The sequence below is a fragment of the Panicum virgatum genome, chromosome 5K (assembly GCF_016808335.1).
Source record: "Panicum virgatum strain AP13 chromosome 5K, P.virgatum_v5, whole genome shotgun sequence".
Lineage (NCBI taxonomy): Eukaryota > Viridiplantae > Streptophyta > Magnoliopsida > Poales > Poaceae > Panicum > Panicum virgatum.
The window spans coordinates 49,500,627-49,634,244 of NC_053140.1; the positions used below are offsets into that span (position 1 = coordinate 49,500,627).

General features: G+C 47.5%; 11 protein-coding genes, 2 long non-coding RNA genes and 2 pseudogenes across 23 annotated transcripts; 6 read left to right on the forward strand and 9 right to left on the reverse strand.

The window, feature by feature from the left end:
* Window positions 1-312: 312 nt before the first annotated feature.
* LOC120710186 lies at window positions 313-1,440 on the reverse strand (annotated as a pseudogene).
* A 582-nt stretch (window positions 1,441-2,022) lies between these two features.
* Window positions 2,023-3,854, reverse strand: LOC120710751. Of its 3 annotated transcripts, none has more exons than XM_039996343.1 (4): window positions 3,678-3,854; window positions 3,375-3,527; window positions 2,680-2,919; window positions 2,023-2,220 (listed from the first exon to the last, which is right to left on the reverse strand). In XM_039996343.1, the coding sequence occupies exons 1-4, from the start codon at window positions 3,681-3,683 to the stop codon at window positions 2,158-2,160; spliced, it is 462 nt and encodes a 153-aa protein (XP_039852277.1). In that variant the 5' UTR covers window positions 3,684-3,854; the 3' UTR covers window positions 2,023-2,157. The 3 variants fall into 3 exon arrangements, with proteins under 3 accessions (XP_039852277.1, XP_039852275.1, XP_039852276.1); XM_039996341.1 differs by having other exon boundaries at window positions 3,375-3,530; XM_039996342.1 differs by having other exon boundaries at window positions 2,680-2,916; window positions 3,375-3,530; window positions 3,678-3,847.
* A 1,478-nt stretch (window positions 3,855-5,332) lies between these two features.
* LOC120708152 (clp protease adapter protein ClpF, chloroplastic-like) lies at window positions 5,333-10,779 on the reverse strand. 8 transcript variants are annotated; one of them, XM_039993271.1, is made up of 11 exons: window positions 10,579-10,779; window positions 9,614-10,047; window positions 9,313-9,372; window positions 9,141-9,232; window positions 8,905-8,983; window positions 8,716-8,809; window positions 8,122-8,234; window positions 6,469-6,514; window positions 6,160-6,200; window positions 5,903-6,060; window positions 5,333-5,737 (listed from the first exon to the last, which is right to left on the reverse strand). In XM_039993271.1, the coding sequence occupies exons 2-10, from the start codon at window positions 9,932-9,934 to the stop codon at window positions 5,905-5,907; spliced, it is 1,002 nt and encodes a 333-aa protein (XP_039849205.1). In that variant the 5' UTR covers window positions 9,935-10,047; window positions 10,579-10,779; the 3' UTR covers window positions 5,333-5,737; window positions 5,903-5,904. The 8 variants fall into 8 exon arrangements, with proteins under 8 accessions (XP_039849205.1, XP_039849204.1, XP_039849203.1 ...); XM_039993270.1 differs by having other exon boundaries at window positions 5,333-5,826; XM_039993269.1 differs by having other exon boundaries at window positions 5,897-6,060.
* A 348-nt stretch (window positions 10,780-11,127) lies between these two features.
* On the reverse strand, window positions 11,128-15,073 carry LOC120708153 (isopentenyl phosphate kinase-like). Its single transcript, XM_039993274.1, has 12 exons — window positions 14,902-15,073; window positions 14,555-14,800; window positions 14,076-14,173; window positions 13,934-13,976; window positions 13,464-13,525; window positions 13,258-13,314; window positions 12,801-12,836; window positions 12,628-12,705; window positions 12,300-12,366; window positions 12,043-12,108; window positions 11,534-11,637; window positions 11,128-11,412 (listed from the first exon to the last, which is right to left on the reverse strand). The coding sequence occupies exons 1-12, from the start codon at window positions 14,972-14,974 to the stop codon at window positions 11,320-11,322; spliced, it is 1,023 nt and encodes a 340-aa protein (XP_039849208.1). The 5' UTR covers window positions 14,975-15,073; the 3' UTR covers window positions 11,128-11,319.
* Window positions 15,074-15,117: 44 nt separating this feature from the next.
* On the forward strand, window positions 15,118-18,245 carry LOC120708154 (putative pre-16S rRNA nuclease). Of its 2 annotated transcripts, XM_039993276.1 has the most exons (8): window positions 15,118-15,380; window positions 16,317-16,374; window positions 16,882-16,953; window positions 17,031-17,126; window positions 17,333-17,425; window positions 17,556-17,665; window positions 17,825-17,885; window positions 17,917-18,245. In XM_039993276.1, exons 1-6 carry the CDS (start codon window positions 15,229-15,231, stop codon window positions 17,610-17,612), a joined length of 528 nt encoding a protein of 175 aa, XP_039849210.1. In that variant the 5' UTR covers window positions 15,118-15,228; the 3' UTR covers window positions 17,613-17,665; window positions 17,825-17,885; window positions 17,917-18,245. The 2 variants fall into 2 exon arrangements, with proteins under 2 accessions (XP_039849210.1, XP_039849209.1); XM_039993275.1 differs by having other exon boundaries at window positions 17,825-18,245.
* Window positions 18,246-29,996: 11,751 nt separating this feature from the next.
* LOC120708155 (probable indole-3-acetic acid-amido synthetase GH3.2) lies at window positions 29,997-34,443 on the forward strand. The gene is made up of 3 exons (XM_039993277.1): window positions 29,997-30,483; window positions 30,626-30,727; window positions 32,715-34,443. Exons 1-3 carry the CDS (start codon window positions 30,137-30,139, stop codon window positions 34,096-34,098), a joined length of 1,833 nt encoding a protein of 610 aa, XP_039849211.1. The 5' UTR covers window positions 29,997-30,136; the 3' UTR covers window positions 34,099-34,443.
* Window positions 34,444-37,374: 2,931 nt separating this feature from the next.
* On the reverse strand, window positions 37,375-40,859 carry LOC120708156 (formamidase-like). The gene is made up of 7 exons (XM_039993278.1): window positions 40,557-40,859; window positions 40,224-40,461; window positions 39,913-40,103; window positions 39,438-39,673; window positions 38,640-38,883; window positions 38,447-38,554; window positions 37,375-37,661 (listed from the first exon to the last, which is right to left on the reverse strand). Exons 1-7 carry the CDS (start codon window positions 40,773-40,775, stop codon window positions 37,527-37,529), a joined length of 1,371 nt encoding a protein of 456 aa, XP_039849212.1. The 5' UTR covers window positions 40,776-40,859; the 3' UTR covers window positions 37,375-37,526.
* Window positions 40,860-46,470: 5,611 nt separating this feature from the next.
* Window positions 46,471-52,719, reverse strand: LOC120710187 (pentatricopeptide repeat-containing protein At5g48910-like). Its single transcript, XM_039995841.1, has 8 exons — window positions 51,256-52,719; window positions 49,686-49,994; window positions 49,353-49,590; window positions 49,085-49,275; window positions 48,628-48,863; window positions 47,902-48,145; window positions 47,707-47,814; window positions 46,471-46,845 (listed from the first exon to the last, which is right to left on the reverse strand). The coding sequence occupies exons 1-8, from the start codon at window positions 52,702-52,704 to the stop codon at window positions 46,717-46,719; spliced, it is 2,904 nt and encodes a 967-aa protein (XP_039851775.1). The 5' UTR covers window positions 52,705-52,719; the 3' UTR covers window positions 46,471-46,716.
* Window positions 52,720-52,955: 236 nt separating this feature from the next.
* Window positions 52,956-57,120, reverse strand: LOC120708157 (deoxycytidylate deaminase-like). Its single transcript, XM_039993279.1, has 9 exons — window positions 56,760-57,120; window positions 56,589-56,664; window positions 55,843-55,882; window positions 55,248-55,306; window positions 54,996-55,033; window positions 54,251-54,314; window positions 54,107-54,160; window positions 53,505-53,606; window positions 52,956-53,423 (listed from the first exon to the last, which is right to left on the reverse strand). Exons 1-9 carry the CDS (start codon window positions 56,954-56,956, stop codon window positions 53,367-53,369), a joined length of 687 nt encoding a protein of 228 aa, XP_039849213.1. The 5' UTR covers window positions 56,957-57,120; the 3' UTR covers window positions 52,956-53,366.
* Window positions 57,121-58,913: 1,793 nt separating this feature from the next.
* On the forward strand, window positions 58,914-68,072 carry LOC120708158. Its single transcript, XM_039993280.1, has 9 exons — window positions 58,914-59,105; window positions 59,214-59,652; window positions 60,993-61,720; window positions 62,035-63,407; window positions 64,857-64,918; window positions 65,009-65,609; window positions 65,696-65,777; window positions 67,165-67,212; window positions 67,711-68,072. Exons 1-9 carry the CDS (start codon window positions 58,929-58,931, stop codon window positions 67,915-67,917), a joined length of 3,717 nt encoding a protein of 1,238 aa, XP_039849214.1. The 5' UTR covers window positions 58,914-58,928; the 3' UTR covers window positions 67,918-68,072.
* Window positions 68,073-87,240: 19,168 nt separating this feature from the next.
* On the forward strand, window positions 87,241-89,589 carry LOC120710752. Its single transcript, XR_005690002.1, has 2 exons — window positions 87,241-87,829; window positions 89,076-89,589. It is a non-coding gene; the product is annotated as an uncharacterized LOC120710752 (long non-coding RNA).
* A 6,919-nt stretch (window positions 89,590-96,508) lies between these two features.
* LOC120710188 (serpin-Z1-like) lies at window positions 96,509-98,171 on the forward strand. The gene is made up of 3 exons (XM_039995842.1): window positions 96,509-96,514; window positions 96,677-97,153; window positions 97,268-98,171. Exons 1-3 carry the CDS (start codon window positions 96,509-96,511, stop codon window positions 98,060-98,062), a joined length of 1,278 nt encoding a protein of 425 aa, XP_039851776.1. The 3' UTR covers window positions 98,063-98,171.
* Window positions 98,172-98,925: 754 nt separating this feature from the next.
* LOC120708159 lies at window positions 98,926-102,176 on the reverse strand (annotated as a pseudogene).
* Window positions 102,177-111,064: 8,888 nt separating this feature from the next.
* LOC120710189 lies at window positions 111,065-112,573 on the forward strand. Its single transcript, XM_039995843.1, has 3 exons — window positions 111,065-111,309; window positions 111,389-112,291; window positions 112,525-112,573. Exons 1-3 carry the CDS (start codon window positions 111,065-111,067, stop codon window positions 112,571-112,573), a joined length of 1,197 nt encoding a protein of 398 aa, XP_039851777.1.
* A 4,349-nt stretch (window positions 112,574-116,922) lies between these two features.
* LOC120710753 lies at window positions 116,923-118,140 on the reverse strand. Its single transcript, XR_005690003.1, has 2 exons — window positions 117,951-118,140; window positions 116,923-117,620 (listed from the first exon to the last, which is right to left on the reverse strand). It is a non-coding gene; the product is annotated as an uncharacterized LOC120710753 (long non-coding RNA).
* Window positions 118,141-133,618: the final 15,478 nt, after the last annotated feature.

The window sequence follows — 133,618 nt, forward strand, 5'->3', positions numbered from 1 at the left end:
ATTTGCTGCTGGACACTACTCTTTTGAATCTATTTGCCACCCGATATTGAGAAGATTAAAATATTCATTTTTTAGTTTGGGGAGAGATAAAGAGGGTGAAAAGTCCATTTTGCCCTTATTGAAGTGCATCCCATCAGTCAGCCTGTGGGCGCGAGCTAGCTGAAGCAGAGACCGCTAGAGGCTGAGTGTGAGGTCGAGCTCCCCGCCGTCGATGTCGTCGTTGCTGGTGCTGCCGTCAGCGGCGCCGGCGCTGGAGGTGGTGAGGGTGGTGGTGGACTGGTAGTGCTGGCCGGCGGCAGCAGCAGCCTTTGACTAGCCGTGCGTCGACGCTGACGACGGTGACGCGATGTACGGGTCCGACTGGACCAGCCCGTTGAGGAAATCGGCGAGCCGGTGCTCGCGCCTCCTCGCGGCGCCCTCCAGCGCCCTTAGCAGCGCCTCCGCCTCGGGACTGGCCACGCTGTCCTCCGCCAGCTCCCGCACGGCCTCCTCGGCGCCGCCGACTGTGAGCACCTCGGCCACCGCCAGCTCGCCCCCGGCCACGACGAGGTTGAGTAGCGTGGCGGCCCCGCTCTCCCTGGCCCTCGCCGTCTCGAATCTGGAACCCGAACACCCTCCTAAAGGCCTCGAGGCTCTCGGCGCACCCGGCCACCTGGGCAGGAGCTGGTGGCGCGTGGAGGAGCGCGGCCGCCTCGCGCCGATGGTGGTGCAGTGAGCCTCAGCGCAGAGGAGGCTGTGCACGGTGGCGATGGCGTGGTGCACGGCGCCGGTGCGGAGCGCGGCGGTGAGGGCGTCGAGAAGGCCCGGCGCGAACACCAGCTGCTCCCGCGCGGAGATGGAGATGTTGAGGAGCACGGCCGTGGAGAGCTGTGCGGCGAACAGGGGCACTACGCCGGCCTCCGCCAGCGGCGCACGAATCTCCGGATCATCCTTGGAGGCAAAGGTGGCGTAGTGGTGCGCGTCCGGGACCAGCGGATGCGCTTCTCCCAGGACTCTCTGTCCTTCGACACGAATCAGAGCAGCATCCACGGTGCGGCAGCGGCGGCGCTCTGTCGCGCGTCCATGGACCACCACGAGCCCGTGAAGACGCTGGAGATCGACATGGCGCGGCTCTTCTCCTACTCGACGCCACGGCGTCCTCGCCGATGAACCGCGCGCACCACGGCCACGGGCACTCGCCAGTGACGCCGTCGCCAGGGAAGGCCCGCCCCGATCCAGGTCTAGTCCGCGAGCCTGCGCGTGGACCGCGGAGCGGGCGGCGATAGCGACACGCGGGGCCTGCACTCCCAGCAGCACCACGTGGGGCGGTGCCCAACTACATGGCGGCGATGGAGTTGGCCAAGGCCCGCGTGCGGTCCCAAAGCGCGCCGCGGCAGCAGTCCTCCACGCCCGAGCACGACCGGCTCTCTGGCGGCAGCAGCTTTGACGCGGGGGTGGCATCGGGCCATGGCGGCGGGGAACGACCACCGACCCAGGAATTGGAAGCGAACCGCAATGACGGTGTGCGCGCTCCAAGACCACCGACAGCCACCAAAAGCTCGTGGGAGCAGGAGCAACATTGGATTGATGGGCATTTTTGTCTATTTACTATATTTCTCTCCCGTTTATAAAAAAATAATATTTTATTAATTCCGGTGTCCATTAGCCAATAGTTACAGTTGAAAGGTGTCCATCAGCAAAGATGAATTTTATGGATGTCTTCAAGGTAAAATCAAAATTGAAGGATGTCCGAGAGCAAAATTACCCTTTTTTTTTCAGCTCCATGGGTAAACACGCGCGGCCTTTCCGCCGGCCTCGCCGGGGCCGTAAACTCCACGCACGCACGGTCGCACGGAGCCAGCCAAAGCCAAGCCAACGGGACGCGGGAAAAAGCAGCGATCGATTGGTCTCGGGCACGGGGAAATGACTCTGCCGCGGCACGGCCACATCACGTCGCGTCCGTCGCCCGTCTACTGGTTACACGCGTACGACGACCAAAACACCAAGGAGATGACGAGAGAGTGGGGGAGAGGGGGTGACAAGTGACAACATCATGGCCATGGTTTTCCGGTACGGAGTGTGCTTTACAGGAGCGGGGGGGCGGGGAGGCGCGCACACAGGACAAGGCGGCCGGCGACTCATGATGAGCAGTCATCGGGCAGGCGGTGCGGCGGATCCCTAGGCGACGCAGCCGAGCCCCAGGCAGCCCATCCACGCGCTCCTCCTCCTCGTCACCCTCTTCTGCACAGGATTAAGAAAAAACACGAGACTCTTAAAAAAAGAACAGCACTTGCTTTCTGGTAGTAATGTATTGAACCAATGATGTGGCTAGCACTGGTTCTGACTAAAAAACGGCATGCTTTTCATCCTGATCGTGACTGCTTCTCTCTTTTTCTCCGGTTGATTGTAGGTTGGTATCTTTCTTTCAAAAAAAGATTGAGGTTGGTATGAGCAGTGAAATGTGATCAACGAATGATGCTACTATCAAGCACTGTGGGTTGTTGGATTAGTACGGTTATTAGAAAGACCAGGTGACATGGCTTTATAGACTTTCAGCTACTACGCTAACCAGCGAGTATTCTGAAAAATAAATGGGGACAAGGCACAAAATGGACTTGCATTTCACTGTGGCTGCAATTAGCTGACTGAATGAAGAGTACCAGTGACTCGGTGTATATGAGTGAGGAGGCAGGGATTTACCCTGGGGTCGTGGCAGAGCATGTCGGGCGGGATCTGATAGAGGTCCTGGTCCACGGCCTTGACGGCCGCCGGGCACGCCTTGTACGCAGGGGAGGCGTGGGCCCCGGCGTCGGCCACCCGGCTCTGCTTCCCCTGCTTCTTCACGGCGCCCTGCTCGCCGCCCAGCCCCACCACCACCGGCTGCCGCTGCTTCTCGTCCTCCGACTCCAGTGTGGCACTGTCACTCCACTTGACGGCCTGCTAATGCATGAACAACGCATTGTTACCAAACGTGAAAAACAGTAGAAGTAATATGGGGCACAGGTGATGGTTTTTGAACAAAAAGTCACATTGGATTTTTTTTGAAATTAAAGGCAGGAAAAACGTCACATTGGATTGGCTGTTCAAAATTGTGTTTACTGGTGGCAGTACTTCGATTAGCTTTGCAGACAGATAGAGGGCGTCAGGTTGCAAGGGTAAGCACACTTTTGTACTAGAATCAACTTAGCTGGATTGGATCATGGCAGTAATCATTTGAACAAGTGCTAGTTAACCAATGATTAGTGAGAGACAGACAGCACCAGAAGACGAACTACTGTAGGCTAAACCTCTATCACAGAACCACCATCTCCCTCGAAAAGAAGAAAAGAAAATACTGAAAGACCGGTAAAAAGAAAGCAGCAGCATGTGCAGTATCGGGCATTCCCAGTAGTCACCTTCTTGGGTGGCTTGGTCGAGGGCGGTATCGCGACGACCAGCCCGGCCTGCATGGCGGAGTCGAAGTACTGGGTGACCGGCCAGTCGCCGGCGCCGCCGTAGTCGTAGTTCCACTCCCCGAACGCCGGCACGCGCTGCCGCCTCGCCCGCACCTTCTGCATTCGCAACATGAAGAGAACGCATCAGCCTCATACGGCTATCAAGCAGATCAAGATGAGATAGTATCACGGCAGAGGTCGAAAAGCCATCGCTGGCTGGTCGCTTGACGGAGCGGCGAGGAGGGGTCCTCTTGTGATGCCTACCTTCATGGCCGCCGAGCTCCGAGCTCCGAGCTTCGAGCCTAGCGCGCGGGGGAGTCGAACGAAGCAGGAGAGGTGAGCTGAGCCGCGGGTCAGGGGGCAGGTGACGGGCGAGACGTACGTATTTATAGAGAGCTGGGGGGGCTCGGCCGCTCGGAACCGAGAGGGGCCGAGAGTGGAGTGGGAATGTTTTTCCGGCTCCGTGCCTTTCCGTCGCACGCGAGGATGGGGTCATGGGGGGTTAGGTGGTTACAGTACAGGGATGGGCGCGGGCCGTGTAGCGGGCGTGCCACTGGAATGGAAGGCGGTAGCAGCCGCGTGGCCAGCCCGGGCAATACGAAAAATTTGCGAAAAGTGAAACCGAAAAGAACTGTAATATTTTTTATTTGTATGTGGTAAATATTATCTTACCACGGGCTAACTAGTCTCAAAAGATTCATCTCGCAACGTACATTCAAACTGTGCAATAAATTATTTTGTTCACCCACATTTAGTGTTCCATGCATGTATTATTTGCTATATTTAATATTTCGATGTGATTTCAATGTGATGAAAAATTTGGAAATTTTGGGGAACTAAACACAGCCATTGAGGAGTACTGTAGGGCTGTAGGAGTGGGAGTAGAGGAAGGGGAGTGGGAGTCAACAGCGGCAGCTGTGCGTCCTGCGGTGCTGAGCGGCGAGCGCGCTGTGCCGGTGTCCAGACGTCCGGTCATTATGTGGGAGGAGTGGGAGCGAGCGAGGCGAGGCGACTGTGGCGTGCGCAGCGGCTGCGGCGGAGTGCTGACCGCAGCGCGCGCCAGGCGTGGCGTAGGTAGGATCAGGGCAGTGTGAGGTCTTGTTGGATGGAGACGAAAGGGCGGGGGCCACATGGTCAGGGGGGCCGGGGCGGGCGAGCGAGCGAGCGAGGGACCTCTGGCCGTGCCCTGGGCTCTGCGCAGATGTTTCGGACCGGTCGAAAGAACGTTGCCGGGACGATTGGCGCTGGTCGGGACGAAAGAGGGAACAGCACGGCAGGGGCTGCCTGCTTCGACCTGCCCCGCTCGCTCGCTGCCCGCCGGTCGTCTCCCCGCGGCCCGGGCCACGGCCACCGCCGGTCCTCGACGCTCACTAGTCGCTCACCCGCGCGCCGCGCTTGCGCTCTCGCGACGCGCCGCCGTCTGGCGTCTGCCTTCCATGCTCCGCCGCAGCCCGCAGCCGAGGGGCCGTGCCGCCGACCTCGAGTGCTGCGCCGTGACATCGTGCCGCCGCCGAGCCCTCGACGCTCGCCCGCCGGTGCGCCGTAGCCCCGGAGCCGCTGGTCCTGCATGCCGCATTGGTGAGCCCCGTCACCGCCGCCCGACGTGCGCCGCCGCAGCCGGATCGGGTTGGTGGAGGGTGGACGGGTTGTTGCCTCGTTGCCGTTGGGGCTTTCGCCGCTACGGGCCTGCAGTTGCGGCCTGTGGGCCGAGGTGCGTGCAGCTGCAACCATGATTTTCAATCGTTCCGACCCGTAGCATCAAGAGATCAAGACCAACCATGAACCACCCAGAGTTCGTGTAAAAATGAGGGAATCCCATCCACGACGTTTCCGCGCTTTGTTTTAGACTTTTAGCAAGACGAAACCGATTGCATCATGAATGTATTTTATCATCAGAACCAAGCAACTCTTCAGGAATCTATCCCAAAAGAAAGGTTTGCACTAGCAGTCAACAAAATCTGTTGTTTCCGCGAAAGCGGAAATCCAGACAACTGCATGTGAAGCCTTCGCGAAAATTATTCTAAGTCTAAACTCAACTGAAGTTGCAAGTATGTCATATGCACAACTGCCCGTAAGAGGGTACAGAAAATGAGATGATATGGGAGAACTGTACACAAGGATTATTTTCCCTTTTTGCTTTGACACCCGTCGACAATATAACGTAAAAGCAAGGCCGGTTTATCTCAAGCATCGTTTCATTGCTTGGTGAGATTATAACTGTAAAAGCGCAACCTCCAATCTGCAAGGGTGATATGCAGTTTATCCACTGCACATCCCAGACGATGAGCATTTCGCTGATGGTTGTATTGCATACCATGTGCCATCTGCAGTTATACCAGATACCGCAATAATTCACATCTCAGTTGGTGGTGAATCAGAATGGTTCCAAAACAACTTTAGCTACATGAAGGCACTGCACAGATACAGATTAAATTTAGTATGAAGGAAAATTTGATGATGCACGAATTTCATTTAAGTGATACCTTGACCTTCAGCTACTTGTGTCGCCATCGTTGTCATTTTCATCTCCAGAATCTTCATAGCGGGGCTGGTCATACTTCTCACGGAGTTGTTTGATGGGGATGAAGTCCCCAGCCGTGTCCTCACCATAGAATAGAAATTCAATGTAGGGGTGATCAAACCTTCCCTACAGTAACAAGTGAAGGATAACCGTATTACTTCATTTCAGCAGGTAAAGGAGCTGGACAACCAAGCATATGATATGAAATGAGAAATGCATGCTCACTTTCTCTGATTCTTGAGCTGCTGAAAGATTTTCTTCTGCCACTGAAATTAAAAAGTGAAAAACCATATATCACAATGACATAAGTTATTCTTTTTTTCATAAAAGGGTAAAGGTATCTTGGATAATGGTTTGGATAGCATGTCTCCCGGTTTAACTTTCATATGCCATTTGGCTCATTAATGAAAGGTCACTTAAACAAAGAAACATGAAATTGCTGAAATAACAATGACAGATTTGTTTTTATCCAAAAAGATCAAATTCAAATGTATCTATTAAAACCAATATCAACTGAGAAGAAAAGAAACACACCATATGCGACAAGTAGTTCTGGATCAACGTATACGTCAACCAGGACCTGAAATATTCAACAATAAATCACATAGCATGTCAAAGACTTCAAAAGACCACATGCGCGCATCAGCATGCAGGGCATGGTAGTTATGGCTGGGCGTTCGGGCTACCCGAAAATTTCGGGTCGGGTTTTTCGGGTTTTCAAAATTTCAGGTTTTGAAAACTGAAACCCGAAATTTGCTGAAAATAAACAAAACCCGACAATTCGGGTACCCGACATTTCGGGTTCGGGTTTACCCGAACAACCCGAATTACCCAACTCAGGCCTCTGAACCACCCAGCCGCACCACACTGGAGGAGACAGAGATGTTGATGTCGTTGTTGCATCTATCTTGGTAGTGGAAGCCTTCTTGCATTGGTACTTTGGTAGCATCATGGGAACCGTCGGTGGTGTTGGTCTTCATCTTCACGGGCAAAGAAGCTCCTTTGCCTCTGCCCTGATTGCAGCGCCACGGAGCAGATGTCGATGGCCACGGAGAAGATGAGGCGCTAGCGCACTGCTAGCCTGCAGCTCGACGAGGAGGCCGGGGGTAAGAACAACGACGCCGCGGCCGTCGCACACGCGCTGCCGGTGGCCGCCTGGCCGGTGGGTGCTGGCTTTCGCGTCGAGATGCGATGTCGGCCTCACCCTCATGGGACTACGGCCTACGGGAGGTTGGGGACTTGGGGGTGGCGGCTGGATCTGGAAGCGGTGGTGGCGTGCGGGGGCGCAGAGGGCGCGGCCGGTGGCAGTGGGCGATGGCGTGGCGGGCGGCTGGGGCTGGGCGATGGCGTGGCGGGCGGCTGGGGCTGGGCGCTGTGCCTGTGGCGTACTGGCGTGGGGGGCGGCGCGGGGTCTGGTCTGAGGGCGCGGCGCGGGGGGCTGCTGCCTAGGGTTAGGGGCTTGGTGTTGGTGGTGGGCTGGGCTGCAACAAATACAATGAACTAATATACTTGGGCTAATGGGCTGGCCTATTTTTCGGGTAGATCGGGTATTTCGGGTACCATGGCCTAAAACCCGAATTACCCGTACTAATTTCAGGTACCGTGGGTTGAAACCCGGATTAGGGTTCGGGTTTTTCGGGCTCAGGTTTTTCGGGCTTGGGTTTTTCGGGTTCGAGCTTCGGGTTTCGGGTTTTTTGCCCAGACATAATGGTAGTATACCAAAGAATAGTCCTAAAAGGAGGATGTGAGCCAGGAGAAGAAAAATGCATTTCACATTTGTTGATATTGCTTCATATGATAATTTATTGCTATACTAATATGTATGTTGATATTGCAATATTAGTTATAGTCAATGATTAAATAAGTCAGAAAAAGGTAACAATGAGTACCACAGTCACGAAACAGCAATGTATGCAAAGGTGTACAATCATAGATTCCAGAAGCCTAATGCATAAGCCTATTCGAGAACTACAGAACTATGACCAGGTCAATTGAATAGCTATGCTTAGCCTTTGCCAGGATATTCATATATAACATGTTATCATTATGTTAATCTAGTGCAGCTCTAGCTTACTGTTAACTTGACAAAAATAGCATTGCACTATAGCTTGCAGATACTATGAGAAGAAAATACTGAGACATTCTGTGAACTGTAGCTACAAAGACAAAATTGGAAGCGGCATGTACCTGATAAAATGGTTGATTTGGACCTTTAGACAGCTTCTCCACATTTGCTGTCTCCATCCATGACTTGGATTCACAGCATACAGGATCCATGCCACATATCACCCCTCTATATCCTTCAACAGGAGTACAGGATGACACAAAATTAAAGAAGATGGACGTTGAAACCAAGTGCTGAACTACAAAATTAATGTCCTCAATAATAAGGATGAATAAAGCCGCAGACAAGCATTGTCAATTTATTGGGGAAATATAATAAATGAAATAGGTCTACTAACAAAGCTGGTATAAATATCTATTTGCTCTTTCAGTGGTTCTGGTTCAATCCAAGCTGGAACTGTAGAAATGTTTATTTGATTTTCAATAGATCTGGTGCAACCCCGAACTGATAGAATGGGAATATGAGCATAAATAAGCCTAGAAAAGTTACTGACAATTTTGAGCAGTCTTTATTGTTCCAAAAGAGGAAAAAGTTAAAAAAAAAGTTTTTGACTTTCCTTATTGCTTGCCAGCAATTTTGAAGAAAATGCTACATTTATCCATTGGGATTATGTGTAGCAAAAGCTGAAGTATATTTAGATGTATGGAAGTACTCACCATGTACCTTGTGCCGTACTTTCTGCCCTAGTCGAAACGCATACTTCACATTTTGATAAGCAAGAGCTTTAGCAGATACTGCAAGAGATTCGGCCTATGTGACATTAAAGTTCAAGTGTAAGGTATTGAACATCATAAACACTGAAAATATAACAATCACAGAACTGATGCACCTCAGGTTTCGTATACCTCAAGTTTGGCGATTTCATCACGCAGACCAGCTGCCACAGCATAGTTTTCACTGTCAATAGCTTTCTGCAAGTCTGCACTGCAACAAATGGAAAAGATGAAGTTACATTCCAAATGGAGTATGTCCTATAACCACGTTTCCCTTTCTCAGAATTGTTCCAAGGTATAGGTTAAATAGCTAACTAGAATAGCAGAACACATGAATTCTTCATGGAGAAATTGAAATGTTAACATACCGTACACGTAAAAGATTCAGAGCTTTGTCTTGAGCTTCAGTCTTTGATGAACCTCGTTTAGCTTCACGTTGCCTAATTATTTCCGTTTCAATCTAAAAACGCAGATTTTTTTGTTAGCAATGTCTCATCCTCTGTATTTTCTTTTGGGCTTGAAGTGAAGTTGTTATGTTACCTCAGTGAGTTTTTCCCTCAATTGTTTTGCCACATCAAATTGTTCTATATTCAATGCATACTGGTAAAGAAATAAAACAACCAAGAGTGAGGTTGGACTTGCAAACTTGATGTGTCAAATATTTGCATGTATTAGTTGATCACAATAGTATAATGATGGTAGATTTACTTCTCTGTAAATTGATTGTGCGCTAGACAATAGATCAGTAAAATAATAGGCATATGATAAAATGTGCGGCTGGAGGCACTAGCTGCTGTTCACAGTATATTTAGAAGGTACAGGCTAATAAGCTACCACTCACTTGTATCCGGGTCTGTAAATCCATCTGGAAGTAGAAGATCAAGATATCTTCATTAGCAGACTCACTGCGCTCCAGCCTTGCATCGCTGCTACGCCCATCTCCTCCAAACAACCATCTGGCATTAGCTCTTACTGTAGCATTAATTCTTCTGCCATTGGTCTTTATGCGGAGTTTATGCATGCGCCAGTGGCATGAGAAAGCTCCATGGCTTACTCCATTAATCTCATATGGCAGCCTCGGACTGATCCCTGCAACACAAGCCCTTGTGCAATTTGCTCCATGGGGTGAAGCAACCGAACCACATATAGAGATGCCCTGCATTGTATGGGCTTGGAACTTGGGACGCTTCAATCACCACAATTTGGGCAACTCGATCCCTGCTCAGTGGAGTGCACAGGTGGTCGATGGCATCTCCAACTCCAGCAAAGCACAAACTGAAATTATAACATCAACAAAGTAACTTAACCTGAAGCACGTTACACTTCCTGCAAAGAGCTTAAATATTAGAAAAGGAACAACTATTTCTAGCCCGTGTCTCTAGATTATGGTCAATATGTTCACAGTCACACGCAATCGAGTCTGTCTCAATGCACGGGAGCCGGGACGCCCCACCACACAAGACACATCGCGGTCGCGGGCTCAGGCGCGCGAGAAAGGCGGAGGCTGAAATGGGGCTGGGGCATGGGGTGAATTGATTAGCCCCGCCTGCGCCAGCGTTCGGTGGACGGCGCCGCAGGCCCGCAGCGGAGCGCGAGCGGCGTCCGGTAGCGAGGGGGCATCACCGGCACCACGCCGCTGCCATCCGCGGTCCCCGCTCGACGCCGATGCTGGCGGAGGCCGCGCATGGCAGGGGAGCGGCGCTCTACAGCGGTGAGCAGGTCTAGATTTTGTACGGAAACCGTAATTTGGTGACGCTGGAACTGGAATCCCAGGTCCGCCATTGGTGGGAAGGATAGCTCACTTACCGCCGGATGCGACGACGGCGCAACGGGGAAGGGAAGGGAGGTGGGGTCTGAGGTGGCCGAGTGCATGCGCTGCTGTTCGTTGGTTAGGGCGGAGCCGCGGAGGCGGACTCTGCTGCTGCTACGGTTGTTGTGGATAGAGATGAACGGAGCCTCCTCGCCTCACCTGCAGGCTGCAGCACCAGCCCCCGCTCCGGAAAGGGAGAAAGGCGGAAACTGAAAGCTTCCCTGGACTCCTGACCTCCTGGGTCCATACGGCCCAGATACTACCAGCTCTTCCGGTGGTGGTCCTGCTGGAAGCACACACAGTCACACTGTTTCACCAGCACTGCATCAGCCCAGGATGGACCCTCAAATTTGACTCTTCTTACTTTTAAGAAAAAATTGACTCTTGTTTGTCCCTTTTAATTAATGGACTTATTACTAGAGTATTTCTTGTAAGTTATGATATCTCTCAAATGAATGTTCTAGATCGTGTTTGGCCAAATGAAACACAGCAAATCTGTCCTCCGAAAATAAAGCGGCTAAAACCATGAAATGAGCTCGCGCATCTTGCAACCAATGCCTCGATACTTTCATCAACCAAATCAACGTTACTGAGTTCAATTTGTAACATCAAGCTGATGCATATTGATCGGTGTGTAATCACAGTTAGGAAGAAATAGAAGGCTCCCAGCTTCATATAACAGTGCTACGAAAAAAAAAATCACAAGTCAACATCGAATGTTTTGCAATAAATAAAATCTACTTCGACGAGCGTATAACGGTTCCGAGCCAGTCTTCAGAGTCCGAGCTCACATCCCCCTTCAAAGCCCTCAGCGAGTGTTCCGTTCCAGCCTGTATCACAGAACACGTTGAAAATGATCGGGGGTTATGTCACGTCATTCGAAAATAATTTGCTAGGAGAACCTTAAGATTATCGTGTTTCAAAGCGGCAAAAGGTTGTGAGCATTCCCACCTTTGTAATGTAAACATCAATTCCAAGCCTAGCTATCACTGCAGCTTCCAGTATTTTGGTCTCCATTCCGCCAGTGGTGTCATGTGCAGCTACTGATATCTCCACTGCAGTACATAGCAGACATATCAGGCTACAATAAGATGTTTTAAGCAATATATACAGGTCACCAATTTTCACTAGTTTCTAGGCTTAATACCATACATTGATCCCAACAGCTACAAATAAACGGTTTAGAAATTAGAAGAAATATAGAAGGTACGTGCATTTGATTATCAAGTTATTGAAGAGACAGAAGAACATTCTCGATGATGCCTTAGCAACTATAGTGCCTTTGCTTATTCAGTTAGCTACCACAATCAGGTACAGCCATGTATAGTCGTCCAACTTTTTTTTTTATGTACTTATAGTCATCCAACTTTGGAGGAGCATCATGGCACAACTGCACCAGTGCTAGGGCCTAGGATCATTAGCTCATCACCATATACATGAAAAGGAATACAGCGCCATACCTCCTTTATTGTTGCCTTGCAGTAATGCAGGTTTTACAATAGACCAGCTTCCTTTATCATCCACTTCTGTTAACTAGCACAAGTCAGTTGGATGTCCATAGCATCAACACATTTCTTTTTTTCTTTACAAAACAAAAAAATTATAATTACATTTTTTTTCTGTTTTCTCCATAAAGCCTTTATGCATATCAAACAGTCAAAGCCATATATTATGGTTTATGGGCAGCCAAATCAATACATGCCAAGTGAATACTAACCTATCTCCTTCAAAAGTACTGCATTTGGGTCAGTTGGAGGGCGATCATATACTCCATGTACATCTGTCTACATCTCAACTTTCAGACTACCAGATAAAAAAATAAAATTATCTATTGTAAGAAACGAAAGGCACATTTGAAGTAAAATATGATAAGAAAAGCAAAAGAATGTGAGCCCATCAAATGAAAAAAAAGAACAAAACAAAATTTCAGCATTAAAAGGAAAACAGTATAACCAAATAAAGAATATGGTGAACCAAGTTATCTTCCATTGATATTTGATGCAAGAGAATTTTAAAGCCATGAAAAAGGAGAGAGGTAACAGTACCAGAAATACAACATATTTCGGACTTAGAAGTTGCGCAAGATGCCGTATAATGACATCCCCACTCAATATGGTGCAGTCCTGGTAATTGAATGATAAGATCAGTTCTAATTTGAACGAACAAATGGACTAAAATCTAAAGGAGAAAGTAGACATGCTTTGATTCAAGAACCCACCAGCAATTCGTCAAGAACGGCATCTCCATGCAAAACCTGCAAGAAACGTGGGATCTTAATTGCTGATAAAGTTTATGTTTCTTCCACACGCAGATCTGAGAAAACTCATGAACTTTTGTAATGCTTCCTCTATGTGTAGAATTAATTATTTAATAATCAATAATGTTAGCATCCTGTTCTGTAATGCATACTGGACATTAATATAAGTCCTACAACAATATGATGTTAGCATCCAATATGCATCACACACAATGACTATTAAAAGTACCAGTCTGCCAGTGCGATTAGATTTGAATGATGCATCAAAGAACATGTACAAGAAGTAACTAATAAATATGACACATACTCCAGCAACACCATATGTTTCTTAGATATGCAGATGACTCATGCTAACAGCTTAGGCAAATATGAAATTCTGAAGGGATAGTGGTTCAAAACCTTTGGTAAAAAAACTTACAGGGACAAAGCCAGCATGGAGTGACTGAATTATTTGAGAAGCATTAGCTGATGCAATCTGCAAATGCATATTAAAAGGGCTAGGTATGTATGGATATAAAACAATGTATAATTCCAAGAAGATGTCTAGTGGTATGGAAGAAAAGCAATAATTTTCAAGTTTGCTCACCTTTCCTTGACTAAGCAACAGTTTTCAAGTTTGCTCACCTTTCTTTGACTGGTAGACCACCCACAAGTAAATGGTGACATCCCAACAGATGGTATTCCTTCTGCAAAAGAATATGCATTTCAATAAGTCTTCTACTCACCACTGATTCTAACTTACAATCTAGTAATAACTATTCAAGGTCTATTTCAAAATGCACAAGTAATATGATTGCCAATTTATGAAAGTTCATTAAGATTTGCAGATAAAGGCAGAAATTGTTATTAACAAACAATGATACATCCTTGCATGGGATCATGGATTAAATAAGAACTTAAGTATATGATAAATAAAACTAAACACGAGGAAACATAAGCATATCTTACTACAGACAAGAAGGAAACATTACCATGGACTGTAAATACCTGCAACATTGATATGAGAAATAACACAATACAGACCATTCTTGGCATGGAGGCATAATACTACACAGAAACAAAGATACATAAAAGGATCCAAAAAAAATGCATACCTCTTGCCAGGGCTCTAACGATCTCCTGGTTAAGAGAAGTGACCTAAATTACAAAGTTTATTGCATTACAACATGCTTCCAGAAAATGCAAAAGAAAAGGAGAAACATTTGACAAGACAATAGACATCAGAAGGGGCCTCACTGAAATTCTTGTAGCGACAAAGCCAGCCTTCACAAGTGTTGAATGGAGCCCTCCTTTATGAACTCCAGATCTACTTGCTTGGAAGTGGCCAAAAGACCCTGAAGTAGAATTGTAAAACCTTTGTAAAACTAAATTTTTTGGAGTGCTTCATAAAACCAAACAGTCTAATGATAGTTCGTAAGGCTTACATATATCAAGGTAAAATCTCTACCAGTTGCTTAGAAATATTTCTCAGGAAGGAATATCCTAGAGCCTATGAAATCAAAGTTGAAACTACAGCTGAGCAGTGTCGAACCGAGGCCCGCAATCCAATGTGCAAAGTTGCTCTTCCGCAGAGAGGAATTTGTGACATGTTACTTGCTAATCAATAATGCATACATTAACATAACATTGTGAGCTTACAAGCTCCAAAGCAAAAAATATGAACTGTCATGAGTTGCAGGAGTAAGACAAAAGCCAATTCAGAGCCCGAGCAATACCGGCGCCGTGGACGACTATGAAATTGGTGTCGAGCCCCAGCCCAGCCATCCCCGCGATCCACTCAGCGTCCACGGCCGGGTCGGCCGGATCGCCGTGCCTCTTGCTCCAGTCCATCCCCAGAACCTTCTCCGGGGCGCCATCGCCTTCGGATTCGGACATGGCCTGCCGCAGCTGCGCGCACGCCGACCGCAGGCTCTCCTCGTTGATGCTCTCCAGCTCGCCCTTGTTCGTGATCGCCGCTCCACCTGCGCTACCCACCGGAGCTTTTCAAATCAACCAGTGCCAGAGAGGCGTACAGGCACGCATGGAAAGGAGGCATGTCGTGGCGGACAGCGCGAGACTGTACCTAGCTTGACGATGCAGCGGACCGGGCGGGGCGCCGAGGGGCCCGGATGCTCCTGCGCCGCCTCTTCCGCCATGGATGCTTCACTCCTGCGGTGAGCCCCGCGCCGCGCTCTGTGTGGTTCAGACTTGCCTTGATGCCTTCAGCACCGTTGCCCCCATCTGCCGTCGGATGGTTGTTTCTATTAATCTGGGCCGTCCAAACTGGGCATTCAGTTCCTTTTACTTCCTCTTGTCTGCAGTCCCCGTTCCCTAACTCGGCCGCCGCCGCCGCCGCCGCGGTTGCGCTGCAGTCGCCCCGAGCCCATCGCCAGCCGCGTTGAGGTATACAATGAGGCTGCTGCAAGCGGAAGAGCTATTCCGGAAGGTTCTGGAGGGTGGGTCGAAGACGAAGGCGGCTCGGCTGCTCGGGCTCGACGTTGGCAGCAAGTACGTCGGGCTGGCCGTCTCCGATGAGAAGAACAGGATTGCTTTGCCTCTGAGGTAAGCGCCTCCAACAATTGCTGGCCGTCGCACAATGTGTTCGATGCTGTTAGTGCTATGTCTCGAGGGTTTGCTTTTATTCCTATGTTAACTGGCATAAGCACAAATCAGTAATTTCATTGTACTCTAGTTCTTTTAAGTTCAAAAAATTGTACTCTAGTTCTAGCATAGGCTTCTTTTTCATATATATAAGGATGCAGACGAAGTTCTCTATATGAATGTTTGTGCATGAACGGTCCCGTTTGTGAATTCTTTCGATAGTTTTGCTGTATGACACCAAAACCATTGATCCACTGGCATTGTATTCCAGTGCCAATCGGAAACTGACTTGCTCTATGCAAGACAGTAATGTTCTATGATTGAACCAATGCCTATATATTTGTGTTCTGCATTTTAAAGCATCACCAATTCTTTCTAATCGGCACCCACCCCCAAAAAGTTCTTTTAAGAACAGGCAGAATCGAATGCTGAGCAGTTATTTGGTTTTAACCTTACTAGATGATAAAAAGAAAGATGGTTTTAGCCCATCTCAGTATGTAGTCTAAAACTAGATGGACAGCTGCACAGAAAACTGTACTAATTATTTAGAAAAATACAAATTTGTGCTAAATATTTAGCAATAAAAAATGTGTGGTTATTAAGCTGTCTGTGTACCAATTGGTAGATCTTCATGGTGGTAAATTTTGTGGGCCTGTTCCGCCCAGCCTTAGAGCAGTTTTTGCTATGCTCAGTCAGTCTGAGCCAAGCTGGTCAAACTAGAATTTGATGGGCCTAAACTGTTTTGCCTTGCTTCCATTATAGTCATTGATGTGTCTTGTGAAAAAGAGAACAATGTCCATGCGGTAGATAATCTAAATCTATTTCCTTATTGACCAAAGATTTCTTTGCTATTTTATATTATCGGTTGTTTGTACTTGTACTGAATGGTTCTTTCAGTGTCTTGAGTCGGACAAAGACAAACATCAACTTGATGGCAGATGATTTCAAAACATTGGTATGTTGAATATCCTGTTAAGTTTGACATCATATCTATTGTGGATATTAGGATATATCAAAAGTTCGTCTTTAGTGAAAGATTGAGTACTCAGTCTGCTACACTGCATTATGGTATAATGAGTGATGGCACATTGCACCATTCATTTCAAGTATTTAGTTGAGCTTATTTTCGCAATCTGTAAACTAAATTCAAATTTACCTCTGCCCTAGAGGAATGAAGGATCTCAGTGCCTGTAAGATGTTGAGATGTTGGGTACTCAGGCTTCTTTACCAATTTGGTTTTATTTTGTCATGTATTTTCCCAAAATATTCAGGTTTGACACTGTCAACAAAATGTCAAAAGAGATTTAAAGCAGAATATTTGGTTTTGCAGTATTTTTTAAATTGACTAGGCTGTAAATTTTCAGCTTCTCTTGTTGAACCTATTCGTTCTTCTGCAGTTTTGAGCTTATTCTAATAGACGTGAAAGATGTTATCTCTGATTTCAACTTTGTTTACTGGATAGGCTTCAAAATATTCCCTAGCTGGGTTTGTTGTGGGCTATCCATTCAACCTTCATGGTCAACACTCTCCAAATGTAAAGTTCTCATGCTCTTGTACAGTTCACCCTGTTCCAATTTATGTTTTCTAATGTTCTCTTTTTCTGTAAATCAGGCAGTTCAAGTAAGGCTTCTTGCTGGAGAACTTTGTAAAACAGGGAAACTTGATGATCTGTGCTACACATATTGGGATGAAAATTTCACCTCAAAGGTGAATTACGCTTTCTTCTCTGAGCATTCTTGCTCAAACATATTGGGATAGTAAATTGAATTGTTGTAATACACTAGAGTGATTATTGGATGCATTAGTGTTGCTCCTTAATCTATGGCTCACCTTTCTACTCTCTTTGCATCTCCCTTTTGAAGTTCTCTGTTAGTGGAGTGATTTGATCGATCTTGTTGTTGTGTTCGCTACAGTGTGTTGAAGCCCTCTTACATCCTCTGAATCTAAAAAACCAAGTTGAGGCCAAAACAATAACAGATAAATTTGCTGCAGTTTGCATACTCCAGGTACATAATCCAGATATCATGGTGGCTTTTCATGTTTTTAGTTGATTCGTTAAGGATGATATATAGCTCATTCTGTTGAAATTTTCTTGATCGGATTTAGTGACATGGACAATGATCCTTTTGCGAGCAGGGTTATCTTGATAACATGAACAGAAAATTCAGACCTGCTGACAAATCTGAAGCATAAGGTGGCACCTAATCTCCACTGAACTAAACCAAAGAGCAGGGGGTCATCTTCTGGTAGGTCTGATTTGTTCTGAGTTTCAGAAGCTTTTCATTGTCATTTTTTGTTATTTACATGGTTTCGATGTGCTTTTGCCGCTCAAATATTCTGTATCCTTGCCCTCGTTCTTTGGGGTGTGGTCATGACAGCACTTCCATTTGTGAAAACTTATGCAGGTTTGCCCGTGCGTGGTTCATCAAGATGTGAATGGAGCTCCGAACCGGTGCTTCTGTTGGCATCTCATTAGTTTTATGGACCCGGAGCTGACCACGGAGAGATCAAACTACTAATCGATTGCCTGGCGCAAGCAGATCTTGTGCTTAGCCGCTCAGGGCGAAATCATCATAGATGATGCGAAAATGCTGAGAACATCTTCTGATGCTGAAGTAATGAGAACCTCCTGTTTTTAAACCCGTCATCCGGGCCCTATCAGCTGATGAAATTCCCCGATGGGGACACCCGGATAATGCAGTATGACTGTATGAGGGCCCATCGTTGCCACTGATACGCTTGTCCAGTCCCATTCCGTTCTTGTACTATAACTTCCATCAGACGACCAACACTACGCATGCTTGGGTGTTCTTGCCCCATTGCTTACCTCTCAATTTGATCAGCCAGTCCGGAGGAATCGAATCGATTCGACCTAAGGATAATGGAGCATTGATGCTGCACCCGGGGTCAATGTTTTTTCTCCACAAGACCACAAGGGCGAGCTCAGTTCTGTGCTCGCGTGCGCACGTCCTGAACTCCTGATACGCTCACCGTGACGTTAACACTTGGGGATTGGCTGTCCGCAGCGCTCACAGTCACAGCCCATTTCCGGAACGGTTACCCCGTGTAGGACTCGTGCACCGTAACGGATGAGCGAGCATTGCCGTGCCGGTGCGCCTGTTTCCACGAGGGGTGGCGTGAGGAAACTACACGGAGAGAGATCCTGTGGGGATTGGTAGCTTCAGTTACCAAACTTTCCGGTCTAGAAGAGGAGATGAGAAGCGGAAGTTTGCGACGGCAGACATGGCAGGCGGGCGCGCAGATTGCAGAGCAGTGGCGCAACCTAAACTGGCACGGCCACTTGTAACGTCACGAGACCTCATCATGTCATGTACCGTACCTGGTTGCTCCTCCGTGCAAAGTCAGCACAGCTGACAGACAGCTCGGCGTAGCTTCGACCGGAAGAGATTTGGGGACCAAGAAAAGACAGGTCAGGGGCACATGAAGTCAGCGGGGCGATCGTACAGTACAGGCACTGTGTGTGGTTTTCTTCGTTCCGGAGCCGTGACGTTCCATGAAGATTGGGGACACGCCACGTTGGATTGGAGGCAGCTTGAGAAGCTGAAGAGGCCGGCCGGTTTACGACAGTTTGATTGGAGGCAGGGCAAGCGTGCGGTGCAGAGGAGAGGCGACCCTCCGGCAGGCGCCGAGCTGGAGGTTTCGAGCCCAAATGCCTCGGCTGCTTGGGCTTCTCCGTGAATCGTTTGGTTCTCTTTTGGCGATTTCGTGATGATCAGATAACCCGCCGTGCGCGCGGGTGCGACGAGTCTTGGACAGATCGTTCCGTGCTGATCCCGTTTGCAGATTTGCAGACTTTGGCGCGGATGGGCATGGACAGAGGCACGGTCATTTTCTGTTTGCAGGAAATGCCTGTGCTTTGGGCACAAGAAATCAGGGTTCAGCTCGAACAGGAACTGACGGGAGGCACATGAATTCCGAATTCAGGCTATTCAGCACACAAAGCTGTCTCCTGAGTCAGACCACTAGAGCAGCCACACAGCCTGGCATGGAACGCCGAAAATGAGGCTCAAATTCTGCTTGTGGCGGCCCCGATCGCACAACCAGTGCTGTGTTCTTCATTAGACAGACCAGAGATGTGATGTGACGCTGGCTGAAGATAAGCCACGTCGGAGGCGGCTTGGCGACGACGAAGCCGGCCGGTTCACGACAGCAGATTCGATCGGCGTCGACGACCGGCAAGGTGCATGCGCAGCCCAGCCGCTGGTTTTGGTCCAAATGAAATGAAATAGCTGCTTGGCCTTCGCAGCTAATAATTGTTTATTTATTTGTTTAAATTTTGTTCTGGCAATTTCGTGAGCAGACAAGCCGCCATGCGTGATCCGCGTCTCAGGTCTTAGACAAATCGCTGGCGATGAATTCGTTGCAGATTTGCAGTCTTTGACCGGATGCGCACGGCACGGTCAATCTGTCCGCAGAGAATGTCTTGCGCCCAGGGCGCAAACGGAAGCAGAATTTTTTTGTCAATTTTAGGAAAATCAAGGCACGGTTCCCTGCGCAGTTGGCCAGATGAAACCAGAGCTCTGCGACCAGGAATTTTGCCACGAATTCAGCACAAAGCTGCCTCTGGGTCAGAGGATCAGAGCAGCCACACAGCCTTTGCACTGAAGCCTGAATCCTCTGGCCCCTTTCTTTCAAGAACTTCATGTGATCCCCAAATCTGTCAGTGCGTGCGGCCGCATAATCTAGCGTACGACCTTGTGATGTCCGGTCCTTGAAAAGCTTGTGGATATCAAGGGAAGATACGCGGGTGCGTCACCTGAGATTTCCCCGGTGGACACACTTGCTGACCGGCGCGCCGCGCGCGGCGGATAACTAACTAGTGGTGCCTGTCAGGATCCAGCGTGCAAACTCCGGTTTCTCCACCGGAACATGTATCTCGTGTGACAGTGAACCGGTGACGCCGACCGATCGCTCCTCGCCCGGATCAATGCAGCTCAGCGGACCACACGTCGCCAGGACAGCAACGAGTCCTGGGAACAGTCCACGGGCTCATGTTCATGGTGTGTTGGATTCTCTTCTCTTCTTCTTATTTTTTTAAAAAAAAGAAAAGAAAAGAAAAGAAAGGAAGAGAAGACGATGTCGATGAGCGGAAGTCATAGACCTGATTCGACCAATCTTCTCGTCAGACACAAGCGAATCGACTGGTACAGGACGAGATCCTCGTTAGCGTGCCATCCCGTTGGTGTCCCTCGGTCGGACGGCCGCAGAGCCGCGCTGTCCCCTCCCGCTCCGCGACTGGTTTCGGTTTCCAGCTCGCGGCGGGCGGTGTCCCGGTGCAGCTCATTCTGAGGTCTGAGCTTTCGTCACCCCCATATTCCCAAAGGGAAGGGACGGGGCGAAAAGCCCAGTCGCAGCTCGAAAGTCTCGGGATTTGACAGCGCGGGCGAAGTGCGGTCAATCAGGCGGGGCTCGCCGGATCACGGCCACCACTGTTACGCCGGACGACTCGGTCCTCCTGCTCCTGCTTTCACCGGCTCGGTTCCGAGCAAAAGGCAGGCGCGCGTGCGGCGCCGATGGAGATGGCCCAGGAAGCGCGCGCGCGCGCGCGGCCGGCGTCGCCGCGCCAGCCGCCAGGCGTCGCTCTCTAGGGTGCCGGCCCAGGATGCCGGCCCTGCCGGGCAGCTGCCTGGTGGACGACGGCGACCCGCGGACCCGCGCCCATGCATCCGCGCGCCGGCGCGCGGTCGTCGGTCGGACCATTTCGCACACGCACGGGCACGTACGGTGGGTTCCGCTCTAGCGCGCGCATCACATGGGAGGTGGGAGCCGCGACGGCCACGCGAGCAGAAGAGGCCACAGGGAGGGTGGGTGAAGGACTGAACGGTGAATCATCGGCGACCGATCGGTCGGTCGGTCGGTCGGTCATTCAATCGGTCGGCCGGTCGGTCATTCAGCGTGCTACCACCTAGTACTACCATAGCTAGCTAGCTAGCGTAGGCGCGGCACCGTCGAGTGGCTATACGTTCGGCGGAGCACGCAGGCCGGCCGGCAGCGCGAGCGTGTGCGCCCGCCGAGAGCCGCATTGGAGTCTGGGCGCGCCGACTCACGGCCGGGGGGGAGCAGGGAGCTTGTCCGGTCCGGCCGGACGACGACGACGACGACCGGTTGGGGGCCTGGGGCGGTGCTTGATGCACGCGGTCGGCCTCTTTTTCCGTGGGCGTCGTGTTGGATTCGTTCGGTCCGCATGCAGCCCCAACATGGGTTACACAGTAGCCGCGGGTAGCTGCTCCTATATATGGTGAGGTCTACGGTGTCGGAGAAGAAAAATCGCCGAATCGGGTGCTTATTTTTTGGGCTACACGATCCAGCATTTCGCTTTTGTAAAGCATCCTCTCCTATGTAGGGTGGCGGGCGTGCAGTGATGTGCAGGTTGCCAGGTTCCTGATGCTGCTGAGGTGAGCCTGGCCACAAACAGAGCCACAGCTGAGGTCAACCGAAGTCAACAAGCAATCAAACAGCACGGCCGGCCTCTCCCTGCATCCTCCTTTTCAGATAAAGCTTTTTCAGCATATCCATATGTCTGCACAAGGCCTCCTAATACAGTTCGGCAGTAGCTCCAAAGCAGGCGATTTGTGCGTTTCGCCTTGTCTCTAAAAAAGCATCGACTAGTTTAGTATAAGCAGAGTCACCTCAGGACATTACTATCATGTCGCTCTTTCATGGAACACTCCAATTTTCCACTCGATAATAACAGGCCGGCTGTCCCCCAGGGGCGGGCCCAGGATTTGGGAGTTGGTATTCAAAATTTCAAAAGATGTATTTTTTTACAGCTCAAATTTCATAAATCACAATGATAAGTTTCAAAACAAAGATCGAATTTATCACTAGTCCTATCACCTTGTGCTCAAACTTGATTTCGCTCAGACCTGCTTCGGCTTGCTCGTCCACACCCCACATGGGCACAACTGCTGGAGCGGCGGAGCTGTGGAGGCCCTACCACACTGGGCGAAGCGGCAGCGCCGCGCCCTCACCTAGGCCGCGTGCTCCATGCCGTGCACTCCTGAGCCCTGCGCTCCTGCCTGGCTGTGGCGCTGGCTTGGCCGCTGTTCGCATCCTGTGGCCCGCCCAGCTACCACGCTCGTGTCGCCGATCATCTGCCCGGCTGCGGAGCCCTACTGTCGTTTGTCCTCGCGGCTGATGAGTCCCTACCTTCATCTGGCATCATCGATCGCGGTCTTGCAGCTGGGGATTGGAAAATTGAGGGACCGAGGAGGCACACGGGCGCTTGGCCAGTCGGTCATGCTAGCTAAATGGCTGCCTGACCGCTAATAGGCCTGCGGGCCGTTGGGTGGGGAGAGGTGGGACATGGGCTACTATAATTTTCAGCACCAAGCAGAAACTAAGTTTAGAAGCCCATTATATTGTGTAATATTCTTATTTTTTATTCATATACATATGCTACACTGCATATATAAAAAGTTTTGCCCAAAATAATGGGTATTCACTGGAATACCTTGCTACCATGTAGGCCCGCCACTGCTGTCCCCGAGCACTCGTCGTCTCGTCCGACAGTAAAGAAAAAAGAAAAAAAAAAAGAAAACTGGCCTTGGAGTCATGGAGTACCATATGCAGGCTTGCAGCCAATAATCAACCTAGCTGAGTACAGCGTGTATTGCAATGCCTGCTGTGTTCAGTGTTCAGTAGAGGAAGCGATGAAAGCTCTTGCACCCGAAACAACCGACGACTTCCCTAGCCTTGAGCTCTCCAAAAGCACTCGCTCTCTCGCATGATATATGGGCTTTTGCAGCGCCCGTCTCGCTCCGCTGCCCTGCAAATCAACCCAACTGACGTCACCGGAAATGCTCTCGATTAGGGGCAGCTGGGTAGGACAACGCAGCACGTAGGAGTAGGACTGGTCCAAGACCAAGAGTAATCCTCCCCAAAAAGCAAGATCGCCGTCGACAACCCCTCCCACGAAGTCAAGCTAGCTGCTACGTGCATGAGCGCCCCGGATAACCTAACCAATGCTAGCCACCTAGTACACCACTAGCCAAGCACGCCGCTAATTTAACAGCGTCTCTCCCAGTCCCAGCTAATCGGTCGGCCGGACTAGGACTGGTCCAAGACCAAGAGTAATCCTCCCCAAAAAGCAAGATCGCCGTCGACAACCCCTCCCACGAAGTCAAGCTAGCTGCTACGTGCATGAGCGCCCCGGATAACCTAACCAATGCTAGCCACCTAGTACACCACTAGCCAAGCACGCCGCTAATTTAACAGCGTCTCTCCCAGTCCCAGCTAATCGGTCGGCCGGACTAGACTAACCTGTGAGAGGTATCGTGGCTTGGATAGACTATCAACCTTGACATGAACTGGTGCGCAGGCTGACAGAGAGTGCATGTAGCTTTTCTTAATCTGACGGATCGGCGCGTGCAGCAGCAGGCGCATCAGCTGATTGACGGCCACCAGAAAGGCAGCGACGACGCCGACGAGGCGACGACTAGCTAGCATCCATCCATCCCGTCCCTCTCGTTCCCCATTTGCTCCTTGCTTGCCGACCGAGAACTCAACTCACCGCGGCAAACAAACCGCACGAATCCGACGCGCCGTTGGACGAGCTAGCTAGGGGGCCGTCCTTTTTCTTCCGCCGGAGTTGACGCCTCGCTCGCCGAGATGATCAGATCCGCGGTTGCTTTCGGGACGGAGCACACGGCGGCAGTGGTGGCACCAATCAACAAGGGGCTCAGGGCACAACAAAGGGGGACTTTAATTTGCTAGGTTGATGAGCTCGGCCAGTCCAACCCCAACGAACGAACAGCCCCCCGCGCTCAACAGCAATTATTCCTCCAAGCACGTCACCGAGCTAGCGGCTTCCAGTGCCGGCCTTTTTCCCCCCCTCTCCTGGTCGCCCTCACTCTCCCGTCGTTGACGAAATGAGGTGTAGAGACACATCGCACATCCACACGTATCTTCTCTTAGATAATCGGATAATGTCTCGCTCGGCTCTGCATCATGAACTGCCATGGCCGCAGTCTATGCATGTATCTCTCTTATGAAATTACAAATTAGTAGCTTTCAAATCGAGCAAACATATTAAGCATCCGTAACACGTATTAATTACTCTATCTCAGTTCCAAAAAAAACAATATGCACCTAGATACGTATTATGTCCAGATACATAAGTACTCATTCAGATAATTTCGCCTATCGTACTACTTTTATAATCGGTTTAGGAGGTTAAGGGATTCCGCCTAGCTAATTAACGAGGCAAGGCAGCCACTGCCAGTATTTTTCAAGGAGCAAATTGCAGCGGACCTGCTCGTCGTTTGGCCATCACAAGCATTGCGTCCGGCAAGCAGAGAGCATCTTTGTCTCAGATCTCGCGAGGTAAAATAATGGGGAGTCGCGACCTAGCTATATATACATGCATCGCAAATTCTGGCGTCACGTATGGGTCATGCGTGATGCTTTCTTATAGATTAACAGGGTTAGTTTTTCTTTTTCAACCTGTGTTCGTGGATCGTGGTGCAGGATTGAATGGATCCACGTACTGGTGGTTTGCAACGTCTGTCGTCCAGGTGCTGGATACTTCCTTGGCTGAGCTAGAGCAGCAGCTGCGTGTAGAATATGCTCTAATTTTTTTTGAAATAAATATGCTCAAGATTTTGACTTGGCATGAATGGACGATCCAACAGACATCAGGTGCGGTGGGGATTGTGCGCAATTGGTTCAGGTAGGAGAGAGTAGGATGGATGCTGGTTGGACTTGAGGGTCATGCTACCGTCGTCGTTGTCTTTTTCTTGATACTAGTACTATAAACTTACATTATTTTTTAGTCTTTTATTTAGTTTTGTTATTATTGCTGGATTTTAATTTGAAGGAGGGTAAGGCGCCATCATTCATCGATAGGTATATATACATTTATTTGGGAAGGAGTATGATTGAATTTCTGTTGTTTTTAATTTTTTTGCAAGAACGTAACTATATATATATATATATATATACACACACACAATGACCTAGGCTACTAGCTAGCGATGTTTCTTTTCTTTTATTCTTTTTAAATTATATCTTCCTTGACTTGGCCCCTACTTTATTTTTAAAAAAAATGAGGCGCAAGAAATACAAAACACATAAACAATTAACACAGGGCGCGTTATCATTTTCAGCAGTGATTCATCAATCAACTATATCATTCCGTATTGGAATTATATTCTATGGTAGTAGGAGTGGTGTTCCTTTCATTTTTCTCTTCTCGTTTCTTTTTTTATCAGAAATGATTGCACTCATCAGGGAGCAGAGTAACTTGGTGTTCCAGTGACCTTGTTTTTTAATTTGTTTTAGTGCCAAACAAAAGGAACAACCACTTGTCGATCTAGATTTGGAATACGATCCTCTGAACATTTTGCTTCCATCATATCGTGTAGCGAAAATGGCCTCTCATGTCATATTCCAATATATTATTTTGGCGATTGATGACACACACAACACTTGGACTAATATGATTGTTAAGATGATCATTCTCAGGCTTTCAGGTTCAAGTGATGACAAAGAGAAGATAGGCAAAGTTAGGCCCTAAGGGCCGCCCCTACGGGGGGTTCCGCCATGGTATTTTGGTGCAGAAGGAAATCGAAGCCAAGTCAGCTTATAGGCACCGGTTGAACCGATGGTTCAAAAAGGGGCATCGGTGCATTGGGTGTACTGTGTTCCAGAGACGATGCAAGTCGCGCAAGAGCCAAGTCTTCAGCACCGGTTGAACCGGTGAAGCATCGGTGCATGCCATCGGTGTAATGGCATCAGCAGTCAGGAGTTCAACGGCTACTTCGGGTTATGAGTGACCGGATGAACCGACGCTACCCCAGCCAGAGGCATCGGTTCATCCGATGATACGCAGATTTTCTGCTGACCGTTGTAGCAACGGCTACAAGACTTGGTGGCCTATATATATGCCTCACCCCGGTCATTTGAAGTTTGCTGGAGTTGCTGGACATCCCACACACACCAAAGAACATCTCCAAGCCATACAAGAGCATCAAGATCATATCCTTAGCGTTTAGCACTAGCTTGTAAAGTGTGAGTGCTAGAATAGCTCTTAGTGAGTGAGATTGCAAGGCCTTGAGCCTTTGTGCTGTGGTTCTCTAGTGAACCAAACAAGAGCTTGGTGCGCCGGCCTCCTTGGAGCTGCGAAGCTCACCGGCAACGTCATCGACCCTCCGACTTGGTGTGGAGCGGCGACGACACTTTGTGCGGGGGACGTGGAGACCCCTATCCTTTGTGGAGAAGCTCCTTAGTGGAACCCGGGGGCCAAGATGATCGTGATTGTGTTCACGGAAGAGACTTGGTGGCCGAGTAGTAATACTCTTAGTGAGTGCTACAACAATGTGAATGTAGGTGTGCCTTTGTGGCTAACCGAACCACGGAATAAACACCCGCGTCAAGAGTTTGTTATCTCCTATCCCGCTCTTTAAGCTTTCGCATTTAATTCTTGCAACATTTGTGCCTTTACTTTCATAGAATAATTTTTTGTTAGAAAAGGCTATAGGGTGCATAACTCTTTTGGGATAGGGGTTTCACACTAGAACAATCTAGTTGCACATCTAGATAGCTTGAATTAATTTAAGTTTTGTGCAAACTAGTTGGAGCCATAGGTCAAGTTTTTTTATTAGAATCTAATTCACCCCCTCCACCTCTTAGGTTAGAGCACCCGATCGCTTTTCATATCGTCATCAGGAGCTTATTACAGTAGTCAGCCTGAAGTTACGGAGAAGATTCACCATAGCCGCGCTTGTCTTTCATACATCGAAATCCCAGCCAGCTGCTTGTACCGTACATGCGGAAAGTACGCTATCTCGCCCGGCGGCGCACGCACCCATGCCCTCGTGTTCCTTGTGAAAGCAAGTGTTAGTTCTGTGTATGTTCATGCACCATTGGATACGCCCACGATCGGTTGGTTACGGAGGCAGAGCATGCATGCAAGATGCCATGCGGTTTCGGGACGCTCTTGCCCACGCGCGCAGGCGGCGCGTCACGTCGCCGCCGCGCTTTCGACGGCCAGCCTTACCCAGAGTGCGCCGCACGGCTCCCCGCCGGGCATCGTCGATCTCTTCGTCAGCACTCACCCATCCACCGTAGTCGCGGCCGCGCGAGTGCGTGCGTCCAGCTATGACTATCCGACGAATATCCGATCGAGGCCAGGCTGCGCGCCGCCCTGCCGCGCAAGCCAGTCAAGCTACCGCCGCCCGCCCGCCCCCGATTCGCGGGCGCGGCTCTGGGCAGGGTCGCTCGGCGCCGCACGCCGGCGCCGAGCCTGCACGCGCCGCGCGTGGCCGCGTGGGGGTTACGCGCACCGCGCGAGACGTGGTGAACGAAGCAGCAGCGCCCGCGCTGCGGCGCGCGGCGAGCCTGCCCTGGCCCTGCCAGCTCCACTCCTCCGCGCCGTCCGCATGTTTCTGCGTCGATTCCCTGGTGCCGCGGCGGGAGAGAGGTGCGTGCACGGGCCCGGCTTTCCCGAGCCGAGGCCCGTACACGTCCCTGTCGATGGTTTCGTGTAGCGATGTGATCCGGCGGAGAAGCTTTCTTTAGGCTGCACGAGTTTACTGACGGCGTCAGCGAGTATGCCATCAGGGTCAGGTTTCTCAATCGGATACAAATTCCAATAGAAGACGCTATGGCGACACGTGTCGTCAGCCTTTCCCTCCAAACTAACCCTTTCTTTGGCTAATGTTCAGACGGACCTGTTGTTACTGCTCGTACTGACGAAGATAACTAAAATGGACCGGAGCCGATTACCCACATGATGAAGGCAGGCCGTACTGATCCCAATGCAAGGTCTCCAAGTATTTTACCGGGAGTCGTCGCTGTCACGGTGAAACCGAGACATGACAGGTGTTGAACACGCACAGCCTGGATTGGAACCTGTGTGTTCCGCCTCCGCGCGCGCGCGGCGCCAGCTCGCCGGAGATGTTAACGTGCATGCCGAATCCAGCCGTGGAACGGGCACCGTTCCCGTAGAGTCCATGCACGCCTCGATGGGCACGGAAAACACGTTTGGCTCTTTCCCCGGTCACGGATAGACAGGAGATCCAAGCTGCGTATCCAACTCTAGCTCTAGCATTAGTCCAACGAACGAACAACAGTGGAGTATACTCCTACATGCTAATTATTCATGCACTCTTGATGAGGAGAAGGTGTTGTACGTCCTAATTACCCTATATATTATGGCAGGGGAAGAATGGAAAAACAAACAGGTTTAAATCCAGCCCGGCCGGCATCCTACATTTCGATGAATCCAAGAATGAATATGGTATGTGGTTGGTAGGATTTAGCAAAATCTATCGGGCGTGCTCTAAGAGCATCTCCAAGCGTTTGCCATATTTTACTTGGCATATCTTGTGTTTTGCCAACTTCTAAAAAAATATGCCAAGTAAAAAAAAGCTTATCTTTAACAGTTTGGCATAATTCACTTGGCAAATCCAGATCTAACTTACATCAGGAACCCTGAGAGAGAAACAAAATTATATTTATGCCCTTCCACATCTTGAAAACTTAAATCAGGAACCCTTCTCTACTATTTATTTCTTTTTTAACCCTTCCACCTGACTAGAAACTACGATGCCAACCGCGCGCCGCGCGCGTATATTTACGCGCTGGAGGCTGGTTTTTTTCCAAGTTGCCAAAAATTGCCAAGTCTTTTGCCAAACTGTTGGAGGAGTATTTTTAACGTTTTTGCCAAAAATCAAAGATGACAACTCGATTTGCCAAACTGCTGGATATGCTCTAAGTTTATATTACTGCGAAAACTGGGCTGCCAGCTTCTAGTAAACTAAGCTGAACCGTAGTGGACGTACAATTACTGAGAAATTAAAATCAAGCTTTATATCGTACCTTCTTTAACAAGTACTCATAGTGCTAATCACTACTACTACACTGTGACGGTAGAAATTCCTCCAAAATACCTAAATATTCCCGTGGAAATTCCTGTGCCGTCAGTGCTCCTCATTTCCATCCATCTCCAACTGGTGCTCCTCATTCCATCCATCTATAATATAATTGGTTCCCAACAACACAAAGAAGGGGAATCCCAATTTTCCATCGGGTCCCTATCACCTCCCTCCATTTGCTTGCGGCACCCCCCATTATCCTACCCAGCTGATATCCTCTGCCGGTTGTGGTGCACCGTGGTGTGTCGACACATGCCTCCCCGGCCACCCCATTTTTCTAACCCGTGTCGGGCTACTCCCCTACCCCCGCTTAGTTTAATCCGGCGTCATCGCCCCCGACCGGTCGGCTAATTAACCCGGCCAAATTAGTAAACCCGTCGCGGGCACAAGGCGGCTTAGGTAGCGCGGCGGGGGGGCGGCCGGGACAAGCGCCAGCCGCGCGCGCGCGCGTCTCGTCGTCAGCCCCGATGGCCCCTGCCGGGGCGCGCCGGCCGTGAGTCCCATCGCCCGTCCGACGTGGCGGACAGGGCGGGCCCACGTGCCCCCGACGGGCGCGGGCAGTGACGCCCGCGTGGGCCACTCGCTGCCGGGCGAGCTCGCTGCCCCCGACGTGCATGGCGCCCGTGGCCCCGCCCTGGGGGAGCCCCGGGCGCGCTATATATACCGGCCCCCGCAACGGCATCCTCCACTCGGAGGTGCAAGCCGGCAAGGAACACCAACAACCACCACAGCAAACAAAGAGCCCTCAGAAGAGTTGAGCTGAGGTAGCTAGCCGAAGAAACCCCCCCGTTCCGTTCCGTTTAGTTCTTGCTTCCGGGCATGGCTCCGACCGAGGCGGCGGCGGCGGTGGCAGCGGCGAAGGGGAGGGTGACGGCGCTGGGGGTGGCGGCGTGCGAGCACGACGCGGAGAAGCTGGAGTTCATCGAGGAGAAGACCAGGAACTTCGACGCGGAGCAGGTGCGTGTGCTCGCGGAGATCCTGGCGCGGAACGGCGGCGCCGAGTACCTCCGCCGGCACGGCATGGAGGGGCGCACGGACCGCGCCGCGTTCAAGGAGCGCGTGCCCGTGGTCACGTACGAGGACCTCCGCCCGGAGATCGAGCGCATCGCCAACGGCGACCGCTCCAACATCATCTCCTCCCACCCCATCACCGAGTTCCTCACCAGGTACTATACTGCGGCTAGTATTGATGGGTTGTTTAATTCTAATCGGTTTTCGCGGTCAATGGTTGCAACGGTTGATTAATCGGTGGGGCGCGTTGGTGGGTGATGGAATTGACGTCTTGCTTATTCAAATGCGCGCGTGCAGCTCGGGGACGTCGGCGGGGGAGAGGAAGCTAATGCCGACGATCGAGGACGAGCTCAACAGGCGCCAGATGCTCTACAGCCTCCTCATGCCCGTCATGAACCTGTGGGTGACCCGTCTGCTACCCTCACTCTCCTAATAATAATCCAGCAGCTAATTCTTAGTAATTTCTACCCTACTCTGTGTAAGCGTTGCTTAATCGAATTATTGTATGTCTCCTGGTTGCTTGCTTGCTTTCGATTGATTGATTGATTTCCCCGTTTTGACCCGGCCAAGGCGATAGGGTCAAGCGATCGAGCTAACCGTTTTCGGCTGCAATCCACCGAGATGATGAGCTGGTGTGGTGCATGCACTATATATATTTTTAGGCTTAAGAGAGCTACCTAATCTCTGATTTTACCAAATTGACCTAACTGAAGATATAATGGTGTCCGTTTCACACATCGTCTTTCTACATGTTTTCACAATCTATCACTTTATTTTTTTGAGAGAGAGATTAATTAAATCTACCGTACGTAGAATGGCAATCTTAAGCCTAAATAAAGTGACTAGAAACATTAGTAATAGGCAGGAACGAAGTCAGCATGTGTCCGTAGCCTGTCGTCCGGCTTGGCCTCCCCCAGCCCAGTCCTCCTCCGGGCCGGGGTGAGGAGCGAGGCTAGTAAGCCAAGCAGAGGCAACTTGGCAGAGGCGTGGCTAATCATTCAGACCGGGCCTAAAATAATTCGAGTTTGTATCTTAGACGCCAGAGATGCCGTCTCTACTTTTTAGGCGCCAAGATTCCCTTTTCTTATTTGCGGCATCGCCCAACTCTACCTTGCTAAAATAAGTCCATTGCAGACGTAACCGGCAAGTTGTTGGAGCGTGTAACCGTGTAAGCAACGCGACAAAATGCAGCGCCTTCTCGCGCTGAAATATGTGCTAGTAGCTCCATCAGTGTGGAAGATTAATTATATTTAGAACCAATCAACTTTTTTTTTAAAAAAAAAGGGGTAGTAGAGCCGATGCAATCAACTTGCTGCTTATATAAGCACACGTATAGTATGTGGTACATACACTGGATGAAGTTTGTTAATTGTACTTGTTGCCACATTAATTACACGGCAACATGCATACCCTGGCTGGAAAGAATGACGGCATGCAGTATATATATAACTAGGTGATACCCCGCGCGTTGCTGCGGAATTTCTTAAATTTTAACGTGAAATTTGAAAGTAAAAAAATTAAGATGATTGCATGGCAAAATTCACAAAAAAAATTGATGGAAAATATAAATCGGTGGCCCTAGTGGACATTGATGTGGCATTTGATATAATAGGTTTCTATATGATGCGGATAACTTGCATGTTAAGAGAAATAGAGTTAATGACTTTATGTGTCATCTATATAGGCTATATAGTTGATATGAATTTTACTTGCATGTTATTTTTTATCAAGATCTGGTAGAAATCGATAAACTAACATCAATAGAATATTTGATCACATTATAAAAGAATAGGTGCTCAAAAAAATAGAGTATGTATATGAGTCTTTCCATTAATAGATTAAAGATTAAAAGTATTGCAAAAATAGAGTATGTATATGACTTTACGTTAATAAATTAAAGATTAAAAGTATTGCACATAGTAGAAATCATATGGACATTTTCTTGTTTATTGAATCTCGTAAAAATCGATAAGCTAAAAGAAGAAACACCAATAGAATATTTGACCACATTATAGAAGAACAGGTGATGAAAAAATAGCGTATGCATATGATTTTACTTTAGTTAATTAAAGATTAAAAATATTGCATATTGTAGAGATGACATGAATATTTTTTGTAATTAATAAAGTAGTTAAAAGTTAGTGGGACACTTAGTGGAGAATGATGTGGACACCTTGCATGAAGAGAAATAGTTGGTGGGTGCTATCTATATATGATATATAGATTATAATTATCTCATGAGTTTTTTAAATTTGTTTCTGAGAAATATAAGAAGGAAAACATTTGTGTTCATGCATGCATGGAGCTAGCACACATGTTATAATTTATTAATCTGGCTGCATGATGCATGCATGTGTATGATCGATTTGCATCATCCATCCATCAGGTACGTGCCTGGGCTTGACAAGGGGAAGGGCCTCTACTTCCTGTTCATCAAGTCGGAGACGAAGACGCCCGGCGGGCTGCCGGCGCGGCCGGTGCTGACCAGCTACTACAAGAGCGACCACTTCAGGCACCGCCCGTACGACCCCTACAACGTGTACACGAGCCCCACGGCGGCCATCCTCTGCACCGACTCGTTCCAGTCCATGTACTCGCAGATGCTGTGCGGCCTGCTGGCCCGCACCGAGGTGCTCCGCGTCGGCGCCGTCTTCGCCTCCGGCCTGCTCCGCGCCATCCGCTTCCTGCAGCTCCACTGGAAGGAGCTCGCGCACGACATCCGGACGGGCACCCTCAGCGCCCGGGTCACCGAGCCGTCCATCCGCGCTGCCGTCGCCGAGGTGCTCGCGCCGGACGGCGACCTCGCCGACTTCGTGGAGGCCGAGTGCGCCAAGGACAGCTGGGAGGGCGTCATCACCAGGGTGTGGCCCAACACCAAGTACCTGGACGTGATCGTGACGGGCGCCATGGCGCAGTACATCCCGACGCTGAGGTACTACAGCGGCGGGCTGCCCATGGCGTGCACCATGTACGCCTCCTCCGAGTGCTACTTCGGGCTCAACCTCCGGCCCATGTGCGACCCGTCGGAGGTGTCCTACACCATCATGCCCAACATGGGCTACTTCGAGCTGCTGCCGCACGACCCGGAGGCCGGCGAGCCGGGCAGGGACGTCGACGGCCCGCCGCCGCGGCTGGTGGAGCTGGCGGACGCCGAGGTGGGCAAGGAGTACGAGCTGGTGATCACCACCTATGCGGGGCTCTGCCGCTACCGCGTCGGCGACATCCTGCAGGTGACCGGGTTCCACAACGCGGCGCCGCAGTTCCGGTTCGTGCGCCGCAAGAACGTGCTCCTCAGCATCGACTCGGACAAGACGGACGAGGCGGAGCTGCAGGCGGCCGTGGAGCGCGCGGCGGCGCTGCTGGCGCCCTACGGCGCGGGCATCGTGGAGTACACGAGCCAGGCGGACGCCGCCGCCATCCCGGGCCACTACGTGGTGTACTGGGAGCTGATGGTGCGGGAGGGCGCGGGGGGCAGGATGCCCGAGGCGGCCGTGTTCGAGCGCTGCTGCCTGGAGATGGAGGAGGCGCTCAACTCCGTGTACCGGCAGCTCCGGAACGGCGACGCCATCGGGCCGCTGGAGATCCGGGTGGTGCGCGGCGGCACCTTCGAGGAGGTGATGGACTACGCCATCTCGCGCGGCGCGTCCATCAACCAGTACAAGGCGCCCAGGTGCGTGTCCTTCGGGCCCATCATCGAGCTGCTCAACTCCAGGGTGCTGTCCAAGCACTTCAGCCCGGCGTGCCCCAAGTTCAGCCCGCACAGGAAGTGATGGGGATGCTGCTGATTGGATGGATTCGATGGTCACGGCCAAAGATCGGGGCTGGACGCTAGCAGCCTAGCGCTGCTACTACTCCCTTCTTCCCAGTCGTTTATTATACTGTGTGTGTACAAGGCAGAGGAGTGAATTAGTATCACAACTCCTGCTTGCTAGTTGCTACTAGCTCCAGCCAGATGGCTGCTTCTTTGGTATTAGATCAAGCTACTCCACTGCTGGTAGTTACGTACTTGTGCGTGGTGTCATTTCTTGAGTGCAAATGGCGAGTGTCTGTAATCGTAAGATGGTAACGTCATTCTTGGCCCAATATATCATAATAGGCACCGTATTCTATGGAAACCAGAGTCCTTGTGCAAACTTTGAAAACTCCAACAGAGGCCACTGGATCCTGATCTGAGGGCACGGGACAGATCTGGCAAATTTTTCAGTTAGGCGCCCGCCCCTCAATCCCACCTGGACTGCGATTTTCGCAAAAACCCCCCTCCATCCGTAACCCCATGCGCCGTTAGCTGCCGTTCCGTCTCCCTCCGTCGGACTGCTTCCTCCCGATCGATCGTGGTCCAATTTCGTCTTCCTCCGTCCTCCTGCTTCCTCCCGATCGTCTCCTACCCTAGTTGCCGCCGGCGTCGTCGCACGTCCACCAGAGCGTACGAGCACCAGCGGCCTCGACCCGTGCAGCCCTAACCGCGCGCCGGAGTCGAGCACCGGTCGCTGGCGTCGGCACGTGCAGCACCGGCCGCCGGCGTCGGCACGTGCAGCACCGGCCGCCGGCGTGCAGCCCTAACTGCCGGCCTAGACACGTGCAGCACCGGCTGCCGGCCTCGACTCGTGACATCATTCAATTTATTGCTGCTAATTTGATCCAATCTGTAATAATTATTTCAATGTCAGTTGTGAACCAAATTTTGGTAGAGTTTCCTGTAACCTGATCATGTAAAGGGAGCCGAAGCCGGAATCTCTGCGTACTAGATCAGTGTTTCCTGAAATAGCAGCCTGAATTTTGGTCATGGTATTTTGATCATTTTGTACATATGTCTGTCCCATGCCTAAATTATGAAGTGCCTGAATGTTCTGATGTGGCCTTGGCCTTGCACGATGGACAGAGGCGTCGTGGGAATACCAGGTTATTTGGTATGGCAATTATTATTTTATCTTCTTTTATACCCACCCAACAACATCTTAAGATACAATGTTGCCAGTTGGGGTGGAGCAGTTCTAGTCCACATTCATAAGATACAGATTCCAACAATATAAGCACTTAAAACTGATAGGATAAAGATCTTGATAAATTTATGTGATAAAGACAGTCTAAATGTAACCAGAGGTAAAAGGATCTTAATAAAATTTATGCAAGGATAAGGAAAATCTGCATGTAACTGTAACCAAGGAGATAAATACACAATGAATGAAAGCATGTAAGTACCTGCCAATGAAATGCCTGATTGGTGATCCTGATGTCATGAGGTAGTCCTTGGTACTAGTCATTTCTGATCAAGTGGTTTAACGCATGCCAGCACAGTTAAGATGGTTTGAACAATGGTGCAGATAAGCACAAGGACTGTCCCTAATGCTACTAAGGCCAACCATGGATTACTGAAATGATTCACCCAGAGCCAAGAAATCCATCGGTTTAGACGACTCTGATAGTGTGCTTCCATAGGCAAGCAGAGTGGCCTTAAGTAATACTTGCCATTGAAATCAAATACTACATCTTTACTGAGCACGGTAAATAAATCAGATGCATGCTTGTCACTATCAAGGTGGTGGACAATTATTTCTCTATCAACAAGTAGAGTTACATCTTTTGGCATACTAATATTCTGTGATATGAAAACAATGTAAGCCGTGAAGTCATCCCCAAATTGAGGGCAGGTTTGCTCAAAAGCAATGAGATTCCTGAAAAGACCACCTGTATATTCATCAACAACAAGGCATGGAATTTCGATAGAACCATTCCTAAACTTAATGTCTAGTAGAGAATGAGGTCTGCACTTGAGTCAAATGTCATTATCAAATAGCAGAACACAAATCCATTACTGAATTTTCAGATGACAGAGTACAAATCGTTACATATTTTCAGATGACAGAGTACAATTCAATCTAAATAATTTCAAATGACAGGACACAATTCTAACCAAATCACCTAAAATGTCAGAACACAATTCATTTGATGGATCCTGATTCTTGTCACTTAGGTGGAGGGCGCCGGCACTGTCGGGCTGCTCCATGGCCTTGCGACGATGGCGGCGGCGACCCTTGCGACTCGAGGGAGGCGGCGCTGGTGGAGCCGGCGGCGACCCAAGGGAGGCGGCGGAGACCCGAGGGAGGCAACGCTGGTGGAGCCGGCGGTGCTGTTGGCCATCCCGCACGGAACAGAGGCGAGGCGGTGGAGGGCGGCGGCGCTCTGGGAGGGCGCGGCGGCGCTGTGGGGCGGATGAGTGCTCGCTCACCTTGACATCAAGCGGCAGGGGTCTCAGATCTGGGGGAGACGAAACGGAGGCTCCACCAGCGCGTGACGGAACGGAATGGAGGGGGGATGCGAAAAAAACCAGGCACCGGTGGGGTGAGGGCGGGCGCCTAAGTGAAAATGTACCACAGATCTGTCCGGTGCCCTCGGATGGGGATCCAGTGGTCTCTGTTGGAGTTTCCAAAGTTTGCACAAGGATCCTGGTTTCCATAGGATATGGTGCCATCATAATAGGCCTTCTCGAAGTACCTGCTTAATTATGTTGCTCGAAAAAAAAGGTACTCCTACCTGCTTATGTTTGCATGTGTATGTTTGTTGCTTTTGTTAGGGGAGCTAATGACACTGCTTGGATTGACTGTTTGACAATTAATACTATGGGATAGGGGATCTTACAAGTTAGCTCAACATGGTACATCTTTCATACACAGAGGACAGCATGATCTTGCTACATTATTTAGGGGTGGTAATGGGTCATTGGCCCTATTGGGCTCTTCACAGCCCAACAAGGTTCTTAAATTATTTAGCTCAAAATTGTATAAGATTAGAGCCCAGCCCTTTTAGTGCCCAGCCCTTAGATTTATTAGTTCAAAATCTTGAGCCCTTACATTTGCTTGCAAAACGAGGGACCATGTGGGCATTAGAGTTTATTATATTAAGGGCGTCATTCCCTGGTCTCACCGGTAAAACGGACCAATGCAGTTCTCCAACATATCACTCAGGAACCATCAGCTGACGGTTTCAGACATCCGTCCAGAGAAAGAACCAGCCGCACATCCAGTCACAGCGAGGACCTTAGCTCCCAATTACGAAAAGCAAAAAACTTGCTCTCACTCTCACACATGATGATTGCCTGACAAATTAAAGATCTGCGTTTCTTATTCCAGGCTACGCACACAGATGATTTATTTGTATCCACAGGTAAATGCATTGCATCAGTTTCTAGATCGCATTATCACTAGGGCGCTCTAGTGCCACTTTGGCCTTGGGTCACAGGAAGTTGTCCATTGTTTGAGCAGCTCAGAAGATCCGGAAGCCTTCTCAATTTTGGTCCTGGAAGTGGTCTCTCGCTCAAGCGTTTTGGTTTTATATCCTATGTTAGAAATTGAAGTGTTAAGCACTGAAATTTAAAAAGAAAAGTATTCTTATTTTTTTAAAAAAAAACAGAACAACTATGTAGGAAACATAATTGCCAAAGGACTAAAAATAAGCAGGAACATGCTGAGTTTAATGCCAAAGCAAGCAAATTTGACCTGGATGTACCAAAAGTAATGTCTCACCTGGTTACTGTGACCTCTTCGTGTAAACTTTTGGAACAAATATTTAAAAACTACCAAGTTGTTTTTCCAATTTGACCTTAACAATAACTGTCATGGGAAATGTGTATTCTAGAATGTTTTGAGTTTATTTTATTATTATTGTGAGCAGTTTACAAGAAATAATTTGGTGATGCATGCCCCGACCAAGTGTGATCAGGCTATCTATTTTCTATAAAATGGACAAAGTAATACTACTCTTATCGAACCAACCTTCTTGCCCAGTTAAGCTGCAAGGAGTAACTTGGCATATATCAAATGTCCCAAGTCGATCCTATCAGCATCAACAGTTCAACATTTACTTGTGGTGGTTTGTTCAGCCTACTCATGAATTTGCACAGTAACTTTTGTTTCTTCAGATAACATATATAGAACCAGCAGCTTATGTTGGATATATACTTAGATCCAACATCAGACCAAACGAACGAGTCACAATCTAAAAAAATATTTAAGTAATCTATTAATGAACAGTTAAAATAAACAACAACAAATTCAATGAGTATAACAGTAAACAGACCAAAGAAAATTGTGCTGGCAATATAACGGTAAACAGTAAACAGACCTGGTCAAATATTGCTGTAGGGATGGCAAGAGTTGTCACTGCGTTAGGAGAGTCTACTATTCCAGATATCCTACCCTCGCAAGGGCAGCACGAAAGTAAAAGATATGCCTGTATCAAATCCCCAATCCCTGGTGTTAAAATACTATTATTCAGCATGCATGATAAGATAATAGTTAGTTACCCTACTGCCTACCTGCTCCTTGGAGTACCCAAATTTGGAAAGGTACTCAATGGCATTCAGAACTGCACGTTTGTAGGCAACTGATGCATCAAGGAAATGCTGCTTCCCAGACTCATCGACGCTGATGCCCTCAAACACTAACCACTCTGAGAAACGTGGCTCAACAGGACCTATCTCAAAGATAGGATTCACGTGAAGTGGTGTTGGACCAACTGGGGTTAAGTATTCCTTCATCCCACCTCTTATGATCTCACACCTATACAGAGGACATGAGTCAAGAGAGAACTGTTGAGAAGCATGCAACGGAAAAAGAATTGACCATCCGGATTTTATTTATCCAACTATTGACCATCCGGATTTTATTTATCCAACTGACACATTCTCATCAGGACCAGAAATGTTGAAAATGTGTTACCAATGTGGTTCAGAAATTATTGATTACGCTACAGACAGATTGAGTTTGATCTCAACAAATAATTTACAATGCTTATATGATCCAAAGCATCAACTACAGCAATGCCATGAAAGTATGAAACACAATATGGAAAAATCTCACAATAAGAAGCCTCTGTATCCTATAAATTGACTAATTCATATTCTGCAATGCGCTATCTGATAGTCATTTGCAATAAGCTACAAAGATGGATGGTGCTAGTCTCATAATAAAACATTTTCCAACACTGGTGGATCCAATTTGATGCAATTGGCTGTTTGGCTCCATCCTTAGTGATCATCTAGACTGTCAGACGCATTGATAAAAAATAAAAAAACATGTAGTATTGAAATGTAAATAAGGAAAAAAATTATAACCTCAGCTCAAGGAATCCGCTCATTTCAATTGCCCCACACAATGAAATTTCACCATCTCCCTGGGAGAAGTGCATATCACCAGTACTAAGATTTGCTCCTTCGACAAATACTGGTAGATAAACTTTTGAACCTCTGCTTAGATTCTTTATGTCACAATTCCCACCATTCTCTCTTCCAGGAATAGTTCTAGCTGCTTCGTTTGCAATTTTGTGCCATTCAGCAGTCCCTTCTCGGATCTGCATCACATTGTGTTCATTACAAACATGGCACTTCAATCAAACAAGTACAAAGATGTACTCTAGATCTGCTAGCTAATATATGCAAATAGAACTCTTTACTTGAGTTGTAGGCTTATATGCCCTTCTCAAAGTGAAAAACAATGGTATTGGGTGGTTGCAAACCCTCAATTTGTTGTAGGTAATGCAAACAATTTTACATTTAATCCTAGGCAATAAAGTGAAAATTTTGACCATGCCTTCCCAAGTAAGCAGTTCTCTGCGGTCGGTAAATGAGCAAGGGGCCTCTGGTGTAGAACTTCACACAGTTTAAGAGTATCTTGGTTTGTCTCAGCCAATCTTTTCTCCCTTTCATTCCATATATTAAGAAGTTCAACTGATGGTGCAGTTCCCACTACACCAGGATGAGTTAATCCTGGAAAACGAACACCTGGTATACACAAAACGGAATTACCGAAGGATCCAAAACTGGAAAGCTTTATTCCCAGCAAAAACCTTTTCTTAAAAAGCAACCGGCAAGAGCTCTGGTGGGTACAACAAGAAACTTTACCTGGTATCTGAGGGGAGTATGCATAAATTCCTTCGAAATACCAAATGGCTTTTCTCGCACTAGGGAAGTGGTCAGTTAAGAATCCACCACCATTCTCCCTTTCGAGTATTGCAGTATAACCCCACTCATCGCCAGGAAGTGGTCCAAGATTGCAGATCTCTACTGCTAGAAGATCACCAGGTGAAGCTGGAACCCCGTCAGAATCGACTATTCTTAGCGGCCCACTAAGATAATGAGCCTGTGGAACATCTGTAGTCAGTTTGGCTCGCAATGAAAGCACTGGACCAAAAGGAAAAATCAAATGACATCTCCAGAAGAAAAATACAAACTCACAATTGTGAAGTCCATGGATTTCATATCATCTGCAGAGTTATCATCCTTGACCCGTCCTCCACTCCAGTCGACCATCTCAATACGGAAAAATTCCCCTTCAGTTACATCAGCAACAGGAGGGATATCTGGATGCCAGCGGTTATGGAGAGGGACCTTTTGCTCCCATGGGTGCTTCTTCACGTCTATGGGCACTACCAATCTTGGGGTAAGAGGAGCCATGTTTCGTTACAGTATTCTCAAGAGCTTCTACCCTCTGGAAGCTTTTTGCACCTTTATAAATGGATATGCATGTTGATGAGACTGTTCCCATGTAAAAACAAGAAGGTAAAAAGGAATCCCAACAAAACATTTTTCAAACAAACTTCCCCTCGGGAAACTCTATTTAATTTCTTCTTAATGCAATAATACGCCTGTGTATTATTCTTGAAAAAAATAATATTCTTTGTGATGGGAGATGCTTTAGATAGCCGAGTCACTATCAGGTAAGAAGTTTCTTGCTGGTCCCGCCCATTCCTATAGACTATCCAGAGTTAAGATGATGCTGAGATATTTTCTTGTACAATAGCAGTACCAACCAACTTGGCTTGTCTTATTCATTTGTGTTTTCCACAGGCTGGCTGCCCATCCTCTGCTTCACCTCCCGGACGGAACATGCAACACTTAGGTACTGGTGCACGTTTTGTCTTTGGCAATATTCCAACATAACTTGAATGTCCATTCCCCCACAACACTAGGGGTTGTTACCAAACAAAGTTTGCCTTCCTGCTAAACTGGACAATAGACGCAGGGAGAATTTGAAGCTGGCTTCTTTTAAGAATATCTGCAGCAAGCCAGTAGGTACGTAGAAATTTTATATTTGTTGCAAGAAGCAGGGTTAAGAAGTAATAATGCAGCAAACTACATTAGTATTTCACTTTTAGGAGTTATGGGCAGTACGTATAACTTTCCCATTACAGGATATAATTGTTGCCATTGCAACAGAGGGAATAAAAATTTCACTAGCGTATACAAAATACAGTTCACAAAATACTATTAATCCAAATCTCTATTCGGTGATTTGCTGGTACAGAACGAGTGTTAGAGACTCAATTGGTTTCCACAAAAAAATAAGCATTTTAACACTTAATTACCCATGCTATCACCAAAGCTGCTTCATCTTACTAGTCTTTTTACATGTCATAAAGTTTGTGCTCTCAACTTCCTAACATTGTGATCTAGTTGGTAGGGAAAGGAAGGGTGTGCTCTCTACATATCAGACCGAATCACAATGCACATTCCATCAAATATCTATAACTCAAATTTCTGACCTGTCACATGTTCTAACATCGCCCTAAGGCTACACTCAGCATTCTTTGTCGAACTCAATTTCTTCGCCCACTTTAGGTCCTCTTCAGCCTCCAGAGGCCATTTTAGGAGTCCAAGGAGGTCTATAATTCCAGTTCTCAAGACAGTATGAGTGATCTGACTCGCCTCGGAGTGAAACGAAGGGCATGTTTTTCTGCCAGGTACCGAATGCGCTAACCATTCAATGCTTCTCAAGAGCACAGTCCATTAATACCAGTCACCATACATCTCTTTATACAGTGCATCTTGGTTTCTTGAGTGCAAAGCAGAAAATTGAACATGTCACAACTCTTCACTCCTGCCAGCAGCCTGGTTCTTTCATATTAGATCATGGTTACTAAAGTGCTAGCTACATGCTTGTGTGTGATGTTATTTATTGAGTGGGAATGATGTGTATTTGTAATTGTAAGTTGGTAGCATCAGCATAAAAAAGACTCGATAACGTCATTATTGGTCCATTGTCATAATAGGCCTTCCCTGCTTATGTTTGCATGTGTATGTTTGGAGCGAGTGTATGACACTCGTTAGGTAGACACCATCCGAGCAAGAAAGCCACCCCAAACCCCTCACCTGAATTCTTTCTTCCTCTACCCTTTCTACTAAATACTCCAATGCAATCCATTTTTATAGTGGTGTGCTAGACTACGCATGATAATTATGTTTTTAGGAATCAATCAAACATTATTAAAACATATCTACTCTCCCTCCCTCTCCATAAACCGAAACCTACCTGAATCTGTCGTGGTGAGGAAAACCACAGCCAAGTGGCGGAGTGCACCCGCCTAATCCTAAGTGTAGGATGTGCTTGGGGGTAGTTAAGGAATGCTCGATCTAGAGGCGCAAGAACACGAAAGCACACAAGGATTTAGAGTGGTTCGGACCGCCGGAGCGTAATACCCTACGTCCACTGTGTGATGTATTGCCTGAGCTTGTGTGCAAGCTGGGGGAGGAGCTATGCCTGTCTCTGCATGTGTGAAAACTTATGGAACCTCGTGTCCGTGTGAACCTTGTGTCTGTGTGAACCTGTGTTCTAGCGGGCGTGCTCTTCCTTTTATATGTCCAAGGGGAGCACGTACACTGAGCGGGGCCCCGACAGGTGGGCCCGGCGATATATTTGATATTGTACACAGCGGAGCCTTAAATGCTACAGATCCGGAGATCTTGTCGTCGGCTTCCGTGCGTAGCTTCTGACCGGGGATGGTCTTGAGCTGTCCTGTCGGAGTAGAGTCTAGCCTCTGGAGCCGCGCGTCGAGGTCATGATGAAGCGCCGAACTACTGACTCAGTCCGCTGTAGCAGCGTGCACTGTTGCTCCAGTTAGTAGCTGGTCATCATGACTCGTCGCCCATGCGCGCGGCGCTGAGTCTTTAATGCTTGCCTTGGTAACTGATGAGCCGCCTCGGTAACTGGCGATCCACAGTGTGGACTGACAAAAGCTGCCCCGTGCCCAGCGGCAGCAGAGCACACCTCAACCACTCGCACTTAATGCGGGTGGGTGAGGGAGCTTCCAGCGGAAGGCTTGCGCCCGCGTCTACGTGACATATAGCGGCTTCGGACCCCTCCCGAGCAGCTAGCTGAGCCGAGAGCTCACGGGGGTCCGGATAGTCACGTGGAGGTCCCGGACCCATATGCGGGAGTCCGGATGACACGTGGAGGTCCCGAACCCACCTGCGGGGGTCCGGGTCCGCGGCCACAGGTGCTGAGCATTTCCACCTCTGGGACACGTGGTGACATCGGACCCGTCCCCGAGCGGGAAGCGGGTCCGGGACCGTTGGTCCGGTGAGATGGAGTCGGACCCCAGGGGTCCGGCTGCTCAGCTCCTTAGGGCGTAGTTACGGATAACTACGCGAGTCTTGGCACGGTAGGAGTGGGTACCCCAGTTGCACCAACAGAGACCCCCGGGCCCGCCTCGGGAGAGGCAACGAACCCGCAGGTGGGGGGCACTACTGTGAGCAACTTGGCTGCTTCTGGCGCCCAGCGGTGCGCGCCGCAAGGGTCTTGTCCTGCGTCGTCCATCCTTTGGGTCACCTGCTGCATCATCACGTTTGGACCTGCACATGACTCAAGGTAGATGCTTAGTAGCGTGCCCACGGGTCCCAAATCCTGTTGGCTGTGATCCTTTGAGATAGACAGCTAGGCTCAGTGAACGGAGCTCAAGGGGGCGGCCTTTAGGTTAAGAGAAAGTCCGGACATCCAGGTTCCCAATCCTAGGTACTACGGCACTCATTCACATGAGGTGGTGCGTGCAGGCTTAGGGTACGGAATCAGGCTAAGCGGCTACACGGCTCCGGACCTCCCCGGAGAATGAGTGCGCTTCCCTGAACCTGCAGGTTCGCAGGGGTCCGAACCCCTCTCTTACATGAGGGGTCTCGAGCTAAGTCACTAGCTAGCCAACTCAATTCGGACCACAATGACCGCACAAGAGTAAGAAGCCACGTGGGGGTTAGCGCAAATAGAATGCGTAGATTGAAATTGGAATGTAACATCCTTAGAGGCGAACTGAGAATAAACTTTTCCTTTATAACTAGATGTACATGAGATGTGCGATGTAAGCCAGAACACGAGTTTATGAGGCCAGAGCTGTCCGGACCTCCGGGCCCCCAGTCTTAGGTACTACGGTACTCGCCCTAGGGAGGTAGAGCATGCAGGCTTAGGGTACAGAACCAGGCTATGCGCTACATGGCTCAGGACCTCCCCGGAGGGTGAGTACGCTTCCCTGAACCTGGTTCGCAGAGGTCCGGACCCCTCCACGGGGGAGGCTCATCGGATTGGACCACACGGAAGTACTACCTAGTTACAAAGGAAAATGCTTTATTCCCCGCTGGGCCTCTAAGGATAGGACTTACAGAGATGTAGAGTCGGGGGTGCGACCGGAGTCGGCTTAACGTCGGAGAGAGCCACCAGAGTCGGCTTAGTGCGACGGGAGTGGGCTTTCTGCCAGAGTGGGCTTGGTGCGACCGGAGTCGGCTTTCCGCCGGAGCGGGCTTGGTGCGACCGGAGTCGGCTTTCCGCCGGAGCGGGCTTCGTCACATGAGTGAGGTATGCTGCGAGCTAGGATTTGTTGAAGCTGTGCTCCCCCCCAAACCTGCTTGATGACGAGCTGGGAGAGCATGACCTGCTGTCGCCATCCTGCTGACGCGGGCGCTTGCCGCGCGAGTTCTGGCCCCCGGGCGCTCGCCATCTGAAACATGGTGATGCCGAGCCGATGATCAAGCGAAAGCCAAGCAGCCCCCTATCTGACGCGCCAAATGTCGTGGTGTGCAAACCCACAGCCGGGTGGTGTAGTGCACCCGCCTAAACCCAGAGGGTGAGTCCTCGGGGGTAGCTAGGATTAGTCCAATCTAGATGCAAGAACACGATGAACACAACAGGTTTAGAGTGGTTCGGGCCGCCGGAGCGTAATACCCTACGTCCACTGTGTGTTGTATTGCTTATGGTCTCAAGAGGTTGAGAACGGGATTGTTCGGAGTGAATCCGAGCTTGTGTTGTGTCTGGCTTTGCTTGGCCTGGCTTTACGTACTCCTCCCTTTTATATCTCAAGGGAGGAGTGTACATAGCCGTTGGGTCCCCGACAGATGGGCCCAGCGACGTAGTATAAAATAACATACTGTACAGACATTATGGCGTTGTAGGCGACTGAGACCTTATTCCTGGATTTCCTTGCTTTGCCCGTGGGAATCTTCCGTCCGGCATAGCCATGCCCTGTCTTGTCGAAACGGCGCCAGGGCGTAACTTGCGGCGTAGCTTGCCGTAGCCTGCCGCGTAGTTGAACGGGCCGTGTAGCTTGCGGCGTAGGCGGTATGATGAAAGGGTGCCGTGTCATCGTATCCATTTAATGCGGCAGACGGGCTCTGCGCAGATGCGGCGCATGCGGCTGCATTGTGTACCTCGGTAATATGCGGTCTACAGTGAGGCCTGACAAAAGCTGCCCCGCGTGCCGCGGCGGTAGAGCACGCCTCAACCACCCACATTGAATGCGGTGGGTGGGCGAGTCTTCCGCTGGAAGACTCGCGCCCGCGCCTACGCCTGCGGGACATGTGGCGCCCCCGGACCCCGCCCCGGCGGTATATTGGTTCTACGCGCGTGGGAGGTCCGGACGGACGCGGGGAGATCCCGGACCTATATGGGGGGGGGGGGGTCCGAGCCCTCGGCCGTTGGCGTAGAGCTTCCCCTCCTTAGGGACACGTGGCGTCACCGGACCCGTTCCCAGAGCGGGGAACGAGTCCGGGGCCGTTGGCCCGGTGAGGTAAGAGCCGGACCCCTGGGGCCCGGCTGCTCCGCCCTTTAGGGCGTAATTATGGATGACTACGCGAGTCCTGCCTTACTACAGTAGGAGTGGGTATCCCTGCTACAGGGTACCGACAGAATCCATCCATCCAACTTGGGGCCTCTATCTGAAACTGTTACAAGTTGGTCTAATATCTAACAAAGTGAATCTTACAAGTTAGGTAAATCTGTTATATCATTCATTCAAGGGATGACATGGTATTACTACTTTTGCTGGCCACAGGGATCGTAGTACCACTCTCCTTTAGTGACTTTGACGTGAATCACCACCCTAAATAAGAAAACTTTGAGAGAGCGAAATTAATTTACTTACATTACTCATAGCACAACTTTGTAGCAATATAGAAAATATGGCAGCACTCGGGTGTCTCTATCCTCATACATGATGATTGCCTGACAAATTAAAGATCTACATTCTGGATTCCAGGCCACATACATAGATGATTAATTCTTGCAGGTTGGAACAATAAAGATGATTATTTATATGTATAAGTAGAAGGATACTCATCAATTTCTAGATCATATTCATCTCTAGGGTTCACTTCTACCACTTTGGTCTTGGATGACAGGAAGGTGTCCATCAGTTGAGCAGCTCAGAAGATCTGGAAGTCTTATCAATTTTGGTCCTGGTCTCCCTCTCAGGTGTTTTGGCCTTATATCCTACAATAGCAATTGAAATATTATGCATGTTAGTTTTAAACAAAAGTATTAATGTAGAAGAATGCCCATGATGGAAGAATATACTCTCTTGACTTCCTTGTTACTATTAAACCCTTGGAACTTTAAAAATAAAGTAATGCTATCAGCAGACTCATTGTATATACTTGGCTACTTTTGCTAACGAGTAGAGAAGGTAAAGTTCAATGTTGAAGTAGTAAGGAAATCTGGTCTGATCCTTACTGAAAATGATATGTTTTCTGCCTACTGTGACTGCTTCATGTAATATCCAGGAAGTAATATTTATAGGTAGTTCTAGTTTGATCTTAGCAGCAACTGTCAGGAGCAAGTTTGTTTTAGAATGTTTGAGTCTCTTGTATTACTGACTACAATATAAGAAATAATTTGGTGATACATGCCACTGAGGCACTAGCCAAGTGCTGTCAGGCTTTATTCACATGATCTACTTTCAACAAAATGTGTAAAAGTAATACAAATCTACTCATACTGAATAATCAATCCAGTGCACCTCCCACTTTTTTTTGAGACCAGTGCAGCTCCCACTTCAAGAAGTAATTTGGAACACATCAGTGACCTGATGTTTATTACAAAATTTAATCTCATCGGCATCAACATTGACCTGCTGTGATTAGTACAGCCTACTCATGAATCATGAACCATTGACCGCACAAGTACTACCTTTTTTCTCTCTCTCTAATAACACATATAGTACCAGCAGCTCATGTTAACTACTTAGATCCAACATCAGACAAAAGGCATAAGTCATCATATATAAATTGATTAGTTTAACTAATCTATTAAATTTTAGGAGAGGAAATTGGTGTTAGTCTGTTGAAGGCAAACCTGGTCGAATATTGCTGTAGGAATGGCAAGAGTTGCCACTGCATTAGGAGAATCTACTATTCCGGATATCCTACCCTCACATGGACAGCATGATAGTAAGAGATATACCTGTATAAAATCCCCAATCCCCGATGTTAAGATAATATTCACCTGCCATGATACTTCAAGATAACAGTTAGCTACCCTACTGCCTACCTGCTCCTTGGAGTACCCAAATTTGGAAAGGTACTCGATGGCATTCAGAACTGCACGTTTGTAGGCAACTGATGCGTCAAGGAAATGCTGCTTCCCAGACTCATCCACACTGATGCCCTCAAATACTAACCACTCTGAGAAACGTGGCTCGACAGGACCTATCTCAAAGATAGGATTCACATGTAGTGGTGTTGGACCAACTGGGGTCAAGTATTCTTTCATCCCACCTCTTATGATCTCACACCTATAAAGAATACAAGAGAGATTCTGTTAATTCTGAGAAGCTTGCAAGGGAACGTGAGTTTGCATAGACAGATTCTATTTATCAAACTGACACAGTCATTGCATCCAGCTGCATTAATTTGCATCGGCTGTAGGGTTCAGAACAGGCCACATCGCAAAAAACTAGTGGAGTGAGTTTTATCCCAAAAAATAATTCACTATGCTACAATATATGAACTAGAAATCATGAGCTATCTGAGAAGTCCCATGTGCAAGCATCTATGAAGATGACTCTTGCTAGTGTACTAATGGTACTAAAAAAATGACGGAATCTAATAATATGAAATTTTCCTACACTAGTGGATCTGATATTCTGATTTGACGCAATTGGTTGTTTGTTTCCATCATTAGAGGTCCACTGGATGAATATAAGATGTCAGACATGTTTATGAAACATAATGTAACGAGTAGTTTTGAAGTGTGAATAAGGACAAAATTTATTACTTGAGCTCAAGGAATCCGCTCATTTCAATTGCACCACAAAATGACACTTCACCATCGCCCTGGGAGAAGTGCATATCACCAGTACTAAGATTTGCTCCTTCAACAAATACTGGTAGATAAACTTTGGAACCTCTGCTTAGATTCTTTATGTCACAATTCCCACCATTCTCCCTTCCAGGAATAGTTCTGGCTGCTTCATTCGCCACTTTGTGCCATACAGCTGTCTCTTTCTGAATCTGAACAACATTGTATTAATTATGAGCATGGCACTTACAAACCAACAGGTAGCAAGACATAATTTAGATCTGCTAGACAATATCTGCATATAGAACTGCTTTACTGGTGCCATAGGTCACAAAAAAAAATTAATCATACAGATGCGATTCGACCATTTGCAGTTTGAAAACATAAATCTTGAAGCGACACCATTAGTGGAGGTAGAGGTGGTTCATCATGCCTTTCCAAGTAAGCAGTTCTCAGGGGTCGGTAAATTAGCAAGGGGCCTTTGGTGTAGAACTTCACACACTTTAAGAGTCTCTGGACTTGTCTCAGCCAACTTTTTCTCCCTTTCATTCCATATATTAAGAAGTTCAACAGATGGTGCAGTTCCTACTATACCAGGATGAGTTAATCCTGGAAAACGAACACCTGGAACACAGAAAACAGAATTAGTGGCAGATCCAAAACTGCAAACCTTCACACCCAGCAATAAGAAGAAACTTAACCTGGTATCTGAGGGGAATATGCATAAATTCCTTCAAAATACCAAATGGCCTTTCTTGCGCTAGGAAAGTGGTCAGTTAAGAATCCACCTCCATTCTCCATTTCAAATATTGCAGTATAACCCCACTCATCACCAGGAAGTGGACCAAGGTTGCAGATCTCTACTGCAAGAAGATCACCAGGTGAAGCTGGAAGCCCTTCAGAATCAACTATTCTTAGGGGCCCACTAAGATAATGAGTCTGTAGATTTCTTTAGTCAGTTCTTCTCACCATGAAAGCAGTATAATAAAGTAAAACCAAATAAGATCTCCAACTGTAGCAAAATGTAAACTTACAATTGTGAGATCAAGGAATTTGATATCATCTGCAGAGTTGTCATCCCTAACCCGCCCTCCAGTCCAATCAACCATCTCAACGCGGAACAATTCTCCTTCAGTTACATCAGCAACAGGAGGGATATCTGGATGCCAGCGGTTATGGAGAGGAATCTTTTGCTCCCATGGCTGCTTTTTCACATCTATGGGCACTACCACTCTTGGAGTCAGAGGAGCCATGTTTCGTAACAGTATCTCCTCAAGAGCTTCGCCCAGTTGGAAGCTTTGTGCACCTTTATGATGGTAAGATATACATATTGATGAGTCATGCTAAAAGATAAAGACAATAAGACGAAAAAGAATCTCAGGAAAATATGGTTTCAAACATAAATCTGCTTTGGAAGAACACTGCAATATGAGCAGTGGATCCAGTTAATATTTTTAAATAAGTAACCAATGACACGGACTCACCTGGCAACAATATCATGTGTTTGGAGCTTCTTTACATAACTGAGTCACCATCAGATAAGAAGTTTCTTTCTGGTCCCGCACTACTCCGTAGACCATGAAGAGCTAGGATGGTAGATATTTTCTTGTTCCACAGCAGTACCAAGTACCTACCAACTTGGGTTGTCTTATTCATTTGTTTTTTCTTCAGACCAGAACAGGCAACACTTATGCTACTGATGCACAAAGTTAGCGTCTTTTAGGCAATATTCTAACACAAACTGAAACTCCATCCCCACAAGACCACAAGTCCACAACACTAGCCAGTAGGGCCTGTCAATAAACCAAAGTTTGCCTTCCTGCTAAACTGACCAAGACCATAGAAGCAGGGATGATTCAATGGTGTCATCTTTAGCACAAAATCTAAACTTGCTAGTAGGTAGCTAGAATTTTATATTCGTCAGCAAGCTAATTGTAACCATTTAAGAGCGATGGACAGTGCTGCAAAACTTTCCTATTCCAGGATAAACTATTTGAGCAGAGAGCCGTAGGAACACAAGTTTTTCTCTCTCTTTTTTGCGAGAAGGAACACAAGTTTTTAACTGGGTGTAGGAAATACATTTAACAGAGTATTATTGGTCCAAATCTGTATCTAGCATATTGCTGTTAGAACTTGGAAAGAATGAAGAATTGCATAGGTGAGAGCAAAAGACTAATTTGATTTCCCCCAAAATTACCATGTTTCTACGACAACACTTAATTACATGTACTATCACCAAAGCTGTTCACCTTACTAACCTTTTACATGTCATAAAATTCGTACTCCAGTTTGAAACATCAGTGATCTAACTGGAAGTGACAGTAGGGGTGTGCTTCTACATGGAACAGATTAACTGAGTCACAAAGAGAACTCCATCAAATTTTCATCACTTGTATGTTTCGTTGACCTGTCCTCTAACATCCCAAGGCTCCAAATCCCTTTTTCTTCACACACTACATGACACCCTTGAGAGGTCATTGTAGTAATCCGAGCAGCGTCTGTTTATAATTTCACTTTCCAAGACAACACTGGTTCAGAGTGAAAGAAAGAGCATGCTTATCTACAGAGTACTGTACAGGTTAACTGACCATCCAATATTCCTCAGAGTGCGCATTCCATCAAATCTCCATCACTTATATATGTGCTTGAGCTGTCCTCTAACATCTTAAGGCTCCAGCCAGCATCCTTTACCAATCCTTTTTTCTTCATCCACTTCAAGACCTCTTCTGCCTCCAGCCACCTCCCTGTCCCAGCATACAAGTTGGCTAGCAGCACATAATGTGATGCATTCTCAGGCTCCAGCTCTACCAGCCGCATTGTCACATGTTCACTCAATACTGCGTCACCATGGGCCTTGCAACCACGCAATAGCAAGCCCCAGATGGCAGCATTTGGCTGTGATGGCATTGTCTCAACAAGCCTGAAGGCATCATCCAGGTGTCCAGAGCGGCTAAGAAGGTCAACCATGCATCCAAAGTGCTTGATCCCAGGTCGAAATCCATACTTACCTTGAACAATTAAGTTAAATATTTTCTTCCCAATATCAACAAACCCAGCATGCGCACATGCACAGAGAACACAAATCAGTGTGACGGCATCTGGTCGTACACCATCAGCTTCCATCTGGAAGAACCATTGCAGAGCTGTTTCTCCATCCTGTGCCAGAGCAAGTGCCCCAATGATAGAGTTCCAAGTATAGACATTCCTCTCGGCCATTTCAGAGAACACACGTACTCCTTCTGCAATGTGTCCACACTTCCCGTACATGTCAACAAGCGCGGTGCCTAATACCACGTCCAGTTCCCATCCCTGCTTCTGCACGTACCGATGGATCCAGACGCCGGTGTTGATGGCACCATGTGCCGCACAGGCACCAAGCGCAGAAACCATGGTCACGCGGTTGGGGGCAACAGAAGCAGCAGACATCCGCCGGAAGGCGGACAGAGCCTGGAAGCTGCGGCCACGGTTCCTGTACGCGGTGATCACCGTCGTCCACGCGACCACGTCCGGACATGGCATTTCGTCGAACAGCTTCTCGGCGTGCGCCAGGACGGGGTCGCAGGCCGCGTAGCGCGCAAGAAGGACATTCTGGACGTGGGCGCCGCGCGCGAAGCCGGACTTGGCCACCTGGGAGTGCACGACCGTGAGGTCTCGGAGCGAGAAGAGGGAGGTGAGGATGAGCGGGAAGGTGTAGCGGTTGGGGCGGACGCCGAGGCCGAGGAAGCGGCGGAAGAGCGGGAGCGGCGAGCAGGCAGGGGCCGGGGGCAGGGAGCGGAGGAGTGAGTTGAAGACGAAGACGTGGGGGCGCGGGAGCGAGGCGAAGAGGGCGAGCGCGGGGTCGAGGCTGCGGAGGCGGCCGCAGGCGAGGAAAAAGGCGGAGACGACGGTCGTGCTGCGGAGGAGCGCGGGGTCGCGGAGGATGCCGCCGCGCATAGGCCCGAGGGCCGCGGGGGAGGTGCAGGTGTTGATCGCGTGCAGCGCGCGCGCGACGGCCGGTGGAGACGGCGCGCTGGACGGGCGGAGCGGCGGCGGCAGGCCGGCGGGCTCCGCCATGACGCCGTGCTGGACTGCGATGGGGCGCGTGGCTTTCGGCTCGCGCAATGGCTTTTGAAACCTCTGGAGTGAGGGCGCGGTCGGTTTGGTTGCTACTCCCTCCTTTTGACTTTTATCTTAAATTTGGTCACTCATCTTATTCAAAAATTTATACAAAATATTTTTTTATTATGGATTGCTTTATCAATATAAGATCTACTTAAATTTGACAATGTGTGCATAATTTTTTTGAATAAGACAAATGGTCAAACTTAAGATAAAAAAGTCAAACAATCATGATTTCTGTCGTAAAAATTTGTGTTTTTTACAATGCAAACTGCAGAGCAAAAGCACCCCTACACATCTGCGGTGACTTGTCATGTGTCACCGTGGGACACCTAGAATTGATGAAGAGGATCTTCTTTCAAACAATAGGGCAACACAACGGCCACACGACATGACAGGAGTGTCTGGTATCAGAAAGGAAATTTGAAATGCCTATACATTACCGGTACGATTTCAAGCTTATGATTTTACAAGTTACAACAGCTCATCCCTGAAGGGCAAGGAAGTGGTCTGACCCTGCATGCCAGCTGAGAATGCTGAGGCTGGCAGGGTCACTTGTCACCTGTGACACGATCAACAGAGATCTTGCACCATTTATTCGTTCACGAGTACCAGCTTCACGGCTCCTGGAACTTGATCGGTATTTGCGTCATCTGGGGCTGATGCTTCCTGACCTGCAGAAGGTTCATAAGTGTTTATGCTTTCTGATACATGCCAACATCAGCTACTACTCAAACTAAGAAGGTTTTGTGCACCTTGACACCAGCCATCGATAACAACTTGTGAGAGGCGACATAAACATGAGCTGAATTGTTGATCCTTTTCTCGACAAAATAGATGACCTCGGATACGCCTGACTGTAAGAAAGTCAACATGCTATTAGAACTAAAACAATAAGTATTAGAATTACACGAACAAGTTAATTTGTGATGACTGTCTTTTTTGTAGACATTTAGTGGAAGGAGAATGGCTGAATGGGGAATCGAACTAAACAACCATGTGTACGTCAAACTAGTAATTTGTTGAACTGCAGTGTGTATGCAACCTTGCTTAATTTGAGCAAAGTCAAGCTTTAACAGGGGTTCAGTTAAAAAAAAAAGCTTTAACAGGGGCTTAAGTTTCTTAAATTGAGCAACCAAACGTTAGTAGGGGAAGTTCTCAATATTTCAGTAAGGTATGCAAAGGCAAAAGCGCACGTCAATCCTAGGTAAATACGTGCAGCATGCATAGTAAGAAACTTGCGGATACATCTTGAAAACAGAATGAATGTCAACATATATGCCAGTGTGGGGGTAAATTTAACTGTGTCACAATAAGCTGCAACCCTAACATCATGTGATCCTGCAAAGAGACAAACCTGAATGATAATCTTGGCGCATTCATTGCATGGGAACATGGTGACATATAATTTCTGTTACAGAAAAGAAACACATAAAAACAGTAAGGCTTCTATAACAGTTGAATGAAATGTATCTGATATTGGAGACCGAAACGACCAAACCTGTCCAGCCGCTGAAGCATGGTTTGTATTTAGAATTGCATTAACTTCAGCATGAACAACATAGCTGCCAGGATAACAAAATTATATATAGTCAGTGAGAATTTAGCATATAGCGCTGCTACTGGAAACTCTTTGAGTATAAGACTTTGTCTCCCTCGTCATGAGAATTAAACAACATAAAACCCATGATCAAATACAGAATAATCTGGCAACGTAAGGCAACGAAACTGAGGGTGGAACCGATAAAGAAACAGCAAGCACATATTCATGGACAACAACTCAATCAAAAATTGGCAACAAAGTATGACAGTTGATGAATCTACAAGCAGTAATGCGGCTATATTGTTTCTGAGGTTAATTGTGGGCTACTGCCTGGCGAGTTTCATGCGTTGGAGGAGCAAGGAGCTGAAGTCATCCTCACCATGCTATGGCTGTTTCATGACTAGTTTTCATCAGTCATTTATTGTGCATTGATCACGAAAACAAAATACAAGTATACATTTACACATAATTCAGCTACCCATCAAAATTCAAATTAGAATTGAGGCAGGCAATTTTTATGCACTTAGGATCAAGATCAATGAATAGTTTGGTTAAAATCACACTTCACACAGTAATAAATAAATGTACAATATTTTGTCTGTACTGTGCTGTCCCTATAAGTCCAGAAAACATTGGTGTGTATCAATCAAAAAAATAAGGATGGTAATGACACTAGGAATGATGGGAGAAATTCATTACTTACGGAAATTTTGTCTCTAGTGGATCTCCATTTGCAGATTTCTGAAATAGAAAAGGAGTTGGCAAAATAGTATTGCTTGTTTCATCATATGTAAAAGATGCAATTTTATTTAAAGCGAGAGTGAATCTGTGAATGCCTTTTGAAAATGGCACATGGTATTTGACTAGATTATGAAGTAATCTGCTACCACTTCTTATTCAATGAACCCCAACGCTAATAGATTCAAAATAGAACTTCAGATAAGAGAAAATGTACCTTTGCCCAAGGAAGTTTGTCATCCGAACAACCTCTAGGGAAGCCGTTGTAGCCAATTCCTGGTCAGACAAGAGCTGAGTTACATTATCAAAGTCAATATGCAGCTTTGAAGAAGTTGGCATGACAACTATATTCATTACAATAGGTCCATCACAGAAAGTACAGCAAACAGAACAAGTTTATGAACTAAGCTGCATATTGTCCTAAGCCAAGATAGGCTTTATCAATTTACAACTGAAAAGATACCACAAACGTCATGTTAATTATCAGAATTATTTAGTGATCCATTATTCCTGAATCAATTGCAGACAACTCTTGGAAATATATTGGAATAGCAAAGCTGGGACAAAAGCATCAAAGGTAATCACGGGAATATTCACATGTCAGTATTTCACTATTTCTCAACACATAATGGCTCCAATACACCAGGCACTGTCATGAACAAATTTATACATAAACAAATGCTCAGTACCAAGAAATAGGGATATGCTTATACACGGTATCATAGTCACAATATATCAGCGTACTCATTATTGTCTATAAAAAAAATTGGTTTTTCAACTGCGTACAAAGAATTCTGCAGCTTCATCCTCACCTAGGATTATTCCCTCTTGGCTAACCAAGCATGCTCCAACCTGATGACATGGATGGCACATAATCAATTCATAATTTGATCATGATATACGTAAATAAACAAAAAAAATTGCATAACCTGCCATAAGACATATATTTCATGAATATACAAAGGATGTCAAAAAAATCATCATCCCACTCTTCCATTTACGACAAACCGAGCAGAAAGTGACATATTTTAACATTGAGGCTATAATGGAGTAATAAATTTATTGTGGTATTGTTGCATAAAGTACACATGAAGCCTATCAAAGTGCTTTCTTATTACAAAATTTGAAGCATTTCAAAGGCTTTAAGCTTTGAAGATTTATTGTATTGTTCACTACAACACTGTAATGCTTCACAATAGAATAAAAAAATTGTCATTGTTAATCTGATATTCTTTTTATTCATCATGAGTTGCAAAGGATAAAAAAACATCATCCAATAAGCAGAATAAATACTACCTAGCAGATAGCATTAAGCGTGGGGATAAGAACTTCCAAGTGAGCCTCTGTCAGCAGTGTGATAAAATCTAAGGTCGATACTCGATAGAACTTGAACACTTGATCAGGCAGGCATTCCTTCCTAATCCTACCTCTACCTGCATTACCTATCTCAAGTAACAAGAGATATACGCATGTGCATGTTCCAGCGTCAATAAGGAATTTGCACAAACAGCTTTGATGCTTTCACGATTTTTTTAAGCCCAACACAAATGTACTTTACCTGCCTGTTAGGATCCTTGGACCGCTCAGCCGAAAGGAAGGCGATCGCCATGAAGTAGTCGTCCCAGGAGATATACCTGCAAAAACAAACGCCATGAATCCGCACAGGATACTTAAGAGAAGCTGAACTCAGCTACGGACCACCAACGAGGGCAGGACAGCGGGGACGAACCCTTCCCTCTTGGCGGGATCGAAGGGGGACTGGCCCCGCGGTCGCTCGGGGGCGGACCCGTTGGCGGCGAGGGACATGTTCTGGGGCCTGACGGAGGATGTCCTGCAGCAAGACAGGAAGCGCAGAGCTGCGGCGGCAGCAACGGCGCCGGCCGCAGCTGAGATAGAGGCTATGGCTAGATCCCTCGTCGACGCCATCGCGCTCGAGCGGTGGAGAAGGGGCGAGCACCGGTGGTGTGGGTGCGGCGGCGACACTGGCTGGATTCAGATTTCGGAGGCGGGAGGCTGGTTTGGGGCGATGAAACGCGGGAAACTTTGGGGCTCCTTCTGCCTTCCTCCCCTGTTCCCGCGCGAAAGAAAAAAGATCACGAATGCCACGTTGGCGGTTCCATTGTTGGGATATTTTGAAGGCAAATTTTGCGGCGAATACCCTTCATCAATTCTGAAATAAGGCAATTGGCCACATGGCACACTCAATTTTCGTTTTGCGCCTTCGAGGGTATTTTATTTAACTACAGTAATTATCCACAACACATCCTGATCATTAAAATAATTATTTTATGTATAGAGGCGAGATATGAGGGTGCGTTTGGATTTTTTTTAGCAGAGTCTAGCTCATTTGAACTAGGCAAAGGCTTGCTCGTTTGTGGTGTTTGGTTACGTTTAGCCAGGCAAGGTTTAGACTGGTCCTAGCCTAAGATCCAAACGCACCCGAAATTGCCCTTAAAAGCTTGTGTCAATGCACGATGATGTCGTGTCCAACATATTTTCCGGTGTTAGGCCTCCTCCAAAGATAAAAGTCGGAACTAGCTTAGAACCAGTACACGTAAGCAGCAAGGAAAAATCCATTCAGCAACTTATCATTTATTAGCCTATGTTATTTACTCATCTCCTTTCTCACGATTTGGAGGAGCTCCGCCTCGGTATTTGCATGAGTTCACTTTTTACTAGAGGATGTTTACGATGTTTCTCGCTCTTCTAGCTCGGCAAAAATTCTAACTCAGCAGCAATGTCGCCTCCCTTTGAGGAGGCCTTACATGTCTTTTGGTATTATTAGTTATATCTTCGCCTACATAATAATTTCTATATTTCTACATTTCATGAGCATTTCAATTCATAACCTTCACATTATGTACCATTTTTAAACTTGGTTTTTTGAGTTTGTTTACGTGCCTATACATTCAAAATGAAGATTCCTTCTTCTAAATTTGGCTTTGACGTCGTGTAGGTTCAAAAACGGGTTTCGCCCTCTCCTCGTTCTAACATCACTAGCTCACTGCCACCTTCGCTCTTCTCTTCCCCGTCTCACGCTATATTTCTTTTGGAATAACATTCTTTTCAAAGCTCAAACAAAAGTTTCATGTTAGATATAAAATTTTCTAGCTTTATATAAAAATGTAAATTATACAACATAATGATTAATTCTTAATTACTATGATACCGCACAGTATGTCACGAACAATGCATTCTATCTTTTAGTACAATATAAGATATACCATGGAACAATATAAAATATAACATGGCAAATAATAACTAGAATTGGAAAATAAAAGGAAAAATATCCTAGCTAGGTAAGAAAAATATTTCAATGGCATTGTTCCGAAGACACTAAATATGAATATTATATTGAAACTGTTGAAATTAAGGCAAAAGAAAAAATGCATTCCAAATAGGAAGAAAGAAAATGAAAACATGAAGATATAAAAAATGAAAAACAAATATGAGGATCATCATCTACAAGGTATAATATAAAACATGTAAAAATAGACCGCCCACTCATGGTGGGCCGCATCTTGTAGTAGAAAAAAAGAGAAAAATGTGGCCTAGTCACGTGGGCCTTCAACAATGTAACCAAATATTCCATACACGACATATATTAATTCTGCTACCTTTTTGCTCTTCCTCCTTTTCTCCCTGCTAGCCGCCGCTCCTAGTTCTGCAATTCCTCTATCTTTTTTTTCCCTCTTTGCACTGTAGTTGATGCTGAGACGGGTCTAAGCGAATCATTCGCCGCCGAGGCGGATTTAAGCGCATCAATCGATGCCGAGGTAGATCTAAAGATATTTGTGTTGTGAGAGGTTTTTTTTCTTGTTCGTGTATTATCATGTCCAGAGATGCCGCCGACCCACCGCAACCGCCGCCAATCTCAACACCAATAATCACCATCAGCATGCCAAGAAGCACCGCCGTAGATCCATCGGCAAATCCACCGCCACCGCTGGCCGTCGTTACCTTTTCCATCGCGTTCTACGGGCCTTTAGAGAACCTCACTCATGCGGTCCGTGTCGACACCCCGCCGTGCCCGGAGCCGGAGGCTCCGGCACCAACCAGCGTTGAAATCGCAGCGGTAAGTTCGATGGCCCTACCCGTCAGCCACTGGGAGTTTGCGTACATTTTACAAGCCGGTTCACAGTTCACAAAAACCGCCGCACAATAACCCCCATTTTGTTTCAAGGGTTTGTCTCAGTCGCAGGGAGGCACTGGCGAGAGACGGCAATCGGAGGAGGCCGAACCGTCGCAAAATTCTCCCCCGAGCATCCCGATCATGGCGTCGCCGGCGGCGGAGCCGCCGCCGAAGAAGCGGAAGGTAGTTGAGGCGCAGGACCCAAGCCCCTCCTCCACTTCGGAGCCCGCGGCACCTCCTTCCCCTGGTCCGCCGCCTCCTCCCGAAACCCTAGCTGCGGCGGCGCCCTCAACCTCCTCTCCACCTTCGACGGAACCGGCATCCCTGCCGTTGGAGGAGGAGAAGCTTCAAAAGCGCCGCAATCGGGAGGAGCTGTGCAAGGTCATGGCGCACTACCGCCGTATCCGCGACTACATAGGGCAGCGGAAAGACTGCGGGCTCACTCCCGAGCTGGAGCAGGACTACCTCTACCTCATCTCCGCCTCCCGAGGTGGCTAAACTTCCCCCCCTCCTCGTCACGTACAGTGATACTGGAATTGGTTCCGTTTTATCGATGTAGTGATTTGATATAACCTGGGTAAACTTGAACTCAACATTCGAAACTGAATTTGTTTGTAGCTGCTATCTCGATGGATGGCCAGTTGTTCTGTGCAACAGTGTGGTTGTTAGTTCATATCAGGAAGAGGGGGGGGGGGGGGGGGTGATGCTAAACAAATAGAATCATGTAATCTGACGTGAGGAATATACAGCTTCACAAAGGATTTTGTGGCACCTTGTTCATTTTCCCCAATTCCCTTTGGTTGATTTGCAACTGACTAAAGTGTTTGTCCATCTTAGATTAGCTTCTGTGGTTATGCATTCCATTAAGACAGTATCTTGAATTCATTTGATGATGTGACAAACAGCATATGATAAATTCTACATGAAATTCCTGTGCTAGTAAATAAGATTTGGAAACAAATTGATTTGAATAGTACTGCATCATTGATTGAAATCGAAGTGAGACTGTTGAAATTGTGACATGTTGTTTGTTATACGTGCATCTTTAAGGTTAGACAAGCATTATTCATGATTAAATGGCTTCATTATCTCTGGAACCATAGAACTTATATTCCTAAAAGCTTGTACTTTACTACAGATGCCCAACTTTCCTCTGTAGCAACTATGCTTCCCACATTTTGTGACCACCTAGATTAGAATAGTGATGACAAGGTTTTCAAGTACATGAGGAGATTGGTGTGGTGTGGTGGTGGTTTGGGGTGGGGTGCGAAAGTGCCTCTAGCCTTAGCAGTTAGAGCACCCGAGCAGCACCCAACAGGCCCAGGTTCGAATCCTAGTTGGAGCAAATTTACGGGGCTGGTGTTAAAAAAATCCCCTCGCCAACAAAAGCCGGGGTTCGGGGGTTGTCTCGATCCGTGCTCGAGGTTATCTTCTACCTTAATCACAATGCGTTCGGGGAGGTCTTCCCCCGATGGGTCGAGTTTGGGGGTGGGGTGTGTTGGGTGGGGGGGGGGGGTACCCAGGTTACATTGTTGTAGACTTGTTTTCCGTGTTATATAAAACTGAGAATTGAACAATCTTGAAAGAGTTCGAAGTTTATCTGCCTTCCTTTCATTATTTGTTACACTTTTGCTCATGATGTGTCAGATTTAAAGGCATCATCTTTTACTATGGCTCACTTTGATTAACAAACAGAGCCATATTTATGAATAGAATTTCTGTAGTACAACTGCACTTGATTGCACGACCTAAAGCTTATTATTCCAGTAAACAATCAGTTTTTTCCATCTTTACAAAATATCCTTACCTTTTCCTTTTCTATCCATGCAGGTTGTGAAAGCGTACAATGTTTTCTGTCTTTGCCAATCCCTCGATTTGCCTCACACTGTCCTACAGCACTCGAGGCAGTTACTAAAGTTACCATCAACATGTACAAGTGCAACATGGCCACTGTAACAAGAGGGAAGGACTCGAGTACTAATGCATACAAGACAGTTAGAGCTTGCATCGTTGGCTTAACTGACATATGCTCTGCAGCATCTTCTGAAGCACCCAAGTCACCTGTTATCAAAGGAATCTGCTCCGCGGTTTATAGAACTGTTCTTTCCTTCTTCATTTCAACCTTTGAGGGGAAGGATATCCATCATATGGACTCTATAAAAATGCTTCAGGACCCTATGAAGTTGTTAGTTACTTTAAAGCTGGAGTTGGGGAATGCCAACCAAACATGTGACAGTTTGTTTGAATTGGGAGCATTTTGCTTCCTATGCATATTTCTTTTGTTCCCAGAGAATGTACTAGAAGCCTGTTTTACGCTGCTTGCTGCAGAATCTGATGATGTAAAAGGAGAAGGGCTGTACCTTTTAAATCAGCTGACCTGTCATCTGAACAGTAATGCTGCAAATGATGCTCTGGATGATAAGATTGATGGACAGTCTTCAGGGACAGAAGGAAACCTGTCTGACACCAAAAAGATTGTTGATTCAAATCCTTCGTCCAATGATAATGTTGATTTAGAAATTTCTATTGCGGAGTCAGATGAGTGTTACATTACAATGGTATGTATCAGTTTTCTATTAATGCTGAATTTTTTACCTTTCCATTAAATAGTTTCGAATTGTGGCCCATTGAAGACAATAAAGGGTTCTAGCGTACCTATTTAATCAAGGATCCATTGTTTGTATTCTGCTTACATCACAAGGTTCTGCTTGCACTTAAAGTTAAAATTTACTCAGGAAGTTTATTATCACTAGGGACTTCTTTGTAACCTTCCACTTTATCTTGTCAAAATCTGCTTTGTAACTACCCTCTTCATTTTTTTGGCAGCTCTTTTGCTTATTTATTTTACAATCTTACTAGGTTTCATTTGCAGGCCATCTCTAGGCATCCATCTTTGAGACATTGGATATTATCAAGGTACAAGAAATTATGTGATTCCTGTAAACCTGCTGTTGTTTCAGAGGTGTCATCTTGTTTGAAAGTTTTGGGCTCGTTGTCAGAACCTGTTGAGGATAAAAGTGACATGGGCAATGAATCATTAGTGCTTGAGAAACTCAACAAAAATATCAGAGAAAATATGCAACCAGATGAACTTGTTTCTTCATCTGAGCAGGGAGCACCTTTGAAAACTGAGAAAAAAGATAATTACGGAGACAAGTCTGCACAGAACAAGAATACGGACATGGTTCATAACGATAATCAGAAATCTGATAGGCCGGTGGATGCAAAAATGGATCAATGCAAAGGAGCAAGTGTTGTCTCTGATGCAGCGCATCAAGGTACAAGACCTGATTCCCTTACGCCAAAATCCATGTATGCTTCTGCTGGAGGGTCTACATCACTTACTTCCCCAAGACAACATTTTGGGAAGGCAAAGCACATATATTCTGAACCATTTGATATTTATGGTGCTTATGTCAAAAGGGATGTGATTTCAGTTTCAAAGGAACTTTGGGTTGGTTCGCTGGGAAATAGAGCTGCAGAGGCATTAGTCAGATCTAAGTTTGAGGAGTTTGGTCCATTAGCAAATTTTTTGTTCTACCAACCCAAAGATTTTTCCTTAATTGAATATAGAAACATAGTACATGCTGTGCGTGCATTTGGATTTATGCAGGGTTCCTCCATTTGGGGTGGTTTTCTTCAAATAAGATACTTAGACAGATTTGTAGGTAGTAAGGGATTTATTCATGGTATAGCTATTGGTGAAAGCCGTCATATTTATGTTGCTAAAATCAAGAATCAAAAAGACAAAGACGAGGTGTTTGATGAATTGAAGGCTGCAGGGTTGAAGAGGCCATGTGGTGTTACTGATCTCTCTGGTGAAAATGCTTTGCTTCTTGAATTCGAAACAGCAGTTGATGCAGCTACTGCAAAAGTCTTTATTAGGAGCCAAGCTCCTGCAGATGTTTGTTCCAGGGATAAGAATACATCTGGTCATCAACTATTGGTGCAAAATATAGACAACTCAGTCCCTGACATGGAGTTAATCAATGCCTTCTCCTGTTTTGGTGAGGTCATTAGGTGGCAATTCAATAGATCTGATGGGACCTGCTTTATAGTTTATAGGTCACAAGATGCTGCTGCCTGTGCGAAATCACACTTGCATGGTGCACGATTTGGGCTGAAGTCAATTATTGTTGAATCAAGGACAAGCAGTGCAGGATCTGTTCATGATAAAACACTGTTGCCTGTTGCTCCACTGTTAGGCCAGGGTTTTCCTGACAACAGCATCCACCAAGATATCAGGTCAGCTTAACCTCCCTTTCCCCTAATTCTTATATAGATAAAAACATCAGTGGCTTCTATTGTTATTTTGCAATCTGGCCATTGATATGATTATAGCTCCCAAACATGCTAAAGATGAGGTCTCTTGTGGAAGCAAATTTTTTAAAGGTTACCATGCAATTTTGGAATTACGCCATGATATGTATGAGGGATACAGTCAATTGCATCGGTTGCCTTGACTCCTTGTTTTCATAGGAAATAAAATAATATGCCATTATAAACAAATGAACACTTTGTTGGCTGCTGAGAAGTTACTCTTTCCACATATGCCAGTAAATGTCCATTTTAAAAAAAGTAGATATAGCTGATATTAGCATCCTGCAATGACACTACTCATATGAAAAATGAAAGCAACATACAAGCAGGAAATGACAGTTTGTAACCTTTTCTATTATAATATTTAGTGCCACCAGATTTGATCAGAGTGCTGCAGGTGCATGAAAGTTGCCTTTAGTTTTACATGCATCACGAAATGTTTGATCAATGTGTCCATGGTGAGAAGCAACAAGATGCCTATGCCAAACTTTTCTTTTCTTTTCCGCTTTCTGGATGTATTAGAACATGCTAAGGCCCTATTTGGATCCATGGACCACTAGGTGATCCAAACAGGTGGACTAAAGTTTAGTTCCACCCCAACTAAAGTTTAGTTCATTAATCCTCAAAATCCACCTAATTTGGACTAAACCCTAAACCCTAAACCCTATGTATTAGAACATGCTAAGGCCCTATTTGGATCCATGGACCACTAGGTGATCCAAACAGGTGGACTAAAGTTTAGTTCCACCCCAACTAAAGTTTAGTTCATTAATCCTCAAAATCCACCTAATTTGGACTAAACCAACCTGCGAACTGCGAAAAGACCAAACTACCCCTCGCAATGCGCATGTAGGCACAACAAGAGTATAGTCCAAAGGTAAAAATGACATTTCTATATTTCTATGTATGTCCCACCTAAGTTTAGTCCATTGATCCAAACAGGCATGGACTAAAGTTTATTTACCTAATGTTTAGTCACCTAAGTTTATTCCGGACTAAAGTTTAGTCCTAGGTGATCCAAACGGGGCCTAATTCATGTGGCTAGGCAGAAGCTTAAACACTTTATATGACCCTTGTATGCCTTTACTGTTTTCCCCTCTTACCATCAATCAAATATGTTGTACTGCTTGTATGTTATGCTTATATCTCAGAGTTTAAGTGCAGTACATGTCGAGCAACATTTAGAGGCCTGGATGTTCATTATTTGATTGAACCTGCAAAACCCCGATGGACTTCCATGTCCTGCTGTTTATTTATACATCTCTAAAAAATCTCTAGCTGATGATACCACATTATGTGATCTCCTACAACTTTTATATGCCCCAAAGGAACATTTCTTGTTACTTACATATTCTACTTTTGGAACGTCTACAGAAATCCAAGAGTTTCAGGATATCATGCAGGCTATGCAGCACCAGGGGATCGACCTATTTATGGCAAGTCTAGTTTGTCTTTAGTGGAATAGAAATCTTGCGAGCTTGTACATGATGAGTTTCCAATATAACAATGTTTTGCTTGATGTGCAGGCCCACCTCCTCCAAATACAAACAGAGCTCCACAAGGAATTATTCCTTGCCCTCCTGTTTCCACACACCGTGGTTCTGTAATACCACCACCACCTATTCAAACCTCCTTTGTTCATCCTGTATATCATGGTCCAGGGAGTCCTTGGGAGAACACTACCCCCAATCCACCACCCTTCAGTCATGTTTCTCCTCGCATGATGCCTCCAAGTAATTTCCGTATCAATCCAGCTCCTCTTCCTTTCAGACCCTCTTCTGTTACTCCCATTGCACCGCTTCCTGGAGCTTCAGCACAGCATTCTGAGAAAATGCCACCGCCACCACCTCTACCAAATGTAGCTCCCCCACCATTTACACCTCTAGATATGCCACCTCCACCTCCACCTCCACTACCTATTTCCCAACCACCTTCAGTGCCACCACCTCCAAATTCTCCTCCTCCAGCTCAACCTGTTGTTGACTCTTCTGACTTGCAAAAGCCATCTTCTCGTCCTCGATGGCAGGGTTTTCTCGCAAAAAGTAGCTTGAATTATTGCAGAGTCTATGCAAGTAGAGTAGAGCTGGATGCCTGTAGATATGAAAATGCTGTTTCTGAACCGTCAGAGTAAGGGCTACAAAAATTCATGCTTCTATATTATTTCTATATGAATATGGTAGTTTGATTAATACCATTTTGTTTGTACATTCCAGATGGCCTGAAAAACTAGATGTGACAAAGCGCACAGATTTCCAGCACGTGAAGACAACTTTCTCCAATACCCCACCTAGTAAAGTAAGTTTTCAGAAGACCATATTCCATTTCTGAAATATTTGCACCCTAGTGTAATTTTTACTAATATGTTGTCCTCGATGAAATGGGAAAGGGTGTTTTATTCTTGTAGTACTTAACACACGAATTTCACATACCATGTGAACTTGTGAAGTGTGCCTTAAGAACATTCTGCATTTCAGGTCCATGGTACTTGGAAAATAAAATTTAGGTGCTCAGATACTTAATACTGGTGTTGCTAAATTTGTTATATGTTATTTCCATAATGGATATCTAATTACTTTCATTTGCTTCCAAATGATGACATTGAAATTTAAGTAATTAGATCAGTATTCCCCTGCCTGATTTGAGGAAGAAAACTAGAGATTTGTGATGCAAACCTACAGTTGTTTTGATGCTTCATGTCTTGATATGATAGCTGATTATGGACCCTGCAGACACCTGTGTTTTGATTTAGTTTTTGTTGGAGTCTTGATGTCTGGTTTAGTTAATAGTACATGGTCATCACTGAACTTGTAGCCTTACAAATAGCATCTTTTGGCACCTGGCTCAGCTCACTATTTTATGCAAAAGGGTAGGTGGAGCAAACAACACATGTAACGAGCCCTGTCTATGCTTGTTAATAACTCAAATACTGCTGGTGAGGGTGAGAAATTGTAATAATTGGACAGGAAATTTCTAGTAGATACTACTCCATCCATTCCTTTTCATTTGTAGTTTTGTACATCAAAAAGGTCTCTGGTACCTCAATTAGTTACTTTTTTATATGTATTGTGGTATAAGCTTTAAGCATCATCAACAAAGCCTTTTTTTTAAAAAAAGCTTTATTTAAAACTGCAAGGGTTTGAAAGTTTTCTATGACAATTGACAAATCTATTAATAACATGTCTGTGGCAAAGTTCTGTACTTTTGTGTATAACAGCTGTTAAATTTTTAATGTTTGATTGCATATGCTACAGAATTTGTTTGAGAATGCAGGTATTAACTGTTAGGAAATGAGTATACAATGATATCTGATGCTAAGAAATTTGTAAGATGTGGTCCCTATTTTTTAAGATGTGTAAGTTGAGGTGAGCAGTCATATATAAAAATATATATATTGACTCAAGCCAAATTACTTTATGCTCACTGAGCGTGCAGTCAACATATCGGTGTTAAGATAATAATCACAGTTCAGTATGCCAGTGTGCACTTGTTAAAATTACAGTTTTAGGGTTATATATCACCTACAATTAATGGAATGTTTATCTATTGTTTGATTTCTGTGGTCTAAGTTGGAATGATTTTAATATTAAGGTTACATGTCAAGTTTTAGACGAAAATGCAACTACGCTTTTCACTGTGTGGATTTGTTTTTGGTGAAACCATAATTTCTTGCTTTCCACTGCAGAGAGAAGTCTGCCGGCTTTTGCCTTGTTCAGATGGTGATCAGAAAGGGGTATGATCTTATTGATACTGGCTACCACATTACCTGAACCTATTTTTTTGTTTTTACATCTATTGCAAAGATATAAGACCATCAGATACTTTGTTGTGCGTTTGCGACTACAATCTTGCAAGCAAATGAAATTATTGCTGTCCCTTTCTGGTGTAATTTATTTAGTAGGGAAAATAGAATATTCTTTTTGGCATTTGTGACAGTGTATTGTATATTTTGAGTTTGTAGATGTTTTGTGTTTGTGTGTGTCGATATTTCGAATGACTGCAGTTTTAGGACATTTTGTCTCTTCATATTTTCTATGACAGAGCAATTTAATTATAAATTTCTGGTTCTTGTGTCGAGGTACATGATATATTGTAGATAAATATCGGAAACATGAGATATCATGCATTTGTTTTGAGTTGCCTGAGATCATGCAGAGCATAATAATTTCAGAGTTGTGTTCTTTGATAACTAATGGCCAATTGGTTAACTTAAATGTTCTGTATCTTGCAGTTCCAGGATTTTATATCCTATCTGATAAACAGAGAATGCGCTGGTGTGATAAGGATTCCTGCTGTGAATTCCATGTGGACAAGGCTACTATTCATCCTTCCTCCCACATCTGATGCGTGTGGCATGCTAGCACTTCCACCCCATCCTTCTGACTGTATGATTGTTGTAATTTTGCCCAAGGAAACAACAGCCGTCGAGGCGACATGACAATTTTGCCTATTGCATGTGTGTCAGCTTAGTCTCTGTCAAGTGTTTTGAGAGCTTTGAACTTGGAGGGGTTATGTGAAAACTGTGCATAATTGTTGGTTGCTATAGTGTTTCTTTTATATTAAAAAAACAGGCGACTAGTTAGTATTTTGTCATACGGTGATTCAGTTCAGTTATCTTTGAACTAAGTTAAACCTTGTGCCGAAATCTAGCCCAGCGGGCTGCGGAAGGAGCTCCTGCACCAACCATACTCTGCAAGCCTGCAGGCACGGCCTCGCGGTTGTGCGCGTCGGGGCAGTCAAGCGCTGGTTTTTGGCTTTTCCCCGCGCTCAACATCCGTGTCCGGATTAGGCTCTAGCCGCGCTGGCAGAAAGCAGCGTCTCCAGCTTTGCCGCACCGTGCCACCGTCCTTCAGGTAGGGCGAGGCTAGCACGATGCGCGGCCGCAACCCGCTTCGCGACCTCGGTTCGAGTATTTGTCGAGGTAAAAGCACGTGCCGTGCCAGTATAGCAAGGAGCCGCCGAGAGATATAGTGCAGGGACTGCCGGTGGCGGCCGTTCGTCGTCGTGGCCTGTCTGGAACAGGTTGTTGCCAAATCCCCAACACGCCAAGGGTTCGGTGGCCACGCTCAAACCGGTACTTGCGAGAGCACCGAAACCTTTGTAAGCTGAAGATATTACTCAAGATAGTGGAAAATTAGGTTTTTAGGAGCGTCTTGACGCGCCTGCTCCCCGAACGACTACGTCCTCTACATTCCAGTGGCCGAACGACTATGTCTTCTACTTTTTTGTGACCGTTCGCGGGACTGCACTGTGAACGTCTTCGTGCATCAACTTTGTACGGCTACACCAAACAAGGCCAATCAAACAGTATCACTATTCCATCAGGTAACGATGCAACCGGTGCCGGATGGTTCCGTCTCGGGATACAGACTGAAACTCACGTATTTCATTTTGTTTCTATTTAAATTTGTGTTAATTTTGAGCACGTGCACATGCTATGTCTCACTCGATGGTTTCTCCTCGACATGCGCTCGGTGGCTCAGGGTGAATGACGGGACATGGCTAGGAGTGGTAATGGGTCATGACCCTAGTGGTCTCTTCACAGCCCAACAAAACTCTTAAATATTTTAGTTCAAAATTATATAAAATTAGAGCTTAGTTTTTTTAAAATTCGGCTCTTAGATTTTCGTTCAAAATTTTGGATCATTTACCACTCATAGACATGGCAGGGGCAGCATCCTGCCCGGCAAGCGCTCTGGGGCTCAATGCAAACCAGATACACTTCATGAGGAATGTCAAGGAGGACGACGCTAACTTGTGCACTTTTGACTTGGAATCAAACACCCTGGAGATTACCCGAGTCCACCACCACGACGGCCGCAAACCTTTCTGGATCCTACCACTGGCCAGCTAGCAATGCTGACTGTACATGTTCTGAGGATTATTTACTTCAATATGGGTCAACTCGATGCGACGAAATCTCTACTACTAAAAAGTGGTTAAGGGTGACAAAAAATTCAGCAGTCAGTCTGCCCTCGGGTCTTGTTTATTTGCCTTCATAATTCTAAAATTACAAAACTTTATAAGATTTCCCATCACATCAAATATTTCAACACATGCTTGAAATATTAAATGTAGTTAAATAAAATAACTAATTATATAGTTTGTTTATAATTTGCGAGACAAATTTTTTAAACCTAATTAACTCATGACGAAATAATAATTATCAAATACAAACGAAAATACTACACCTGAAAAATTTCGCATTAGTCTCTGTCTTTCGTCCTTCGTCCTTTGGATTTCTTGCGTTCGCCCCACCCCGCCCACCCAAGGTTCACCAAACCGGTGGGAACCGGTCCGGTTTGACCGGTTACCTGTCAAATCAGTCCGGCCCGATTCCGGTTTGGTCCGGTACCCAACCGGCCAAAATTCAAAATTTAAATTTAAATTCAAAAAATAAAAAATTCCCAAAAAATTCCTAAAAATACTTCAAGGTGCAATGAATCTAATAGTGTCAAATTTTCTCAAAAATTCATTCATTTAGTATAGTTTGCGGGGATTTAAAGTTAAATCAAAAAAGAAAAAAGAAAAAAATGGGCCGGCCCATTAAAGCCCACCGGTCAAACCGGCCGGTAAACCGGTCAAACTGGTCGGTAAACCGGTAAAATCGGCCGGTAAACCGGTTGCACGGGAGCTTTTGAATTTGAATTCAAATCGGTCAAACCGATCGGTAAACCGGTAAAAATCGGCCGGTAAACCGGTCGGAACCGGTTGCACGGGATTTTTTGAATTTGAATTTGAATTCAACCGGTTTCCACTGGTTGAATTCAAACCGGTCCGGTAAACCGCTACCGGAGGGCGGCGGTTTGACCGGACCGGTCGGTTCGGTTAACCCTGCGCCCACCTAACCCGCGACCTCCGTTCAAAAAAAAAAGATCTCGATACCGTCCGTCGCCGCCTCTGCGATCTCGCAGACCCGCCGTTGTCGCCCTCCGCCGCGCGCCTCGTCCTCCGCCCGCCGGGGCGCGCCGTCCTCCGCCCATCGCCGCGCGCGCCGTCCTCCGCCCGCCGCCGTGCGCGTCCTCCTCCCCGCCGCCGTGCGCGGCCTCCTCCGCCCCCGCCGCGCGCGTCGTCCTCCGCCGTCCTCCGCCGGTGCGCGCCCTCCTCCTCCTCAGTCCTCCCCGTCCACCCGTCGACACACGTCCTCCTCCTCCGCCCACCGGCGGTGCGCGTACTCCTCCGCCGGCGCGCACGTCTTCCAGCTCCGCCCGCCGGCGCATGTTGTCCTCCTCCGCCCGGCCGTCAGCGCGCGCGTCCTGCGGCCGCCGGCGCAGATGGCCGACGTCACCCTACGTCGTGATTCACCAAACTGTTTTTCCTTCCTTTAGGAAACCATGCTCCGCTCCGAAGTACTAGGAGATGACAGGAAGTGGCATATTTGCAGTTGGAGGCGAGGTTGAAGAAGATGAATCCGCCAATGCCTCTGCAACTCCTATCCGAACGTCTCCAAAGAACTACCAGGTACTGCTTTCTGTTTTTTTTTTTGAAAAGGATTATGTAGGCTGATTTCCTTTTGTTTTGGTGTGGCGTCGTTGGCTAAGCTATACTCCTGGCATTGCTGCAGTGTTTGTAATACATTTTTATTTTCAGATAATTGTGTTTATCTTTTGTGTTGAAAAACTTGATTTACATTCTAGCTTTGCTAAACACTTAGAATGCTATTGATATATTGTTCTTGTTGCTATGATCACACCTGTTAAATGTTATACCTGTCCTAAGAGTCGGAGGTTGTTCGGGTGTGAGGCCCCTGCCGGATGTGCTGCTAGAGAAGCCCAACGCCAGCAAAGCCTCAATGATAACTCAAGGTGTGTTTCAGTTTTATATATGTTTGCCAATTTGGGAATAATTTACTCCTTATGATTGTGATCTTTTAAATTTGGGCATGGAGATAATAATCATGTCCCTTGATTAATTTGGGCATGGAGATAATAATTTACTCCTTAACAATTGTGATAGCTTAAGGCCTTGGATTAAAATTGGATGCTTGGAAATTGGTAACGATATATGTATTCCTTTATTATTTAGATGCAATTAAATTTGCATTTATTTGTTTGTCCTCTATTAATTGAGATCCAAATTCATTAGGTCAATGCCATTCTCTAATTTTATCTGCAAGGATGAATAACTGTGGGTATCGTTGATGCTCAAATCCATGGAGTGGCCCTGAAGAAGTGTGCGCGATACCATATAAGGAATAATTTCAAGTGAAGGTATGGATTTTGCATTTGTGGGCATCAAGTTTATATCTAATATCATGTATGGTATTGCGCACACTTCTATTTTTGTTTTCACAAATAAATTCTCATTGCATTCATTCAGCACTAACAGTAACAGGAACCTTTTATTCATGTTATGTAAGCTTGTTAACTATTTGGGAAAATTAGTTAGTTTGTTAATTGTGATCCTTCTGTTGTATGTGACATTTGTGCTATCAATGACGGAGCACTGAATACTCAATATAAAAAGACGGGGGGACATATAAAAAAGGGTCCATGCCAAGTACTTTTAATGGTTCTTGCAATATACTTCAGAACAATATGATTAATTGATAGGATTGCAAGGATGTTGGTTCTATACCATAAGCTCTGGTGTTGAGAAGTAATAAGCTCTTTAGATACTAGAACTAGAGTTTTCAAATTAGTGATATGAATTCCTTATTTTTTTAGCTGACAAACTAAGGAGCTCTTTAGGAAAATAATGCTATTATGTTATTTTGATGTTATCTTATATTCAAATTTCATAACCTATGTACATAGAATTTATACCTTTATCTTCCGGAGTTTCGTTGCACTTTTCAAGGATGAATACAAACTATCGAAAGGGTCCGTGACTGCTTTCCAAGGAGTCAAACCATGTGCTTAAACTTACCAGTAAGTTCATTTATTCTCAATTTTTCCTTCTCTTTTGTTGATTTCAGTATTCCGGTGGCGTATTTATTTTTGGTTGTCAAGGAAGATGTTTCCCTTTATTTTTGGTTCTCAATTCAACAATGTAGCTTGCTCTGTTGCTTGTCTAAAAAACTCATGCATGTGAATGAAAAATGTTGGGGATTGGACCTTCGGGTCAAGCCCCCACCCTCGGAAATGCTCCCTAACTCGTTTGCAGGGCTCCAACGAGAGGAAGGAGAGCATACCCGAAGGTGTTGGATGGTCACTCAGAAGCGCAAGCTCAAAGACCAGGACCTTCGGTGACGAAGGATATCACCTTCGGTTGGCTGAAGGTGACGAATGGCTGCTCAGAAGCACAAGTTCAAAGGCCAGGACCTTCGGGTAAAGGGATCGCCTTCGGGAACGAAGGTGACGGCTGATCGCTCGTTGACGGAACCTTCAGGGCCGTGACCCCCAGAGCTCCCCGAAGGTAACGAAGACCTTCGCTTGGTGCAAGCGTGCGTGTAAAACGTGAATACGTGAGAAGGTCGGGTTTGTACACCTGAATACGTGAGAAGGTCGGAGTTGTACACCTCTAACTTTGTAATTTTACCCCGAAACCGGTTGTAAGTGAGCTGTAAATGAGTTGGAAGGGGGCAATTTAGGAAAACCCGGCCGAAGGCTAGGGGTATAAATAGCCCCTTCTCTCCACAGTGTAAAGGGTTGAATTTTTTTGGTTATTACTGGAGAATTAAGTTCTTACTTTCATTGCCATTTTCATACTGTTCATGCTCCCTGTTTGGGCATCTAAGAAACTAATATCCCAACAGCGGCGCCCACCGTTCCAGCTCGAGAAACAACCTTCGATGGCCCCAGCGAAGAAGAAAGCCTCCGCCGGCACCACAAGCAACACCGCTGAGCAGCACGAAGAAGCCAACACACGAATTCAAGACATCAACAACGAAGCTATTCTTCATGGAGATCCGGTTGATGACATCGAAAACACCGAAGCTCATCAAAACCAATCCAAGAAGCTCACAGAAACAGCACTCAAGCTCAAGGCCCTTGAAATGAAGAAAAGGAACATCGAAACTCAGCTCGCCACCAAAAAGAAGGCACTGGACCAGGCAAACAAGCTAGCTGAGGCCAGACGCAAACTAGCAGAAATGGAGGCGGAAGTTGAGAATTTGCAGGGGGCATACCAAGAAATGCCTGAAGGTTCCCTCCAATAAGAAAACCGCATCATCCACCAGACAACCTTTGCTCACAATGAAGACCGAAGGCCACCACCGGTCAACCTCCCATATGACCCGACCTCGCCACTCTCAGTCGCTCTGCAGCGAACTTCATGGCCGCCCGGCTACAAGCCTACACAGCTCCCCAAGTACAATGCAACAACTGATCCAACCCAGTTCCTCATGGCCTACGAAGCAACCATCGCTTCGGCCGGAGGTGACGACTCAACCATGGCCAAGTCCTTCGTCATGACCTGCGAAGGTTCGGCGATCCGTCCGCTTCGCGTCCCGAAGGAGACCTGCCATTTTCATACTGTTCATGCTCCCTGTTTGGGCATCTAAGAAACTAATATCCCAACAGCGGCGCCCACCGTTCCAGCTCGAGAAACAACCTTCGATGGCCCCAACGAAGAAGAAAGCCTCCGCCGGCACCACAAGCAACACCGCTGAGCAGCACGAAGAAGCCAACACACGAATTCAAGACATCAACAACGAAGCTATTCTTCATGGAGATCCGGTTGATGACATCGAAAACACCGAAGCTCATCAAAACCAATCCAAGGAGCTCACAGAAACAGCACTCAAGCTCAAGGCCCTTGAAATGAAGAAAAGGAACATCGAAGCTCAGCTCGCCACCAAAAAGAAGGCACTGGACCAGGCAAACAAGCTAGCTGAGGCCAGACGCAAACTAGCAGAAATGGAGGCGGAAGTTGAGAATTTGCAGGGGGCATACCAAGAAATGCCTGAAGGTTCCCTCCAATAAGAAAACCGCATCATCCACCAGACAACCTTTGCTCACAATGAAGACCGAAGGCCACCACCGGTCAACCTCCCATATGACCCGACCTCGCCACTCTCAGTCGCTCTGCAGCGAACTTCATGGCCGCCCGGCTACAAGCCTACACAGCTCCCCAAGTACAATGCAACAACTGATCCAACCCAGTTCCTCATGGCCTACGAAGCAACCATCGCTTCGGCCGGAGGTGACGACTCAACCATGGCCAAGTCCTTCGTCATGACCTGCGAAGGTTCTGTGGCCAACTGGTACTCATACCTTCCCCCGCAATCAATCAACAACTGGTACCAGCTGAAAGACAGGCTCCTCCAGGACTTTCAGGGATTCAGAAGGCTAAATACCAACACTGTGAAAGACTTCAAGTGCCCACATCACGACCGTGAGCCTCTCTATGACTATTTCCGGAGGTTCGTTCAGAAAAAGGCTCAAATCCCAAACTTCCCAGAGAAGGATGCGATCGAGAAATGCATCGAAGGTCTCCTGCCTGGCCAGCTTGCTTCTCATCTCACAAGAGAGCCCCCGAGGACCCTGGAGGAGCTCTATACAGAAGCAGAGAAGTACGCGAAGTCAGACGCCGACCACCGCAGAAGGGTCGAGCAAAGAAGAATTATGCGTCAGGCGGAAAAATACAATCAGCAAACATGGCAGCAAGAGCAGCCAGCTCAGCAGCTCATCCTACCTCTGGAACCTTCGCATGATGATGATGATCAGATAACCTTCGATTCCTTCATGATACCGCTAGAGTCAGAACCTAAGCAATCAAACGACAAGCAACCTTCGTCCGGAGCACGGGGCAGAGGTCGCGGCAGAGGAAGGGGCCGAGGTCGTGGACCTTCGCGCGAGCCCAAAAAATTCTTCTGTCACTTCCACGGGTCTGACTCCGACCACAGAACAAACCAGTGCCCGGAGAAGAAAAAGACCCTTGACAGAATGGAGTCCGAGAAAAAAGCCAAGCTAGTTGGGCACACTACATGGCCTCAGACTCCACAAGATCCTCAACAAATACAGTACACACAACCTTCGTTCGTTCCACCCCCTATTTACCCAAGCATACCGCCCACCCATGTTCAACTACAACTACAACCACAACTGGCAGCTGCAGCCAAACCCGCAAACACAACCCAGTCAACCCACCATCCAAGCTCAACCAACACAAGAGCAGCTACCACCACCCCCAGCCCACCCACCAAAACAAGAAAACCAAATCACAAATGGCTAACCCGCGGCACTACCAACCTTCGAAATGATCATGCCCATCTCCGGAGGATCCACCCTGGACTTCGAGAACAAGAGACAGCGCAGAGACTACTTCAGGCAAGTCCATTGCATCGTCTTCGAAGGTCCAACCAAGAGAACCCAGTGGTCACACTCTCCGATCACTTTCTCCAAAGAAGATGTCAACCTCATCAGCTACCCACACACATATGCTCTTGTCATCGAGGCAAACATTCAAGGCTGGAGGATTGGCAAGATACTGGTTGACACTGGCAGCTCTGCAGACATCATTTTTTTCGACACCTTCGACAAGATGGGCATCGACCGAAGCCTGCTTCAGCCTTCGGATATCCCTTTAATGGGTTTCAGAGGAAAGAGAGTGAATGCAATCGGCAAACTGTCGCTCGCTGTGTCCTTCGGAGACACGGCCAACGCAAGAACAGAGCACATCACCTTCGATGTGGTAGAGATGCCCAACCCATACCGCGCAATCCTAGGAAGGGGGACAATCAACAAGTTCGAAGCTATCGTTCATCAATTGTACTTGTGCATGAAGATTCCAGCTCCCGCGGGGGTCATCACCGTCCGCGGGGACCAGCAGTTTGCGCGGGACATAGAGCGGGGATACACCCCAGGCCAGAAAAATGTCCACAACCTTCGAACTGAATCCAAGTCTGCTACCTTCAAAGAGCAGCAGAGAGATCATGAGAAAGCAACCTTCGAGGAAGACTGCGAAGTCAAGAAGGTCCCCCTTGACGTACATCTACCCGATAAAATGGTAACCATCAATGCAACCCTCGAGCACGAGGAAGAAAAAGAGTTTCTTGAGTTCCTCCGCAAGAATCAAGATGTTTTTGCATGGTCCGCCAGTGACCTACGGGGCGTCAGTAGAGATATCATTGAGCATCGCTTGGACATCAACCCAAACATCAAGCCAAAGAAGCAGAAGCTTCGCAAAATGGCAGAGGAAAAAGTCGCAGCAGTCAAGGCCGAAGTCCAGAGACTGCTAGATGCAAATGTTATTCGAGAAGTCAAATACCCAACATTGCTGGCAAACACCGTGCCGGTCAAAAAGAAGAATGACAAGTGGCACATGTGCATCTATTTCACTGACCTCAATAAAGCCTGCCCGAAGGATGACTTCCCGCTGCCAAGAATCGACAGAGTTGTCGATGATGCGGCAAACAGTCAACTGATGTCTCTGCTGGATTGTTTCTCCGGATACCATCAGATTTGGATGAGGAAAGAAGACGAAGAAAAAACAAGTTTCATAACCCCCTTCGGCACCTACTGCTTCGTGAGGATGCCCGAAGGATTGAAAAATGCAGGACAATCTTTTTCAAAAATGTCTTCGGTGGTCCTGGAGCACCAACTCAGAAGAAATGTTCTGGCATACGTTGATGATATTGTAGTAACTAGTTCAATAAGAAGTAACCATGTGGCAGGCCTGGCTGAAACCTTCGCAAGCCTAAGAAAAGCAGGGCTGTCCTTGAACCCCAACAAGTGCATCTTTGGAGTTCACAAAGGAAAGGTGCTTGGATGCCTCGTGTCCACCAAAGGCATCGAAGCAAATCCTGACAAAGTAAAAGGCTGTCCTTGAACCCCAACAAGTGCATCTTTGGAGTTCACAAAGGAAAAGTGCTTGGATGCCTCGTGTCCACCAAAGGCATCGAAGCAAATCCTGACAAAGTAAAAGCTCTCTGGAACATGGAGGAGCCCAAGTCCATCAGGGACATACAGAAGCTCACAGGGCGGATAGCAGCCCTAAACAGATTTATCCCTCGCTCCGCTGACTGAAGCCTACCATTCTTCAAGGTCCTTTGCAATGCAAACAAATTCGAGTGGGGCCTCGAGCAAAGCGAAGCCCTTCAGGCACTCAAAAACCATCTCCAGAACATGGTCAAAATGACCTCACCTGACCCGAAGGATGTGTTGCTCCTGTACATCGCGGCATCCTACTCTGCTGTCAGTGCAGCGCTCGTACTCGAGAGAGAAATCGAGGGAAAGAAGAAGCAGCTACCTGTTTACTTCGTATCCGAAGCTCTTGCATGCTCGAAGCTCCTGTACTCAGAGCTAGAGAAAATTGCATATGCTGTAGTCATGTCTGCACGGAAGCTTCGACACTATTTTGAAGCTCACAAGATAATCGTAGTTACAGATCAACCTCTGCATGACTTGTTCAACAACAGAGAGGCCTCAATCAGGATTGCTAAATGGGCTTCGGAACTCTCTGAGTTTCACATAGACTTCGAGAGAAGAACAGCCATCAAGTCACAAGTATTGGCAGACTTCATTGCCGAATGGACATCCCCAATCTTCAAGGAGGAACCTTCGGCTGAAACTTGGACCGTGCACTGCGACGGGGCCTGGTGCAACGAAGGAGCGGGAATTGCTGCAATCATAGAATCCCCTTCGGGAGCAAAAAATAAGATACGCAGCACGGCTAAGCTTCGGCAACCTCGAATCATCAACCAACAACACCACCGAGTATGAAGCCTTGCTCCTGGGCCTTCGCAAAATGAAAGCCCTTGGCCATCAAAATTTCATAGTCAGAACAGATTCGAAGGTTGTCAGAGACCACGTCGAAAAAGACGCAGAGGCAAGAAAACCAGAACTAATCGAGTACCTCGATGCTGTCAGAGCCATGGAGAAGCATTTCAAGGGCTTCGACATCGTCCAGATCCCGAGGCACATGAACGACAAAGCTGACAAACTGGCAAAAGCAGCATCTAGAAAGGAACAATTACCCTCGGATGTATTTTTCGAAGAAATCACAGAACCTTCGGTCAAGCCGAAAAAAGAAAAAACAAGTTTCAGTCAACTCAGCCGAAGATTGGAGAACACCTATAATGGAGTACCTTCGGGGAACATCGAGCTGCCAAATGAGAAAGAGGAGAAAAAAATGTTCCAGAGATCGAGGGGCTATATTATCTCCGAGGGAGAGTTGTTCAAGTCAGGCGTCACCAGCCCATGGCTAAAGTGCATCTCGACAACCGAAGGAATCGAACTCCTCAAGGAAATTCACTCTGGGTTTTGTGGATCACACATTGGCTTCAGACAACTCGTCTCCAAAGCCTTTAGGCAAGGATTCTTCTGGCCAACGGCGCTGAAGGACGCTCAGCACATAGTGAAAACATGCCAAGCATGCCAAATGATGGGCCCGAAGTCCTCTAAACCTTCGGAATCAACTCAGCTGATACCTCCGATCTAGCCTCTTCAAAGATGGGGAATTGACCTAGTTGGACCTCTACCCACAGCTCAGGGCAATTACAAGTACGCAGCAGTTGCTGTTGAGTATTTCACAAAGTGGATCGAGGCCAAGCCACTCATCAACATCACATCAGAAACAATTAGAAAATTCTTCTGGCAGAACATCATCTGCAGGTTCGGGGTCCCAAGGGAGATCACTGTCGACAACGGCAAACAATTTGATTCACAGCTCTTCAGAGAATTTTGCTACAGTGTGGACACGAAGGTAATCTTTGCCTCGGTGTACCACCCGCAATCCAACGGGGCCGTTGAAAGAGCCAACGGCATCATCTTCGGCAGCATCAAAGTGTCTGTTTGATCAGAAAAAGGGCAAATGGGCCGATGAACTCCCGAAGGTGATCTGGTCCCACAACACCTCAGAATCAAGAACAACCAAGTTCACCCCATTCAGGCTACTCTACGGTGCCGAAGCAATGACACCAGAGGAGCTCAAAAATCGAAGCCTAAGGGTCACCCACCAAGTTGAGGCCATCCCCTCGGATGACAAAGTCCTCATGGGGCTAGACATCCTACAAGCCTCGGAAAACCTGGAAAAGTATCAACAAGAAACCACGAAATGGAAGGCACAAAAAGTGCAAAATGAACGCCAAGGTGCTTCGACCTTTCAAAAGGTCCGAACCAAAAAACCTTCGGTACAAAAGGCATAATAAGTGCAAAACGAACGCCAAGGGGCTTCGACCTTTCAAAAGGTCCGAACCAAAAAACCTTCGGCACAAAAGGCACAATAAGTGCAAAACGAACGCCAAGGGGCTTCGACCTTTCAAAAGGTCCCAACCAAAAAACCTTCGGCACAAAAAGCACAATAAGTGCAAAACGAACGCCAAGGGGCTTGGACCTTTCAAAAGGTACGAACCAAAAAACCTTCGGCACAAAAGGCACAATAAGTGTAAAACGAACGCCAAGGGGCTTCAACCTTTCAAAAGGTACGAACCAAAAAACCTTTGGCGCAAAAGGCACAATAAGTGCAAAACGAACGCCAAGGGGCTTCGACCATTCAAAAGGTCCGAACCAAAAAACCTTCGGCACAAAAGGCACAAAAAGTGCAAAACGAACGCCAAGGTGCTTCGACCTTTCAAAAGATCTGAACCAGAAAAACCTTCGGCACAAAAGAAATAAAAATTGCAAAACGAATGCCAAGGGGCCTCGACCTTTCAAAAGGTCCGAACTAAAAATAACCTCGGAAGAATCGAAAGATGGATGCCTGAAAGGGGGGGAGACGTTTTTCAATCTGAACCCTCAATAACAATCTTTCAATCTACCCGAAGCAAAAAGAACAAAACCCCTCGAAGACAACAGCGCGCAAGAAAGGGGTGAGATGTTTTTCCCCAAAATACAAAATTTCCGCGCGTTGCCTCGATTAGTAAACAAATTACCTATTCAGGTTCCACAAAGAAAGAAACCCCCTTTTTTATTGGTGCCGACTCGTTAGGAAGGGGGGGGAGACGTTTTTCAAAGAAACACAACCCTAACGAGCGTCCCTCAGACGACAACAACTTCTCGAAGGACACGTAAGGCAACCAACAAAAGTCGACCAATTTTTACCGAAGGGAACCTGCCCCTGCAAAAAGCAAACTTCGAAAAGATCCCCGCGTCACCCAATCCTACATTAACTAACAAACCTCCGGGAGGAATGAACCAGAAAGGGCGGAGACAATTTTCTTAAGACCCCTCGCACACCCCACAATAAGGCACCTCGAAGGATGCACAAAACACAGCACCTCGAAGGATGCAGATAACAAGACACCTCGAAGGATACACAAAACACAGCACCTCGAAGGATGCACATAACAAGGAACCTCGACGGATGCACACACCAAAACATCCTGAAGTATACACACACGTACAACACCTCGAAGGATGCATTCAAAGAGTCATCTCAAAGGATGCCCGTACAAAGACATCTCGAAGGATGCACACAGAGAGGAAGCCCGAAGGATGCGCAATAAGAAGCCCCGGGAAAGGCAATCGCGAGAATACATACACATCGAGAAGCAACGCGAAGTTCACATTCGAACGAAAGAAAAAAAGAGGTTACAATGAATCACGTCCGGACCAGCACAAGTATTCTGCAACGCTGCATCCGGGACGAGCAAGGCTGAAAGCCTCCCAGCTCATTGATACCTTAGCGTTGTTCGCGTCCTGCAGCATGGGAATATTTACAAACAAATTCTAAAGCCCCCAAAACAAACCCCGACAAGCTAATCTTTACACCTGAGCTCTCGGCGATCCGTCCGCTTCGCGTCCCGAAGGAGACCTGCCGGCCTCGGGAATACCACCGACCCCAGAGGGATGGTCAAGATTTAATTCCTGTACAAACAACAAAGTTTTACCACAGGAAAGAAAAAAACCAAAAACACGGAGCCAGCCGAAAGAAAAGCTTACCCCTGTCGCAGCACCCGCGAGGGTCCGAACAGCGACCTTGCCCGAAGGTTCCCAGAAACGATCAAAGTATGCAATCTTGACATCCTGTATCTTGTTAACCTCTTCGGACAAACCCTCGTAGGGGACGTACTGAAAGCCCCCTTCGAGCTTAGAGAGGTCGACGGAGCCGGCGCGGAGAAGGTTCCCTACAAGCCCCTCTAAGGAGACGAACGCCGCATTATCGTTCGCAACGCTCATCACCTCCCCGAGCCCCTCAAACTCCGACAGCAACCAATCCAGAAGCTGAAGGATAACCTGAGAACCCTCGGCCGGCTCAGGCAAGGCCAGAGGCTCTGCTCCGAGAGCAGCAAGAGCCTTCTTGTACTCTTGGTACACTACCTCGGCTCGCGAAGCGACCTCAGCGAAGACTTGCTCGAGTTCACCCACTTTGGCGTGAACCTTCTCCAATTCGGTAATCCTCCCCTTAAGGGCAGCCTTCTCGTTCGCGTCCCTCTCCACAGTCTTCCGAAGGCTCTCTAGAACCTTCTCATTGTCCGAAGCAGTTGCCTCTAGCTTCGAACATTTGGCCTTTATTTGCTTGTTCTCGTCCTTCAGAGCGAGAACCTCCGCCTCAGAATGCCGCAATTTGTCCGCCAGATTCAATCTCTCAGTGGCGCTCTTGACTCGAAGGTCCGCATCCGCCTTGGCCTTCTGCATCAAAATACGGCTGGCCTGGGCAAGCTTCTTGCTCAAACCAGCAACGATGAAGGCAGCATCGGAGGTGGATGTTTCTGCCACGGCTGCATTAAACTCTGAATCAAACACAAAATCTCCTTCGGGGACACCAAAAATTCAATAAAGGATAAACGCAGTCAGGCCCCGCCTTACCCTTTTCAGGAGGGAGAATACCAGTCGTGCCAGGCCCTTGCATCACAGCCAAAAGCTGCTGCATCGACGCAAACACAACTGCAAAGACAACAAAAAGGGGGCCCTCAGATCACAAACAAACCAAGCACTCACGCAAAACAAAGTAAAGAAGCTTACCGGGTTCGTCGAAGTTCAACCCCTCCAGCATCTCCAGCTCTTTGTCCACAGGTGGAGCCGAGGACCCACCCGGAATATCCCCGCCCCTAAGAGAGAGCAGTGTCTCACCAACCAAAACCTCCCCCTCCTCGACGCCAGCCGAAGGGGTAGGAATGGTGGCAACCGACACCGGCGCAGGAGCCTTCGGAGCACCGGCCGCAGGCCTCGTGGGTCTCGGCTCAGCCGGCTTCGGAAGGTCCGAAGGCTTGTCGCCAGTCTTAACGAGAATCTGGATCCTCCGACGTTTTGTTATACCTTCGGGGGGACAATAAAGGTTAATCAGTGCCCTCGCCACCTCAACCCGACGGCCGGAACCAAAAAGCATGGTCCCGTACTCATCACTAAGATCATAACGGGATCTAAAAAGCCTCCCCTCGGGAACTACAATCTCCCGCCCACCGTCCCCATGAGCTCTTCCATAAAGGAGGGCGTACCACTATCTCCCGAAGAAACCTCTTCGTCTCGTGCCTTCCTCTTAGCGCTCTTGACCCTCGCGACCGAAGCCTTCGAGCTCGAAGGCTTCCTCTCCCTTCCGCGACCCCGACCACCACCCCCGCAACCTTCGCCGGAAGTCCCCACCACCTCTTCTTTAGCCTTGCCCTTGGACTTCCTCGACGCCACCTCGGAGCCAACATTGCCCGGAGGCGTCATCCTCGGAACTGCACCCGCAGGCAATGGCCGAAGGCTGTACTCCACGCCCATCTCCGCCAACCATCTGTTCAAACGAAGGTTCCTCTTGCAAATCTCGACCAAGGAAAGATATTCCTTCCTGTTCCAAGGCCCCAAAATTTCCGAGGCCTCCCGCTCCAACTCATCAACAATCACCTCATCGCTCGAACCCTCGGGCCTCCGAAGCCCAAAAACTGGAGAGGTCAAGTCATACTCCATCCCAGCAAAACGCTTTCGCTCGAACCCTCGAGGAGCCCAACCAGCGGACAAAGGCCAAATCCCCGCGGCCAAAAACTCTTCTACCACATCTCTACCACCGCAAACCTGGGAAGCTGTCATGAAGGCTTCCACACACGGCTTAAAGCCCGACGCATGCTTGTTGAATGCAGGTTGATAAGTGTGATCGAACGCCTCGATATCCGAAGCTAACAGACACTTCTCCGCACTTGAGCCCTCGGGATCCGGAAAACCGATTTTGGCATAAAACCAGTACCCCAGCCAGTTCCCCTCCCATTTGTTTCTCTGCGCTGCGGCAAGCTCGACCTTCGTCAAGCCTGTCTTCTTGTTGGACTTGCGAGGGACGAAGGTGCAACACCCATTCTGCACCTCACTCTCTTCATTATCATCATCCACAAAAACCTTCCAGGCTGACAGTGCAACTGAAACAGCCTACAAAAGGCATCAACGGACACCCCACCTCCGAACGTCCTCACAACCCACAAAAATTTTGACAAAGCTGCTATCCCGTTCGGGTGAAATGGTGAAGCTTCATGTCGAATGGCTCCAGTAGCTTCGGAACTACAGGATCCATCGGAATGCGCAACCCAGCGGTAAAAAAATCCTTAAAAACAACAACCTCTCCAGTCTGAGGCACCGGGAAAACCTCCGGGCCAGGAGGGCGACAAACCCCCTCGGGAAAATATCCTTTCGAAACATAGAAATCGATCGTACTCTGAGAGACGACAGATGGCTCGAAGAGCAAGGTCTTACGCTTCTCAGGAGCCATCAGGTCAGAAACACTCGCTGAAACCCCAGACAGACTTCCGCTGGCCTGTTCTTGTTGGACTGCCGAACGCGAAGCCTCGGATCCTTCGGGGTGTTCAACGGGATCAGAGCCTGCGCGGAGAACCGCCCTCTTAATAAATGCCATATCTACATAAAAACGAAGAAAGACAAATTAGAAAAAAAGAATTAAAATGAACCTTCGATCAGCCTCGCTGTTTGCTTAGTGCGAGCCATGAACCGCTATTTTACTTACAACGAGAAAAACGAGCAGCTTGATCACGTACGAAGCAGAACCTTCAGAAGAAGTGCTTTATAGCGGAAAGCGTCAAAGGTAAGCAAAGCTCGAGAGGGCACAGGTTTTACCCCCCCACACCCCCCTTATATAGGCGGGGGAAAGCAACAGTAACAACGGTAAAATCGAGGAGTCGGCCGTCCAAGCGACGCAATCGAAGTCTGACACATGCACAACCAAAAACGACCGTTGCAGCCGACGGTTCGGGAGACGTTTTTCCTCGGGAGCTTCCCGAAGGTTACACGCAATCTTCTTCTTTAACGCGGGTTCGGACCGTCGGCTTCGGACCTCGCCCTCGAGGGGCTACTGTTGGGGATTGGACCTTCGGGTCAAGCCCCCACCCTCGGAAATGCTCCCTAACTCGATTGCAGGGCTCCAACGAGAGGAAGGCGAGCATACCCGAAGGTGTCGGATGGTCACTCAGAAGCGTAAGCTCAAAGACCAGGACCTTCGGTGACGAAGGATATCACCTTCGGTTGGCCGATGGTGACGAATGGCTGCTCAGAAGCACAAGTTTGAAGACCAGGACCTTCGGGTAAAGGGATCGCCTTCGGGAACGAAGGTGACGACTGATCGCTCGTTGTCGGAACCTTCAGGGCCGTGACCCCCGGAGCTCCCCGAAGGAAACGAAGACCTTCGCTTGGTGCAAGCGTGCGTGTAAAACGTGAATACGTGAGAAGGTCGGGTTTGTACACCTGAATACGTGAGAAGGTCGGAGTTGTACACCTCTAACCTTGTAATTTTACCCCGGAACCGGTTGTAAGTGAGCTGTAAATGAGTTGGAAGTGAGCAATTTAGGAAAACCCGACCGAAGGCTAGGGGTATAAATAGCCTCTTCTCTCCACAGTGTAAAGGGTTGAATTTTTCTGGTTATTACTGGAGAATTAAGTTCTTACTTTCATTGTCATTTTCATACTGTTCATGCTCCCTGTTTGGACATCTAAAAAGCTAAGATTCCAACAAAAAAAACAAAAATCTGCTCCCTAAAATTGATAATTAACTGAAGATGATTATTACAAATTTTTCGGTGAAGGATGTAGCATGCTCACATCCTAAGGTTCAGGATGAGGCTGATATTGGATAATGTCAAGCTCTTAAGCTCTGACTGATTGACATTGGGTTCTTCAGTTTTTTTTTTTAAAAAAGCATAATACTATCCGTGAGTTTGACTTTTGTTACAACTTACAAGTGTCACATGGTTTTGCACTTTCTAAACCTCAGATTTTTTTGGTACAGTACAAGAAGTGAAAGTTGTCTTTGATTCATGAGGTACTTCAGATTATGTTTCTCTGAAAATGGAAGAAGTGGCCAGTAAGCACCCGTGTGGCTCTACTCAGTTTTAGAATGGGTTTTGCGTCAAGGGATGGATTGGTTCCTATACCAGCTGTGATTTTGTCATTCCATTTTCTTATGATCGGCAGCAGCATGTATTTGTACAGTGATGGCTCTTCACCACAAAGATGCATTTCCAAGTACCTTTTTTTTACACACTTTCAGAGAAGTGAAATGCTATGTATTCATAGATCATTAATACTGGTAGATGCTATGCTATATATGTGATTCATCCCTTTTTATTTCGGAAAAAGTCTAAATTACTACTCTCAACTATAGCCAAAGTCTAGATAACTCCCTAAACTATTGTTTGGTTTATTTTACCCCTCAAATTATGCTCTTTGGTTCAAATTACCCCCTAACATAATTTATTTTTTCATTTCTCCATGCATAGGTGGAGTTTTAAGTTAAAATTTTATAAGATCATAGTACCCATCATAACACATGTTAGAAAAATATATCATAATTTTTTATTATTATTGTGATATGTTAGAATATTTAACAAAAATTAAACATTGGAGTTCAAAATTATATGAAAAATATAGTTGAAAAATTATAAAAATTTTTTAAAATATGCATCGTGATGTCCACTACAACCCTGTAAAATTTGAGGTTAAATTTCAACTTGTGTATGGAGAAACAAAAAGAACAAATTGTATTATGGGGTAGAATGAACTAAATGACATAGTTTATGGGGTAAATTGGACTAAGTTATAGTTTAGGGGGTTATACGGACTTTGGCTATAGTTGAGGGGAGTAATTTAGACTTTTTCCTTTTATTGCTGATACGATCCAAAGGAGCATATCCAGTTAGTTAAAATAACATATCTAGGAGCATTTATAAAATTATTAAATACTTTTCTTGGTTCCAAAGATGTTGTGAGTTAACTAAGTTATTCTTCAGTTCTTCTGCACTTTCTCAATCACTTCCAAGTTTGATGCAAGTCATCAACAGTGAAAATTATATGTATATTCCTACAGTTATCCTATGTATGAAGAACCTAGATGGCAATATTGTCGCATTGAAGGTAAAGCTGACAGATGAGGATCTAAAAGAAACAGGCAGCAGATACGTGAAGAAGATGTTGCTTCTATGAGAGTCAGAGTTTGTTAGGAACTTATTGCTTTATACAACAATAAAATGATGATAATGCATTTGTTCGTTCTTATTAAAATGCTTCTAGCGTGCGGAGCCTGCAGGCCTCTGGCCTTGCTGTACCACCCCGGTGTTAATTTTTTTGTTTAACTCGCTAATTATGGGCTTAAGCTTGTCATTAGCATTAATTAAGTTTGCATAGTGCATTCCACCTTAGCTAGTTTCGATCACGTTCTTCTCCCTAATCAAAGCCTCAAATCAAGTTTTGTCCATTATCAATGTTGCAGATTTATTCTACCTCTACAACTTTTATTTTGGCCAAATCTCAAGTTCCAGTTGAAAATTTTGACTTGCAGCCTAGAGTTGAATTCAAAATTTATGGAGTTGGGCTGAGACCAGTCAGACCGGTGGCGGGCACTTCAGATCGGTCTGCTCCGTGTTTTGCTTGAACGGTGGCGTACAGTGCCGGAGTAGCCACGCGTCGCCGCGCTGGCGAGCCCCCCGCCGCTTAAGCATTTCGCTGCTGATTCACTGGCCAAGTTCGATTTTGCCACTCCATTCCTCTTCCCCGTTCTCGGGCTGCCGTGCCGAGCGGAGCAGAGCGCCGCCACTCGCCGCGCCGGACGTAGTTCGTCACCCTGCCGCCATCCTGCACGCCCCGAGTCTCCCAAGAGCCCATCCACCCTACCCTCCACCTCCACCGCCCCGCCCCGAAGTCGATTGAGCCGTTCCTTGGCTGAAATCGAGTTTGCACCGGCAGCCACCATTAGAGCTCCTCCCGAAGCTCCGCCCCCAATGCCGGCAAGCACCTCGGGCCACCCCTCATCGCCCTTCGAACCCCAAATCGGACTCGCGGTGAAGTCCCGGTGCTCCTGCGCCCATCCCCCGCCGCTTTGACTCACCGTGGCGGCCTCTCGGCACCGCCCCTGTCCACTGGACCACTGCCGTCCATGGAACTCCCGTGCGCCGCTTCCTCCTCGCCAGGATGCTGCTACTAGGTGGACTCCATGCCTCCCTCATGCTTCCCAATCGCTCCCAGCCACTGGCATGGCCTCTTTTCGCCGGACTCGAGCTCCCTGGGCACCTCCTCTGCTCCAAATCGCGACAAGGACCTCGTGCAGCAATTAGAGTAAGTCCAGGGGGGTTTTCTGCAATGTCATAGACTCATAAGAATAGTATTTTAGGGACCAACTAGCTTGAAACTTTGAAAATCCGTAGAAAATACTAGGAAAATGCTAAAAATGCAAAACCAATTTTGTTAGTTTCATATTTTTATGCTCTATAAGATAGAACCATGAAATGTGTTGTTTGACAGCTATTTCTGTGCAGTTTTATTTATGCAAGATAAATGCTTTTGTAGATTGTTAATTGCCTAAATAAAGTTAGGAGCATGAGAAAAATGTAAAACAAGTTGGGTTAGCTTTGTTTTAGCATGTAGAACTTAGGAAAAATATTTAACCTGCTGTCTGTTTAATGTTTTTATGATGTATTGATTTAATCATGAATAATGCTTGTTTTAGCTTGTTTATTTAATATCTGCAGTTTTGAAAGTCAAAAAATTATGAAATTTATGAAGTAGTGTACTCTTGGCATGCTTAGTTCACCATAAAAATTTCATGTCCAAAATCTATTCTCATGTGTGTAAATCTATTTTTGTTCAGTTTGTCTTGTTTAAGCTAAAATAAATGCTTTATTTTAGCAATAAATGTTGGTAAATTGTTTTTACACTTCTTCTTAGTATCTTATCATGCTGGTAAAATTTGGTTACCAGTTTATGATTTCAAGTTAAGTTTTTACTTTTTGTTTGGTTCCTAGTGTTAGTTTTCCTTGTATGCGGTTACTAGGAAATGCTTTGTTGCGTGTTAACTCATTTGAGATCATATGTGGTTTGCTTTATATTGCTTGGTTCAGTTTACATTTCAGATGGTTGCGTTTAGAATCAGAATATGGGTTGCTTTCATATCGCTTGGTTCTATGTGCTTTTTAGTTGAATAGAAGTCCCTAGTTATTTCCATCTTGCTTATGTTGGCTGGTTAAGCTAAATGAAAACCTTAGTGTGTTCTCTTGCTCATACTTGCTTACTAGTTAATGAAGTTCTAGTCTAACCTTTCCTGCTTTACGCTGTGTCTTAGCTTTTCCAAAATAAGTTTTTGTAATGTTTTTTGGAAGCGAAACACTTTATTTATATCATCTGCTAGTTGTGTACCATACTTGCTGTACTTGCTATCTCTACGGTAGACTTGTGTGATGTTTAATCAACCTTCACTTCTTTAGATGCTCATGCCCATGCAATAACGATCTTGTGCTTATCTTGCTTGCCCTTTTCGATGCATTGTCTATGCATTCAGACATCCGCATTGTTGCATCTCATTTAGGTACGCTAGATGTGTGATGCGTGGAACTGAAGGGTGATGTTGGAGTCGATCCAGAAGATGGTGTACTGATGAACCGACCCAGAAGATGGAAGGACCGACTAAAGTGCAAGCTAGGGCCGGAGATGCTATCAAGCCGGTGCAAGCTAACTAACTGACTTTGTGTCAAACCCAGGCAAGCCCTGGAGCATAACCCCTAATTTGAGTATTCAATGTTTATTTAAGTATTTGTGCATTTACGTTTTTAGGAGTTGTATGGAACCCTAGTATGCATGTTTCTCCCTAGGTACCTATGAGTCTATACTAGTATACAGGTGTCGTTAGTATTGCCATGCTTAACTAGGATCCGGTAGAAGTCGAGTGATTGTTGTCACTCGTGAGCTATAGGTTTCTGTTACTTAAGGCAACGTGGCTTGAGAGTGAATCAATGAGGAAAGAGAAATGGAGACCGGGCGGAGATGATTTTGGTTTTGGATACGGAATGGAGGGAAAGTAAGCCTCCGCCTGTGTCGATTGAGGACCGTACCGTTGTTGGCCCTGTTGACCGAGTTTGAACAGTACTAACCACATGCCGGAAGTAGGAGGTAGTCGAAACCGGTAAGCTAATTACCTGAATTGCAACGATACTTTGAATCGCGACCTGCTACTCTGGGAGTGGAATGATGGCGGGTGTTGGAGTGTATGTCGCCTCTGGGTTCTCTGGGAGTTCGCCGTGAGGGACCCTTCACCCGGGTTTTGGCAGGCATGGCTCAAACGTCGGGGTGATGATGGGAACAGTTGACATGTGTGGTCTGGCGTGGCTGCACGTGTCGTGTGAGTTAGGTCCACCTTGCAAGGTTAAATCAGATCGATTCGCCGTCTCTCTCAGTTAAGAGAACCTTGGTCACTGCGTCACATCGTAGTAAAAGATTGAAATGAGATTGGAAAGTTGAGATTAGGAGATATGACTGTGGTACTCTCAAAAGATAAGGTGATCAACAATGCGTGCTCTAGATATTCAGACAAACCTAGTTGGTATTTGTATGATAAATTTGAGCTAAAATATTAAAAGTAAGGATCCACTATTAGTAGCTTTTGAGAAAAATAACCCCAGAGCCAAAAAGCTTTGCATGTCTAGGAGTCGGCTAAGTATATACCACTAGTCGGGTAAGCCTTGCTGAGTATTAGTATACTCAGGGTTTGTTGTTATCCTGTTTTTAGATAGCTGCTGCTGGTTGGAGCTAACCAGGATTCACATTGGTGGGCTCGATGTGACGTTCTCACGGCTTCGTAGATAACGTTGTTTTCAAACTAAGCTTTTATCTAAATTCCGTTGCATATTAAGTCTGACAATTACTTTAAACTTGTTTTGTGAAGTTCTGTTTTGTAATTTAAATTTGAGAAACTTATGTCTTCTTGTAATCATCTGTGCTCGCCTTCGGGTGAGACTTTCAGTGTTTTCGATCCTTAACCCAACAGGCGTCCGGATTACACCGTTTTAAGTGCGTGTTTACTTGATTAATGCTTAAGATGATAGTTAGCGCACTTAAGCTGGTTTAATTTGGGCGGTTCTGTTACACTTGCCATAGATGCGACGATAAATTGGCCTTCCCACTTGCTGTGCATCTTGCCCTTTTGCTTGGCCTTCGGTATTATTCGAAGCACCAAGTCGCCCTCTTTGATGTTTCTGGGCTTCACTTTCTTATTCTTCCACCTTCGTGTTTTCTCTTGATATTTTCCCAAATTAATTGCTGCTTGTATCTTGCCAGCTTCGATTGTGTCAATTGAGGGCTTGATGTCTTCTTCGATGTTTTCTGCCCCTTCGGCTGTTCTCCAGGATTTGAGTTTGATTTCCTCGGGTGTTACGGCTTCTTCACCATATAGAAGCTTGAAAGGGGTGAACTCCGTGGTCCTGGACTCTGTTGTGTTATGAGACCATATGACCCTCGGCAGCTCATCCGCCCATTTCCCCTTCGGCAGCTCAGTGATGTTTTTCTTGATGCCTGCGAAGATGATGCCGTTGGCCCTTTCCACCGCGCCATTTGACTGCGGGTGGTAGACCGAAGCGAAGCATAAGTTGGTGCCTAGCTGAGTGGTGAACTTCCTGAAAGTTGCGCAGTCGAACTGGTTGCCATTGTCCACTGTAACCTCCTTTGGGACCCCGAAGCGGCAGACGATGTTCTGCCAAAAGAATTTTTGCAGGGCTCCTGCTGTGATGTCTCTGAGTGCTTTGGCCTCGACCCATTTGGAGAAGTACTCTACCTCCACAGGGCGTACTTGTAGTTTCCTGGAGCTGTAGGCAATGGTCCAACAATATCAATGCCCCATCGCGCAAGGGGCCATACCGGAGGCAGTAGTTGCACCTCGTCGGGTGGGAATTTGCTGTATGGGGCATGCCTTTGGCAATTTGGACATGTGCGAACCACATCGTGAGCGTCCGCCACAGCCGTTGGCCAATAAAATCCTTCGCGGAAAGCTTTGCCAACCAGTACCCTCGTTGCGATGTGCGAAGAGTACATCCCTGCATGTATGTCTTCAAGCAGCTGTTTGCCTTCTTCGCGTGAGATGCACTTTAGGAGTGGTGCGCAGACTCCCCCTCGGTATAACTCTTCGCCTATGATTCTGTAATTCCTGGCCCGAAGTGCTATTCTTTTCTCTTCCTTCTCATCATCCGGGACGAAGTGTCCGCGAAGATAGGCCACTATGGCGGCCCTCCAGTCTTCGCTGGTTATGGCATTGACGAATTTGGCTGGTTCTTCGACACAATTGACGGAGGCCTGCTTTAATGTTTCGAAGAAGACATCTGGCGGTAATGGATCGAACTGCGCTGCTGCCTTCGCCAGTTGATCAGCTTGCTTATTCTTCGATCTGGAGAAACTGCAGATAGTAAACCCGAGGAAGTATTTCTCCATGCTTCGCACTGCTGCCAGGTACTTTGCCAGTTCTGGCTTGAGAGCCCTGTTTGACTTGTTTACTTGGCCTATGATCAACTCTGAATCACACCTGATCGTTAATCTTTGTGCGCTCAGCGCTCTCGCTTTGCGAAGACCCAAGAGAAGGCCTTCATATTCTGCGACATTGTTGGCGCACCCATTGAAGTCAAGTATGACTGCGTACTTCAGTTGCGTACCCGAAGGTGCTGTCAGGACTGCTGAAGCTCCTGCTCCGTCTCTCTGGTAAGCCCCATCACACTCAAGTTGCCATATTGCTTCTATCTTCGGCTGCTCTTGCGAAGGTGCGACTGGGGTCCAGTCTGCAATGAAGTCAGCCAAGACCTGTGACTTGATTGCTGATCTGGAGACGAAGTCAATGGTGTGCTCAGCTAATTGTGTAGCCCATTTGCCTATCCTGCCGGAAGCTTCTCTTTTTCCAAACATGTCCCGAAGTGGAAAAGAGGTTGGAACCTTGATTTTGTGGCTCTGGAAGTAGTAACGAAGCTTGTGTGCTGCCATGACCACCACAAATGCCATTTTCTCCAGTTCTGAGTACAACAACTTTGACCTGTTTAGGGCTTCGGAAATGAAGTATATAGGCACCTGTGTCAATGCTCCTTCGATCGCGCGCTCTTCGACGAGAGCAGCACTCACGGCTACGCCTGATGTGGAGATGTATAACATCAACTCCTTCCCCGAAGGGCTGGACATGACTGTCAATTTCTCGATGTACTGCTTGAGGTCTTCGAAGGCCTTCGCCTGCTCTTCGCCCCATTCTAAGTTGCCAGAGCCTTTCAGCACCTTGAATAATGGGAGGCACTTCTCTGCTGACTTCGAGATGAATCTGTTCAGCGAAGCTAACCTGCCCGTTAACTTCTGCACCCCCTTTCTTGTGGTAGGCGGCTTCATCCTCCTAATGGCTTCGATTTTCTCCGGGTTTGCCTCGATTCCCCTTTCGGTGATCATGCAGCCCAATAGTTTGCCTCTTCGCACGCCGAAGAAACATTTCTCCGGGTTCAGCTTGAGGCCATGGTGACGAAGATTCGCAAATTTTTCGCGAAGATCCTGGATATGATCCTCCTTCTTTTTGCTTCTTACAACCACATCGTCAACGTATGCGGAGATGTTTCTCCCCAGTTGATCCCCCAATACTTTTTTGATCATTCTGTTGAAAGTGCATCCGGCATTGCGAAGGCCCTCCGGCATTCTCATGTAGCAATATGTCCCGAAGGGGGTGGTGAAACTGGTCTTCTCTTCGTCTGCCTTGTTCATAAATATCTGGTGATAGCCTGAGAAACAGTCCAACATACTGAGCATCTCCGAGCAAGCTGCTGCATTGACCAGGGTGTCAATTCGCGGTAGTGGGTATTCATCCTTCGGGCACGCCTTGTTCAAGATTGTGAAGTCAATGCACATTCGCCACTTTCTGTTCTTCTTCGGTACCATAACAACATTTGCTAGCCACTCCAGGTACTGGACCTCGCGGATGACGCCCGCGTCTAGCAATTTTTGTACCTCGGCCTGGGCCGCTTTCTGCCTTTCTTCGGACATTGACCTTTGGCCCTACTTTACTGGTTTTTCCTTCGGGTTCACCCTGAGCTCATGCTCGATGACTTCTTGACTGACCCCTCGCAGATCCGAAGAGGACCAAGCAAACACATCTTGATTGTTGCGAAGAAACTATATAAGTCTGGCCTCTTCGGCCTCTTCAAGCCCTTTTCCGATGATCACCATTCGGTCCGGTACATCTTCGCACAATGGCACCTTCTTCGTGTGTTCCGCTGGGGATACCCCTCCTGACTTCTCTGGCTCTTCGCTGCTTGATGCCTCGTTGTCCTCATTTGGGGTTTCAATGACATGGACATTCTTGTTTGCGGTTGATGCGTTGTCTTTCCATCTTCTTGCTTCTTCCTGGTTGCCGAAGACTGTGGCAATTCCTCCGGCCATAGGCAGCTTCATGCATAGGTACGACTGATGGATTACTGCTGCGAATTTGACCAAGGTGTTGCGGCCGAAGATGGCGTTGTAGGGGTAGTTAATGTCGACCACATCGAAGGTTATTGCTTCGGTTCTTTGCGCTGCGCCTTCGCCGAACGTGACATTGAGCTCTATCTTTCCAAGAGCTTTGATTCTCTTGCCTCCAAAGCCAATGAGCGGATACTGTGACTTCTTCAGCGCTGTTTCTGTGAACCCCATTTTGACGAAGCACTGCCACACGAGGATATCTGCAGAGCTCCCATTGTCCACCAAGATTCTTCCTACATCATTCCCTGCGAAGTGCACTGAATTCTTGCCGATGTTTGCCCTGATGACGAGGGGGTCATTATGTGGGTAGTGCTGCAGCCGAAGGTCTGCCTGAGTGAAAGATATTGGGACATGCAACCAAGTTGTTCGGAAGCATCTGCCCTCGCTGACGTGGGAAACAATTCTAAAGTATTCTTTGCGCTTCTTCTTCGTCTCATGCACTGGTTCGTTGAATCCTCCGGAGATGGCATTGATGATGTTGACCCTACTGCCGGAGGGTCCCTCGCTTGCTCTCTCTGGTAACTGTCCCGGTTCGAGCTTCGGAGGTGGGGGCAAAGTTGTCGGGTCGTAAGACTGTGGTGTGGAGCTCCTCGACCATGTCTGACTATAGTGCGGAGGTGGTAGCATCGGTACTGATTGTTGCGAAGGTGGCACATATGGTAGCGGATTGTAGTTGAAGACCGGGTATGACACCGGCCAATTTGGCGTAGGAGCCCAAGTGGTTGCCGTTGCCGAAGACTGAGGTGGCAACTGTGAGGTATGATTGACCGGCTTCGCTGGCTGGGAATTTTGCCGGTCAAATTCTTCTTTTCTTTCAATGGCGAAGGGGCACTCGTTTGTCCAATGGCCTTTGTCCTTCCCGTTGAAGAAACAGAATGTAATTTTCTCCCTTCGACCACCGCTGTCTCTTCGGCCTTTGTTGTGTCGTTCTTCGCGATGGTGACGATCATCGCAGTGGGATATTCCTTCATGGCGGTCTCCCTCGCCTTTGCCCCTGTGATGGTGTCTGTGCTCTGGGGGGGGGGTCTTCTTCGGACACATTGTTCACTGTTCTTTTTTGCTTCGGCTCGTCAGTATGCCATGGTTTTGACTGGGACCCCTCGATGCTTCATGACTTCTTCTGCTCGTTCTTCTCCTCGAGCCTTCTCCTCTTCGTACGGTCGGATATGCAATATTCTTGCATTATTTCGAACAGCTTCGTGACTGTCTTCTGTTTGCGCCGGGATATGTAGTCTCCGCATGGTCCCAGGTTGATCCCCTTCACCACCGAATCGATGATGCTCTGGTCGGCAACATTGGGTGCTCTTGCGCGAAGCTTCATGACACTCTGAAGATATTCTTACAAGGTCATGCTTCCTTGCCTTAGATCGTGAAAATCGCAAGATGTAACTTCGTCGGGCCTTATGGCTCGGAAACTTGCACATAGCTCGAGGCGAAGCTGCTTCCAAGACAGAATGGTTCCTAGTGGGATGTTTGCATACCATCGCTGCGCCAAGCCCTTCAATGCGAGAACGAGCGCCTTCGCTTTACACGCGGTGCCTCCTCCTGATGCTTCTATGGTGGCTTCGTATTTGAGGAGGAACTCTTCGGGGTCTGACTCCCCATCAAACTGCGGCAATATTGCTGGGTTGAGGCGATGGGGCCACTGCACCTCCTCCAACTCTTCGGACAATGGTGATATTCTTTGATGCCTTCTTCGGTAATGCTCTTCGGCGTCTGACTCAGAGTTGTCAGAGATCTCTTCGACCGGCACGAGTTTTGGGCGGAACCTTGGTGGTTCTTGTTGCCGCGGGTTGACCCCGATCATCTCCTTCTGCGGTGGTGGTGGTGGAGGTGCCTGCAATTTCTCGAGCTGCAGCCGCTGGGCACGGAGCTTCTCCTGCATCGCCTTGCAGCGAAGCTCCTCCTCCCTCAACTTGTTGTACTGCTCTTGACGTTCTGCTTCGGTGAGCAAGGTCTGCTTCCCCTTCGCTCTTGTCGTCATCTGTGGCTCCGAAGGTTCTGCTTCCAAGGCCTGCTGTTGAGCCCTTCGTGCCTCTTCGATGCGAGCGTCGATGCGACGCATCGCCGCGATGTCTTCGGCTGAGACACCGAGGTCTAGGAGGTTGACTTCAAGCTGGCCATCTGCAAGGGCGTCGACGGAGACGCCGTCGCTGCTAGCCCCGTTCGCCTGTGTTGCTGTCGTCTCGGCCTGCGAGGGTGTTGTCGTCGTCGTGTCCTCTGAAGTGGCTCCGGTGGTTCCTCTCTTCTTCGTCGCCGCCATGTGGTGTATCGAACCGACGGGTGGGCGCCAAACTGTTGGTGGAGAGCGTCTCCGGAACGGAGGAACACTACAACAGTAATAAATGCACACGCAAAACAAGGAGGAAAGGTTCTCTCTATTCCAGGTGTCCTATTAATACACATTACAGGGGGTATTTATAGGTGGCGTTATACCTCCCATGTGTGATTACTCTTTTACCCTCTTACAACGGTCATATTCCCTGAATATTCCCGGACATGCATGTGATCTTCTTATTACAGTGTGGGTGCGGTACAGCTCAGTAAGGCCCATAACCCCAGGCGGTCCTCTTCACCCCGACCGACGAAAACCACGGGTCTACGGACCACTGTGACGCTGGTGTCGCCCAGTCTTCGCCTGTCTTTGCGTTCCGTCCCGAAGAATAGCGAAGACTGTTCACCTCCGTGCTTGCTCCTGATGTCGGCTTCAGTGCTCTTGGCGTCTTCGCGCACCTTCGGCGATCGGACCGAAGGTGGTGTCCCCAACACCAACACCGGGACGTGGCCACCTTCTCCGCGCGCGTGCTCCGCCACATCGCCTCCGGCGACCGCTCCAGCGCCAACCTGGCCGTCTCCCCGCTCTTTCTCCACGCGGCGCTAACACTTCTCCGCGCGGGCGCGCGGGGCGCGACGCTCGACCAGATCGTCGCCTTGCTCGGCCCTGCCGGAGGCCCCGCCCACGCCGCGCTCGCGTCGCACGTCGCGCTGCGCATGCTCGCTGCTGATGGCGGCGGCGGCGGGCCCACGGTGCGCTTCGCCAACGCCGTCTGGGTCGACGCCGCGCTGCGACTCACCGACGCCTACGCCCGCGAGGTCACCGGGCAGTACCTCGCCGAGGTGCGCTCGGTGCCCTTCAATTCCAGGGTAAGCTCTCACCAAGCAATTGGCAACTGCCTCCTCGCTGCCACTGATCGATCGCCTTCGCCTTGGAAATTCTCTCTCATCCCTCACAATCGTCTGGCTTATTAATTGGTCCAGCCGGAGGACGCGAGACTCCAGATCAACCAGTGGATCGAGAGCGCGACTGCCGGCCGGATCAAGGACCTCCTTCCCCAAGGCTCCATCGACAGGGACACGCCGGCGGTCCTCGCCAACGCGCTCTACTTCAAGGGCGCCTGGGAGCGCAAGTTCGACGCGTCGTTCACGCGGGACGACGCTTTCTACCTGCCCACCGGCGGCCACGTCCGCGTGCCGTTCATGTCGAGCACCAGAGATCAGTACATCGCCCGCCGCCCCGGCTACAAGGTCCTGAGGCTCCCCTACGCGCGTGGCCGCGAGCACCGGGCGTTCTCCATGTACGTCTACCTCCCTGACGCGCAGGACGGCCTGCCGAGCCTGTTACAGAAGCTGGGTTCCGACCCGGCGGCGCTGCTCGAGAGCTCGGTGACTTTAACGACCAAGGTCCCCGTGCGCGAGTTTAAGGTGCCCAGGTTCACCATGTCGTACAATACTAAGGCCGCGGCGACGCTGCGGGACCTCGGGCTGACCCTGCCGTTCGACCCCGTCCGCGCCGACTTCGGCGACATGTTGGAGGCAGCGCCGGGGCCGCTCTTCGTGTCGGAGGTCTACCACGAGTGCTTCGTCAAGGTGGACGAGGAGGGGACCGAGGCCGCCGCGGCCACCGCCGTCGTCGCCAAGGGCTCTGCCCGCTGGCGCCAGTCTCCGCCGGAGGAGGATTTTATCGCCGACCACCCGTTCGTGTTCCTGATCCAGGAGTTCAGCGGCGTGGTGGTTTTCGCCGGGCAAGTGACCAACCCTTCGGTTTCGCTCTAAATTACCATTTGGAAGATGGCACGATGAATGGTCAATGCTGCGTGTTCACCCTTGCAAATTTGTAATTGGCTTGTCCAAGCTTATGAGATGCTAAACGTAACCGGTTGAATCTTTTTGAAATGTAGACATCTTTTTCTTGCTCTTCGATATTAGAGCTTCCCTCTTTCAGATTCGCCAGACGGTGGCACACAAAGTGATGCGCAAGGCAGGCTTGACCTCATCACAGAACCTCCATGGGCGGCGGCGAGCGTGGGGTCTGGCCAGATTAGCGGCGTGGTGAAAGGGCGGTCGCGGCGGTGGCACGTATTCATCCGCGCATCCAGATTTTGTAGCAAGTCCACCGACCCTTCCTTTCCTTCCTATTGGCTATAGCTGGAGACTTTGTACTCTTTCCCGTAGAGGGCAAGGGCATCGCAAGTCTCGAGCAGTTAGGATTGTGACCTGGATCGGATATACTTTACCCGGGCGCCATTGGTGATCCCGAACCCCCCGCTGGAACCGTCCCGGGAGCGGAGGCGAGGTGGCGGAGCACGCGCATGGAGAAGGGTAGAAGGCGGGCTCCGCGAGCTTGCTTGGCTGCCTTGCCTCAGGGTGGTGCCGAAAGATGTCTGCGATCGGAGTCCGACGACCATCCTATACACCCTGTACAAGCTTTGCATGCGTTCCGCGTTCGTGCTTAGAGAAACTCGCATAATAAGAGTGTAAACATGGAATCACTGGAACGGGGAACGGGATTGGCTTGCTGCGTCGGGTTTTCTTCCAACTAGTCATCATCCACGGCCGGCCGATGCATCAACTCTTGCAATGTCTCAACCGTGTCAATCATTTTTTTTTAGGGAAACCGTGGCAAACTGGCAATCATATTACCACAACGACAGCCTCGTTTCAGTCGGTAGTGTGCGTACAACAAATCAGCAACTAAAATTACAAATAATTAGAACTTGGATAAACTAGAATTCCACCAATTTGTTCATGACAGTGTAGCCATCAGTACGAGAACGACAAGCGCATGAGCATTGAAAGGAGTCGATACAGATTTCACAGGGTTTCAGAACAGAACACCGCTGCTTTTTTTTTTTCAGGTAACACTGACTGACTGTCCTAGCTCCTGAAAGTGCAGCAGCCAAGCCTGCGTTCTTGGGTAACAGCTAGGTGTTGTCCCCCACAGCTTTCAGCCACAGCACAAAAGGAACCAGCATCCTTAGTCGACGAGCATGAGTCAATGGAGGTGGTCTTGCTCAAGGTGGAGTCACCTTGCTGCGGAGGCGGCTTGAGCGTCTCAATGGAGTCGGTGTCAATGGAGTCGGCGTCAGTGGAGCTGGTGTCGCATCCGTCTTCTCTCTTCTTACAGAGTTTTCCTGTTGAAGAAAATCATAAGGTAAGTGGCAGCTCGCTGCTTAACAAGTTGTGAATGTAAATACATAACTTTATTCCAAATGCATAGTTTTATGCTGTTGGGACACATCATGAGACAGGAGCAACTAACAATGGAATCCAGTCGGTTTATCATGACAAATGGATGTGAACTGAAACTGTTCCATGGAAACTAAAAGGAGTAGTAATACAAATGGATTCCTGTCACTGTTAATCTATGCTTTGAGAAATAGTCACTAGTAATGTGACCCCCACAGCCCCACAGAAAAATTTAGCATGAAGGAATGAAGCACCAGTTGGAATAGATTTATTGCAAAAAAAAAACTCATCACCTAATTCATCTAAAAACAATCATCAATAAATTTGCTACGAACTTCTAGTTAACTAGAGTGCATGAGTGAAGAACTTATAGGTAACTAGAGTGCATGAATATTGAGATCCGGTGCATTTCTTCTGGATGAAACATTTCTCATACTATGCAACCACATTCTTCCATAACTAGAGTGCTAAATATACTACACAGATGAAACTAGGAAGGATTGGAGTTACCTCTTTTCTTCCTCTTTCAACACTATGTGTCTGACTGATGCTTGAATTCTTCTGCATCTTGTCCGCATCCTTTTCTGGCAATTCTTGAACTGCAGCATCTCCAGCATACTGATTCAAGCTCTTGATAGCGCTTCCTCTTGAGCTGTTTGCAAATGTGAACTCTCCAAGGAGTTCGACCACTGGAGGCTTGGAGCTGTCAACATCTCTTTGATTCAGAAGGTCACCATTTGAAGTCTTCGTATTGTTAGCATCTCGTTGTTGAAGTTTCTGATCAAAGTTCCCATGATCCACAGGAACCTTAAGGCTGATAAAAGGATCTGGCTTGGGCAATGGCAACTCCATAGGAACCTCCAAGCTGTCAGACAGGCCTTGTTTTGGAACTGTTAGTTGTGTAGGTTCCTCTGAAGAGTACACAGGCAACTGCACAACTTGAGGTGAAGGAGGCACTACTGGCAACGCTGGCACTTCTGCAGGTGACGTTGAAGGCATATGTTGTGACGCAGGTACAACCATCTCTCTTGATCTTTGAACGTACCTGGACATTGCAGCCACAAAACCTGCAACAGACAAGCATGCCAATATCTGCAGCAAGTGAAGTTCCTTAGCAGACCACAGAAATTTTACAGTAGAGCTTATTGCTTTTGCAGCTTCTGCTGTGTTTTCATACTGCCATAGCTCAGTGTCAAGATTCAACTCCTCACTTTCCAAGCTCCTGTCATTCAGCTTGTCACTTGATGATTCAATTGCCTTCTCTGTGGAGACCAACCGCATCACAGATTGATTTGAATGACCATCCCCTTCCTCTTGATGGACTCCTAAACTGCTCTCTTCCATGTCCGCAGTGTGGGTGGAGCTGGAACCAATGGAACCCAATGAGATGTTTCCACCCAAGACACCAACTTCATAGCTTTGCTCATTCTTCTTGAAGGATTCGATTCCTACTTCAGTCTTGTGCTCATCTACTTCAGAACATTCCCACTGCTTTCACCCCCAATTTGGCATGCCAATTCTCCCAATGGAGCATCCATGCACATATCAGCTATTCCCATCATAGTTGCTGCCACCAGATTTTTTAGAGAAGCTCTCTGGTCATAAAGATGAACCACACCTTCACTGTCCCCGTGCACAAATTGATTTTTAGTTTCTTCCAGCACGTCCTCTGGGCCCATCATATAAACTGTCCCTAACAAACTCAGTGAATCTACTTCCTGATCACCAGCATCGTACGTGCCCCCAATCGGTCCAATGAAATCGAATCCATCTTCTAAGCGAGCAGAGGATGCAGCTGGATTCATACAAGAAATGTAGCAGAACGAGCAGGCAACTGCGACGAGCAGAAGAAACAGCCGCCGCGCCCACCGCCCCCGACACGGTGGGGCCACCACCTCCTCCTCCTCGTCGTCGTCGCTGTCCGCGAGCTCGGCCTCAGAGTCGCTCCATCGCGCAGACGAGACGGGGGACGCCGCCGCCGCCGCCGCCGCGTCCGAGGCGACGGAACCACCGTCGTCCTCCGAGGCCGCGGAGCCCGAGGCGGCGCTGGAGCAGTCGTCGTACTCCACCTCCGCCGCGCGCGCCAGCCGGAGGAGGATCTCGCGGCGGCGCTCGGGGTCGTAGCGCAGGAACTCCGGCCGCGGCGTGATGTAGTTCGTCTTCGGGTCGTACGCCCCCGCGCCGCGGCCCGTGAGCGTGGGCGGGCTCGCGGCGGGCTTCGGCTGCGGCGGTGGCGGCGCCGGCGACGCCGCGGCCTCCGTTCCGCGGCCGTCGTTCCGCTCCCCCAGTACCTTCTTCCTCTGCGGCGACGCGGCCCACGGCGGCACGGGACGCTTGGGGCTCGCGTTCTCGTCGGCCTCCGTGGTGGCCGCTCCGGGCCTCATCGCCTTGGGGCTCCTCCGCGGGGCACCTGCGCGAGAGGGGAAAAAAAACCTTAGGGAACTCAACTCAGCACAGAGCTGCAGGCTGCAGCGAATTAGAGGGGTGATGGGTCAGATCCGGCCGGGCCCTCACCTTGCGGAAGAGCTCCCTCTCGCTTGGGGAAATCCATGGCGGCGCGCGTCGTGGTGTCTGGTGTGGTCGATTCGATTCCAAGCGGCGGTGCGGGGGAATTGTGGAAGGCAGGTGAGCCGGAGAGACGGAGAGGGTGGGTGAGGGGACGGGATTGAGTGAGCTTTTCGAAATTCGAACCGTTTGGTAATCCGACCGTTTGGGGTCCGCGCCGGCGCCCGGCTGTGCAGGTTTTATACGGCGCGACATGGGCTTGGCTAGCGCAATCGGCACGGCACATGTTTGGCGGCCCGCAGTTCAGCGCCCGGCCCGGCGCCTCCAAGCTTTCCATCCCTGCGCGGTTCAGGCTCATCTTGACGGTGCTGGGTCGTGAGGGTATCTCTTAATATCTGTTTCGCTGAAGCTGAACACTAGCGTGTACAGTATATGCTGTAGCAGATGAACAGAACAGTCCGAACTACGGATGCCGCTCCTAATTTATTGTCAGATCTAAACGATATTAATATCGCCATCTCGTTTGAATAATTAACCCCTTGAGGAGAAAGAGGAGCCGGCAGATTTTGTGTGCATCAGCCAAGAAGAATCAGGGACAAACATCAGATTTCTTTTAAAAAATATATATAGAACCCTTAGAAAGGGATGGAATTTTTGAGAGAGAGAAATTATTAATTAATACAATCGAGATCTAGGCAGATTTCGAAATTATTAATTAATACAATCGAGATCTAGGCAGATTTCGAAATTATTAATTAATAATTTCGATTGTGAACATCAGATTTCTTTAAAAAAAATATAGAACCCTTAGAAAGGGATGGTGTTTGTGAACACGCTTTAGCAGGACTACCTGAGGCACCATCATACTAGCGTTAGGTTTAAATGGTGCCATTCTATTTTATACAACGCGACATTACAGTTTTCACTTTCACCATTGCCTCCGTCTAGTTCTGGGCTCCGACATTATCCGCCATGCGCTTGCCAGTGTATCTGTCTCGCGCCGCTGTGATCGCAAGCATCAGCACCAAGGAGATCGTTACCGCGACGGCGGTCAACGCCACTGCCGGTCCAAATGGCAGATTCGCGTAAGCCAAGACGGCGACGCCGAGGAGGATGCAAAACAGAGCTACCAGGCTGACATTCTGCCAAAAAATAAAAATAATTCCAACAGTGCATGAGGATATGTTTGTCTCTCTGCAAACGGATTGAAAGTGCTAAATAGCAGGAGTTGAAGCAGGTCAGCGTGGTGTGTGTGACAAGCACAAGCGACTTACGGCGCAGGTCGTGACGGTGTCGACCGCGTCGTCTTTCTCCAGGTCCGGCTCTCCTCCCTTGATCTCAGGGCCGCTCTCGAGATCGTACTCCATCCCCTTCCGCTGGTGTCCCTGCGCTGCGCGCGCTACGCGTGCCGGTCTCGTTTTTTCCTCGGTCACAACAACAACAAGCCAAATATCCCGGTGCCCGTCCTGTTCTGGTCGATGTTGCGGCGAGCTCCGGGGGGGATTGGGATTTATGGACGCGCTGCTGAGTTGGGGACACGGAGCTGGTTTCGAGTCCGATTCCGAGAGGCGAGAGCTAACGCGCACGGACGTTGCGCCGCGGCGACGGCCGAAGCCGAGCTCAACACAGCTAGAGACCTAGAGTTCTCCGAATCGACACGATCCCATGAAGCTCAACGTCAACGCCGGGCGCCGCAGCACCGCGTCCGTACTCCGGCTCGGAAACCATGACCGAGACGTGTGTCCGGCGCGGCTATCCGGGCCTGTATAAATTTGGCCACAGGAAGACCTCTCCACCGCATCGAGACCTCAATTTGAAAAGCTCGCACTACACGTGTTCGAATATAGAGGCCAAGATATCATCGCTAAGACTAGCTCCAACGGTGCCCCCATCCCTCCCCCCACCCCATATCCGGGGAGCTATAGGGGGAAATCCGATCCAACGGTTCCCCCTATAGCTCCCCCTATATACGGGGGGAGTTGAAACTCCCCCCACATATAGGGTGAGTTCCAACTCCCCCTATATCTCTAGTCACACCGTTTTTTCACGATATTAATCCCGTTTGAGCCCCGTAACATGATGATAATGTGTATTATGACAGTACAAATACTGTATGATTTTTTTAAATTCAAAAACGTTAAATAAATAGTTAGTTAATGAGTGATAGTATATAGGGGGAATAGATATGGGGGGAATGGTTGGAGAGAAGGAGTTATAAGGGGAGGAATCTTTTGGAGGGAGGTAGTAAAATATAGTAAATAGTACGTTTGGGGGGAGTTGGATGGGGGGAATGGTTGGAGAAAGCCTAAGCAAATTTGGAGAGAACGATGGCGGCTGTCGTCAAAACAGGAGGGACGGCCAAACCAAAACAGCCCAGGCAAGCGGCCGTTGTTGATCTTGAGAGCGGTACTCAAGCTCAAGGAGACAGGGTGGATTTGATCGAGGATATCGGAACTGTCAAGGTCATTGCTGTAAGTTCAACATTATCTCAAATTCTACATCCCTGTTTCAAAATAATTTAATTTCAGTTATGTCTGCTAATGGGTTTTGCATTATACATTTACTGATTTACGCTCTACCAATCCCCATCTCCTCTGGCTTATTGGTTTGTAGAGTCTTTGCGTGTTGTTGCTGCATTGCGTCCTCGTCGCTGCTGGGATCACCATTTTCATGAAGATTTCGATTTGGCCAGCAGTGGGACTAACCTCATTCATTGCAAGCATGATAATTTTGATAATGATTGTCGTCATGTCGATAAGGGATCGCTACATTGAAAAGCTTATGGCAGAGAACGGAAGAGCTTCAAATTGAACAGTATCTATGTAATGTTGCCAACCGGCAACCATGTAACATACAGCACGAACAAACTTACTTGTATTATCATAACCCTAGTTCTTTCGACCTAGCATGGTGGTGGTGGTAGTTGTGCAAAAAGAGGGTAGTCGATATAACAACTTTATCTAACATACTTTATTTCTTTTTTATCATCATTTTCTTGAGTGTAAACTTTAGTTGAGTCCTACCTTGGTGATCCAAACAGAACCTTACTTGATCACGGTTTCCGAACATTGGCCCTAGGAGCATTAGGATTCGAAATCCAAATTATTATGCTATTCATTGTTTGATCGATTCCGTGTGTGTTTAGGAGTAGGAGAGAAGCCGATGGAGCTCAAAAAACGAGACTCCTCTGTCTTCGCGCTACATTAATGCTATAGGACATTACAGTAGACGGAGCCGGAGCCGGAAGAACCCGGCCAAATGGGCCCGAAGAAGTTCGAGGAAGACTAGAGAGCTGGGATCAAACACAAGCATCTCAATTCTCACGGCCATGAAGAAGCTATTCCCGGGAGCAACGTCGCCGGCCAGGCGCAGGGCAATCCTGCATTCCTGCTCGCCTGAACCGCTGGGATGAACATGTTTAGTTGCAAAATTTAAAATTTCAAAACTATCACATTGAAAGAAAATTTTATATGCATAGAATATTAAATCTAGATAAAATAAAAAATTAATTGTATAGTTTGCTTGTAAATTACGAGATGAATCTAATTAGCCTAATTAGATCATGATTAGACACTAAATTGCTACAGTAAACAAGTGCTAACGATGAATTAATTAGTCTTAATAAATTCATTTCGTAATTTATAAACGAGTTCTGTAATTAGTCTATATTTAATACTTCGAATGTGAAAAGATTTCATTTCAAAATGTGTTTAGATCTTTAGTGGTAAATTTTTTGAAATAAAATCTTGCTATTTTGGAGTACTAAATAAAATTTAGTTGTAAATTTTTTTGCACGGATGGATTGTAAATCGCGAGATGAATCTAATGAACCTAATTAATCTATTATTAACGGATGGTTACTGTAGCGTCACTGATGCAAATTATGGATTAAGTAGGCTCATTAGATTCGTCTTTCGATTTACAACTCATCCATACAAAATGTTTTGTAAGTATATTTTATATAATACTTCATGCATATGTTCAAACATTCGATGTGATATTTGTGATGTAAATTTTATGGATTACACCAACATTGCTTTTCAAAAAATTGACCAATATTCTGTCTTGGAATGTGCACGGGGCGGCTCAATTGCCGAGCCCGGCGCGACGCACTCCGCACGGTAGTTGACGGTGCTGGCGTTAACTTTCTTGACTACGCGTACTTGCGTGCGTCGGATACAATGGGAGGAGTGAAGGCTTCGACTCGTTGTTTGCTCTATTTTCTTGGCAGATTTGGAAGGAGAGGCGCCTCTGAGTCGTTTCAGCAACTGTTCGTGGCCATCAGGAGAGAAGCGGAGTCCTGAATTGACGCCGGAGCTGCAAAGCTAGGTTGCTCGTTTGCGAATAGTTCCCTTTATCTTCTTTTCGGTCTGGGCTTAACAATGTAATCTAGCTTAAAGCGGGGGGAAAAATTCGGTGCAGCAGAGCTGCAAATCGCAGCCTGTGCAGTCCTGCTCCCGATGCATGCCATCTGTCCATGTAGCGAATCGGACGGCACACTGATGAATCGCGGCTCGGCTTGGCCCCTAGACATGGCTCCGCGTTTCCGACGCCCGCCGTCAGCACCATCCTTTGACGGAACCGGCAAATTAAAACTCTAAATTAAGCATAATAATCATTATTTGAACACATCAGACATATTAGCTTAATGGTTTAATTTGACGGTCCATTCTCAACTCACGGCCCAATCGAAACAACATCGGTAGTCCCACACGAAGACGGCGCAGATTGTACAAGCACGATAAAATACTTAAAAATATGAAGAGGTGGCAAACCGTTATACAAGAGCTTTTACAAACCGAGTTCAAATACAATAATAACTTACACAATTTACATAACTTACATAATTTATAAATTTTACAATAGAGATAGCCAAGTTTTTTTAAAAAAGACCTACAACTACACTAGTGTTCTGCCTCTGACCAACCGGTCAGACCGGTTGGATGAACCGGTCTGACCGGTCCACCTGGAGACCCCACACAGACACCGGTCAGACCGGTCCGACCAAAATAGACAGGTTACACACTCTGCCCACAAGTGTGCAACCAACAAACTCCTATGCTAGGGGTCTCGATCCACCACTTCCCACCCCTCTGCATCACGGCAGATAAATTTGACACAGCAGGGACAGGAATCCACGTCTGGGTGCCCTAAAATAAAAATATGGTGGCGACATACCCTGAGCAACTAATACTCAGGAAGACTTACCCGACCGGTGGGTATATCTTAACCCACCTACCTAGACATGCAAGGTTTTTGACTGGTGGTTGTTTTGCAGAAAACACGTCTAAAGTAATTCCTTATTTTCATTATTTTAGCCCCAGATTCTATATAAATTAACTCTAATCTAATATTTGCATGAACCAACTATAACAAACATGGTGGTGCAATCAATAATACTTCAATGTGCCCATCATCATGTATATATATATTTATATATACTTCACATTCCAATGAGTTGTAATGTATCTATGTACTCGCCTGCAAGTGGGCCATTTGTCGCGGATGATGTTCAAAATGGCAAGTTTCAGCTAACCCAAGAGTTGTAATGGCAGATTTCCTATTTCACGTATTGCAATGGCAGTTCTCCGGACGACAAAAAGTTGTAATGGCATATATCTAAATAACCCAAAAAAACCACATTAAATTTTAATTGCAACAATCATTTTTGAGAAACTATATATGGTGGAAAAAACAACGAGATCTCAATTGTAGTAAAAAGACAAAAATTCAAAATATGAAAAAAATATAATTATAAAAGTATATAAATGATATGTATAAGATAATGTATAATGATATGTATGAGTATATAATTTTGCCCCCAAATTCAAATATCTCATGAAGTAAATTAGTTAGGAATGTGAGGTGTAAATCTGCGAGGGGTTCCGATTTCCCGTGCTTTCTTGTGTGTGTGTTTGGGTTGGGTTGGTGGTAAGGCTGGATATCGAGCCGGCTCAGCTCGGCTCGGTTTAGCTCGAGCCGGCTCGTTAGGATAACGAGCTTGCTTGGCTCGGCTTGTTATCAGCACGAGCTAAAAGATAGGCTCGGCTCGGTTCGTTTGCCACCTCGAGCTGGCTCGTTAGCTTGTGAGCCAGCTCGAATTAAGGCGACTGAGGCCATGGCGTCCTAGGTGCAGAGGGAGCAGAGGGGTGCTAGGCGGAGCATGGGGCCGCCGTCGTGGCGCGAAGCCACGGGATCGGAGTGGGGGCGTCGTGCGGGCCTGCTTGCCGGGGGCGCGGAGCCAGGCAGGAGGCGGCGCACGGGACCGCCGGCCGGGGCGCGAGGTAGGCCGAAGGGGCGGCGCGCGGGGCCGCCGGCCATGACGCGGAGGCAGGCGGAGGGAGCAGCGCGCGGGGCCGCCGGTCGCAGCGCTGAAGCAGGCGGCGCGCGGGGCCGCTGGCCGCGACGAGGAGCCACGGGCGGACGAGTGTTGTGCTGGAGGCTGGAGGGCCTGGAGGTGAGGACGACGGGTAGCAGCTGGCCGATAGGCCAATTGCAAGGGCGGCCGTGAGGCAGAGACGGGGAGGAGCCGTGGCTCGTGGGACTAGGAGAGTTTCAATTAGGATTTGAGGTGGATTTTATACCATCGGCTGAATTGGGTTGATATGGGCCGAATTAATTTTGGACTCGAATGCTGGCAACCTTTAGCTCGTTTTGGCTCGCAAGCTGCTAACAAACCGAGTTAAAATATTAGCTTGGCTTGGTACGATTTTTCAACGAGCCGAGCCGAGCTGAGCCATTAACGAGCCGAGTCTAGCGAGCCACGAATTTTTCGTCCAGTCTTAGTTGGGGGTGGGGGTGGGGGGGGTGGGTGGGGTTGTGTGGTTTCAGCGACGGCGAAAGCACCACCAGCAGCGGAGGTCCAGGTTCGGCCGCGTGCGGCGATCAATGGCTGGACCATCTGCGAACCGTCGCGGATTTTTCACCGCGAACACCATCGACGTCGACGTCCCCGCCGTAGACAGATGGCGACAGGGGCCATGGACCACGGTGGTCATCCGGACAAGGACTACGGTGGCAGCAACATCTTTCAGGGTTCCCTTGCTACCGGGCCATCATGGACGACGAGCTGCCCGGCGGCGCTCAGAGCCTCGGCGGTGGCGGCCATGGCGGGCATTGGGTCGCTGTGGGCAGGTGCGCTCCGGCCTCACGTGACGTCGGCTCGTCAGCCGGAAAAGCAAAGAGATGGCCGTGCTGGTCTTTCAAAAAAAAAAGATGGCCGTGCTGCCGCCGTCCGGTCAAACGACTAGCAGATGGGGACAAAGATTCCCTGTGCGTTTTGGGGGTGGGGTCGGGGTGGGGGAGGGCTGGAGTTAGTGCAAGACAGCAGGGGCAGGAACCGTCAGTTTGGCCGTCAGCTTCGGCACACCCGCGAGCGGCGAATCGGTCCTCGACAGCCTCACCGGAGTCGGAGCCTGCTGTCCAACTCGTGGAGCCAGCCAATCAAGCTCGCAAGTCGCAAGACTTGGGTCGGTCGGGTGGATCGCCTGCGGCCCCGGTGGTTGGTGATCTCTGGCGGTCCCGACCACCGTGACTTATCCTGTGCTGGGCCTGGGGCAGAGCACGGCAACGACGTGCTAGAACGCGAACCTGCACCGGTCTGGCGGTCTCGTCCCGTGTCTTGTGCCCATCACCTGCACAAACACGTCCGCTTGCGGTCCCAGGGCAATGTCAATATGGCACGCAAAATTCATCCTAGAGCTGCTATGCCCCGGCACCGGTTCTCAGCAGCGATGGGTGGACGGACGGATGGGACGGGTGACCGTGGTGGCAGGCAGGCACCATGTACTGTACATTACCAGAGAGTGGCAGTATGGTCAATTGGTCAGTGAGCCGGAAGCGGCTGGCTGTGGCTCTGACTCGTGGCGGGGGGCTCCGCGAGAGACCAAGGATTTGTCAAGCCGCCTTGCGGTCGTGGACAAAAGCGGCGCGTTTTTTTTTAAAAAAGAAAGCGGCGTCCTTTTGCAGGCACTTTCCTCTTTCCCTCTCAGAATCCTTTCTTTGTTTCCTTTTACGTGCAGGGAGGTGATGCGGGGAATCTCACACCAAGGTTGTCCGTGTGTATTGATGAATGATGATCCGTATAACCAATTAACCACCAACAAAAGTGGCCTAGATTTGCTAATAACACAGCAAATTTTCCCCAAAAATTTAAAATGCATCGGTTCATTTTTCAAATAAGACTTCTTATTCTTTCTGGAATACCAGAAAAAGAACGCGAGTTCTTTGCTTGGCAATTGAATCTCCTAAGCAGCCTGCCAGTGTCTCGCAGTGACAGGATAGGCCATTGGTGCTGGCACGCGAAGGAACATGGCGACAGGGGCAGAGGAAAAGGGCCAAGGATCAGTGCGGACGATGCTGAGGCTACTTCCAGCAGCACTCCAGTCGCGGATGCAGATAACATCATCAATGCGCAACCGGACCCAGCACTGTCACAGGAGACGGACTCCGTTCCAGCAAAATGCGAATGCGGGCGCGAAAATAGTCCTATGGGCGCGAGAGCCGGTTTCTTCCCGCCAGAAACGGCGAGCGGGAGCGGAAGGGGGATCCGGACCTTGGCGAGGCTCGTCCCCGCGCCGGGCTCCGGCGGCGCAGCGCAGCGGCGACGCGGCGCGGGCGACTGCCCGCATCGGGAGAAGGAGCCGGTGGCGGTGGCGGTGGCGGCCGGAGGTGCGCGCAGGCAGGGCGAGGCGGGGGCGCGGGAGTAGAGAGCGCGTGCCCAGCGGAGGCGACCGGCGACGGGGTCGGCGAGCTGAAGGTCGACGTCCATCCTCACGCGTCCACAGCGGTACGGCCTTCGGTCCTCCAAGCATTGAGGTAGCGGGCGGAGGACGTTGGATTACAGACCAAGTGAGATCAGAACGAGGTATAGGCGTACAGCCCCCATGTATTTGCATAATCGATCTGATTGCTTGCTCCTTTGTTCAAATCAACGGAATACATCAGCCATGTATTTGCTAATCAATTTGATTACTTGTTCGCTTGTTCAAATCGACAGATTGTTCAAAGGAACATACTGTTTTAGCAAGAACCTTAAATGTTCAGGGGCAATTTTGTATCTTTGCTTAATTGTTGTAGCTGAAGATGGCCTGGAGAAGGGCAAGAAAGCGCCAGCGCGAGTTGCAGCAGTTCCACGCCCACCATGAGCTTCTGACCATGACAACCATTGTTCAAATTATTGAAGAAGAAGAAGAAGAAGAACGTCCTCGCTGCGGCTCTATAGTTGGCAGGAAAATGGTGCCCAGGGATAGGTTCAGCGGCTATTGGAGGTTGATGCAAGATTATTTCCTCGATCCTCCAGTCTTCGACGATAATCACTTCCGTCGCCGGTTAGTTTCGCTCCATGGATTTTTCTCTATAGCTTGAGTGTGAAAATCTCTATTGGATGACATATACGTCTATGTGCAGCTTTCGAATGTGCAAAGCTATGTTTATTGACATTTGTCATGCTATTGCAGCGCGGAATGACTACTTCAAGAGGAAACCCAATGCCGCAGGTCTGCCGGGGTTCACCACGGTACAGAAGGTAACCGTTGCCTTGCGTTTGCTTGCATATGGAGGGTGTGCGGACCGCCTTGTTGAGTACATTCGTATGGGGGAGACCACCATCCTTGAGAGCCTGGATCACTTCACTAGGACTGTGATTGATCTCTATGGGCAGTCGTATCTTAGACCACCCAATGCTGAAGACATTGCTAGGCTCCTTCGGAAAGCAGAAGAAAGAGGATTTCCCGGCATGATTGGTAGTATCGATTGTATGCATTGGGAGTGGGAGAAGTGCCCTACAAGTTGGCACGGTCAATATAGGGGCCATTACAAGAAACCTACAATTATCCTTGAGGCTGTAGCAAGTTATGATCTTAGGATTTGGCATGCCTTCTTTGGCATGCCAGGATCTTGCAATGATGTTAATGTCTTACATCGATCTCCGGTGTTTGACAACCTTGCTAGAGGCATTGGACTTGCAGTGAATTTCAATGTCAATGGGAGGGATTACAATATGGGATATTATCTTGCTGATGGTATCTACCCTCCTTGGGCTACTTTGATCAATGGCATCTCTAGTCCTCAAAGCAATAAGTATAATTACTTTACACTTAAACAAGCGGAGTACCGGAAGGATGTGGAGCGTGCATTTGGTGTGCTGCAAGCAAAGTATGCAATCATGAAGGGACCAGCTAGGAGGTTCAGTCCAGTGGCACTCAAGTATATAGTTGATTGTGTAATCATCCTACACAATATGGGTATTGAATATGAGAAAGGAATGGAGGAATTGAGAATTGAAGATTATGACGACGCGACAAGGCCAACGTTAGCTCCTAATCGAAACATTCCAGAAATTTTTCGATTGATTGCACGACACCGCCAAATCCAAAGCCGATCGGCTAATGAACAGCTGAAAGCCGATCTGATTGAGCATGTTTGGAACAAGTTCGGGGCTCAGTAGGTCAGTTTGAAATATCGAATTGCATGAACCTCTTCTCTAATATTTGTTTGAAATTTTTTATCAACGCTTATATGTATGACTAAAATCTTTTGTGTAGGACCACCATCATCAGAGATCTTTGGAGTGGAAGGAGTACCATGGGGTAGCCTGCTAAGTGTATTATGGACAGTTAATGGAATGAAGTTAAGTGCTAGGCTGATCTTTAGGTTTGTTTAGCACCTGTAGAAGTCACCATTCAGTGTATGTTCTGTAAAACCAGTATGTGTAACATGGTGTACCATGCTGTGTGTATTTTAGACAGTTAATGGAATGAAGTTAAGTGCTAGGCTGATCTTTAGGTTTGTTTAGCACCTGTAGAAGTCACCATGCAGTGTATGTTCTGTAAAACTAGTATGTTCTGTATGTATCTCTTTTAACTGAATGATCTTGTATGTTCTGTCAAAATTCTAGAGACAGATGTACACTAAGTCAAATATTTTCATGGGAATGAAATGCTGAAATTAGTCCCCAACTGAGTTACTACGATGTCCAATTCAGGGTCATGCATGTGACACCCTAGGTGTCTGCAGAATAAAACTACATTTATTTCCTGTGCTTCATGTGTGAAATTGTTTGAGCAAGGGCCTATTTTAAATTTTAAGGACCTTTGTGTAATTATGAATTGTTCCAGGGTCATCTCTATAGTTATATTGAATAGGATGTGTGATTATAGCTTTTATGGAGGGTTTATTTGCAAAATTCAGTGCAATCATTGCATGGCAGGAAATCTTTCATTTCAGCCTAAGTTTAAAGTGAATTTACCTTGAAAAAGACAAAAGTCCTTTGAATTCAAAATCCCTTCTATGTTTTCAAAAATAGCTCTTCATCCTTTGATCAAATCAATTTTTGCACAACATAAAAGTTGTAGATCTTGAAAAGGTGAACAACTTTCATGTTGGGCACTTTTTCATTTGGGTTTTAGTTTAAAAGTTATTGCTGTTTTACAGTTGGGTCCCTAGAATTTTTGGAAAATTGCAAACTAGTCCTTTCTTCCACCTCCAGCCTGCCTGCCTGCTCTGCTCCTCTGGCCGCCGCCGCTGGGCAGCGCCTCGCGCCGCTCTGGGCCGCCCCCGAGCCACCTCCTGCTTCGCGCTGGCGTCCACGCGTCGCTCCCGACCTCCTCCACCGCTTCTTGCCCACGCGCTGGAGCTCTCCAACCCGTGCCACGCAGTAGTAGCGCACCGTGCGGCCGCCACCTCGCCGCCACCGTGGAGAGCCCAACTCAGAGGCCCAGCTCTCAATCTTTCGCGCGCACGAGCACCACAAAAACCTCAGCAAGCTTTTCCCCTCACTCTTTCGCCTTTTCCTCACTCTGACGCCTCAGAACGCCGTCGCCGCTCCACCACGAACGCCGGCGAGCTCAACCCGCCGTCGACCCGCCATTCCAGAGCAGCTCCGCCCACGCCAACCCCACCAAAAGCTCCGCCTCACCCTCGCGCAATTCCCCACCACTTTTCGTCGACCAATTCCCACCGGAGTAGCCCCGCCGACGAGCCTCCTCCGCCACCGACCGCCCTCCTCCGTCGATCCGCCTCCTCCGGCCCTCTCCTGTTGCGCCAAGGGTACCCAGGGGTGCGCCTCGTTCTCCTCTTCGTTTTCCCCAACCCAACCCTCGCCACCGGCGAGCCTAGCCGCCGGTAATGGCCGGCGCACTTTCCTCTGTTCTCCCCTGCGGCCAGGGACCTCAGGTTGAAAAGAAGCAGAAACCTAGGGGGTTATTTGAATAGCCCAAGACTCATATGAATAGTAGCAGCAAGGACCTTTTTGCTATTTTTGATGTAAACTTTGAAATTCCATAGAAACTCAGAGAAAAAATCAGAAAAATGAAAATCTTGATGTTTTGCAATCCTCTTGAAGAGATCTTTGCAGTAGAATCATAATATGTTAGGTGTTAGTTGAGAGTTTTTGCTGTAAAAATAGATTTGTGTTACTAGTGCATAATTGCTAGTTGTTTTTATCTTTTACTTAACTGATGATTGAAAACATGTCTTGCTGTGAAATTTTTATGGTGAAATTTTAATGTGACTATGGTGTTACTATAAAAATTTCGAGGTCAGTACTCATGTTTAACCATAGCTATAATTTAATGCTTGTTAAGTAAGCTTTAATCTTTATAAATAGTTTTCTTGCTTAAAAATTCCTGATAATTTTTGTAGAGCCTTGTTTTAGTCTTATGTTACTGTCTGTAAAATTTGAGCACCAGTTCATGAATACAACAGAAGCTAAAAATGAATCTTGTTAAATTTCTGTCAGTTTTGTTAATTTTCTTAGAATTAATTATTTGCAGAATAAATCCTGAAATTTTTACAGAAGTTTAGTTAGCACTGTGTTGGTCTTGTGTTTAATTTATAGCCTCTTTTTTTTGCTAAAGTTCAATCTGTAGAATTCAATCTTTTTCTAGGAGTTGTCTGAATAAATGATTTGTTCTGATTAAATGGCTGCATGTTTTGGTATGAAATTTTCAGTGTAGATCACTCTGTTTACCTTCTGTTTGAAGTAAATTTTTCTGAATTTCTTACTGTTTTAATGATGAGTTGTTTATTTATTAGCAAACCATAGTTTACTTGTTATAGGAAACCACTACAACTTACTTTATGAAGTTAGTAAGCTTCTTTTGTGCCGTTGATCATGATGCCTTGTGTAGTTAAATATGTTAGTTATCTACTTTATAAATGATTGCCCATGTGTGTATTAATTTTGTTTGCTTAGCTTCACCACATCGTGAGCGTGTTTATAATTTCATCTCTTGCATCACATATAGATACGTCTGCTCTATCGGACGGGACGTACGAGCTAATCCCGGATTCCGAAGGAGGTGATTACGAAGCTCAAGTGAACACTACTGTACTAACTGAAGCCCTGGACCAAAGTTCGGAAGAGCCCAGGGCTGAAATAGTTAGTGACTACCGAGAAGGCAAGCCTCGGACATAACCTATATTTCAAATTAATACCATTTACTGTTTTTACTTACTTATGCATTTACAGTTCTTAGGATTTGAATTGAAACCCTAGATGCATGATCCTAGGAACCTATGTATTGAACACTAGAACTGAGTTCGAGTAATTGCTAAGCTTATAGGACCGGTAAAAGTCGAGTGATTGCCTGTCACTCGCGAGCTCTATAGGAATTGCTCGTTTACTTTCTGTTATCAATATAAGGACGACGGACGGGGTTGTGTTCGATATCATGACCTTGTGTGAGAACCCGTCTGTATTAATGAACTTGCTAAGGTCGCGGTGTGTGGTAGTGCTGGTTAAGTTTTTGAACGTACTAGCCACATGCCGTAAATATGGTACGCGGTAAGCCTAGTAACCGATTGGACCGGGGAGTGGATATACTGACACTCTCTCTTTAGAGATAGGTTTTTATGTTTATGTTGATCAACACCACGACTAGGAGGGACAAGGTTGGACCTTGGAGCCCTGTAGTCGGGGAGAGTGTTCCTATCCACAAGCCGGAAAGAAAGGCAAACGGTTGTTTGGGAATGACCCGACGGTGTTCCAAACGTGTGTGTTAGGTCTGCTTGGCTAGGTTAACAAATTTGATTCGAATCGTCTGCATCCCACAGTTTGGGACTGCTTGATCTCTTTGCCACACAGAGTAATAAGAGCAACATTATTATGGTCAATCCTGATGTTTGCTTAAAGTTCTACCATGGTTGTTTAGTAGTTGCTTACATAGAATGGTTAATCAACTAGAATCTTGGAAGCTAAAATTTGAAAGCAAGGACCTACTCTTTATTGCTTTTCAGCAAAAGGAAAACCAGAACCTCACAGAACCCTGCATAGTCTAGTTAGGTGGGCTATGTATACCCGTTGACGGTTAAGTCTTGCTGAGTATTAGAATACTCAGCCTTGCTGTTGAAACCCTTTTTCAGGTATGAGTTTTGAGGACCAGGTCGCTAGTTTGTCTTGGCCCTGCTCCTTGCCTCCTGGCTGGTCCGTAGAGTGGGATACGTCTTCGGCCGGCAATGACCCTGACGAGTGATACCATGCTTGGGCTAGCTTGGTACACTTTTGCGACGTGTTGTAACCGCTGTGTGTTATCTTCCGCTGTTTAAACTCTGAAGCTTTACACTTATGGCTTGTATAACTGTTTTACTAAGTTTAGTTCTGTAATAATGGTTTGAACTGGTTTGTAATCACTACTGATCTTGTGTTGTAAAATTTGTGGTTGTAATATCTCTGGACTCGCCTTCGTGCGGGGTATGCTTGTTCGATCCGAGAACCAGTGGTTGTATCGGTACGTTACCCGACAGACCAAGAATTGTTCCGTTTGAAGTGCGTTGAACCGGTGTTGCCTTTATGATGATGGCCTGCGCACTTGAGCCGGGATAATTCAGGTGGTTCTGCCACAATGCATAGTTCAACACATAATTATTATTGTACTAGTTTAGGGAACATTCAGGGTCATGCATAGTTCAACACATAATTCGATAATTGTACAAGTTCAGGGAACATCCCAGTCATGCATAGTTCAACACATAATTCGATAATTGTACTAGTTCAGGGAACATCCCGGTCATGCATAGTTCAACACATAATTCGATAAAGAAGCTGATAAAATCGCATCTACTGCCCACCAGGGCCATTGGAACCATCATCTCTGAAGCTCATAGCAGATATCTTCTTCTGTTTATTGAGGTAGTAATCGCGGACCCATGGTTGCATCTTCTCGACATCCATGGTCATGACCCGTTCTTCCCGATCTTCCTTCTGCAGTTGGAGCATCTCTTTTTGTACCTCCACTTGGGCTTTTTGGATTTGTAGTTGCTCTTCCTGTATAGCGAGTTTGCGTTCAGAGCGAGAAGCGATTTCTTTAGCCTCCTATTCGCTTGCAGCCTGAACCCATTCTTCATAAGCGCTCCGAACCATGGACATCTTTTGCAGGACTTCAAAGCAAGCTGAAGATGAGGAAGAGGTGCTGTTGCGCGCCTTCTTGGCCTTGTCTCTTCCATTTGGCCTATCAATTCGAGGAGGAAGCGTTGGGTCTACATTTTCCTCCACATGTTGGACAGCCGGCTCCTCATTGCTTGCAGAGGCTGTAGCGAGCCACTCATTCCACTTCATCTCATTGCGTAATATAAAACAACAATGAATGAACTTGAAAGTGGTACCGACAATTCCCTCATACATCTGGAGAGCGTCTTTCACCTGCACATACAACCATGGACTGAAGTTAAATGGTAGTCCAACTATAATCTAAAAGGAATATGATTTAGTGTTCTTCAATTACTGATTTCCTTTGTGCTAGTCCAACTATATTCTAAAAGGAATAAGAGATGTTTTACAGACTGAAGTTAAATGGTAGTCCAACTATAATCTAAAAGGAATATGATTTAGTGTTCTTCAATTACTAATTTCCTTTGTGCTAGTCCAACTATATTCTAAAAGGAATAAGAGATGTTTTACAGACTGAAGTTAAATGATTCAACACTTCTATACTCCAGACAAGAGTTCTATTTTATCTGAGTGTTTCCTTACCTTGTCACCATCGCTCTTGCCACTCTGGTTTTTCCGTTCAATCTCAGAGTAAAACCCACAAAATCTTGAAGTATCCTTCTGGATATCAGCCCACCTATGCTGCAGGAAAGACTGGGACCTGGTACGTTCACTATCTTCTTCGAAGTAAGCTTTTATCCTTCCCCAATAGGATCGGATTGGCTAGTTGGTTCCTGTCACAGAACAGTCCAAATAATACCGATCAAGTGCACTAATTAACCATTTAACCTAATCCTCCGATAATGCACTTCACCAGTACACTCAGACTGCCTGCTTTAACCAGGATCGGTTGCACAGGAACTCTCGCCAAAAGACGAGCACAGGTGATTACAAGCAACAAAAGTTTTTAAACTTAACTTACAGCCAGAGTTAAACCAAAGTCTCCAAATTAATTTACAATAAAGTTTTACAAGTCAGAGTTACATTTCGAATACAGAGTTCAAACGCAGCGGAAAATACAAACAGTTTGAAACAAGCTTCAAAATACCGAACGGTAGATAACGTCGATGACCAAAAGACAAGCTTCACATCTTGCCCACTGATGTGAGGCTCACCTGCCTTCACTTCACGGAGAAGGCGAAACCCACTCGAACGTCCAACCTGGAGGAAGAGGCTGACCACTCCAGGACGCACTGATTTCCTCGAAGTCTTCCGGAAGATAGCCTGCTCAAAAGGGTTACAACCAAACCCTGAGTATTCTAATACTCAGCAAGGCTTACCCGTCTATGGGTATACTTAGCCCAATACCTAGACATGCACAGCTCTTTGGCTCTGGGTTATTTTGCTGAAAGCTACTAAAACTGGATCCTTACTTTCAATATTTTAGCTCCAATTGTGTTGATAGCTAGAATCTAGGTTTTCCTAATTCTCTAGAGCACACATGGTTAATCATATTATCTTTTCAAGAATATCAACAAAAGTCCAACTTTTCTCTTTCTGTCCTTTCAATTCTTACTACGATGCGACGCATTGACCAAGGCTCTCATATCCGCGAGTCACGGCGAATCGATCCGATTTAACCTTGCAAGGTGGACCTAACTCACACGACACATGTAAGCCTCGTCGGGCCACTCGCGTCAACTGTTTCCACATTACCACGGCATCTGAACTACGCCTGCTAAAACCCAGGTGATGGGCCCCTCGCAGTGAACTCCCGGAGAACCCGGAGGCGGCATCCTATCCAACACCCGCCAACTCCCACGCCCAGCGTAGCATGGCGGAATTCAAATCACCGCTGTAAGGTGGTACACAGCTTACCGGTTTCGACTACCTCCTACTTCCGGTATGTGGTTAGTACTGTTCAATCCTCAGTCAAAGGGCCAACAACGGAACGGTCCTCAATCGACACAGGCGGAGACTCAACTTTCTTTTCTCAATAGCCATGTCCATCTTTCCCTCCGCCCGGTCTTCAATTTCCTTCTCATTGCATTATTTCTCAAAACACTGGCTGAAGTAACAACCCTATATCTCGCGGGTAACAGGAAATCACCCGTCTTCTACCGAGTTTACTTAAGCCTAGCAGTGCTAGCGATACCTACACTAGTAAGGACACTGGGTAATCAAGATTATGCATCTATGGTTCCAATCAACTCCTTGAACGTAAATGCACAATACTTAAAGTATAACATGGAGTAATTAAAATAAGGGATATGCTCCGGGGCTTGCCTTGCAAGTCAGTGGGGTTAGCGATTTCTTCGGGAGCGTGCTCGACTGCGTCCTCCTGCTGTTCTCCCGCTTGCGGCTCCTGGATCGGCTCGGCAACCAGCGCGTAGGCGATGTCGGTTTCAGCGTCTACATGAATAAAATATGCCATGCAGGAGACTCATGAAACGATGCAATGAAATGCAACACACACAGCTAAAGGCATAGGCATGACTGATAAACAGCATCCCAAAACTATGGTTCAAAGGAAAGGTGTAGTGCTGAGATGGGGTTTTGGGTTGCTAATTCCTTTTAGCCTGAAGTGTCTCCATCAAAGAAGACGAGAGGGTACACTGATCAGATCAGGTTCAACTTTAAGTCCGAAAGGAGATGTTCTAGGTCTCAATTACCATTAAACAAGTGCAAACAAAACCATCTATCAAAAGTAATGAAACTATCCATTTCCTGGTTCTATCAAATAGAGTATGAAATTACGAAGCTAATGCAATTGGTTTTGACTTTTTAGGATTTTCCTGTGATTTATTCTGCAATTTCAAAGTTTCAGCCGAAATCAACCAAATGAACAAAGCCACCCCTAATCCCCTGACCGCGGGCCCCACACTCCAGTGAAACAAGAGAGAGAGAGCAGGGGAAGGGGCTCTGTTCTGCCTGCCGGCCCTGGCCACGCGCGGCGGCGCTACTGCGCCGGCCGTGGCTCGCTGGCGGCGACCCGGCCCGGCTGCGCGGCGCGGCAAGGCAGCGGCCAGGGCGCTTGCAGGGCAGGGCGCGCGCGGGGTGGCGCCAGGGCACACGCGGGGCGGCGGCGCACAGGGCAAGGGCGGCGGCGGCTTGCGGCGGCGCGCAATGGCGTGGCCCCTCCGGCCAGCGCAAGGCCAGGCGGCGGCGGCTTGCAGCAGGGCAAGCACCAGCGGGGCCGTGCGGTGCCGGCGCGTGCAGTGGCGCGGCCCCATGCCGCGCGGGCACGGCCCGCAGCGTGCGGCGGCCGGAGACAGCGCGGCCACCGGCGGCGCGGCGACGTTCCAACGCCGACGATGCAGGATTCGGGCGGGGAAGAGAACGGGGAGATGGAGTAAGGGACGAGGAAGCTCACTGCGACCTTCAATCGGACCGAGGAAGGGAGGAGGATGGACGTCGACGAGAGGGGGCGGAGCTCGGGTTAGGGTTAATGGCGGCCGGTGGTTACGGGCTCGATTCCGGCCGGGGAACGACGAAATCGGGCTCGGGAAGTGGTTGCGGAGGTGTGGGGTGGGGTGAATCGACTCTCGGCGGCTTGGGGCGAAGAACGGCGGCAGAGGATGGCCGGAGGACGCCGGCGATGAGCTCTGCTCGGCTCGGCTCCGCTGCGTGCACTACTCGGTGCGAGGAAAGGGGAACGAGTGGCAAAGCTGGACTTGGCGTCCAACTCGGCAGCGGGGCGCTTAAGCGGCGATGGGCTCGCCGGTGCGACGCGTGGCGGCTCTGACGTCGAGACCGACGGCCATTGGCAAAGCAGGGGAGGCAGTGACCGTTTCAAAGAATTTGAGCTGCTTTTGACCATCCAAAACCTGAAGTTTCATAATGGCACTCGAATTTTGGCCAAAATAGAAGTTGTAGAGGACAAAAAGGTCTACAACTTTCCTTTTGGGCGAAAATTGATTCGAAGCCCGGATTAAGGACAAAAACGAGATCAAACGCGGCTAACTCGAAAGTTATTCTGGAAACTTGATTAGCGCTAATGACGGCGATTAACCCTGATTAGCGACTAACCACACGATTAGCACAAAAGAATTATCAACGGGGTGTTACAGCCTTCCCCCTTTAAAGGAATCTCGTCCCGAGATTCACGCACGAGGGAACGTATAAGATGAGATTGGGCAAATGAGAAGTACCTTGATGAGCATTTAAAAAGTCCGGATACTTGGATCTCAGAAATTCTTCTTTCTCCCAAGTAGCTTCTTCTTCGGAGTGATTACTCCATTGAACTTTATAGAATCGGTTAGTTGTGCGACGAGTAATCCGATCCTTGCGATCAATAATCTTGATAGGATGCTCAGGATAAGTGAGATCAGACTCTAATTGAATTGAGTCACTATCAATAGCTTCAGTCGGAACTCTAAGACACTTCTTGAGTTGTGATACATGAAAAGTGTTATGAATTGCTGAAAATTTTGCTGGAAGATCCAACCGGTAAGCTACAGGGCCACATCTCTCCACAATTGGGTATGGACCAATGTAGCGGGGTGCTAATTTTCCTTTTACTCCAAATCTTTGAACGCCTTTCCAAGGTGATACTTTTAAGTATACATGGTCACCCACTTTAAAGACGAGTGGATCCGTCCTTTTGTCAGCGTAGCTCTTCTGCCGAGACTGCGCGATTTTCAAATTTTCTTGAATAAGACGGACTTGTTCTTCGGCTTCTTGAACCATGTCAGGTCCGAAAATAGTTCTTTCCCCTGCTTCAGACCAATTCAAAGGGGTTCGACATCGACGTCCGTATAAGGCTTCAAATGGTGCCATTTTGATGCTCTCTTGATAGCTATTGTTATAAGAAAATTCCGCTAATGGCAGACATTGATCCCATTTCTGCGGATAGGCTAAGACACATGCACAGAGCATATCTTCTAAAATCTGATTGATTCTTTCTGTTTGGCCATCTGTTTGAGGGTGGTAAGCAGAGCTGCGAATCACACGAGTTCCTAAGCAAGTATGCAATTGTTCCCAAAAGCGAGCTGTGAATTGGCTTCCACGATCAGAGATGATAGTCTTGGGTATACCATGCATGCATAAGATACGCTCAATATATAACTCAGCATATCTTTTTGTGGAATAACGAGTACTCACTGGAATAAAATGTGCTGACTTGGTTAGTCTATCAACCACAACCCATATAGAGTCATAGCCCTTCTGAGTCCGAGGCAATCCGACTATGAAATCCATACTACTATCTTCCCATTTCCATTCAGGAATACTCAAAGGCTGAAGAGTTCCTGCTGGCTTGAGATGACTAGCTTTAACTCTGCGACAGATGTCACATTCGGACACATATTTAGCGACCTCTCTTTTCATCCGAGTCCACCAAAATCGTTGTTTCAGGTCCTGATACATCTTGTTGCTACCAGGATGGATGGACAGTCGGGAAGTATGAGCTTCATCAAGAATTTGCTTTCGGAGTTTAAAATCCTTAGGTACCACCATTCGGTTCTTGAACCATAACACATTCTCACTATCTTGGTGAAAACAGTTAACTTTCGGATCTTCTTCTAATAATCTTCTTTGAATTTCCTTTATTCCTTTATCCTTCTTTTGTGCTTCAATGATCAGATTACGAAGGGTAGGAGTAAGTTCTAGATGAGCCAATGTGCCATGGGGTACAATGCTCAAGTTTAGCTTTTCCATCTCAAAACAGAGAGACTCACTCAGGGGTATAGCAGAGAGGCAATAACAGTGAGCCTTGCGGCTTAACGCATCAGCAACCACATTTGCTTTTCCTGGATGGTAGTGCACTTCGAGCTCATAATCTTTAATCAACTCGAGCCATCGTCGTTGACGCATGTTCAGATCGGATTGAGTGAAAAGGTACTTGAGGCTCTTGTGATCTGTATAAATGTTACACTTGGTGCCCAGAAGATAATGTCGCCAGATCTTCAAAGAATGGACTACAGCTGCTAATTCCAGATCATGTGTGGGATAGTTCTCTTCATGACGCTTGAGTGATCGAGAAGCATAAGCAATCACTCGATTCTCTTGCATCAGAACACAGCCAATTCCGGTGCCCGAAGCATCACAATAAACATCGAATGGCTTTGTAGTATCTGGTTGAGCTAAGATTGGTGCTGAAGTAAGTAGAGTTCTTAACTTCCGGAAAGCTGTCTCACATTGGTCACTCCAATAGAATTTGGTACCTTTCTTGAGAAGTTCAGTCATAGGTTTAGCAATTCTGGAAAATTCCGGTATGAACCGACGATAATAACCCGCTAACCCTAAGAAACTTCGGATTTCAGCCACTGAGGTTGGAGCCTTCCAGTTCAGTACATCCTGTACTTTACTGGGATCAACAGAAATACCCTCAGTCGTAATAACATGACCTAGAAATGGAACTTCCTTTAGCCAAAATTCGCACTTGCTGAGCTTAGCATATAGCTGATGTTCCCTGAGACGTTGGAGTACTATATGAAGATGCTGAGCATGTTCTTCTTCCGTCTTGGAATAGATTAAGATATCATCAATGAATACCACGACGAATTTATCCAGCTCTGGCATGAACACCGAATTCATGAGATACATGAAGTAGGCTGGAGCATTGGTTAATCCAAAGGACATGACCAAATACTCATAAAGACCATAACGAGTGGAGAATGCTGTTTTTGGTATATCTGATGGCCTGATTTTGATTTGATGATAACCAGATCGAAGATCTATTTTCGAGAAGAACTTGGCACCGGCTAATTGATCAAAGAGAATATCAATGCGAGGAAGAGGATATTTGTTTTTGATGGTGACCGCATTCAAAGGTCGATAGTCCACACATAATCGTAACCCATGATCTTTCTTTTTCACGAACAAAGCTGGACAACCCCATGGTGAAGTACTGGGTCGGATAAAACCCTTATCCAATAATTCTTGCAACTGAACTTTCAACTCAGCTAACTCACTTGGGGTCATTCTGTATGGTCTTCGAGATATGGGCGCTGTGCCGGGCTGTAACTCAATGACAAACTCAATATCCCGATCAGGAGGCATGCCTGGCAAGTCCTCCGGAAACACATCGGGGTATTCACAAACCACCGGAATTATTTCTAGAATCTTCCCCTCAAGATGGTATATGATAGTGGTTGGAATTTCACGCTGGGAAAGATGAATATTCAAAATGCCATGTGTGGAAGAATTGATTCGGACAATGCGAGATGAAGTATCAAGGATAACACGATGTTCCTCCATCCAATTCATTCCAAGAATGATATCTATTCCTTGGTGTGGAAGAACAATGAGATCGGTCTGGAAAACTTTCCCACCTAGGTCAAGGGATACACTCGGAACAGATTGACCGGCTTTTAACGGTACACCCGGTGCATGAATAATATATGGTCTTTTCATGTGTGTTACTTGTAAGTTGAGCCGTGCTACACATGCTTCGCTGATAAATGTATGAGATGCTCCGGAATCAAATAACACAACAACAGGGCGCTGGTTAACGGAAAACATACCCATCATTACTTGAGTACCGTCAGTAATATCTTCCAATGTGGTGTAGTTCACACGACCCGTTTTGACAGGTACAGTCTTCTTCTTATTATCTTGGGTACTAGAGGTTGATATTGGTGTAGGAGGCTGGTAATTGACTTGTCTGCGTGGCATGGTACAATCACGTGCAAAATGCCCAGGAAGCCCGCAGTTATAACAAGGATAGTTGCTGGGGCGTACAAACGGCGAAGCGGGAGGTCTCTGCCCTTGCTGTGGCGCTGGGAGACGTGGTACCCACGACTGCTGCTGTGGCGGCCTAGCAACCCAACGGCCTTGCTGCGGTGGACGACTTAGAGTCCACTGACTTCCTGTTTGTACTAGCTTATACTTCTGGGGCGTACTGCTGGAAGATCCAACAGGTGCCTTCCTCTTTTTGTCGGCCTTATGAGCTAATGTAGCATCTTCTTGAGTAATAGCCTTATTAACCAGTTCTGTAAAGTGGGCACAAGTAGTTAGGGCCAGTTTGTCCTGCAGCTTGGTATTCAGTCCTCTCCTGAAGCAATCCTGCCTCTTTTCATCACTATCCACATGAAAACCACCATACTGAGCTAACTGGTTGAAGGTTTGAGCATATTGAAGAACAGTGTTATTTCCTTGCTTCAATTCCAGGAACTCTGCCATCTTCCTTCTCATCAGACTAGTAGGAATATGATGGGCCTTGAATGCTGCCACAAACTCATTCCAAGTGAGACGCGCACCAGCGGGGAGTAGAGACTTGTGATTAACCCACCATATCTTCGCTGGGCCTCTCAGTTGTTGCGCTGCAAAGGCGGCTTTGTCTACTTCTGTACAATTGAGGATACTGAACTTGTCCTCGATAGTGCGAATCCATGCATCAGCTTCAAGAGGATCATCTGCCTTGTGGAACAGAGGTGGCTGGGTGGCCAGAAAACCGACATAGTCAGTTTCTGCTGGTGGTGCTTGTCGACCTCTGCCGGCATTGTTTTGCACTAATTGCCTCATCAATTCGGTCTGCTCATTGCGGTCAGCAATAAGAGCTGCAATAGCCTGAGCCAAGGAGGGAAGTGGTTGGGGTTGTGCTCCGTGATTCTCATTTTCAGGGTTGGCAGCGTGGTTATCACCCATCTGCAAAATAACCACCCCTTGGTTAGCCATTCCGCTATCAGGACTAATTCATGCAAATAAAGAATGTGCATATCTAATATGGACACACGGCATGAATCATTTCCCTTGCGATATGGTTCACCAAGGAAAAATAAACTGACTTGCTTTGGTTGAAACTTCATCTACTCACTTGAACCACAGATTAGTAACTCGGGGTTGCACAACTATTAACTACGAGGCGAGCAAAATTAATTTTTTTTTTTTGAGGCGCAACTGCAAACAACAAAGCGGTCAACCAACTCAAATATGCCAGATGCATGCACGTTCTATCGTTTCTCACCCAAGCAAGTACCAAATATGGTATACGAAGACGACTAGTGGCACAATTACGTACTCTCCCTATATATACTAGTCGTTCCTACGATCAAGGATTTCATAACGTGCTTAACGAAGTTAGTGTTCCTGCAGACAAACCAAAACAACAAGAGAGATATAATTATCCATTTCTGGACCCTTCGTGCCAGCACACACGAACGGCCCCCATGTGTCCTACGCCACACGGGTAACGCATATGCAGTTTCCCACATATTCACCCATACATTACCATCCACTATAGAGATGGCACACAGACGTTTGACGCTGAATGGGCAGCGCTGCATACGTCATAACAACGTATTCACTTCCCGTACACTCGCCTTACGGGACATCCAAGGGTAGACGTGTCCCAAGGGTCACGGTCATGGCCAACCGCATGACAGGTTTACATCTCGTAACATTGCCTTACGAAATGACCGTGATCACAATCACACGGTATGAAATCCGCACTCCATATCAGGCGGCAGATAGCGACAGGCTCATTTGAATTGAGCCTTATCACCTCCTCGTATGCTCATCATACGGGACCCGCGCACGTATGAAACACGTGGGCTATTCTAAGGACTATCAGAATTCTCACCTTGCTTACCTCAGCGTAGGTGCGTCGTTACAGAATAGTAGTTGTGCACAAAAGTAAGGTTTAACGAGAAGTAATTGCTGGAAGTGCTGGAATGAATAGATACTTAGATGCCTCCTAACTTATAACACATAATTAGGGCATACGAACTATCTACCTATTCCTTAGCGCATCTAGCGTCAACTTTTCGAAAAACCCAAAAGTTTTGCAGTTAAGCACTCAAGTAATCACCCCCCCAGTGCAATTAGCTCTGATGCCAGCTGTCACAGAACAGTCCAAATAATACCGATCAAGTGCACTAATTAACCATTTAACCTAATCCTCCGATAATGCACTTCACCAGTACACTCAGACTGCCTGCTTTAACCAGGATCGGTTGCACAGGAACTCTCGCCAAAAGACGAGCACAGGTGATTACAAGCAACAAAAGTTTTTAAACTTAACTTACAGCCAGAGTTAAACCAAAGTCTCCAAATTAATTTACAATAAAGTTTTACAAGTCAGAGTTACATTTCGAATACAGAGTTCAAACGCAGCGGAAAATACAAACAGTTTGAAACAAGCTTCAAAATACCGAACGGTAGATAACGTCGATGACCAAAAGACAAGCTTCACATCTTGCCCACTGATGTGAGGCTCACCTGCCTTCACTTCACGGAGAAGGCGAAACCCACTCGAACGTCCAACCTGGAGGAAGAGGCTGACCACTCCAGGACGCACTGATTTCCTCGAAGTCTTCCGGAAGATAGCCTGCTCAAAAGGGTTACAACCAAACCCTGAGTATTCTAATACTCAGCAAGGCTTACCCGTCTATGGGTATACTTAGCCCAATACCTAGACATGCACAGCTCTTTGGCTCTGGGTTATTTTGCTGAAAGCTACTAAAACTGGATCCTTACTTTCAATATTTTAGCTCCAATTGTGTTGATAGCTAGAATCTAGGTTTTCCTAATTCTCTAGAGCACACATGGTTAATCATATTATCTTTTCAAGAATATCAACAAAAGTCCAACTTTTCTCTTTCTGTCCTTTCAATTCTTACTACGATGCGACGCATTGACCAAGGCTCTCATATCCGCGAGTCACGGCGAATCGATCCGATTTAACCTTGCAAGGTGGACCTAACTCACACGACACATGTAAGCCTCGTCGGGCCACTCGCGTCAACTGTTTCCACATTACCACGGCATCTGAACTACGCCTGCTAAAACCCAGGTGATGGGCCCCTCGCAGTGAACTCCCGGAGAACCCGGAGGCGGCATCCTATCCAACACCCGCCAACTCCCACGCCCAGCGTAGCATGGCGGAATTCAAATCACCGCTGTAAGGTGGTACACAGCTTACCGGTTTCGACTACCTCCTACTTCCGGTATGTGGTTAGTACTGTTCAATCCTCAGTCAAAGGGCCAACAACGGAACGGTCCTCAATCGACACAGGCGGAGACTCAACTTTCTTTTCTCAATAGCCATGTCCATCTTTCCCTCCGCCCGGTCTTCAATTTCCTTCTCATTGCATTATTTCTCAAAACACTGGCTGAAGTAACAACCCTATATCTCGCGGGTAACAGGAAATCACCCGTCTTCTACCGAGTTTACTTAAGCCTAGCAGTGCTAGCGATACCTACACTAGTAAGGACACTGGGTAATCAAGATTATGCATCTATGGTTCCAATCAACTCCTTGAACGTAAATGCACAATACTTAAAGTATAACATGGAGTAATTAAAATAAGGGATATGCTCCGGGGCTTGCCTTGCAAGTCAGTGGGGTTAGCGATTTCTTCGGGAGCGTGCTCGACTGCGTCCTCCTGCTGTTCTCCCGCTTGCGGCTCCTGGATCGGCTCGGCAACCAGCGCGTAGGCGATGTCGGTTTCAGCGTCTACATGAATAAAATATGCCATGCAGGAGACTCATGAAACGATGCAATGAAATGCAACACACACAGCTAAAGGCATAGGCATGACTGATAAACAGCATCCCAAAACTATGGTTCAAAGGAAAGGTGTAGTGCTGAGATGGGGTTTTGGGTTGCTAATTCCTTTTAGCCTGAAGTGTCTCCATCAAAGAAGACGAGAGGGTACACTGATCAGATCAGGTTCAACTTTAAGTCCGAAAGGAGATGTTCTAGGTCTCAATTACCATTAAACAAGTGCAAACAAAACCATCTATCAAAAGTAATGAAACTATCCATTTCCTGGTTCTATCAAATAGAGTATGAAATTACGAAGCTAATGCAATTGGTTTTGACTTTTTAGGATTTTCCTGTGATTTATTCTGCAATTTCAAAGTTTCAGCCGAAATCAACCAAATGAACAAAGCCACCCCTAATCCCCTGACCGCGGGCCCCACACTCCAGTGAAACAAGAGAGAGAGAGCAGGGGAAGGGGCTCTGTTCTGCCTGCCGGCCCTGGCCACGCGCGGCGGCGCTACTGCGCCGGCCGTGGCTCGCTGGCGGCGACCCGGCCCGGCTGCGCGGCGCGGCAAGGCAGCGGCCAGGGCGCTTGCAGGGCAGGGCGCGCGCGGGGTGGCGCCAGGGCACACGCGGGGCGGCGGCGCACAGGGCAAGGGCGGCGGCGGCTTGCGGCGGCGCGCAATGGCGTGGCCCCTCCGGCCAGCGCAAGGCCAGGCGGCGGCGGCTTGCAGCAGGGCAAGCACCAGCGGGGCCGTGCGGTGCCGGCGCGTGCAGTGGCGCGGCCCCATGCCGCGCGGGCACGGCCCGCAGCGTGCGGCGGCCGGAGACAGCGCGGCCACCGGCGGCGCGGCGACGTTCCAACGCCGACGATGCAGGATTCGGGCGGGGAAGAGAACGGGGAGATGGAGTAAGGGACGAGGAAGCTCACTGCGACCTTCAATCGGACCGAGGAAGGGAGGAGGATGGACGTCGACGAGAGGGGGCGGAGCTCGGGTTAGGGTTAATGGCGGCCGGTGGTTACGGGCTCGATTCCGGCCGGGGAACGACGAAATCGGGCTCGGGAAGTGGTTGCGGAGGTGTGGGGTGGGGTGAATCGACTCTCGGCGGCTTGGGGCGAAGAACGGCGGCAGAGGATGGCCGGAGGACGCCGGCGATGAGCTCTGCTCGGCTCGGCTCCGCTGCGTGCACTACTCGGTGCGAGGAAAGGGGAACGAGTGGCAAAGCTGGACTTGGCGTCCAACTCGGCAGCGGGGCGCTTAAGCGGCGATGGGCTCGCCGGTGCGACGCGTGGCGGCTCTGACGTCGAGACCGACGGCCATTGGCAAAGCAGGGGAGGCAGTGACCGTTTCAAAGAATTTGAGCTGCTTTTGACCATCCAAAACCTGAAGTTTCATAATGGCACTCGAATTTTGGCCAAAATAGAAGTTGTAGAGGACAAAAAGGTCTACAACTTTCCTTTTGGGCGAAAATTGATTCGAAGCCCGGATTAAGGACAAAAACGAGATCAAACGCGGCTAACTCGAAAGTTATTCTGGAAACTTGATTAGCGCTAATGACGGCGATTAACCCTGATTAGCGACTAACCACACGATTAGCACAAAAGAATTATCAACGGGGTGTTACAGTTCCCACAATAGGATCCTTGCTCACATTATTGTACGCTGAGCATAAGGATTCATCCTCCTTTGTTGAGAAGTTCTTCAAATGTTTGGAAGTTCCTTTCCTGCGTGCTTCGGGGGCGCTAGGTTGAGCTGGCACGGCAGTGTTCATGTTCTCGAACCCCTTTAAATGCATATAAGAAAATAATCAGTGCTAACACATTAAATAATGTTTTGCTAAAAGAAAAGGGAAACACAATTTCAATGCCATACATCTGGAGGGAGGTTGTTAAGTTGCTGTTCAGTGGGCATGTAGGCTTCACCTATGTCGATGCCAGGGGTGTAATTAACCTCACCAATTGGTTGAGAGGCATTACCCATTCCTTGCCACACGTTCTCCATTGATCCCCTGTCATATATGCAATATTCGCTATGGTGAAGACTAGAGCGTAGCCGAGGATAAAAATACCATACTATTGCCATCACTTGAGCACAAACAAAGAGGTTACCGTATAAACTTTAACAATTATACATGCATACACAACATAATCAGCACAACATAATCAACACAATTATACATGACAATCTGCCTCTACCAAAACCCAAGATTTCAAAAAGAAAGGAGATTCATTTGTGACCTAGAAATCAAGAAATCTCGCGAACTCCTTTGACCCTTCTCGACGTAGGAATAGATGTTCTTCCCGACGCCCAAATCCCTGGATGTACGCGTTCCCCACAAGGTGGAAAATATCACGGCGCCCCAAATCCCTGCGCGTTCCCGACACGGGTGGACAATAAACCGGCCTATGCATTTCATCCACCTCCAGATCGAGCCCTATACCACCAATCCAGAACATGGGAGATCCAAGAACTCACCTTGTATCAGCTGTAGTCGTCGGAGCCGAAGAAGAACTGGCACTCCCGGGTGAAGAGGAGCCTAGGGATTTCGTGCGTCGTCCCTGCTTCCGCCTTTCTTGACCTGCTTCTCTGCTTTCCCCCTGCTGTGTGCTCCGAGATCTGGCCTTCAACTCCAGGTCCAGGCTTGTGGTGGTCGGGGGAGGCGACCTTCGTGCTCAGGCGGAAGAGTCCGGGGCTGGGAAGGCTCGGGCGGAAGAGTCGCGGGCTGGGGAAGGAAGCAGTTGATTTTGTTGGATGCGGGGATGAGAGAGAATGAATGAAAATGGGGTACATGTCGGACCGATCTGTTTTTTGCGCGCTCGCACCCGCAGTCTGCTGGACGCTGCTAGAGTTACCAAGAAAGCGAATTTTCCTCATGCGCATGCTGATAGGGGGCCCGGGGTCCTGCTGGAAACAGCCTGAACCCCTCGCGCCGCGACGGCGAAGCACGGACGAAGACGACGAGCGGGAAGGGAACAAGCCGGGCAACCATGAGCGCATTGATGGGCTGGCCGGCCGGCGCGCCGGCTGCAGGGGAGAATGCGGCATGCGCGTACGTCGGCGCTGATGCGTGACTAGTTTGCTGCCTCGCTCTTCGCGCGCTAGTCTTCCTATGCAGCTTTGCTATAGCGCCCTGCTCCCTCTCCGTCTCAAAATAATTACACATTTGAAGTTTAATTTTTTTTCCACAAAAAAATGTTATTTTAACTCAACTATTATAAATGATAAAAGTATTCGAAGTCTTCTCACAAAAAAATAAAACAATATCTAAATCCTTCTCACAAAAGACAAGACATAAAATATTTTTTGTAATTTTCTGAATTTATTGATTTGCGTGTCCGATCTTTAATGTGCAAATTTTATGAAACGGAGTGAAGACAAACGACTTTAGTTTGAAATTTCACAAGCAAGATCGCCAGAGTGCTCGACAGCAACTTTATGTCTTGCTTAAAGACAAGACATAAAGTATTAAATTTAGACTAAATAAAAAACTAATTATATATTTTGCTTGTAAATTACGAGACAAATCTAATGAGCCTAATTAGATCATAATTAGATACTAAATTGCTATAGTAAACATGTGCTAATGACGAATTAATTAGTCTTAATAGATTTATCTCGTAATTTACAGACAAGTTTTGTAGTTAGTCTATAATATTTCGAATGTGAAAAGATTCCATTTCAAAATGTGTTTATATTTTTAGTGGTAAAAATTTTGAAACAGAATCTTGCTATTTCATAGTACTAAATAAAATTTATTTGCAAAACTTTTTGTACGGATGGATTGTAAATCGCGATATGAATCTAATGAGCCTAACTAATTTATGATTAGCGGATGTTTACTGTAGTATCACTTTTGCAAATTATGGATTAGGTAGTCTCATTAGATTCATCTCACAATTTATAATCCATCCGTGCAAAATATTTTGTAAGTAGATTTCATTTAATACTCTATGCATGTGTCCAAACATTCGATGTTCTTTGTGTCAATTTTGTAGATTTAAACACAAACATTGCTTTTCAAAAAATTGACCAACATTCTGTTTTGGAATGTGCACGGGGCGGCTCAATTGCCGAGCCCGGCGCGACGCACTCCGCACGGTAGTTGACGGTGCTCATGCATCGATCGTGTGTGTTTAGGAGTCCAAGCTGGACCGTGTAACACAGGAACTAATGCTAAGCATGCTAGGCGTGCAGTTTCTTGACTATGCGTACTTGCGTGCGTCGGATACAAGGGGAGGAGTAAAGGCTTCGACTCGTTGTTTGCTCTATTTTCTTGACAGATTTGGAAGGAGAGGCGCCTCTGAGTCGGTTCAGCAACTGCTCGTGGCCATCAGGAGAGAAGCGGAGTCCTGAATTGACGCCGGAGCTGCAAAGCTAGGTTGCTTGTTTGCGAATTAGATCCGGCTCGGAAACTGTCGTGGTGCTGCAACCACAGCCGGGTGGCGGAAGGCACCCGCCCTAACCCAGAGGGTGTGTACTCGGGGGTTAGCTAGTCCTAGTTCGATCTCTCTCAAGAACACGATGAACACAGCGGGATTAGAGTGGTTCGGGCCGCCGGAGCGTAATACCCTACGTCCACTGTGTGTTGTATTGACTTCCCTCGAGAGAGAGTTCGCGAGAGCTTGAGTGTGTCTGGAGAGCGTGTCGTGCACAGCGAGCGCCTCCCTTTTATATCTCAAGGGAGGCGCGTACATGGCTGTTGGGTCCCCGACAGGTGGGCCCAACGATGTAGTATAAAATAACGTACTGTTCATACATTATGGCGTCGCAGGCAAAGGAGATCTCTCTCCTGGATTCCTTTGCCTGCTCCTGGAGTCCCTCGCTCATCATGTCCAGGTGCT

Coding starts and splice junctions, on each gene's coding strand:
- LOC120710187 (XM_039995841.1), bottom strand. CDS start 52,704: ATGGCGGAGCCCGCCGGCCTGCCGCCGCCGCTCCGCCCGTCCAGCGCG. Junction 48,864..49,084: donor AGAACTGCTTACTTGGAAAG/GCATGATGAACC, acceptor AATGTTGTTCAG/ATTCAGAAAGAGACAGCTGT. Junction 46,846..47,706: donor CTACAGCAATATTCGACCAG/GTTTGCCTTCAA, acceptor TTGCTATTGTAG/GATATAAGGCCAAAACACCT.
- LOC120708153 (XM_039993274.1), bottom strand. CDS start 14,974: ATGGCGGAAGAGGCGGCGCAGGAGCATCCGGGCCCCTCGGCGCCCCGC. Junction 12,109..12,299: donor AGTACTTTTGAAGGAGATAG/GTTAGTATTCAC, acceptor GCTAGTTAACAG/AAGTGGATGATAAAGGAAGC. Junction 11,413..11,533: donor TTGATGTTTACATTACAAAG/GTGGGAATGCTC, acceptor TCTGTGATACAG/GCTGGAACGGAACACTCGCT.
- LOC120708152 (XM_039993265.1), bottom strand. CDS start 9,934: ATGCAGGGCATCTCTATATGTGGTTCGGTTGCTTCACCCCATGGAGCA. Junction 9,373..9,613: donor ATTTACAGACCCGGATACAA/GTGAGTGGTAGC, acceptor TTTCTTTACCAG/TATGCATTGAATATAGAACA. Junction 5,738..5,896: donor ACAAGTAGCTGAAGGTCAAG/GTATCACTTAAA, acceptor GTATAACTGCAG/ATGGCACATGGTATGCAATA.
- LOC120708155 (XM_039993277.1), top strand. CDS start 30,137: ATGGCTCCGACCGAGGCGGCGGCGGCGGTGGCAGCGGCGAAGGGGAGG. Junction 30,484..30,625: donor ATCACCGAGTTCCTCACCAG/GTACTATACTGC, acceptor GCGCGCGTGCAG/CTCGGGGACGTCGGCGGGGG. Junction 30,728..32,714: donor CTCATGCCCGTCATGAACCT/GTGGGTGACCCG, acceptor TCCATCCATCAG/GTACGTGCCTGGGCTTGACA.
- LOC120708156 (XM_039993278.1), bottom strand. CDS start 40,775: ATGGCTCCTCTTACCCCAAGATTGGTAGTGCCCATAGACGTGAAGAAG. Junction 40,104..40,223: donor ATACTCCCCTCAGATACCAG/GTAAAGTTTCTT, acceptor TGTGTATACCAG/GTGTTCGTTTTCCAGGATTA. Junction 38,884..39,437: donor AGCGGATTCCTTGAGCTGAG/GTTATAATTTTT, acceptor TCCTCTGTATAG/GTGTGAGATCATAAGAGGTG.
- LOC120708158 (XM_039993280.1), top strand. CDS start 58,929: ATGCCAAGAAGCACCGCCGTAGATCCATCGGCAAATCCACCGCCACCG. Junction 59,653..60,992: donor CCTCATCTCCGCCTCCCGAG/GTGGCTAAACTT, acceptor CTATCCATGCAG/GTTGTGAAAGCGTACAATGT. Junction 64,919..65,008: donor AGGGGATCGACCTATTTATG/GCAAGTCTAGTT, acceptor CTTGATGTGCAG/GCCCACCTCCTCCAAATACA.
- LOC120708157 (XM_039993279.1), bottom strand. CDS start 56,956: ATGGCGTCGACGAGGGATCTAGCCATAGCCTCTATCTCAGCTGCGGCC. Junction 54,315..54,995: donor CCACTAGAGACAAAATTTCC/GTAAGTAATGAA, acceptor TTATCCTGGCAG/CTATGTTGTTCATGCTGAAG. Junction 53,607..54,106: donor GCGCCAAGATTATCATTCAG/GTTTGTCTCTTT, acceptor ACTTTCTTACAG/TCAGGCGTATCCGAGGTCAT.
- LOC120708154 (XM_039993275.1), top strand. CDS start 15,229: ATGAGGCTGCTGCAAGCGGAAGAGCTATTCCGGAAGGTTCTGGAGGGT. Junction 15,381..16,316: donor AGGATTGCTTTGCCTCTGAG/GTAAGCGCCTCC, acceptor TGGTTCTTTCAG/TGTCTTGAGTCGGACAAAGA. Junction 16,954..17,030: donor ATGGTCAACACTCTCCAAAT/GTAAAGTTCTCA, acceptor TCTGTAAATCAG/GCAGTTCAAGTAAGGCTTCT.
- LOC120710189 (XM_039995843.1), top strand. CDS start 111,065: ATGGCCTGGAGAAGGGCAAGAAAGCGCCAGCGCGAGTTGCAGCAGTTC. Junction 111,310..111,388: donor GATAATCACTTCCGTCGCCG/GTTAGTTTCGCT, acceptor GTCTATGTGCAG/CTTTCGAATGTGCAAAGCTA. Junction 112,292..112,524: donor GACGACGCGACAAGGCCAAC/GTTAGCTCCTAA, acceptor TCTTTTGTGTAG/GACCACCATCATCAGAGATC.
- LOC120710751 (XM_039996341.1), bottom strand. Junction 2,920..3,374: donor CGACCAAGCCACCCAAGAAG/GTGACTACTGGG, acceptor TTCATGCATTAG/CAGGCCGTCAAGTGGAGTGA. Junction 2,221..2,679: donor TGCTCTGCCACGACCCCAGG/GTAAATCCCTGC, acceptor AATCCTGTGCAG/AAGAGGGTGACGAGGAGGAG.
- LOC120710188 (XM_039995842.1), top strand. Junction 97,154..97,267: donor CGGTGCCCTTCAATTCCAGG/GTAAGCTCTCAC, acceptor TAATTGGTCCAG/CCGGAGGACGCGAGACTCCA.